The sequence below is a fragment of the Lycium ferocissimum genome, chromosome 5, assembly GCF_029784015.1.
Source record: "Lycium ferocissimum isolate CSIRO_LF1 chromosome 5, AGI_CSIRO_Lferr_CH_V1, whole genome shotgun sequence".
NCBI lineage: Eukaryota > Viridiplantae > Streptophyta > Magnoliopsida > Solanales > Solanaceae > Lycium > Lycium ferocissimum.
This window is the reverse complement of record NC_081346.1, coordinates 14,487,391-14,599,192: the sequence shown is the minus strand read 5'-3', so window position 1 is coordinate 14,599,192 and position 111,802 is coordinate 14,487,391. Positions and strand designations below refer to the sequence as shown.

At 34.9% G+C, this 111,802-nt stretch overlaps 8 protein-coding genes across 16 annotated transcripts; 3 read left to right on the top strand and 5 right to left on the bottom strand.

Moving 5' to 3' along the window:
• Nucleotides 1-832: 832 nt before the first annotated feature.
• On the bottom strand, nt 833-1,716 carry LOC132056163 (uncharacterized). Its single transcript, XM_059448246.1, has 2 exons — nt 1,539-1,716; nt 833-1,461 (listed from the first exon to the last, which is right to left on the bottom strand). The coding sequence occupies exons 1-2, from the start codon at nt 1,576-1,578 to the stop codon at nt 1,004-1,006; spliced, it is 498 nt and encodes a 165-aa protein (XP_059304229.1). The 5' UTR covers nt 1,579-1,716; the 3' UTR covers nt 833-1,003.
• Nucleotides 1,717-3,371: 1,655 nt separating this feature from the next.
• LOC132056162 (probable arabinose 5-phosphate isomerase) lies at nt 3,372-7,608 on the bottom strand. Of its 2 annotated transcripts, none has more exons than XM_059448244.1 (3): nt 6,784-7,605; nt 5,570-5,793; nt 3,372-3,800 (listed from the first exon to the last, which is right to left on the bottom strand). In XM_059448244.1, the coding sequence occupies exons 1-3, from the start codon at nt 7,420-7,422 to the stop codon at nt 3,644-3,646; spliced, it is 1,020 nt and encodes a 339-aa protein (XP_059304227.1). In that variant the 5' UTR covers nt 7,423-7,605; the 3' UTR covers nt 3,372-3,643. The 2 variants fall into 2 exon arrangements, with proteins under 2 accessions (XP_059304227.1, XP_059304228.1); XM_059448245.1 differs by lacking the exon at nt 3,372-3,800 and adding an exon at nt 3,820-5,160 and having other exon boundaries at nt 6,784-7,608.
• A 10,011-nt stretch (nt 7,609-17,619) lies between these two features.
• Nucleotides 17,620-26,287, top strand: LOC132056161 (uncharacterized). Of its 2 annotated transcripts, XM_059448243.1 has the most exons (9): nt 17,620-17,845; nt 18,347-19,627; nt 21,290-21,634; nt 21,704-22,634; nt 23,522-23,801; nt 24,051-24,158; nt 24,242-24,520; nt 25,525-25,668; nt 26,096-26,287. In XM_059448243.1, exons 2-9 carry the CDS (start codon nt 18,406-18,408, stop codon nt 26,282-26,284), a joined length of 3,498 nt encoding a protein of 1,165 aa, XP_059304226.1. In that variant the 5' UTR covers nt 17,620-17,845; nt 18,347-18,405; the 3' UTR covers nt 26,285-26,287. The 2 variants fall into 2 exon arrangements, with proteins under 2 accessions (XP_059304226.1, XP_059304225.1); XM_059448242.1 differs by having other exon boundaries at nt 21,290-22,634.
• Nucleotides 26,288-30,135: 3,848 nt separating this feature from the next.
• On the top strand, nt 30,136-46,271 carry LOC132056159 (uncharacterized). 2 transcript variants are annotated; one of them, XM_059448237.1, is made up of 10 exons: nt 30,136-30,743; nt 31,985-32,741; nt 34,145-34,763; nt 35,700-35,871; nt 37,072-37,432; nt 37,809-37,919; nt 38,200-38,560; nt 41,268-41,493; nt 43,027-43,248; nt 45,721-46,271. In XM_059448237.1, exons 1-10 carry the CDS (start codon nt 30,214-30,216, stop codon nt 45,872-45,874), a joined length of 3,513 nt encoding a protein of 1,170 aa, XP_059304220.1. In that variant the 5' UTR covers nt 30,136-30,213; the 3' UTR covers nt 45,875-46,271. The 2 variants fall into 2 exon arrangements, with proteins under 2 accessions (XP_059304220.1, XP_059304222.1); XM_059448239.1 differs by having other exon boundaries at nt 30,629-30,743; nt 31,966-32,741.
• An 851-nt stretch (nt 46,272-47,122) lies between these two features.
• On the bottom strand, nt 47,123-55,255 carry LOC132056160 (tubulin-folding cofactor B). 2 transcript variants are annotated; one of them, XM_059448241.1, is made up of 10 exons: nt 55,210-55,255; nt 55,053-55,097; nt 54,840-54,959; nt 54,104-54,255; nt 53,817-53,935; nt 51,545-51,606; nt 50,540-50,581; nt 49,476-49,609; nt 48,094-48,163; nt 47,123-47,490 (listed from the first exon to the last, which is right to left on the bottom strand). In XM_059448241.1, exons 3-10 carry the CDS (start codon nt 54,939-54,941, stop codon nt 47,443-47,445), a joined length of 729 nt encoding a protein of 242 aa, XP_059304224.1. In that variant the 5' UTR covers nt 54,942-54,959; nt 55,053-55,097; nt 55,210-55,255; the 3' UTR covers nt 47,123-47,442. The 2 variants fall into 2 exon arrangements, with proteins under 2 accessions (XP_059304224.1, XP_059304223.1); XM_059448240.1 differs by lacking the exon at nt 55,210-55,255 and having other exon boundaries at nt 55,053-55,199.
• A 2,135-nt stretch (nt 55,256-57,390) lies between these two features.
• LOC132056156 (uncharacterized) lies at nt 57,391-72,313 on the top strand. 3 transcript variants are annotated; one of them, XM_059448232.1, is made up of 8 exons: nt 57,391-57,685; nt 57,769-57,867; nt 58,272-58,611; nt 61,146-61,280; nt 62,979-63,061; nt 65,502-65,607; nt 65,708-65,803; nt 72,175-72,313. In XM_059448232.1, the coding sequence occupies exons 1-7, from the start codon at nt 57,414-57,416 to the stop codon at nt 65,801-65,803; spliced, it is 1,131 nt and encodes a 376-aa protein (XP_059304215.1). In that variant the 5' UTR covers nt 57,391-57,413; the 3' UTR covers nt 72,175-72,313. The 3 variants fall into 3 exon arrangements, with proteins under 3 accessions (XP_059304215.1, XP_059304216.1, XP_059304214.1); XM_059448233.1 differs by lacking the exon at nt 72,175-72,313 and adding an exon at nt 67,297-67,434; XM_059448231.1 differs by lacking the exon at nt 72,175-72,313 and having other exon boundaries at nt 57,392-57,685; nt 65,708-66,203.
• LOC132056158 (NAC domain-containing protein 54-like) lies at nt 66,886-72,300 on the bottom strand. 3 transcript variants are annotated; one of them, XM_059448236.1, is made up of 4 exons: nt 72,144-72,300; nt 71,775-72,055; nt 68,202-68,478; nt 66,886-67,398 (listed from the first exon to the last, which is right to left on the bottom strand). In XM_059448236.1, the coding sequence occupies exons 1-4, from the start codon at nt 72,298-72,300 to the stop codon at nt 67,385-67,387; spliced, it is 729 nt and encodes a 242-aa protein (XP_059304219.1). In that variant the 3' UTR covers nt 66,886-67,384. The 3 variants fall into 3 exon arrangements, with proteins under 3 accessions (XP_059304219.1, XP_059304217.1, XP_059304218.1); XM_059448234.1 differs by lacking the exon at nt 66,886-67,398 and having other exon boundaries at nt 67,866-68,478; XM_059448235.1 differs by lacking the exon at nt 66,886-67,398 and having other exon boundaries at nt 67,866-68,478; nt 71,778-72,055.
• A 6,561-nt stretch (nt 72,314-78,874) lies between the features above and the next one.
• LOC132056153 (homeobox-leucine zipper protein HDG11-like) lies at nt 78,875-83,266 on the bottom strand. The gene is made up of 10 exons (XM_059448226.1): nt 82,568-83,266; nt 82,298-82,415; nt 82,008-82,196; nt 81,437-81,904; nt 81,224-81,325; nt 80,912-81,124; nt 80,631-80,811; nt 80,278-80,546; nt 79,837-79,926; nt 78,875-79,715 (listed from the first exon to the last, which is right to left on the bottom strand). Exons 1-10 carry the CDS (start codon nt 82,699-82,701, stop codon nt 79,317-79,319), a joined length of 2,163 nt encoding a protein of 720 aa, XP_059304209.1. The 5' UTR covers nt 82,702-83,266; the 3' UTR covers nt 78,875-79,316.
• Nucleotides 83,267-111,802: the final 28,536 nt, after the last annotated feature.

The window sequence follows — 111,802 nt, the reverse complement described above, 5'->3', positions numbered from 1 at the left end:
AAGCTTTTGGAAGGCCAAGTCTCCTATTGATATTTACGGTTGGCTTGCTTCCCCTTTCAAGTGAACACATTGTACTACTTGAAAGGTGTAGGCACTAATCCGAAAGTTTAGATCAGCTTTTTAGTATTTTATATCGGCAAGCGATTTGATAACAATCAGTTTGCAAGAACAGGGAATTGAAATTGGAGGGACTACGAAAAGAGGTTCGACAAGACTAAACAACCAACTTCCACCCTAAACTGTGTTCTAGGGGGCGCGGGGGACCATGGTTTTGCTTCAATGGTAAAGGTCGAACTCGAGGGATGTTGGGTAGGCGCATGTCATAAGCTTGAATCCTAATTTGAACCAAACCTACCTGCTGTTTGAGAAGAGAAGGGTCTGATGGCGAACCCATTATCCTCTAAGTATTAAGCGGCAAATAGGGATTTCAAGGTAATCAATTCTCCAAAAAATGCAGCTTAAATCCCAACTTCTGAACTCCAGATAGTACCAATATTGACCATTTCTATTCCCAGTTTGGCCACTTGAAGCAACACAATTAGACAATTTGAGAGCCTCCAATGCTACTTGCATATATGAACATTGATACATTTACGCAGAGGCATTGCCACCTGTACCTCCCAAAGCCGAATAAGATACATGTGATCAATCATTTAATTTCTTTCAACCGCTGCACAAACATTTGTCCATCAATCAGCATCATGTACAACATCTGGCCCTCATCTAAAGTTATAACAGATCTGTATGCAAAAAGACTAACAAAGAAAATAAAAAAGTACCAGGATCCTATGTTAAACCATCAAAGAGAACTAACAAAACAATAACAGCAAAATTCTTAAAGCATATTCATGACCATATAAGGCTAGAAAGGTTTAACTACAACTCAACATTCAACAATGTAACAACAATAGCTACCACATCCCATGAATAATCAGCTACAACAAACAAAATTAAATCCATAAAACTCATGCAATTAGTATTAATTAATAGCAAATCAACATCTTCAATTCGTCGAGGTAGTAGTAGCTGGCGGTGTTCTCAATCTTCGTAAATGATCAATCCACTGATCCTCAGGAAGTTGGGTAGTCCAATCAGGAGCCACTCCACCAAAAGAAACCCTACGCATAGCTTCCATTACTCTCGTTGCATTCTCCTCCGTCAATGGACTGTTGCGACGGCTCTCGTCCTCTCTAAACGCTCTCCGTACAGCAGTATCAGCCGCCGCTATTATCTCTTCCTCCTCTTCTTCAACCTCATCATCCACGTCACTTAGATCCAGTGATGATATACCGTTCTCTACGCAATTCGCATAGCCATTAGGAAGGCGATGAAAATTACTAGATTCGTGGCACTCTTCATCATCATCGGAGTTCTGATCGTCATCGGGGGTGGAAGAGATAGGCTGGTAATATTCAGGCGAATCGTCGGGGTTTGAGTCGGAATCACTTCCGGCGGCGTTCTCTGAAAAGTAAAAGCACATCGGGCATTGATTGTGATAAAAGCACATAGCGAAGAAGGCAAAGTTAATATTTACTGACCTTGGATGGAATTCGATGTGGAATTCAACTGAGCGTTCATTTCCTTGAGGCAATATTGCAGAATTGATCGAGGAAAGAAAAAAATAGAAATCTTCAATTTGAAATGATATTTTATCAGACAGAGGCTTCTACGAGAAAATGGTCAAAATGGCCCTTAATGTATAGGGGCTTCTTTATTTTGGTCCTTGATGTTATTTTCCTTGATAGATACTTACTACTCATAAGTCTTTAGGGTGGTTTGGCAGCTAGTTAGAATTATGGAGGTATTAATAATGAGCCCGTTTGGATTGGGCTTTATAAATTCTTATAAACATTTTTTTAATTTTTTGTTTGGTTGAGTCGGTTTAAAGTCTCATTTTATACTTAAAATTGGACCAGTTTGTCTTAGATGTAGCCCAACTTATTTTTTTTTGGTTTATAAGCTGTTTTCAGCTTATAAACTGCTTTTTTAAGCCCATCCAAACAGGCTCTATATAAAGATTAGTGAGAGGGATTTATGTATTATTTTAAGCATGAATTAGTTATTCATTTTAGTATTTGTTATTTCATCTTCGCATAAAATAATATATAGATTTCCTTATAAATTATACATTTACTCCCTCCATTTCAATTTATATGAATCTTTTCGGAATATGAGGGCCAAACTTTATAACTTTGACCTCAAATTTTGACATAAATTTTTCAAGTTTGTAAAAATAAAATTTATGCATTTAGAAGCTACATTAAAAATATTATAAATCATGATAATATATAATTCAAAATTTAGAAAAGATGTAAGAAAACGTGGTCAAAGAACCACCTCGTAGACTCCCCAAACAGTAAAGGGTTCACATACATTGAAACAGAGGGAGTATTAGTTATGCGAATTTCTAAATTGCAAATCAAACACCGTATTAATTTTATACATGAATAACTCACCTCCTAACCAACTACAAAATGTGACTTATGCAGGATTTAATACATGAATAACTTGTCTCCTAACTAACTACCAAAAGACCCCTAATATATGCAAAAAATAATGACTAATTTGGTCCGAATCTTAATTCTAACAGAACTTTAAACAAAAGTATTAAGTAGGTGTTTGGCCATGAAAACCAAATATTTTTCACATTATTTGGAATATTGAAGTTGGAGTTGTGTTTGGTTATAGTTTTTGCAAAGAATAATTGGTTATTTGAATATATTGAAAGCGAGAAAAAAACAAGGTTTTTGGTTACAAGCGTTGTTTGAAATTTTCATGGCCAAAAGTTGATTTCCAAATAAAGTGAAATAATTTTCCAAAAAAAAGTGAAAAAATTTCATGGCCAAACGGGTCCTTAAACCGTTTTTCCATGAACGCTCACGAAACACTTCTCCCGGTGTAGAACCCATCTGAAAAGATGAAAATATTAATCTGTTTCAAGGGTCTATAAATTTTTCTTCCTTCATTGCAAATTCAAATTCCTCTTCAGTCACAAAAATCTCCAATTATGGCGCTTTCGTGGAGGCACCATACACGGATTATAATCAGAATCCCAACGCCAGTTATGGACATCAGATGTTTTTTTTTTTTTTTAAAAAAAAAAAATCCTCAAACGTTTGTTTCTGAACGAACATGTTTGACATCTAACTTCTTCCTAATTGGATTAACTTGTTAAATTTTGAGGCAAAAAATCTCTTTAAAGAATCATTTGAAGAATAGAATACAAACATCTTGAGTAACAATGTCAAAGAAAAGCCAATCTCAGCAATCTAGAGTTGCTACAAATCCATAATTTGCACAAATCTAAGTACATTACTTCAAAACCCAACACTGAATTAAACTCATATTCTCAACTCAATTTTGCATAGATCTAATGAACAGAGATGATCATCATCATTATCATATATGCTTTCTCGTTGTAACAGGTACAAATGCGAAACTCAGAGACACAACAGTAAGACGAGGAGGGCCTGAAGAGGGGATACAGGGCTTTAACTCTATGCCCAATCTATATGCGTCTAATAACGTGACTGTAATATTTTACTAATATTCATCATTGCTACAGGAATAAATAACATCAGCTGAAGAAAATGGGTAAGAAACCCAACAATATACAAAAGAATTAATGATAATGGCAAGAACTTCACAAGCCTGCTGAGACCAATCCATGTAGCGTAACAATACCAATCAAGACATTATCTTGATCAATAACTGGCAAGAACTGGACTGGAGATGGCGGAGATTCCATCTTCTGCATTGCATCAGCTGCCATAGCATCTGGACAAATTGTCCTTGGTTGCCTGAAACACCAAATTTAATTCATAGAAATGTTTTAATCTCAGGAATTTGGAACAAGTGTCATTAGATTACTCTTAATCCAAAGAAAACTATGTTAATGCTTTAAGAGTGTATACGACTATACATTACCATCATACTTTTTCAATATCAAAGTTGGGCATCACATGCTTTGCATCATGTGATAGTGAGAGATAGAAGGAAACTGAATCAATTATATATCAGTATGATTTATCACTGAAAAAGATGATGCAGACACAAATCTTTAACTGAAAGGAAACATATAATTACTTCCTTAATAATCCAAATTCCTTCTCAAGAGACTCTGTACTATTATAGGTTAAAAAGATCAGAAGAAGAATGCATAATAATATCATTACTATTACAACTATTAGCACCACCGGGTGGGGGGTGGGGTTGGGGGGCCACAAAAGATCCTATCAGCAATGTGCTCTAATGGCAGAAGCAAGGAATTATTTTTTGATAAGTTAAAGGCAGAAGCAAAGAATAATTCTTTACTTCTCATCTGGCTAGCCAAAAGACCGCATCCTACTTGAATTGAACGAGTAATGTCACAAAATTCAAATTCATATTGGAAGAGAACTTGAATATTAACAACCAGGAATAATTGAAGGACGGCTTATGCAATGTTCGTAACAGTAATTTACAAGGATCAGCACTCTGTATCCTACCTTATGCAAGAATTTTAACAAGAGAAAATACACCAGGGCCTGATACATGTTACTCAGGTTTGATAGACACAAGTAAATTAGATATACATGGAGTACTCAAGCAATTATTCGATATTATGAACAAGGTCTTATACAGAGCATCAAATCTGGAGGGACTGGTCCACAAGACTAAAAATCAACTTCCACCCTTAACTGTTTCTAGAGGGGTGGGGTTGGGGGAGTTGGGTACCATGGTTTTGGTTCAATGGTAGATGTACAACTCGAGCGGTGTGGGATGGGCGTTAGTCACGAGCTTGAATCTTACTTTCAAGCAAACCTGCTTTTGGAGAAGAGAATGGTATAGGGACGGACCGATTATCCGCCGAGTATAACATGGTTATCAAAAAAGGGGGGAGGGTGGTTTGGTGGCATTGTTCCTGCTCTATTCCCCCAAAATTTCAGCCTAATCTTAAATTCTGAATTCCAGATAGTACAATCTATGCCCAGTTTGCCCACTTGAAGCAACACAATCAGACAAATGTGGGAGGCTCCAATACTTGCATATATGCGCATTGACACATTTCTATGGTGATCACAGAGGCATCGTCACCAGTGTCTCTCAAAACCAAATAACATGCATGTGATTTATCATTTACTTCCTTTCAACCGCTTCACAAACACTGGCCCATCAATGCTATAAGAAAAAAGACATGTTCTCATTACAACAATATGCCACTGATATTCTGGAAAGGGAAAGATAATACCAGGATCCTATGTTTGACCAACAAAAAAAAAAATTAAGTACCACGCCATAGATTAACAAAACACTAATTTAGATCTATTTCCAGACAATAACAGCAAAAATCTTAAAGCACACTCATGACCATAGAAAGCTAGAAAATTAACCACAACAAAGATGTGCTTGTCAAGAAATTTTTCTTTTATTCCTCAAGGAATTGTGTGTCTTTCAGTGGAAGCAATATATCTTTCTTCCTTTCTGCCCTTCTTTTTCCACTTGTTCTTTTTCCCATGGATTAGGTCTTTCGGTGGTACTGGTATATTGATGGTACAAATATGCAACGGAGATACAACTAAGAAATTACCTGTTACACATTTCTCCAACTGTAAGCTTGAAGATTCCTTCGCCGCTGGCTTTCAATGTCCGACGTAAATCACCATCAGTGAATGTGCCTAGCAGATGAAACTCCTCATCAATAACAAGGAGGCACCCACATCCTTTGCTTGTCAGCTCTACTAGTTGATCCATAATAAGATCTCCTTCCTTGCAAATTGGAAGTTCTTCTTTCTTCTTCATCACATCTCTCACCTGCAAAGTTAGATGGCAAGCTCAAGAGTTAGATGAATATTCAACTTCAGCGTAAACTTTTCATTTCCCCCACCACATGTTGCAGTTTCCACAAGTTGAGATACCACTGTCTCAACCAGATGTGCACATATGAAAAATTGATACAATTCTTAAAAGACGGCTGAGAGCTAGAGCAGCTAGCCAATCAACAGTCATTGTATACCAAATTTTTTAGTGATAATGAGAAAATCAATGAGGCATCTTTAAGACAGTTGCTGGACAATAATCTTCCTTTGGGAGTCAAAGAACCAAAAGAAAAAGAAGAAGAAAAAAACAGAATCAAATAACCCTTAACCATACACATACATCAATTGCAACCGACTACAACTACCTATTGCAATGTAATAAACCACAAGCATAACCTGCTAAGAGCCAAGATTTAGACATAAAAAATAAAAAAATAAAAAAATAAAAACCTTCCAACACCCAAGATTTGGACTGACTACCGCCAATTTGAAAAACCAAAAAAAACTACAAGTAAGCAAATCGTACACATAAAGGTACATAAACCAAGATTACCATTATTTCCCAACTTTAATTTTCCCAGACCCAAACAGAAACAATGCATAAAGTGAAGCTCCGAGGACAGGGCTGTGGAACAAGAATGAACCTTTTTCATGCTCATGCTATACAACATTAAGGTGAAAATACCAAGGACCCGTTTGGCCATGATATTCACTTTTTTCCCGAATAAATTTTCACTTTATTTCAAAATCGGTTATAAAATTTTCAAATCCAACTCGGAGTTGGATATTTGAAGAAGTGCTCCAGACCTGTTTTTGGAATCTAGGGCCAAACACCTACCAAAAGAATCAGACTCAAGCCTTAACTACTACAATTTAGGGAATATTTCCAAGATCTTACTTCAGAACCACAATAAACACATCACAAAAGAATCACATTTCACAAAAAAGAGCATCAAAAGAAAGACATAATATTACTCTTTCTCACCTTAAAGATCAAGCTTTTCCCGATCCTCCCAGCAGGATGATTAGCAGCATACTCTTCCTTGCTCAAATTCCTCGCCCCCATTAAAGCAATCGCTACCGTGTCACCAAACACCATTTGAATAGCTGTAGATGTCACAGGTGCCAAATCAAACGGACATAACTCTCTCTCTAAAGGCAAATGCACATTCAGATCACACAAACCCATCAAAGAATTAGGCTTTACAGAAGTAACAGAAATCAAGAACACCCTTTTTGCCTTTGCACAAGGTACAAGCTTTAACAATTCTTCTGTATTCCCACTTTTGCTAAACATAACCAATATATCTTGAGGATCTAAAATGCCAATGTCTCCATGTAATGCATCAACAGGAGATAAAAACCCAGATTTGATACCCAAAGAAACAAGGGTCTGTGAGATTTTCTGGGCTACAAATCCAGATTTACCAACACCTGTAAAGTAAATTGTACCTTTGGCATTAAGGAGTGTTTGCGTGAAAGTGAGTGTTTGGGTAAGATCAAGATTTTGAAAGAAATGATTGAGGTAACTTTGTTGGGATTTGAAGAGTTTAAGAAGTTGATCTGGGTCAATTGATGAATCTTGCTTTGAGAAATCCAAATATGGTGGTGGAAGAGACCCCATTTTTTTGGTTTTCTTGATCTTGTTTCCTTTGTTATCTCCTTTTGTTTCTCTATTGAAAGGTATTGTTTCTGTGAATGTGTGAAAGAGAGAAGAAGAAGGGAGAGAATGTGAGCGGTTGATACTGTTTTAAGGATTAACGCGGGGATTGAGAAGAAGAAGTTATTTAGCAGAATTTATAGTGTGTAGAAATCTGTAGAGCAAGTGTTCACTTTAATGACCAATCCTTTTCTTTCTCTGTGGAAAAGATAAAGGGATTCAAAAAAAAAAAAAAAATATATGTTTTTTCAAGAGTCAATCTTTGTTAATTTTTCTCACAATCTTTGGTAAAAAATATAATTTTTATGAGTTTTGAGAAATCAGAGATATTAACTTGTTTTATTTGCATTTCAATTTTAAGTTTAAACATTATGCGTGGAGGATGAAATTATGTTCAGCTTCATTTTTATAGAAATAGTTGCGAGATATAAGAATTTTTTGAAATTCTTACTATCTGAGTGAATATTAGGAAATTCCTAAATGATTTGTTGCATCATAAGAATAAGCTATTGCACTAAAAATAACAACGGAAATGTACTCTAAGCGCCTTCTGTGGTGCAGCTCGAACCGATTTTTCATATCTTAAATTATATCTTATAATTTGTTGTTAATTCTTGCATCTTATTCATTAGTAAGTGTTCTTATTTTTTTCAAACAGGACTAACCTCTTATTGCTCAATTACTAGACGCAATTTTAAAAACAAAACGATTATGTCGTAATCTAACTAACGTGTGAAATAGAATTATACTAGATAGCATAGTACTAGTACTATTGGTATAACTTATACTCCTGAGAAGATTAATAACAGCGAGAATGACTTAATCCATGTGATATATTGCCGATCTTTCCAAACCACCGACACAGACACAGTGTCTCAAAGTAACAGCTATAAAGTCATTATTACTGGACTCCCTCGCGACTCAAATACATTGTTAACAAATTAAACATTTAGAAATATAATCTTATGTAATAGTAATTGATCTCGAAGAATTAAAGTTTTCGAGTATATACAACAGTACATAGCTAAAAAATGCCTACACTGCCAATCAAAATAATAAATTGTGAAACTGAAATATTAAAAAAGAAAGTAGCAGTGACGCATCCTGCTTATTACTAAAGGTTATGATGGGGTGCTAAGTAATTAGAACTAAGAGTTCTCGAGTTCGAGCCTTGCAAGTACAATCGGCTTTTTATAGTAAATTCTTTACCCCAAAATGAAAAAAAAAAATCCGATACAAATTTGGATTAATCGGCCTCTGAAACGAGTATCCAACACCAAATTAAAAGAAGCTTGCATACTGCTTAAACCCTAAGGAAAAAGGGTAAATATACCCTTCATTGTTACAATTTAGAGCTGATATACCCTCGTTAAAAAGTGGCTCACATATATCCTCGCAATTTTTTTTAACGAGAGCTCCATCAACTCTAAATCAGAAAGTTATGGGGTATATTTGCCCTTTTCCCTAAACCCAATCAGGAGCGGAGCTAGCACAGGATTTGCGGGTTCGACCGAATCCAGTAACTTTAGGTCAATTCTGTATTTATCTTGAAAGATTCATTGAATATATATAAACTAGATAAGCGTAGTTCGTGCAGAGCACGGGCCCAACATTTTCTATCCTCGGATATTGCATTTTGATTTGTATAAATAGGATATTTTTGTGCCATAATTTTAGGTTTTGAATAAAAAAAAGTTAGGTTTGACTCATTTTATAAAAATAGTTTGTGTGTCACAATATGATAATAATTCCCCGCGGATCATCATAACTTCTGATGAATAAGCAAAAACTTGTCTTGCCAAAAGTCCTTGAAAATTGTCCGGACTTTAGTACAAATTATGTCATAAATTTAAAAATGATTCACAATTATAATTTTAAAAAAAAAATGACTCACAAGTTTTGGTGGACCTCAAAATACGAATGGTTGGGCAAAAACTTGCTTCATATATGCAAGCAAAATTCTGACGGATCGTCATAAGTTCTGATGGATTGGTAAACCTCTCCCTACATGCGGGATTTTTATTATCAAATTTGTCTTTCATTAAACCAAATAACTATGAGTATTCAAACGTAATAAAGCACATTTTTTCCAAATATTATGAAGTTCAAGAAATGAATAATTTTATATTTCAAGATTCATTTATTGCACAAAGATCGAAGGTAGCAACGCGATGTGGAAATTAAATTATGTAAAAACGTGAACGAATGTTAAGAATTCCTTAATTTAGTTTTGATATATTTTGATAATAACCTGTTTCGAAAAGAATATTTGTCATGACACACAATTATTTGCTAGAACTCTTGAGATCCAACTTCATTTTATTAAGGTCAGAAGGAACACCTAGGTCATTGATACTAATTCGTTGTTAGTTCAGACCATGTAATTCTGAATAAAAGAATCTATAATTATAGCAGTATGCAATTTATTAAGAAAAAGAATAATAATCGTAATTTAATGTCAAAAAAATTGAATCTAACAAACCTATGCTCTAAAAAATGAAAATTAAAGCACTACGCATCATTAGTACATGGAATGAATGATGAAACGCGAAGTTAAGTCCGTCGAAAATCAGAATTATTTCCCAGCGATTGTGTTTTTACCTTGAACATACCCTTCGAGAAAGATAATTTTAAGAAAATAATTATTACTTTTTTTTTATGATATAAATGATTATATATTTTGGACTAAATCTAAAAATTAAAAATACCAATAATATGACCGGGAGGAGGCAGTAATGTATACGTACAGCGAAAACAAATTTAAACTATGAACAGGTTCATAAATATGACTATATGAGCAATGGGCAAGTTAATTGGAAAAAGTTGTCAGCCATAGTGATAATAATAAATTACCCCACTTGAAATCAATGCGGCTATATCAAAGGGCTAAAAAGTCAGCACTGTAAAAAACTAATAAAACATGTACAACAATCAACTTATTTGGAGTAATTACCTAAATATCCAAAAAAATTATCCCTCTTCTATAATAGTATAAATTATAAATATAAAAAAATATAAATGTGGGCCGCAGTTGCTTTTGCTATTTCACGTTCAATTCTTTCTTGGTTTTCTATTCATTTTTTTCTTTTTAATATATGTGAACTCTATCTTTTAATTTCAGTTGACCATTGAGGGAGTTCATGCTCGACGACGATCCTGGCCTGAACTCCCTCTTCTGTAGAGTGAAAAAAAATTCGACGCCTCTGGACCCAATAACGCGATAGCATTGCTTTCAGTTCCAATCACCGACGCCCAAAGAGCCTCACAGCAATAACAGCTGCGTTGTGGTTGTAAATAGATAGGACCCACTTCGAATTGGCTTTACTTTCTTCAACATGTTCACGCAATCAAAATTTGACAATTAGCTTGTTGCATAGCATAATTCTGCTTATACAGTTATACTATATTCCAGTGCTTTCAATTACTATAAAACATTTTTGAATGTGCATAAACTCAAAATTTATTTAGGGGCAAAAAGGGGATTACGGGGACTCACTTCAAAACAAAAATTGACATATCAGCTTTAAATATGAATAAATTTAAAGACGTTGACATAAATAATACTTTCTTCTGATCTACTTTTAACAATTTTCAGAACTTGAATAAAATTTGAGAACGACTCCTGAAAGATTTTCTTTTTTAGAGATGTTGGCATCATAATACTTTCTTCTACTTTTAACAATTTTCAGATCTTGAATAAATTTTGAGAACAACTCTCCTGAAAGATTTTCTTTTTATGAAATAAGATATTTCATTAAAGGCATCCAGAAGATGCAGAAAGGTTATGTCACATAAAATGAAATGTAAGGAAAAATAAAGAGCTAGAAGAAAATACGACAGCAAAAGTGAATTTATGATTTGAACGTGCTTTCCCAGCTTACACACTTTGTCCACCAGGGAGTAGCTCAAATAGAAATAAATAAGGACCCTTGAAATAACTTATGCCAAGCAGTGAGCAAGTGGGTATCCTAGTCTAACAACATCTTATGTTGAAGAAAAAAAAGAAAAAAGAAAAAAAGATAACATAAATCTAGCAAATGATATGACATAACCTTTCTGTTTCAGTAAATATATATTGTTTTTATATTTAAATAATTTAATTTTAAACCTTTCATTTTATTCTTAATGACAAACTTTTATAAAAACAATATATATTTACTGAAACAGAAAGGTTATTCTTAATGACAAACTTTAATAAAAATGTTTTTTCAAGTATTATAACCACACAAATATTATGATATTTTGTACTCATTAATTTCCTTAAATTGTTTCTAATTAAATTAGAAAATAAATTAGCTTATAAATTTTTCGTTTTATAAAAAAATGGCAAGCTTTTATAGTTACATAAATGTTTTCACAAGTTTCAAAAGCTTTATATTCACGCAAATTTATTACATATTTAAGAAAACCAGTTATTTTTATTTTTATTTTTTTTAAAAAAAAAATTATGCCTTTTAAACTACGTCATGTAAATTAATAACAGATCTCAGCATTTCATATGGACAAAAGCACTTGTCAACGATTTGAAGTATCAATCGAGATAAGTCGGCCAGGCATGGGTCCTTGTTGAAGAAATTGCACGTTTTGTCCTTCAAACGGGCTGGTCTTTAATTTTCGTCCTTCAAATGAGTTGGTCTTTAAATTTTTGTCCATCAAAATCAGACTTATGCCTAGGGGGCATAAGATTTTTAAGGTCCCAGCATAACTTGTGAGATATTATAATGCAAAAAATATAAACTTATGTCTAGCAAAAATATTATTTGTGAGGGTCAAAAATTAAAGACGCGACAAGATAGGAGCAAAAGTGCAAATGACCCGTCCTTGTTTGTTTGTTGGAGGAACCCAACGAAAGAAGGGAAGGACCCATTTTCTGTGTGCTTGCGGCCTGGCCCAATCAAAAAAATGCTTAATTATTTGGAATTATAACCCCATGTAGAGATATTTGGAAGAGAATGGTTTGAGGATAGGTTAGTTCACGTGTTAGATTCTTATTTTGGTTTGAATCTGTGGAAATATCGTAACTATTAATTGTGTATTCATGGAAAGATTTGGAAACTACTCACCAGTCAGCTTATTTTTGTTGCTAGGTGATAATTTCTTTTTGGCCCATTACGCGTAAACAAGAAAGGCCAATTTGCAGGATTGGCCTTCACCGGGGTGGTCTTTAATTTTTTGTCCCTCAAATTAGTGGTCTTTAACTTTTTTCCTTCGCTAAAAATCTCTTGGTTTCGGATTAGAATCCCCGTTCAGTCAAAATTTTTTTAAAAAATTGCAAGGTAGAGTTTGGATTCGCAAGGCAAAGTAAGGCAGAATTTGCATGGACAGAATTTTACAAAATTCTGCCTTGCGATTTTCTTTTTTACTGAGCTGGGGTTCGAACCCACAACCTCGGAGCATTAAGCGAAGGGCAAAACTTAAAGACCACCAATTTGAAGGCCAAAAATTAAAGACCACCCCAAATGAGGACATTCCGCGCAAAAAAATGAACAAAAAAATAGGGCCGAAAGATTAGTGCCAGCCGAATGGTTAGGTATGTTTCCCCTTTTTTTTTTCCTAGCTGAACTATATGGATAATTTGCAAAAATAGCATCATGAATGCCCAATGTTTAAATGCTGTAGTCATTTAAGAAATTTGTATGAAAAGGATCTCGGCATAACATTGAGAAGAGTGAAAAATCACGCTTCGACAAGTTATAATATAAGGATCATAATTTTAGCACAGTCTTCATTCTCCTATCTTACTAGATTGTTCGCAAGTCGTACTAGATTAATAGAAATTGCACGTGCTAAATTGTTTTCAAGCCTAGCAAAATTGACGGAACTTATATGTTCAATTATTCATAAGTTATGACGGGTGCGTTATAACTTGCACAATCTTCATTCTCCTATCTTGTTAAAAGGTTCACAATTGTCTTTTCTGATCGTCAGAACTAACTAGTGCTCATGTATTATTCATTGTTCATAAATCATGACGAACACATCGTAACTTTAGTACAGTTTCATTATCCTATCTTATTAAACTATTTACTAGTCTTTTCATATTAGCTGGCAAGACAGGGTTGTATTGTAGCACAGCGGTCATTTCTTACACAAATTCCTTAAATGAAGACAAATCCTAAACAATGACCATGACATGGCATATTTGTGCTACTTCTCACAACTATACCACAGCTCATACTCGAGCCCACACTTCTTGCGTGATGATATACAAGTTTATGTCCTCGGCCTGAGATATACTAGCAATTATACTAGCAATTAGCCAATTAGCAATGTGTTATTGACTCTGGACTATTGAACAACATTATAGTGATGGCGTATAAAATCACGTGGTAACCAATGAGATATTGCTTTGCGGATTAGTGGGATTGTTTGGATAAAAAAACAAGATGTTTTATTTTTAAACCGTAACGTTTGCAAGTTGAATATATTGAAATAAATTTGAAAATTTTCTAACCAAAAACTATAAGAGGGGGTTATGTCTACTATCCACAAAGTTGATCGACGATGTGAAGGAGAAGGAACAAGGTTTTTTAGCACTGTCAATGTTGGTCATGTACCAGTCTTGATCCAAAGTTTAAAAATTTAAGTTATCTAGCATCACAAGTTCTTTAATTTGTAAAATGTATGTAAAATCTCTAGTAATAATTTAATATTCTTACATGTGATTTCAGGCCTATCTCATGCCCTTTGTATTCCTCCTATCATAATGATTTTTTATTTACGGATTAACGTATCCCGAGTTGACATAGGACATGACCAAACTATCTCATGTTACCTTCGATATGCACGGTTGCACTTTATGATGAATGTGGTCAATCATATTTTTATCTTGTATAACCACACATTCGTCTTAATAATCGTATTTATGTGTCACTCTTACTATGGATATATTGGACGTTGACTCTCATATAATATTATTGTTGGTCGTACAACCATTCTCTATAATGAACTTTTCGATTTCAAACATCTTATTTTGATTATACGTGTATCATCGTCATTTGTCACACTGTTATCCTGAAACATTGATCCTAGATATCTGAATCATTTATATTTTGACGTCACAATCTATCCAATCTCATTTCGATTTCACTTTCCTTATGTTAGCTACAATGCATATATTAAGTAGGCGTTTGGCCATAGATACCAAAAACAAATTCACTTTTTTGGGAATTTTTGAAGTTGGAGTTGTGTTTGGCCATAGTTTTTGAAATTGTAGTTTTTGGTGAAATGTAGTTGTAAAAAAAGTGAAAAAAGTGATTTTTTTTTTAAAAAAAAACAAGTTTTTTGAGTTTTTGGTATTCCAGAATACAACTTCAAGTTGTATTCGGAATATTTATGGCCAAACACCCAAAAGTGAAAAAAAATTCCGGAAAAAAGTGAATAGTTTTTATGGCCAAACAACACCTAAGTTTTATTTGTACTTGTCCTGATGACCTTACTATGTATACTGCTTCTCCAATCAGATATCTCCATGACAACATTCTCTATAACAACATTTCACTATATCGTCAGAATTTCATATTATGTTAAGTTATATGTTTTCCATAACAAAATTTAGCTATAACAATAAAAAATATCCGAACAAACTACCCCGTTATAGAAAAGTTTGAATGTATAGTTTAAGTTTTTGATTGTCAAACTCTGTAGTTTCGTCATTAACATAATATAATGTTTTCAAATAGTACCTCATCGTGTATATTGTTGGTTAGTTCATTCATAATTAGGATGTACAAGTGTAGGCTCAATTTTTCATAATACCAAGTACTTTTGGAGCCCTAATATTGCAAGTCCACTAAGATTTCCCCGGATGTGTGAATATATGTAAATCTATTCTTTTAACGGAAAAGGCTCAAATATACCATCGAACTATCGAAAATGGCTCATTTATGCCACTCGTTAATAGTTTAGCTCATTTATGCCATTGGTATAGGAAATGACTTATTTACGCCAAATAACTATAGGAAATGACTCATTTATGCCACTCATCAATAATTTACTCATTTATGCCATCGTTAATTAAAATGACTCATCCATGTCATATTTGATTAAAGTTCTTTTACAATACCATATATGACACGTGGCCTCCAATAGATTATGGTTGTGGGTGGGGTGTATGGTTGATTTTTTTCTTAATTTGATATTTGAAATTGGCCTGGTTTAATTAAAGCATTGAAGACCTCTAATTGGACATAATATCTTGATTATAAAGCACCGTTTGAAAAATGGCATGGATTTAGTCATTGACATAAATGAGTCAAACTATCGATACGATGAGTGATATAAATGAGCATTTTCATGTGAGTTGATGGCATAAATGAGCCATTTATATAGTTAGATGATAAATAAAAACTATTGATTAATGAGCGTAAATGGCTTAATTTCGATAGTTGATATATTCGTTAAGCTTTCCGTTTCTTTTAATTTGAAATGAAGAGTAAATGGTTCAAAATAAATAACATCTCCTTTTCCATTGGTATACTTCATTCATTTATTGTTAAATCCCCTATTATAATCATCACATCACTTGTTCGCAAACCAAATGAACTCTTATAATCATAGTATTCTTTGTCTTTTTATTTATAAAATTCATTTCAATTTATTTGAAATTGAGGTGACTGCATAGAAGTCTAAACAAATCGTTCTATAGGTTCAAATGAAAAGGCAATAGCCAACAGGTATCAGTAGAAATCTAAAATTTGATGAGTTAGAATCATACGAACCCCATGCCAATAAACTCCTAAAAATGATTGCTACTACTATACATAAAAGTGCGTAGGACCAATTCGACATCAAGCACACTTTAAACCTAGTTTTACTTAATAAAGGAATCGGTATCTAATTGGTACCACACAACATGTACAAATAACACAACATAATGTGCGTCGGATACTTATTAAATGCCAACGTAGTTACTCTTAAATAGCAAATTCTAAAAGTAGTAAGCTATCTAGCTTTTAGAACAACTTAATTATTGGAAAATGAATTTAAAAAAAAAAGATGTATGCTAAAGTTTACAATAATAATCAGAGGGGTTTCGGCAGCATCAAAGTATATGCCAGCCCCACGAGCTCATAAGCGTGGAATATACGAATCAGCAAACTAATAAAGTTCCATATAATACCAACAATGATTGTGGTGTAGTAGTACCAAGATTATTCCATCTTAAATGCAACGCCTCTCGAGTTTCCTTGGGACCAGTCACCATTGTTAGAGTCTTTGCCCCCAACGTGTGGACTATACTGCCACATAGCGAACTAGGATTAGTTACCTCACCGGATATATCGGATGGAAAACCAAAAAAAAAAAAAGTTTCATATAATATTTTTAAATTATTGCACTTGCAGCAATTAACACAATTTAGCCGTTGATCATTCTCTTTGAAAACCATTTATTCCTTATCACAATGAAAAGTATTATATTGTATTATATTATTTTTATAAATATAATATTTGAATAGATTATATCATTTTTCATCATTTCGTAACGCCCTGCACTCATCCATTTGAAGAATAAACTTATAATAAAGAAAAGGACACGAGGTAAGTTATTATAGAAAAGTTAGAGTAAATGGTAAAATAGGATTATTACAAAATAAGTAATGACAAGATGAACATAATAACGACGCGATCACACAAAATCTATCGTTATATAAAATACACTTTCTATCGTTACATAACAACAAATTTAACAATACCATACAATAAGATTTACATGATAATCAAAATAAATATTGCATTTAAAATAACAATACTATACAATACAATAGGTAATAAGTAATAACCATCAAAACAAGTTGCACATCCGCTACCATCAAAAGTTATGACAAGTAGTAAGTATCCTTACGTCCTTAGTTAAAAGTCTCGGGTTCGAGCTCTGAAAATAAATTTACATTTGATAGATTCTACTTTCAAAGTGAAATTTTTCAAAGTAAATCTGAATTAGTCGGATCTCAAAACATCCCGAACACCTAATAATAAAAAAACAAAAATAAACCAACGGCTAGCAGTTAATTTACACCCATACCAGTAAAAGACCAATTAATTTTGTAAAATATATTAATTATTATAATTGGACAACCGAAATATGACCCCATAATGTTTGCAGGCCAAGCGAAAGAGAAACTTAAACCAAATCCAAACCCAAACCCAAACCCAAACCCAAACAGGGAACAAGGAGTCACAAATCACAAGAGAAGCGGAAAAAAATAAAAAAATTCAAAATCGAAACGCTTTCCATTTGTTTGTATTGTGAAGGGAAACATCACTATCCAGCTTGGTGTGAAGTTAAACGTTAATATTTCATGTTTGTTTACCAAGTATTCTGAGTTTTCTTGTTTTGTGTATGGTGGTGATGGATTCAATTGTGTCGTATCCTTCACTTTCGATCTGTGAGTTCGCATTTTCACTCATTTCTTTTTTCTCTTTAGATTTTTGAAATTTCTTGCTGTTTTTAGCTCTTTGTTTTTTATTTTTTTATTATGGTAATTGTTAGTGGGTGCTGCTTTCTAGGGTTTGGAAAAAGTGGAGATCTTTGAATCGGAAGGTGGGAAATCTAGCTAGGGTTTTGGTATTTAGTCGCCCATAAAATGCGGAAATCCCTAGAAAAAAAGTTCAATTTTTGAGATAGTTATTACCTTTCTCAAAAAATAAAAAAAATAAAATAAAGGTTCAATTTTTGAGATGATTTATTGGTTAAAGTTTTGATTTTTTTCATTGTGATCCGCAACAAACATTCATTCAGCCTTTACTCTTCTTATACTTGTTTCTACTTAGGCTCAACTTTTGCCTACAGTTTTTGTTTTCCTGTTCAAATTTTGAATTAATGCTTAGTTTGGAACTTTTGGCATTGCATTTTCTGTTAATTGCTCTTTGTTTGTTCTATTTTTCAGGTATGGTGGATTATTCATTATAGTAGTAGAATAAAACTCTTAGTTCACCGTTAATATAAATGGCGAACCCGGCGTCAGTAGATGTAATACTGGAATTTTTACGGAAAAATAAATTTACAAGGGCCGAGGCCGCTTTGCGGGGGGAGCTGAATAATCATCCTGATCTGAATGGAGTTCTTCAGAAGCTTACGATTGAGGATAAAGAGTTGAGTCAATCAACAGAAGGAGCAAATAGGGGTAAAGCAACGACAGAGACTCCGGGGACAACTTTTCAGAATAGTGAGGATGTTTACAAGGAGACAAGTTCAAGGAGCAGCGGTGAAATATCAAAGGAGCTTATTATTAAGGAGATAGAATGTGGTACCGGGAGAAATGGCTCAGACTGCAACTGGAAAAATGTCCAGGAGCAGAAGAAAGTTAATGAATCTGTTGGGACAAGTGACAAAAACTTCAGTTTTGCCAACAGTTCGGAGGATACTGTTGATCTGTATTCGTGGAAATACACTCCTGGTAACGGTCCGGTTACTTATCAGCATGACGGTGGAGCTACTGGTACCATTGACCTCTTAAGTTTGGTGAACTCTGGGAAATCAAAGTTAAATTCTTCTGAGGTCTTTGATAGTGGTAAGGCTCATGCAAAATGTGAGGAAGATGTCAGTTTTTCTGGTGAAAAGAGAACTTCTTGGCCTGGAAGTACTAGCAAAGACACTGTAGAAACAAAGCATGATAGTGGTCGAAATATTGAGCTCAAGGAGGTTGATCAACAAATTAAGCTAAGTGGGGCATGCTCCAAAGATGTAGTAATTAATAACCCTTGGTCTAAAAGTGATGAATTCATACACCCTTCATCTGAGCCTTGGAGAGACTGTACAGTTAAAACTGTTTTCCCGTTTTCCAAAGGAGATGTCTCGACAAGTTATGATCATGACATTGGTAGTACTGACAGGAAAGAAGGAAAACGAAAAACAGAGGTTAGTGATGTTAGGGCAGCAATAAAAGAACAAGTGGATGAGGTGGGAAGAGCTCTGTATCTTGGGAAGACACACGGAAGTGAACCAAAAGAATTCAGCGGCCTAGGCTTTTCATTTGTTTCTGAAAGCCAGAAAGAAGGATTCCCTAGGTTGCCACCTGTTAGATTGAAGTCAGAAGAGAAGTCGTTCAGTATCCCTTGGGAGGAAAAGTTTGAACGAGATGGACCCGCCTCAAAGATTACTAATGCTGACAATTATTTCATAGGTTCATTTCTTGATGTTCCTATTGGACAAGATCTTACCAGTTCAGGTTTACTTCTTTAATTGAACAACTTTAAGCTTGTAGTTTTAGAGGAAAATAAATCTTGCCTGTTGCATTCAGTCCACTTTAACCTCGATGTTACCCTGTTCTGGAGCATGTTGGCTTCTGTAATTGATTTGTATACAGTCCCGTTGGCATTATTTTCCCAAATGTGGCGGTTCTCATTAGCTTTGCTGAAATCATAGCTTGTCAGAGTCTTGGGATAAATGAATAAAATGGAAATCAATATCTTTAATATAGAAGAGATGACAGATGGCACCTGAATTTCTTGGACTGGAAATTTATAATCTCAGAAATCATGTGAAGTAATAAAAATATGGCTACAAGAACTATCAAAGAAAAAGAAAATGCAGTTTAGAGGGGTAAACTTTGCATAACAAGTGGTCAATCCAGATATATTTGATAGCTGATCACTGTCTCTAACCAGTGTATTCTAGGATTGTACACAAGATAAATGTTACTATGTTCCTGGGATGCTTACTTATTCTCCTATTATACCAGAGTATCCTATGATTGCTGTTTGAGAAGGGGGCTTTTGGTGAAATGCAGCCTGCTTGGGGATTTCATAAGGATATTATGCTACAAGATAATTCTTGTTTAAACTCAGATTTTTTGCTTCTGATCTGGTGGAGTGGAAAATGCTCAAAATATTTGCGAACTGGTGTGTGTTTTCTTGAGACATTCTAAGGCCCCGTTTGTCCATAGATACCAAAAAAAAAAATTCACTTTTTTTTGAAATTTTGGAGTTGGAGTTGAAGTTGGGTTTGGCCATAGTTTTTGAAATTGTAGTTTTTGGTGAAATGTAGTTGGAAAAAGGTGAATTTTTTTGAAAAACAAGTTTTTTGAGTTTTTGGTATTCCGGAATACAACTTCAAGTTGTATTCGGAATTCTCATGGCCAAACGCTGATTCCGGAAAAAAGTGAAAAAAATTTCCGGAATAAAGTGAATAATTCTTATGGCCAAACGGGGGCTAAGTATGGATCGAGGTTTATCGGATCAACAAAGAATTGTGGATCCTCTTGTCCATAGAAAATAATTTTATACAAGGAGAAATCTTCTTCGGAGTCACAAAATGCTATTCAGTATTAAGGAAATCTTGGACCATGAGCTCATACTCTTTGCATGTCTTCAACTTTCTCTTTTCTGTGGCATAATTTCTTTCTTATAATTGTATCAATTTTACTATGGTTTTCCTTGTTGAATAACGCAATCAGATCGGCTCCCTACTATTATTACCTCCACGGACATGACATTTTGAACTTTTGATTTTTTTACCATTATGAATGTACAACTCTGCATGGTCTCATAGTTCATATAGTACACTTGATAAAAAGATGTTAGATTCAAGATTTCTGCTGGTTATGCATTGTATGTGTAGTCCTAAATCCTGTTCTTTTATGGATTTCCTCAAATAAAAACAATATAGAGGGAGCTTCTAGATATAACTTGTTCAATGTGCATAGACCATTGGTTGTCACTCTTATCATATTTCGGTTTAGGTAGTTTCTGGAATTGTCTTGACCTTATGATTCATCAAATCATTATACTTGTCTTTAGTGCTTCTTGTACTTTTGTATGTGTGTGTGTGTGTGTGTGTATACACTTTTCAAGGCTTGTGCAGTAATCATCATTGCTTTTACTGAATGCAGGTGGAAAAAGGCCTGCAGGAGGTAGTTGGCTGTCTGTAAGTCAAGGCATTGCTGAGGACACTTCTGATCTGGTTTCTGGTTTTGCAACAATTGGTGATGGACTGAGTGAATCTATTGATTACCCCAATGAATATTGGGACTCCGATGAGTATGATGACGATGATGATGTCGGCTACACAAGACAACCTATTGAAGATGAGGCGTGGTTTTTAGCTCATGAAATTGATTATCCCAGTGATAATGAGAAGGGAACAGGGCATGGGAGTGTTCCAGATCCTCAAAGAGGGCAAAGCCGAGAAGAAGATGATGAGCAGTCTTTTGCAGAAGAAGATTCCTGCTTCTCAGGTGAGCGATATTTCCAATCAAAAAATGTTGATCCAGTTAGGCCTGCAGATGATCACATAGGGTTGTCAGTATCTGAAATGTACAGGAGAACTGATGAGAGTGAGTTGATTGCCCAATATGATGGACAGTTGATGGATGAAGAAGAACTAAATTTGATGCGTGCAGAGCCAGTTTGGCGGGGCTTTGTTACTCAAACAAATGAACTCATGTTGGGGGATGTTAAAGTCCTGAATGAGTGTGGAAGGCCTCGGCAGGATGATACTTGCATGGACGATGATCAGCACGGTTCAGTTCGGTCTATTGGTGTGGGGATTAACAGTGACACTGCTGATTTTGGAAGCGAAGTGCGTGAAAGTTTGGTTGGAGGGAGTAGTGAGGGGGACGTAGAGTACTTCCATGATCATGATACCAGTATTGGTGGGTCCAGGCACCTACCACCCATTTCAGATAAGCCTTATTCAGAGAAATCAAAGAGAGAAAAGAAAGCAGCTAAACGTAGTTCTGACAAGTTTGTTACTGGGGCTGACAAAGGAAGTTTTGTGCAGAAAAGGAATCATTTGGATGGAGGATTCTCATTTCCCCCTCCCAGAGATGGAGAGTTAGTTCAAACAAGCTCGAGTAAGTCTTTATGGTCAAACAAGTGCAACACTGTTGTCAGTGATGAAGCTGATGATTCTATGGCAAATGATGACATGCTTGCTCCATGGAGGCGCAAAAGCAGTGAGTCTTCACCTGTCAAGAGCTCAAGAGATGAAAGCCATGCAAATGCCGCAGGATCAGAAAATTCTAGCCCTTCTTCTCTTTCAAACTATGGCTATGCTGAACGGGAGCATGTGAAGAAAGAAGAGGAGACAAAACTAGCCAGTGCAAGAGAAGAAGATGTAGGGGCGTCACTGGAGGATGAAGAAGCAACAGCAGTGCAGGAGCAAGTAAGGCAGATCAAGGCACAGGAGGAGGAATTTGAAACCTTTGATCTTAAGATTGTGCATAGGAAAAACAGGCATGTTCAATATTCTATTGGCTATTATGAATCAGAGCGGACATAATTCACTTTAGCTGATTTTAATACATTTTCTTTGCGATTGTCCTAGTCAGAGGAAACAGCTAATTATTTTCTACGTGAATCTTCATTTTTCAATATGCGTAGCTGGCTTTTTATCTAACTAATAAAAACAAAATATGCTGGTTTTCTATCTATAAACTTACATTTTAATAAGGCAGATACAGTTAACTGTATACTTTTGAAACAAGCACGGTGTGGCAGAATTGAAGATGTACCAAGTAAATGGAAAACTTGTCCACAGCTCGAGGGATAGTTTCTACCTACAAATCTTTTTTTTTTTTTGAGAAAGTTTCTACCTACAAATCTTGAGCTCTATGTATAGAACAAAGAACAGTTGAGGAACCATTCGCTTGATTTTGTGGACATCTGAGCTTAGCACCATTGCTGAAGCAGTGGAATCAACCCCTAGGGTGAATGCAGGCATGATATCTAAGGTCACTAGCTGGGGCTTTTCTTCGGAAATAGGCAACTGGTCCTTCAGGGGAAGGTGTACCCATGGTTACATTTTCCCTTTTGATAGTTGAAATTCTGGTTGGACCTTGTTTATGCAAAATCAGTGCACATGAATTTTATATATCTTTATTTATATGAATCAAACTTATTGATAAGCAGAAGAACAAAGAAGTAAATTTAACATCATATATTGCTCTGAAGATGTAGCTTATGTGCATGTGTGTGTGTGCATATGTCTATGTATTCATGTATTCTTCTTTGAAGGAAGATAGCTTAATTTAGAGCTTAGACTGGAGCTTAACTTATATATGCCCTAGTTTTAATGTTTAGACTTGACATATTTTGTTAATTGGATTTATTTTTTGGATCAGAACTGGCTTTGAGGAGGACAAGAATTTCCATGTTGTTTTAAATTCAGTTTTAGCTGGGCGATATCAAGTTACTGAGTATCTTGGATCTGCTGCATTTAGCAAAGCTATCCAAGCTCACGACCTTCACACTGGCATGGATGTTTGTGTAAAGATCATAAAGAACAACAAAGATTTCTTTGACCAGAGCCTTGATGAAATAAAGCTTCTCAAGTATGTCAACAAGCATGATCCCGCTGACAAGTACCATTTACTTCGGTTGTATGATTACTTCTATTATCGAGTAAGTGAAAATTCTTAGTTTTTTTTTTTTTTTTTTCCATTAAACTAATACTTCATTCCCTATTATCGGAATTCCTTCTAAATGCTAAGTTCCATCAACTCTGTGGTCTATGCCGTGCCACTGTCTTATCTGTTTTGAAAGCAAAAACATATAACTAAGGAAACTCCTTATGTACATTTTGAATGATATGCTGAAGAAGCTTTTGGACTGTGAATGCTATTCACTGCTGATCCTTGTGTTTGTTATCAGGAGCATTTGTTAATTGTATGCGAACTCCTTAAGGCAAATCTTTATGAGTTCCATAAATTTAATAGAGAATCTGGAGGAGAAGTCTACTTTACCATGCCAAGACTGCAGGTTTGTTGCATGGCTATATCCATAAAGATTTTATGTCATCAGCGATGCTTCTCTTCTGACTTCAATATGAATATCTTATGCAGTCAATCACTATTCAGTGTTTGGAGGCTCTTCAGTTTTTGCATCGGCTTGGGCTTATACATTGTGACTTGAAGCCTGAGAACATATTGGTGAAAAGCTACAGTAGATGTGAAGTGAAGGTGATTGATCTGGGAAGCAGTTGTTTTGAAACAGATCATCTTTGTTCTTATGTCCAATCCAGATCCTACCGTGCACCTGAAGTTATTTTGGGACTTCCGTATGATAAAAAGATCGATGTCTGGTCACTTGGCTGCATCCTAGCAGAACTTTGCACCGGAAATGTAGGTTCTTTTTTATGCATTTTGTGATTATTACCTCTTTATAACTTGTGAAAGTATGATTCTGATGTTAGGGATCTTTCGCCTGTCATACCAGGCACTATGGTAGTTCCTAAAGTATTTAATCCCTTTTTATTTTTATCTCTTTCCCTTTCCTTGAATTTTTTCAAGAGACTGGAGAGGTGATTTCTGAGAATTGGGATACATTACGGTGTCATGGTGTTAGAATTGGCAGCCAAACTTTTGGAAGCCTCAATATCCTCTGTCGTGTAATCCTAGTGTCTAAGAACGTTTCTGGTGGCGTGAAAAGACCCTTTTTTCTAATGTATTTTGTCAAATTCCATTTTAAAGAAAAAATCTGTATCCATCTCTATGTTTTACTACACCAGTTGTACATGCTATGCATGTACTGTAGCTTTAAAAATTGACATTGTTTTGCCTGCTGGGTGACATTCTTTTAAGTGGAATTGGATGAAGCAAACCTATTAAAGTGGCATGGTTTGTGCTAATTACGTGGAGACAACTCATCTGTCATGAACTTATATTTCATACAAGTATATATTCTCTGGTAGACTTGGAATATTGGTGACAATTAGAAAATTTGCATATAGTTTGACAGGCAGGAATAGTCAAATAACCTTAGTTTTATGATACTACAGTGCTGTTGACACATGGCAGTGTGCTGAGAGCCAATCCTTGTTGAGGACTAATATGCACTATCCAGTTGACAAAACACAAGTAAAGGCAAAGCAAAAAGCTAATGACCAATAGTTAACTGACAGCTCATTCAGCCGTCGCCAATATGCTTTCGGAAATGAAGCTTTCAGTCTTCAAGTGTGCTTGTTATGAATACTTGTTTGATTTGATGCTCATACAATGCATACAGGTTACTTATCCAAAAAATAAAAATAAAAATAAAATAAAAAACCCATACAGGTTACTTTATTGTAATGTTCTGATTCCAATATTGCTCAAGTGTGAATTGAAGACTTCCTTTTCATGTGCAGGTACTTTTTCAAAATGACTCTCCTGCCACATTACTCGGTAGGGTGATCGGTATTATAGGTCCCATTGACCAAGATTTGCTCGTCAAAGGACGAGATACTTATAAGTATTTCACCAAAAATCACATGCTGTATGAACGAAATCAGGTAAATTTCCTCTCTGTTTTTTTTTTTTTTTTTTGGGTGTGTGTGGTGGTGGTGGTGGTGGGGGAGTTGCGCTTCTGCTATTTACTATGTCTTGTATCCTCTCTGACAACTCGGCTTCACAAGATCAATACTTTTTGTTTTCTTTGAGGCAAATTTTTTCTCTTGCCACAAGTTGACTTGATGATAAGATAGATAAAATCAGGGACAATATATATTAATCTCTCAGAGAGGCGATTGTTTCTCAGATTCTTTATTCTCTTAATGAGTCGGTGAATGGTGAAATTATACAAAAGACTCCCATTATTAGAGGGCACCACTTATGTGTTCTCTGTTGTTGACTTGCTCTGAATGTTAATGTTGCTCTATCTGTCTGCTGTTTGCTAATATCCATTCTTGATTATGTATTGCATTCATATTTTTTTTTCAGGAAACAAACAGATTGGAATACTTGATACCCAAAAAGACATCCTTGAGGCATCGGTTACCAATGGGGGATCAAGGATTCATTGATTTTGTGGCCCATCTCCTTGAAGTAAACCCAAAGAAGCGTCCATCTGCCTCGGACGCTTTAAAGCATCCGTGGCTGTCATATCCATACGAGCCAATATCATCTTGAGTTGTGTGAGATTTCTTTGGCATTTTAACCTGCGGAAGTTCTGCAATTGCTCCAATTTGGATGCTCCAGTGATGACATGGGAAGGATATCTTCAAGGTGGTCCGCATTTCCTTCCATATCACTGAGCTGTATTTCTATTTTAACCCAACTGAGAATGTAGTCTTGCAAATGTTATGTAACATTAGGGTTCTGTCTTGTTTGATGGAAGGGGATGCATGCTGGTTTGTACATGATGTGTGTTGATTCTTTTAGGTGTTAGTGATAGCTTGTGAAGTAGCTGTTTATCCAATTTTGATTGCCTTCCCTCAGTTGCAGCAATGTATCAAAATGAAGGAAGATCAGAAACATATATTTTCATATCTGACATTTTCATCGATGGTCATAATGCAAAATTCCACTTGATGAAATCTTTTCGCGAGTTCTCTAGTCCAATGCCTGCCCCCCCCCCCCCCCCCCCCCCGGGCGCTATGTCACTGCGTCTGTAACTTGTGCTAAGAATGGTAATATTTGATCATCTCTCACGAGCCATTACTCTCTTTGAAAAGATCCATTACACAAGGCAAATCTGTACAGTGGTGACATGAGTTGCAACCAAGAATTTCTGTCCACGAGTTTAGTTATTAATTCTTGATAACCTTTTCTTTTGTTCGGGCCAACATTTCAAAGGGCTGAAATTTATGTTGCAGTTGCTTCAATAAAAATGAAACACAATGAGTTCTAAAAACAGGTCATACTACTGAATTTGCTATCGAGTATCGAGTTAAATCTTGACGAAGTTCACACGCTTACTGAACAAGAAGTAATGCATATTTATCTGATAGATGTTTCTTGAAAGTTGCTAAGAATAATCTTTAATAAGTACGACTACTGTATTAACAAGTTTAAGGTAAGCAAATGTGTATCTATCACTTCGAGGTCAAATAGACATTGTTAGAAACGTTACCAGCATAATAATACTGAAAAAGTCGAGGTCCAAGCGAAATTAGATAACATTGATTGAAGAGGAGAAAAGATGAACTATACTTCCGTCATTTGCAAACAACAGCGAAAAAAAAAAAAAAAAAATTTACGACAAGGAAATATTGCCTTTTACGATTTGAATAGAAGAAAGTAATTATATAATCTTTTTTTGGTGCGCTATTTGCAGATATTATATGCACAAAATAAAGATTTCTTTTAAGAAAGATATAAAACTAAAAATATATTTGTAAACACTTACAGAAGCAGCTGACTCACATAAAGTGCGGGTTAATATTTAGGGAAAATTATAGTCAAATATCATTCGGCCATCTAAAAAAAAAAAGACAAATTTCTGCGCGCCAGACAAAGACTGCAAGGTTAGTAGTTCTAAGGCCGCACTTTCAAGCATTCATCTAGTTTATAAAATATGTACTTAGTGTATAGGTAGTTTATGATTGATAGTACTTCCTCCGTCCCAATTTAAGTGTCTTAGTTTGACTGAGCAAGGAGTTTAAGAAATAAAAGGAGGCTTTTGAATCATGTGGTCTTAAATAAAAGATATGTGGAGTCTTTTAAATTTTGTGGTCTTAAATTTCCTTTGGGATTGGAAAACTTACTAAATATAGAAAGATACACTACACTTAAATTAGAACAAAGGGAGTACTAAAAATACATTACCATATATATACATACGAAGTGTATACTTGGGCCATATTTGGCAAATTAGTTGGCCGATGGGTTTCCCTAATATTCACCGTCATTCCTCCCGGGACATCCTTCTTATAGGGGTTTATTTGTACACTAGCAATACATGCCCGTGCGATGCACGGGCCGAACATGTCTATTCACTTTAATTAGCCAGTCTTTAAGGTTTGTATTTTGAAAATAACTTTTAAAAACATTCTAATTGTTATTATATATAGCAAGACATACAAAATGTATTTTGTGTACCATCACTTTAGGTATAATTAAAAAATGGAGTTTAAAATTTAAAAACATATGATGGAATTAAGTTTTTGAGATGGAAAGAGTCGGACTTTTTTCTCATTGTCATGAAATGAAAGTTGTTCATCGATATGAAAAAGAAAATTAGTAAGAATATGAGGGAAAATTAATATTTTGAAACATGGAGTTTAAAATTTAAAAACGTACGATGGAATTAAGTCTTTGAGATGGGAAGAGTCGGACTTTTTGTCTCATTGTCATGACAATGAAAGTTGTTCATCGATGTGAAAAGAAAAATTAGTAAGAATATGAGGGAAAATTAATATTTTGATTCTAGATTTTTTCTTTTAAATTCTTTAATATCTTATATGTATACCGACATATTGATATTCATTTCAATTAATTAACTGTTCAGATCTAAACATAAGAACCATTGTTGTATATATTGGATTTTTAAGAGCAAAACTAATAAAGTATTTTTATTAAATTAATTAAAAAATATATTATAATTTTTATATTAACAATTATAGATAAAAAGAATTGTTACAAAGAAATCAAAATTAGAAAGATATAATAATCGGGGAATGCGAAAGGAGAGTAAAATAAGTAAAGTATTGACAAAGAAGGAAAACAGATAAAAGTCACTCCCTCCTTCACTTTTTTTACTTGTCGACGTTAAAAAAGAATTTTTTTGTTAATTTTCTTATTTTATCCTTCACATTAATTATTATTTTTCAAATCATTTTTTTGAGGCTACGAGACTATACACCAATAAATATGGATATTATGATAAAATATATACTTCATTTATTAATTCTTAAAGAATGTGAAAAGTCAAATATGGACAAGTGAAAGTGCATGGAGGGAATAAATATGTCCAAGTGGGATAAAAAAGTTATTGGTTAAAATGTACAATTTATATAACTTTTGGTACAAATTTTCATTACTATTGTTCGTCCTCTCTCCAATAAATACATTCTAATCAAAATTGGCTATTTTCAAGAACATTTATTACTACTGGTAAGATGGGAAAGATGTAATTAATTTTATCTTGATTTTGTAAATGAACAAGTAATATAGCTTTTGGTACAAGCATTCATTGCGTGTACAATTTTAATGTTAAGTACTTCATTTATGAATAAGTAAAAGTGCACGAAAGAAATAAATATGTGTTAGAGAATTAAAATTAAAGTGCATATGTGTATACATGAGGAGAGAATAAATATTCAAAAAGTAATGTTGAGTACTTCATTTACGAACAAATAAAAGTGCACGGAGAAAATAAATGTGTCGGAGAATTAAATTTGAGGTGCATACATGAGGATAGAATAAATATTCAGTACAATGACATATGTCCACGTAGGATAAAAAAATAGTTGGTTAAGCTGTACAATTTATATAGCTTATGGTACAAGCATTCATTACGGGTACATTTTTTAAAGCTTTTGGTACAAGCGGGGGTAGCTGTGTTCGTACCCCCACCGCACTTATATATATTAGAAAAGAAAAGAACGTGAACAAGTAAAAGTGTACGGAGGAAATAAATTTGTGTAGAAAAATTAAAATTGAACTGCATACGTCTATACATGAGAAGAGAATAAATATTCAGCAAGAACGTGAAAAGTCAAAAGTGAACAAGTAAAAGTGCACAGAGGAAATAAATGTGTCGGAGAATTAAAATTGAAGTGCATACGTGTATAATTTGTAATGCTTATGGTACAACTTTTGTATACATGAGAAGAGAATATATATTCAAGATCTTGTAATATATATATGTCGTTGGATAAAGAAGTAATTGATTAGAGGTACAATTTATGTAACTTTTGGTACAAGTATTCATGACTGTGGTAAAGTGTACAATTTATAATGCTTATGGTACAACTTTTTAATGCTGTGTTAGTCCTCATATGACACTTATATATAATAGAAATAGACATTGTCAGTAATATGAGGACTTCGTAGGAGATTTTTCAAATAAACGGGGTTTAATTATACCTTGAGAAAATAACAGTGTAAATCAGGCAATGGAGAAGATGGAAACAGAAACCGCCATGGAAGAAATCGAAGCAGAACCACTGCAAACTTCATCGTTATTTCCCGTATTTCCCCAATCTCAGATATCTTCAACGCCCAATCCCACCACCTCATACAACGCCGTTCCTGAATGGCTTAGAAATTCCAGCTTCACAACCGACATCTCCGTTATAAACGACGCCGTTACAACGAACTACGGAAATAACATCCAGTTCCTAGATAATTTAGAGGAAGACGAAGAAGGAGAAAAGGAAAATGAAAAAGGAGAGGAAACACGGTATGAGTTGCTGCACTCGTCCGCATCGGATGATGATGAAAGAGATAGTAAGAAGAAGAAAAAGAAGAGGAGGAAGAGGCAGGGATTGAGTGATGGACGTACACAGTATGAGTATGCACTTTCTTCTTCTAGAAAGTCTGATGTTCCAAATTGGGCTTCTTCTTCAGGTGCTACTAATTTAAAAGACTATTACTTTGACTCTCGTGGCGATCGAGACAATTTAGCTTTTGGTACTATCTACAGGTGCGTTACGGTCCTTTTTTTTTGTGCCCTTCATTTTAGAGATAATGGTAAAAAACACACCTAAGTATCACTTTTTTGCGAGTTCCTTACCTGAGCTATCATAGTTCACCAATTATTTATTAAAACACACCTCGATATTAATGAGTCAGCTGCCATGTGGACGAATTTTTTTGGGCAAATTTAGCTGTCACGAGCCTTTTGGCGATTGTATTCGAACTCTTAGTCTAGTCAGCTTTGAGTTGTGTTTTGATAAATAGAAAAAGAGTCGCGATGGATCTTGCTTGATATTTCCAATGTTACTGTTATTTGATTTTTTAGCTCTGAATTTAAAACTACACATTAAGGGAACTCATAGGTTGATAATGATTGTGGCGGTTATTGGCTCTTGGCTGGCAATGCGGTATGCGAATTATAAAACTTAAGTGTAAACGTAAAGATACTTGAAACTTTATCAAAAAAAAAAAAAAAACGTAAAGATACTTGAAATGCTAGGAAGTTATACATTGCATACTTTTACACTTTTTTTTTTTACTGTTTGTAGAAGTAGAACAAGTAAGCGGGAATGAGTCGCTGAGGAACTTGTTTCTTTTCCTGCTTCTGTCATTTGTTTTGTTAGCCATCAAAATATAGTATAATACGGCACATCAGTGGAACTCGTATGTGGATTGCAGTAGTTTTTGATGAAGCAATGGGCAATGCAATCTGCAGTTTATGAGCCTTTAAAGTAAAACATAAATAGAAATTTATCCTCAACATCCAGCACAATGGGAAGTTTAAAAAATGTTAGGATGATGATTTAACCAGTTAACACGGTGGAATTGTGATCTAAAAATCACTACAATGCAAAATTTTAGTTAACCTGTTCATATTTGCAGCAAAGCTGATCAATCAACCAACTATGTCTTAGACGCAAATCACTTCTGAAATTTGTTTATTGGTAGTAAAGATAGAGTTAGTAAGGGTTCTGTTCCATTGTTATTTAGGGCATGCAGTGTGATTTGACAAGTCACATACGGTAAACTCATGCTTTCTTTTCTACTATGGTGAAGGTAAAGAATGTACGAAGGGATCACAATTATTTCTTAAATGATCTTTTGAGCTTCCATACATAGTTTGATCAGTTATGAAAAGGCATTCTGATTTTGATCTTCACAAAAAGGAATTTGATGCACCTAATTTGTGTTAGTTCTTAGCTTGATTCACTTTACTTTATTAACTGTAGATATTCTGATGTACTGTAGAATGGATCTTGCTCGTTACAAGCTTCATAATTCGAGGAAAACCTCTGAGCTCAATTACTATAGGCGGAATGATAAGAGAACTTTGGAAAAGGATAGTGATATTGATGCGTTGGACAATAAACTAAGGTCTGGAGGTCGCTATTGGTCTGCAACGTATGCTGCAATTGAACACCATAAGAACCTGAAGCGTCTAAGAATTTTGACTCCTCTCAAGCCAGTGATGAGCAGTCCAGCTGATTTTATCTCATTCTCAGATGAAGTTAAGTCAGATGAAGGAATCAGAGGAGATACCATTTCAGGCAATGCTATGATCGAGGAATCTTGGGAGGATGAGGTCTTTCGCAAAACAAAGGAGTTCAACAGGATGACAAGGGAACGGCCACATGATGCACAAATTTGGTTGGCTTTTGCACAGTTCCAAGATAAGGTAGCAAGTCTGCAGCCACAGAAAGGTGCCCGTTTGCAAACACTTGAAAAGAAGATTAGTATTCTGGAGAAGGCTACAGAGCTGAACCCTGACAGTGAGGACCTGCTTCTCTCTCTTATGAATGCTTATCAGAGCAGAGATAGCATTGATGACCTGATTAGTCGATGGGAGAAGATACTTATCGAAAACTCAGGTAGTTGCACATTGTGGAGAGAATTTTTGCGGGTTGTTCAGGGTGACTTTTCAAGATTTAAGGTTTCTGAAATGAGAAAAATGTATGCAAATGCAATCCAAGCTTTATCTGGTGCATGGACTAAGCAGCATAGGCAGGTTCTCACCTCTGACACATTATGCTTCTTTTTTTGTGCATAAGATATTTCTTAATTTGATCTTTACCAGTGTTTTTAAAAGTGAAAGCGTAAAAAGTGGCAAGATCCATGAGGCTTCAAGAGAAGTGAGAAGCAAAGCTTACTCTTCTTTGAAGCGAAGCGCACTATTTTGCAGAAAAGTAAAACAAAACATATAATTTCTATTAGATAACTAATTTTAACATCCAACACAATGATGCCGACATTAATCCAACCTCTTGAAGTTGATATTCTGAGTCGACTGCTTCATGTTTGGATCACTGTGCCCGCCATTGTTTGAAGAACATGCAATTCACCCTTGAAGTGATAACCCCTCGGTTCGCATCACTTCATCGTTCTTAGTGGCGAAGTGATGACTTTTAACAGCTAGAACATACAGATTTCAGTTTTGATGCTGTTCTGTAAATTTGATCCTTGTGCCTGTTGAGTGTTTGTGTGGCTTCTGACAATCCTTATCTTCTTACACAGTGTAAATGATAAAAGCCGATTGTTCCCTTCTGGATCAGTAGAGTGATGGTATCATTAACTGGCAAATAGTTAACCGCATAATAATCCATGTGCTTAGCCATGGATCCTTGAAAGGGAATTTTAGTCCTGAGAGCAGTCCCGCTGAACTCTGGGGAGAGATGGTCTATTGGAGTTTTTATGAAGGATAATTCCATGCAGTTGTTGGGGTAAGGGTAGGGATTCTGAAAGTAGTGGGTAGTAGCTTCCAGGATTAACTTGGCTAGGACTAGCTCAATAAATATTGTTGTATGCCTTCCTAAAACATCCCTAATATTTGATTGCTGAAGTCGGACAATAGTGAAAGGTTTTCAAATAAGAAGCTGACTAAGCGAGGCCCTTGAATGGCTCAAGGGTGAAACTTATGATCATTACTGGATTTATACATGTTAGCCTCTATGTATAACCAGATTATTGGATCCATTGACAACTTAAGGAGAAAATTTTACCGTAGGTGTAGCACTAACTCGTAAAAATGAAATTTTGCATTGATCTCATGAGCATCGGTACTGTAAGTTTCCACCGTGTTATATTTAGTAAATAATCGTAAAGCAATCTGCAAAACTTAGCTGAAATTAATAAGAACTAATCCTTTAAATTATTCAATTTCTCTTTATCTTGCTTTATGATTTGGGGCTGAGGCGTAGTAGTAGTAGTAATTCTTGTCTCTTGCTTTTATGTATGTGAAATCTTGCAGTCTCTTTTAGATAATTCGGTTTTTTCTTGCTTTTCTGTCTGTGAAATCTTGCTGTGTTGGCACATGCGTCGATCCGAGAGTTCAGATTTAATGACAAATGAATTCATCTTGATCTTCTCCGCCACCCCTTGATTTGCTGATGGAGATATCATTGTTGGATACAGGTTTCTGGAGGTGCTAATTCGCCTTCTATGGATCCTGCTATTGTTAGACTAGAACTTGGTCTGATTGATACATTTCTCAGTCTCTGCCGGTTTGAGTGGCAGGCTGGGTACAGAGAGTTGGCTACTGCCTTGTTTCAGGCACAGATCGAATACAGCTTGTTCTGCCCTTCTTTACTTCTTAGTGAGCAAAGTAAGCAAAGATTATTTGAGCATTTCTGGAACAGTAATGGTGCCAGGGTTGGGGAAGATGGTGCACTCGGCTGGTCAAAGTGGCTAGAGAAAGAGGAAGAGCTGAGGCAAAAGGCTATGAAGGAGGAGTCTTTGCATGATTCTGAAAAAGGTGGTTGGACTGGTTGGTCAGAACCGTTATCTAAAAGTAAAAGAAGTAATGAAGCTATAGAAAATACAACAGAGACTGATGGTGCTCTTGACGAGTTAGAAGATGGATCTGAAATGAAAGATGATGAGAAAGATGATACTGAAGCTTTGCTGAAAATGCTTGGGATTGATGTTACTGCTGAAGCTAATTGTGAGATTAAAGACACAAGAACTTGGACTAGGTGGTCTGAAGAAGAGGTAGCAAGAGACTCGAAAGAGTGGATGCCAGTCCATGCTAAAAGTAATCCTCTTTCTCCCATCCCTTCTTCATTCCACCTCTCTTTCTTTAACTAATCAAGTATAAAAGCACCTCTTCAGGACAAAATATCAAGTGAATGAAGTGCTTGAAAAGAGGCCACCATTAACTAAAACAGTGAAAAATTAACAAACTAAGATACAGACTGAACAGAGAAATATGAAGGTTGATCTTTGTGCCACGGAAATCTGTGCTCTGGAAGGTTCACTAACTAGGGTAGAGCTGAAAAATTCTCTGTCTAAATAGTATCTTTATCACTTAATGGGCCTTTAATTTTCACTCCCCAAAAAAAGACTGTTTACTTTTGAATACTTAGAGTCAAATTCTGTTTTAATGGCTTAGCTTCTCTATTTCTTTTCTTCAAAAAGCTTGGCAAGTCTGGCTCATTTGTTTGACTCCAATGGCTAAATGACAGTAGACTTGCCAATCAAGCGGCAAATCCAAATTATTTCAAATGTGAGCGAGGCATGAACAATAGTAGTTTTGTGGACGAAATTCAATACCATGCTCTCTACCATTGTCCACTTAATAGCTCCTGTTTTGTTTTCATCCTCGCTGTGTTGTTAGCACCATTCACCTATCATGCGTTACTCCACCAAGTCTTTTCGATCAATAGGCATGACTATGTATCTATTATTTTGATTCCGAGACTAATTTTATGCTTAAGAATGTGTGCATTTGCAAATGGAGTGCAACAACAGCTTCTTGTTATTTTTCTTGTAAAGATCTTTTTATTTTTTTATTTTTTTTTATTTTTATGAGTATTTCCCTTGTAAAGATCTTGAACTGACTGATCTAAGTATCAGTGTACTGCATGTGTTTCCAAGTGATGAATTGCTTCCTGCCTCATTTTTTTCTTCTTGCATTAGCGTCTGTTGTCTGAGGTCGAGAATTAATTCCTGAAGTATTTATGTTTAACAGCTGGGATTTCTCACAGTGAGGATCCTGCTGATGCACAGGATGATGAGCAGCTTTTGAGAGTAATAACATATGAAGATTTGAGTGACTACCTGTTCTCGATAAGTTCTGAAGAAGCACGTTTTTCCCTGGTATCCCAGTTCATTGAGTTTTATGGCGGGAGGATGGCTCAATGGTTCGTTTCTGATCTTGAATGTTATATTGACTTCTCTAGTAATCACATTGATTTTACTAGATATTAGAGTCGTACATGTCATATTGCTGCCATGAAAGAAATGCAGAGGTCCATGTCACATGTTAAAACAATTCTTGCTTGAGGATCTATTTACTGTGTGAATGTATCTGGAAAGGGTGGTGTTTTTCTAGCACACTTGGGAAGGATCTCATATGCTGAAGTTTTAAACTTTTAACTCTGAGAACCAAGCCATCCTGTCACATTTACAATTAGGGTTGAATAATGCTATCAAGGTTGAGCTTGGTTCCTGTACAGAGTCTTGAGCTTGCTAAAACTTGGTGAGCCTGAACTTTCGGCACTTATGCTCGACTAGCTAGGATCATTTTTTATGTCCTTATACTTTTTCCTCCTTGAAGTGTTAGTAAATTGTTAAGTTATATCCATGTGTCAACTTTTTTTATTTTTAGCCTCTACCACTGGATACCAGATAGTTAATGGTCCCTAAGAATATAAAGCACAGTATTTTGGTTAAAACCCTGAATCTGCCCTGCTTAGCAGTTTAGAAGGGAAGGAGTTGATTTGTTGAAGTTGACATTATATGCAGAAAAAGGTTTTTGGATAGTTCTATGAACTTTTTAGGCTTAAATTTACTCTCTCTCCCCCCTTCTCCCTTTCTCCCTCTCACACTGGATATAATCGATTGCCATTTAGAGTCAAAGGGAACCTACATGGAGAATAGGAAGCTTCTTAATATGCACATTCTGATAATCGTTTCCAAATTTTGGTCTGCAATATGAAATCAAAGATTCAGAGAGGATAATCAACTTTGATAGGAGAAGGATCCACTAAAAACTTGCTGCTTTAAGAGATCTTGTTTCGTTATGACATTCAATTAGGTCATCCTTTTTATTGGTTTCTGATAAGTGATAATGAGTTGTTTTTTTGTTGGTAAGTAAAAATATATAAGTTGCTGAGAGAGTTGTAAGTCACAGACTCTTATATTTTAGTTTCTCAATCATTTCAAAAGTTATTGTTCGATATGTTGTTTCTATGTATTACTTTGGTTATTTTTCTTTGACGAAGGATGCTATTAATTGAGAGAAGCCACATGGAGGTGCTTAGTAAACTAGCACAGGGAAGTAATGAAACAAGAGTAACATAATTAGTTGTATGTAAGTTACTTCCTTTTAATGCATGCAGGACTTGTACAAACAGTTCAAGTTGGGCTGAAAAAAGCCTTAGTTTGGAGGCAATTCCAGACTCGCTCTTTGATGAACTAAGAAGAATGCACGACGTTTTAACCAAAGAAGGAAGGAACCAAATTGACACAAGTTTGGAGCGAGTTTTTAGCAGCTCTGATGATATCTCTATGAGGACTAGCATGATGAGATTTGTTCGAAATGCTACATTGCTTTGTTGCACTGTATTTCCCCAAAATCACATGTTGGAAGAAGCTGTTCTGATTGCGGAGGAGCTATCAAATACAGTGATGAATACTTCTAGCTGTTCAGTAACACCATGTCGAACTTTAGCAAAAAGCCTTTTGAAGAGTAACCGTCAGGTATAATTTTTTATTCATCTTGCTGGTCAAGCATTTTACATATGTGGTATATTCACATGATTTTAAAAAAATATTAAGGTGCATGTCTTCTATGTTGTATATTGCACATGACTTTTAAATAAAGTAATTGCCTTGCAAATAAATGTAAAGGTAACACTGTGTTAGGTGTTAGACTTGGCATTGATTTGTATTCTCTCTCTTGGCCCCTGCCCCTCCCAAGGATATCATTTTGGTTCCTTGCTTTTCATTTGTCCCTGTTCACCACAAAATTCTTTTTATTAAGTTTGTGCCACAAATGGATTATATTATTTTTTGCACTTCTGATGTCTCAACTTGAAAGTTCCTTGTTTGTCTTTTACACTTTTTGTTCTTACAGGATGTATTGCTTTGTGGAGTTTATGCACGAAGGGAAGCAGTTTTTGGAAATATTGACCATGCTAGAAAGATTTTCGATATGGCATTGTCTTCTATTGATGGACTTCCACAGGTACAGTCTATTTCCTGTTTAACATGATATTGGCATGGTATCCCTTCATTGAGAGAGGACTACCCCTTCAACGTGCCGTTGGTTCTGTAGAGGCAGTCTTCTAACTAGTGCTTAAATCACCATTTCCTTCACCATGAAAAAAGTAGTCCAGCCCACAGTTTGTCGGGGAATCTCAGTCAATTACTAGTTTTAGTTCTTGTTGGTTAATTTTTCGTTGCTGCCTATAAATTGTTTTTGTCATTTGATGTTGTAGTATTACTTTATTTTATCGAATAAGCAGGATGCTCAGACAAATGCATCTCTCTTATATCTCTGGTATGCTGAAGTGGAGCTCGCAAACGGTACTCATGGTAGTTCTGGATCGGCTGAATCATCTTTACGTGCTATGCATATTTTATCTTGCTTGGGGAGTGGTACGAAATACAGTCCGTATAAATGTAAACCCTCAAGCCTTCAACAGCTGAAAGCACGCCAAGGATTCAAAGAACAAGTGAATATTCTACGTTCATCGTGGACACGCGGTTTAATTGATGATCATTCAGTTGCTCTCATATGTTCAGCTGCTTTATTTGAAGAAATAACAATTGGATGGACTGAAGGTGTTCAAATTTTAGAGCAAGCATTCACAATGGTGCTTCCTGGTAATCAGCTTTTTTGCTGCCTGTCATTTTCTCCTTTTTAAACCTGAAATTTTGTGTCTTCTAGATCTACTGTAGCTAGCTGCACCTGTTTGCTTGTTGGTTTAAAATAGCTTGGAATTGAGATGTAGTCAATTAGCTTTTATTTTATAATGCAATTACCCTATACTTAACAATAACAATTGTTTGTTATCAAAAAACAATAACAATTGTTATGGGAAATAAATTGTTGCTTACTGCCGATGAAGCAGTGTTATCAAAAGCGAAAAGCGCAAAAAAGCTCTAAGGTCACCTGGAGCTTTAAGCGCAAAGCACAAATAAAGTGGGGGCTTTAATGAAAAAAAGCGCAAAGGTGTGAACGTACAAATATATATATGTTTAGTCCAAGACTATTAATAATAAGCAGGAATAACAAATATATGGACAAGGAAATTGTAGAAACATTACGATAAAGTGAAATATCAATTATCTAGTGTCACCTCATCAAGAGAGGCTCATTGGCAAGGAAAAGTATGTCTTAGAGCCTTGATGATGAAACTGAAGCGCACATAAAGCGGGGCGAAGCGCTCAACATGTTTTGAGCCTCGCTTCAGGGCTTAAGCGCACTTTAAGCGTGCCTTTGACAACACTGCGATGAAGTACTGGAAATTTCCAGCTTGTATCCTTTTATTGAAGTATTTGTATAGTAAAATTAGTTCTCCTCTTTTTGTCTTCTTCATAATTGAAGATACCTCTTACCTCTTAATGAAGACAGTGGAAACGTCTCGTTTTTTCAACCTTTGATCAATATTACTGGAAAATATTCATTTTCTTTTTGAGAAAAGTTGTCTTTTGCAATATTTAGAAGAAATATTGCTCATCATGTTAAATTTTTAAGATGTTTTTTTTACCTCTTCCACTGAACAATCTTCAAGCTAGTTTAGTGGCTTCTCCACTTCTGTTATTTTTTTTCCCCATACTGCATTGATATGCTTTGTCTTGAGCCGAGGAACTATCAAAAACAGCCTCTCTACCTCCCAAGGTAGGGTATGGTCTGCGTACTCCTTCCACTAAACTAGCATGAAGATTGTTGAAATTGACAGGGAAAATATAAGTCATATCATGACGTCTCTGTGTAGGGTGAACTATATTCTCTTTGAATTTGATTTTTCGAGCATTATTCTTTATACTTTGAGTTCTGGCTCTCTAAAGCTCTTGCACAATCATTTTTAAAAAAAAAAGAAATGGTCTTACCTAAAGAATGTGAAGGGTAAATTTTGTTCTTCGGTGATACTAAGGGTAAATGTAAAATTATGTTAAGGGTGTACTACGTTCTTTTGTGATACTAGATCGTCATTTTTCCATATTATTTTACTACATTGCTTCACGTTGCCCTTCTTCATGTATAATATGAATGCTTGAACAATTTATGTTCCATTATTATGTCATATCACATATTATGGTTATTATATTGTTGTAATTGGTACTTTAATGAATGATATTATATATTATGAATATTGTTTCTTGTTGCCCTTCTCTAAATATTCGTTTCTTTAAAATAAAATAACAAAGCAGCCGCTTCGTCGTTTCCTCGCTTCACGGACAGAAGTGACCGCTTCATTCACTTGCATATCGTCACCCTCCAGAAGCACTGAACCCTCGTCTCTCTGCTCTTGCTTTTAACAACAACACAATCTCCACCCCCCCGCCCCCTTTTTTTTTTTTTGGGAGCTATTGTTGGAAATTTACAGTTCCATGAGAATTTTGTTTTTGTTTCTAATCAATTTACTAGTTAAAATTTTATCCAATGTACCTTGTCTGATTTGAGTTTCTGAACAAGAAGCGGAAACCAATGAAAAGACAAATTTTGATTTGTTTTTTATGTTATTGGATCAAGGGCTTTGTTTCTTGTCAGATTGTGATTATGGAAGTTATCTGTTAATTAGACATCTGAATCGGCTGGTGTGTAATATTTGTCTAGAACCAAATTGATTCCACTATTCGGAGTATTTATACTAATGTTCAGGTTGCGTCTCGATAGAGTAGGAATATATTCAACAGAGGCGGATCTAGGGTTTGAACTTTTATAGGTTCGAGTTCGGAATTCTACCACAACTCATTTGATTTACTGGGTTCGAAATCAACTATTTGGACTTGTTTAGTGAAATTTTTAACACTTACACAAGGTCCGAACCAGCACTATTCGGTTCAGATGAACCCATAATTTACACTTTACATCCACCCTGATATTCAATGCGATGAAACTCTACTAGTAATACTTCAGAGTTCGGGCAGGTGTGAAACTTACACTTTACATGTTGTAGATATCCATGCAAGTAGATGAGTTTCGATAGTTGATGAATGGGGAGGTATATCTGAATTATTCCTTCATTTGTTTGTAAATAATACTAGAACTAAAACATGTACTAACAGTAGTAACTACGTGTAAATCCTCCAAGATACATCTACGATAAGTTAAGTTATCCTTGTTGGACATGCCATTCTCTATAACTATAACTTATAGTGTAGTTTGGAATCCTCTCCTCCACACCCTTACTTGGTACCTCACAGCCAAAAATTAAAAGAGAGAAAAGGCAATATGCTGTTTGTTTATTCTTTTTCGAAAGAAATGGTGTTATGAATTCTTAATTTATGTACTTTACCATTGTCTTGAATCTGATGGATTATTATTATTATCTTACTGATGGTTACTGCAATGACCTTACTGTAGGAAGGAGGCGGCACAGTCATCATCTGGAGTGTTTGTTCAACTTTTACACGAGGATGCTTTGCAGGCATCATCAAGAAATGAAGCTGTCAAAATTATGGGAATATATAGTGAAAGGATTGGATATGTATCCATGCAGTCCAAATCTCTACAATGCATTAGTTGAAATTGGCCATCTCTATGTGTCACCCAATAAGCTACGGTGGATCTTTGATGAAAATCTCCAAAAGTATGACCTTTTAAACTTTTCCTCCACTTCTATGTGACGTAGGGTAGTCACAGTCAAATCTTCAGATATGTTAAGTTTGCTTGATCATTACTTCTAATATTCCTGTTGCTGCCATGTGACCAGGAGGCCACAGTTTGAGCCGTGGAAACAGCCTCTTGCAGAAATGCAGGGTAAGGCTGCGTACAATAGACCCTTGTGGTCCGGCCCTTCCCCGGACCCGTGCATAGCGGGAGCTTAGTGCACCGGACTGCCCTTTTTGTAATATTCTTGTTAGTAGTATCAGCGGGTCTAGGATATTTGTATATGCTAGTAAGACTATTATGTTGTCTATAATCAATTATTAAGAACACTCACCTCTAAAATATAGAAGTATTGAAATCTTCCTCTATCGCTTTGGTCTAGTGGTAAGAGCGTAGCGCTTGATGTGTGGGTTTAGGCGCACGCCATGTGTTTGAATGCTAACACAAACAAAGCCTGGTATTTAAGTGAGAAGGGCTTGATGTGTGGGTTTAGGCGCACGCCACGTGTTTGAATGCTACCACAAACAAAGCCTGGTATTTAAGTGAGAAGGGCTTGATATGTGGGTTTAGGCGCGAGAGAAGGGCGGAGCGGCGGGTCCATTATCCATAGTCTTGAACCATGCACCACTGTTCCTCGGGGATTTCTTGGTTATCAAAAACAGATATTGATACCTTATCTCGATAACACTATCCTCAATTCCAAACTAATTAGGGCCAGCTATGTGAAATATTGATGCTCTAATGACTTTTCAAAATGTTTTCTTAGTTGATTTTTGGTACTCCCTCCGTTCCAAAAAGAATGACATTATTTCCTTATTAGTTCATTAAAAAAGAATGGCACCTATCAAATTTGGAAATAATTTAACTTGAACTTCCCATTTTACCCTTAGTGACTCCTTTTATAATCACACAAATGTTATGGAATATTTGAGACCACAAGTTATAAAGTGTTATAGCCGCACAAATGTTAGAGCATATTTAAACCACAAGTTCAAAAGTCTTTCTTAAACTCCGTGCTCGTTCAAACTACGACATATAAATGGAAACGGAGGGAGTACTACTTTTCAAGCGGTTGGGTTTGCAATCTGACTTTCAGGGGCATGTAGAAATATGTGCGTTTTTCTGTCTGAGTGCTTCTTAAAATATCTTTCTGTAAAGTTGCTCTGTTGGCAGGCTTTTGGAAATGAAAAGCTGTGCCAAGCATGTATTATAGAAGGTCTTGAATGTTTTCTGCCTCTTTCATTTTGGAGAGACTTATAATGGACAATTAGATCTAATTTCCAACCCCCCAAATCTGTCAAGTCAAAAATGACAATAAAAATTTGGGATGACCTTTTTGATGGTATTATAAACTCTCTCTTGGTCTGCATTTGAAATCTATCCTTTTGAAAGAAGATGCAGGAAGAATATATACCTAACGTGTAGTTGTTTAAAGCTGTGTTTATAGGCTTCCATCTACTGGATTCAAAGATTTAATTTCTCTCTATCTTGTGTCCTTTGCTTAAACTTCCAGGAAACCATCGCTTGTTGCTTGGCTCTTTGCATTATCGTTCGACATGAGCAGAGGTGGTACGGAGCATAGAATACGCAGACTTTTTGAGAGGGCATTGGAGAATGAGAAGCTACGTAATTCAGTTTTAGTCTGGCGCTCGTATATTGCTTATGAAAGTGACATAGCATGCAACCCTTCTGCAGCTAGAAGAGCTTTCTTTAGGGCCATCCATGCTTGCCCATGGTGAGTACATTGTTTGTGATGACTGATGTTCTGTAACAGTAAAATAAAATCAGGATAAAAAAGACTTCCATAGTTTTAAGAGGTCTAGAAGGAAAAAACTCGACATAAAAGGGGGCAGGGGTGAAGTATAGTGTTACTATGAAAGTAGTTACCAGAATGATTAAAAAAAGGTTGTTACTGGAGCCGTGTAAGCATGGAGGAAGGGAAAATAAAATCTTTATTTCTGGTCATTCCCCTCTTCCAACTATTGTGTATTTGAGTCTCTCATTTCACTCAGCAGTTAAATGCTCTTGACAGTGAACATTGGTCAAAACCTTCTGATTCTAATTAATAAACACACTGATAAAAAAAAATAAAAAATAAAAAAAAAATAAAAAAAAAAGGTAAACATGCTGGTAATTTGTACGTACATCTAGTGTGCTAAAAAGAATAAATGCCTTCATCCTTCTGTCCAACTCTGTGAAACTTTCTCAATTAAAGTTGTTAGTATATTTTCAGTGCTGATAATATTAGTGGGGAGTTGGTCTGTCAAAGATTCTTCCTTGAGGCAGATAAGTTCTTGCTCTGGTGCTGGTGGACTTTATTATGTACAGGTTTATTTGGGTACGTTGCAGAATGACTATGGTAAGGAGTGAGGTAGGTGGTTCATTGGCTTGACTTTTATGAGAGGAAAACGTTCTTTAACATCTTAACTCTTAAGTAAAGAAGGGTAAAGGGGCGGGCCCATTATCCCTGAGTTTCGAAAGCTGCGGTTGGTCCTAAGGGTTGGCCCAGACGGATTTCTCGATGATAAGAAGAACATTCTTGACCTCAGGGATGAAGACGAGGTGGTGGTTGTAACTAGAAATCTTTATATTTAGAAAATGGTTGACGCAGAAGGGTACCAAGGATTGGTTTACGTCTTCTATTTCCGATTTTTTTTCTTTGCTTTTCTGATTCCAATTGTTTTTGCTTATAAGCAATCTATCCTTCTCATAGCATATGCTAAGATCTTACTGAATGAAAGAAGTGAGAGTGAATATTGAAGGTCTCTTTAATGAGTATTTTTCTATTATAGGTAAAGTAAGAACATATTGTTAATCTCAAAAAGCAAAAGTCAAGTAAGAAGCTGTGCCCTGGCATGGTTAGCAGAAATAGTGGAGTCATAGCATTTGAGGAATTCTAGAATGACCCATTGTTTACTCTTTCTTATAGCCCTAGTGCAATTTCTATTGTGTCGTAGATTTAGTGTGTATCTTTTTGTTCACCATTGATGGCCTGCTGTCCTTGTTCCTCTGTAGCACTATGGAGTGGGTTCTTGCATATCCCAAGTTTTCTCCTTGCTTATTACAACACAAATGTCATGCCCTCAACTGTAGCGTTTCCTTACTCTCTTATATTAATATCGGAAAAGGGCCAAATATACCCTTCGTTATACTTTGATTTGGATCCAAATATACCCCTGCCGTTATACTATTGGTTCAAATATACCCTTCCCCCATTAAAGTTGTCCAAGGTGGACATCTAATCCTACGTGGCACTAACATTTGATGAGGTGGATGCCACATGGCATGACACGTCAGCACCCATAACCCATTTTACCCCTCCCCTCCATTTGTTATTCCACTAAAAAAAATTTCCCTTCCACCATTATTGCCACCTTCATTGCCACCAAGCCACTGCCAGAATGGGAAGGCAGTTAATGGAGCCAACTAGTTTGCTAGAGATTGATGTTAGCCATAGGTTTTTTTATTCTTGTTCACTTAGCTGACTAGCTACATTTTGGTTGAAAAGTATTGACATTATTGTAACTTATTCGAAATTCCTGACAGTGGGCTACCAGTTGGGAAATTAAGATGGTTGAAATACAGTAACAACAATTACACCATCTATGTTCTGTTTATCATCAGTATACGCACTATCTATATCAGTTGTGAATGAAATTTTTTTTTTCCTGGAAAATTGGAGGTTAAGTATAACTGGTAAGGAGGAGGTAAAAAGGGGAGCAGAGAGAGATTAGCTAAGAAAATATTGCATCTACGCAAACTGATTGCTCTTCCAATTTTTAATGCCCAATTGGTGGCGATAATGGAGGGAAAGAAAATTTTAGTAGTGGAAGAATAAATGGAGGGGAGGGGTAAAATGGGTTACGGGTGTTGAGGTGGCATGCCACGTGGCATCCACCTCATCAAATGTCAGTGCCACGTAGGATTGAATGTCCACCTTGGACAACTTTAACTGAGGAAGGGTATATATGAACCAATAGTATAACGGAAGGGGTATATTTGGACCTAAAGTATAACGAAGGGTATATTTGGCCCTTTTCCAATAGTACAAGGGTATATTTGGCCCTTTTCGTTTTTATTTTTATTTTTAAAACATCGACTTAACCTTAGAGCTGTGGTTTGTAACCCAGACAGATTCACCAAACAGTTAATTTTTATTGCTGTGCTTTCTAATATCCTCATTTCTGTTGCTCAAAATTTTGCTCAGGTCAAAACGACTCTGGCTTGATGGTTTCATCAAGTTAAATTCTGTGCTTACAGCAAAAGAGTTGTCGGATCTCCAGGAGGTAATGCGGGATAAAGAGCTCAATTTGAGGACAGATATTTATGAAATACTACTGCAAGATGATGTTGAATCTTAAGTCATGAGAATCAAGATTTCTTCAGTTGCCAAAGGGTAACATGCCCGCTATGTGAACCACTCTCATATTCTGTCACATGGCCTTTGTCAGCGCGGAACTTTGAAGCACCTGCTCTTGGTTGGTTTTGTATAAGGCCGCAAGTGATGCCTTTGCTCGTAATATATGCTGATTACTGTCGTGTTTTGAGTAGGAAGAAAGATCTTTTTTCTGGCGAATATAACAGAAAATGTACATTTTGTGAGTGTGTATTACTTATGCCATTAGTTGTATGACAGCCTGGTGCTGCCTTCCTGTAATCATTTCATCATAACTTGATTAAATCAGTGGCTAATAGTGGTCCATTTGTAACTTGCTAAGTGCATGGTTCTGATGATATGCTTCAATGTTCTACCAACAATAGAGAAGAACCAACAAAAAGAAGAAATTTTGTCTTTAGGGGCATTTACAGGAAATGCACCTGTCCTTTTCTTCACTCTTAGCATTTCTCTTGATTTCTGGTGTCTACATTGCATTCTTTAGTTTTCCCCTTTCTTCCCTTTTTAACAGTTTGTGAAGGAACATGACTTCGTTTTTTGAAATGCAGTTTTCTCCCTTTTGATATTGATCTTTAATGTTTGAATGAACTGGCTTCTTTCCCTCTCAGAGTTAATGACTAATGAGCTTCTCAATTGTTGCACCCAAGAGCCATCGTTGTGGTCACTATGCTATGCAGTGAGAAAGACACCCAAACTATTCTTTGTTCCTCTAGGGGGCCGCATCTCTGTGACCGTTCCCAAGCAAACTTTGCATCGCTGGAAATGCACTACTACACTTCCACTCTTTTCAGAGTTCTCTAGTGTGTCACAATTTCTGTGCAGTTGCCATTGACATTATTTGAGCCTCTGATTTCTGGTTTCTTTATTTCTTAAGCAGTATTTCCAGGTGTACCTCTGAAAACCGCTACAGTAATAAAACATACACTGGGATGTCCAACGTGCCATATTCTCGCATCCAGATCATTCATTTCCCTAATTTTGCAGTCTTCAGCCTGAATCTGTCACCATTTGGACTGTTCGAGTTGCATAATTTGTTAGGTTATGCTATATTACATAGGGAGGTTTTCTGCCGAGCACCACAGGACTGGAGAGGGTGAATGTTAGTTTTTCTTACCTGACCTTCAGGGCTGCAGCATCAAAGTCGAAGATTTCGAAGTCTGGGAAGTTTAAACAGGATACAATATGTTTCATTTACGTTGCGATGTAACCTATGGGTAATGAAAGTGCAATCCGTCACCGGTTTCTGTCCACTGAAATAAACATAATCTGGAAACTTGCTTACACGGTTCGTACTTATAATCAACCATTAAAACACAACCACAATACCCGCAAGTGTAGCAATCTGTATGCAACTGCCGGGTAAGTGTTTAATTCAAACAGGTTTCATCATCGACGTGAATCTTCGTGGTCATTTCCATGACTTTCAATTACGCAAGGCTAGACCATCTTTTCAGCTCAGTTATATTTGAAATATGCATCTCCTATCCATTAAACGATCAAAACAGAGGAACAGCAGACGGGAATCGTATATACTTAAATTTCCTCATCCTCAAAGGGATCTTTTTCAGGATAGTCTCCAATCTGCAATACAGGTTGCGTCAAAAGGTCAGATTTAATGTAATTTACAGCACTACCATAAATGATTTCACCTTTTCATCCCAAAACATTTTTCTAGGGGAAGTTGGTCGAGGAGAGGGATGCAGTTGTTTTCCACTAATCATTTCTAATATTTATGAAAATGAAATTTCAAAAATTTGAGTCTTGGTTCAGCCAGACAAACTGAAGTCAAAATACACACCCTGTGGCTGTAACCCTCATAATCACTAAACTTAACAGTCGACTTAGAGGAGCTAAGTCCCGTTTTTAGCTTTAGCAACGTGACTGCCTGAACAGAAAGTCTACTCTTCTTCATTTTATAAATCTTTAAAAGCACACTGAAATTGGATGTTTGTTTGCCACATTCTATTCAGCATCTTCAACTTCTCATAACTATCGAATAAAGACTCCATAACTTGTATATGCGGCTAATAACTTTACTTTTTGAAGGTAACAAGTGTGAATATATTCATCTCAGGAACGATAGAACCATATAATGTTTCAACTCAAGCATAAAACAGATACAAGACAACATTAACTGCAAGTTTGTTAGAGAATTGAATATGACAAAGATCCCGTTGTACAAACCTTTACTTTGTCTGGTCGAACCATTGCACCATGAAGGGGAGGGCAGTCAAAGTAACGCTTCCCTTTCACCCTGCAAAACATATGAGAATAATTTGGTTTAGATGCGGCAATTATTATACACCGTAGAAGAGTCCCCCAAATATAACATTTCTTCAGAAGTAAAATTGCAAGAAATCAGGTCAAAAGAGAATGCTTGTGCCAATGCACAAGACAACGATTTCTAGAAAAAGAGAAACTTTAGCAAGGGACCTTTTAGAGGCCTCTGGCCAAGTATCGTACTGTATAATGCAGCAGAGCAACTACATTATTTGCTACTCAGGACTGCATGAGTTCCATATGCCTTGTCACCTGTCAATTCATGTCTTATAATTTCAAAATTCCAATTTTTCTTTTGATACATTATTTTCTCATATAAATGAAACTTCTCCTGACCTCTTGTGGAAGCAAGATTTCATGTAGATTATGCGTCACCAGTGCTTTGGCAGTAACTCTATTCTAATTAATTTGGTGAATGCATGTAGCAATAGCTGGTTATGTGCACCATTACCTGCCCCCCAAGAAAAGAAAGTCACATTTCACAAAGATTATACGATCTCTGCCATAAATTTGCGTACACCCATTTTAGATCATCAAATCTAGATTATATGATCTCTGCCATAAATTTGTGTACACCCATTTTAGATCATCAAATCTAGAGCAGTAAACAACTCTAGGCTTATAGCAGTTTGTACAGTCAATTGACTAGATATTTAGTTAGACCTAGAGAAGAAGAAACCTATATGCAGCTGCTGTTGGGAAACAGGATAGCCAATACCAGATTGAGTTTGACCATAAAAGAAGGAACAAGTAACTAGTTTATTATCTAAAATTTCCTTCAAAATAATTAATGCAACTAAACATAGATTAAGCTTGTGGATGCAAGGGTTGAAACAGTAGGTCTTCATCAGTACATTTGCTAAACAAGTAGTATTTAAAATTACTAAATGAATAGAGCACCAAAGATTAAACAAGAACCATGGATCAAGGAAAGTTAAGACACAAAGAAATTTAAAACTTGGGCAATAAAAATTAATTTCCGACTACAATAAGCACCAAGGGTGAAGAGTTGGCTCGCAAATGTTCTACAGTTCAAAGTGGACATCTAGACATGGCAAAATCTTCTAAATTTAAGGATAGGCTCAAACAAGCCAATACAAGATCTCTCCTTAGTGGAAGTCCCATACTATCTTTCATGGGGAGGCAAGTCATTCACAAAATACCCGCATAGCACATGCTTCCTCAAAGAATAAAAAAACTCTCTACTGCTAGTTACCACTAATAAAATATATGTATTGCTACTTCAAACTAAAGATTTAGATAAGAAGTATGTGTTTCTGACGTACATGCCATCATGTTTTCCTACTGGTTCATCAAACTGAACTCCAACCCAAAACCCCGGTGCAAGTGTTTCTGCCTGACCAACAAATTTGACTGTGCCTCTTCTCTCTCCAGGGTCCACTTCACATCTGTCCCCTATCTGCTTTCACAAAGAAAACAAAACCGTGGTCAAACAAATTAACAATAACACTAAATTATTACTCTTCAATGACAGAAAAAGTTTACATAAAGAAGTGCGGAGAAGAACACAACTCCTGCATCATCACTGGAAAAAAAAGCAAGGGGAGAATTTTAACAAATTTAACAACCAAAGCACCGTATTCAAGCTTATGAGACCCAGGACTTTTAAGGGTCGGTTCAAAAGACAACTGGTTGTTGCTCTCTGTAAACCATAACAGAACCACAAGTCCAATATAGTTAGCACAAGAATAAGGCCAGAATTGATATATCAATCATTTGGAAATTTGAAACCAAATTAGTATCCGTTTCTTCTACAAATAGTTTGTAACAGGTAGTAACACAAATAAACATATTAACAACCAACTATCAAGTATCAGCAACGACAACTAAGAAATGAAAAGTAAAACTTACTACAGATTATGTATCTTCGACTTACTTACAAGTCAAACTATCAATGATCCATTCAGACAACAAAACTAATTTACAATAACTAGCTAATTCATGCTAAGTTGAACCTTTGTTTTTCTATTTATTTGTTTATCTTTTCTAATTGAGGTTGGAGGAGCTTTTAGTCGCAGGAAGATACATTGTCTGAAATTGTTTAAAAGGACATCTGGATACAAGGAAATTTCTTTGGGTACTATAGTTTAGTCAAGTATTTGATTTTGTATATTGCATCTTCTATGGCAATCAGCACACAAACTCTCTGCCAAGAAATTGTGTATAAATAAATGTGCATAACAAGTAATCCTCAATTACTGTGTAATTAAAAGGCTCGCCGTTAGAAAACTGAAGTATGGTCAAGAATGTATTTACTACTTTAATATGAATATGCAATAGACATATTAAGTTGGAAAGAGAACTGCAATAAAGAAGGAGATCAACTAACCTTGATTTTTGCACAAAGATCTTCTGTGTAGTTGTCAGATATCTGTTTGACAAACCCAAGTGGGAAATGAATAAAAGACCTAGAGTCACAAAATATAGAGACCGTGACACGAAATTAAAGAGTAAATAGTTCAGCGATTGGAATTATCTAGTGCCAAAACGCTCTTCTTAAAAGAAGCAGCAAGGCGAGGAACTAGCTATATTTTAGTGACAATGAACTACTTAAATGGCAGTAGTTTGAAAACTGCCTGAGATTGCCCTTCCAAACATTCACTCTAGATGGCTCTAAATTTGGTATGACACGAAAAACTTACCCTTCATTCAACAAAGAATGAAACAGAGAAAGAAGGGATTGAATCCTTCCTCCTCTTTGTTCCTGAAGAGGTGGGTAACAGGGCTGGATATCCGGGAGAGAAAGGGTGAATTGGTGGAAGGGTTGTAAGGCTAGAACTTGTCAAGTGAAAGTGGTTGCTCTGAGGATGGGAGCAAGGAGACTAAGGTGCCGTTTGGCCATAAATACCAAAAACAAATTCACATTTTTTGGAATTTTTGAAGTTGGAGTTGTGTTTGGCCATAGTTTTTGAAATTGTAATTTTTGGTGAAATGTAGTTGTAAAAAAGTGAAAAAAGTGAATTTTTTTTTTGAAAAACAAGTTTTTTGAGTTTTTGGTATTCCGGAATACAACTTCAAGTTGTATTCGGAATATTTATGGCCAAACGCCCAAAAGTGAAAAAAATTTGCAGAAAAAAGTGAATAATTTTTATGGCCAAACGGCACCTAAATATGCTGGGAAAAGGGAAAAGGGGGTGAACAAGTTAAAATTGGAGCGCTCGGGTTAACGGTTAACCAGCTAACATCTAAAATATAGCCCATTCTTTAAGATCCTAAGCAGTAAGCAATGACATAGTAAATTAGAGGGGACAATGTTGTGTTAAATTTGAGTAAAAGTCGAGGAAGTTTACTTTCAAGCTTTTATAAACACTTGAATATTAGTAGAAAAACTTACTTTAGATTCTTGACCTGGCGGTTGCTTAAGCGGCAGTGTTTCCTTGAATTTTCTGAAAGTACCTAGAAAGTCACAACAACCTTGTCAACTCTAGGACCCATCACAAATAGCTTCATGACATCACCAGGCAAATCATTGAGTTTCAACAGTTACGGCTTAACTTTGTTGAATGACTACAATTTAAGATATTTGCTATTAGGTGATGCCGGCCCCAGTGAAGGTTGCGCTGCCTAGCTGGGCCTCTAGACGAAGGAAGAATATACATAGGACACCATACATTACCCTGGTATCCATCATGTGGGTAAATAACAGAGCTACATTTGAGGTATTCTCAGTTAGTTGCTGGTACACTGTGCACCCATGGAATCCATGTTTGTTTAGAAGATTGGATGTAATTTGTAGAAACCACATTATTGTGTAGGTTCTCTACTTGTTAGAATACGATTTATATACGAGAGTATTTCCACATTAATAGATTTTTTTACTTCATTAAAACAAAGACATTTGCTAGCATATGGCAGCATTTGTTTCCTCCAATGAAAATTGCGTTAATTAAAGACTAAAAATTTACTGTAGGGAATCGCAAAATTGCTACTGGCTGTACTTTCTCTTTCATATAACAAAGGATACAATCTCGCGGCTACTAACTTTGCATCTAAAAAAGAGACTGAACATGTGTCCATTTCTCTAAGTGAATCTTTTAACTGTGGCATGATAGACAGCTCTTTATGTAATAGATACGCATAAGCTTGTCTATTTTACCATCAAAAGATCTCAGAAAAGAACGTCCAAGTTTAAATCAAGTTACTTGTCGTTATGGTTTATCCAAAGATATCTAGGTCAGTGCACCAAAGGGTGTGACCTAGCAGTCAATGAGGCTGGAACTGACCATGGAAGATCAGGGTCCAAATTCCAGCATAATAAAAACCGCGGAGTATTCTTTTCTGTCTAAGCCTTGGTAGATACAATTACCTGCTACTTTCGCTGGTGAAAGGTAGCAATATACAATGGATCAATTGAGATGCAGGCAAATTGGACCCAACACCACCATTTAAAGAAAAAAAAAATATATCCAGTAAAGAGGTGGAGATATCCTTCTTTTGTTCTTTTTTCTTAAAGTACTTTTATGTAATTGTCTGGTTAAATACATTGTTTTCCTTCACTAAAGGAGATAAATTACTTGACCTTTCAATTAAGCTTTAGAGATATCTTTATTCTATCACTGTTTATTTTCTTACTTTTGCCCAACAACCAAATATAAGGCCATTAGCCCTATGAACATTGTTTTAAGACCTATATAAGACCATAGAACTAGGCTCAAAATTCTGTCCCTTGTTACTCCCCCACTTTGATCATCATCCTTCTTCAATTTTTTTTTGTTTTTTTGTTTTTGAAGTTCATTTAATTCAAAATGTAATTATGGAGAGGAGATGACAGAGAAGAGCATCAGTAAGGAGAAAAGGTAAGATGAGACTGGAAGAAACAAGAGCCGGAAAAGCAGAGTAGGGAAATGAAAATCAAAGTCTTGTACATAGAATAGTAGAAGAAGAAAAAGAGGGATGTCTTCCTCTTTTTTAACTTATATCTAAAAAATGTCAGCCACCCATCCTATCCCCTAATTGAAAGGTGCACAGACTGATGAATGGATAAAAGTGCTGCCAAATTTAACTTCATGAACCATGCAGTTGGATATTTAAGACATAAGTCAACAAGTCAAAAATGACAAGAAAAGTATCTTTTGTCGATTAAGAGTGTGATTAATTAGATAAAACTTTGCATCCTAGCCTAATGGCAAAACAAAAGATGTCTGATTGGATAAAAAATGTTGCTATAATATCTATAATCCATTGTACTATGTAGTTCCTCCCCGGTTAAACCATAATAGGTAACTTCTTAAGTAAAATTAAGATGTTCACAGTGACTTATGTCTGAAATTGAAGGAAAACCACTTATCTAAAGAGTATTAGTGTTCTACCTCATCTTAGGACCACAAGGGCAGGGAACTGAAGCAACTTGGGGAAGATCCATTCTTTTCCCAAGGCTCTGCTTCTCACAGAATTATTTTTCAAATATTAGGTCGAAACACAATTACCCTCTAATGGGACTTCTGGGACGAGTCAAAACACATTGTCCACTAACAGACCCCAATTGCCAGGGAACAAACTGAGGAGTAAATTGACGTAAAGAGGTATTGCATCCGAGTCAAGGAGAAATCAAATTAGAAAAGGCATTATTATAACAAATATACCAAGTGAAAGTCGTCAACATTTACCACCAAGTTTCCCATAAGCCTCGTCAGAGATCGTATACTTCTCCACAAGTGATGTGTCCTCGAGCCAACCTCCAGAAGTCACTGACGATGGATCAAGATCAATGACATGCAGGCGAAAACTGCAAAGACTGACTGGTTAATTCTAAAGTATAAGTCCATATTAGTTCAAGTTCTTTCTGCACAAAATGCCGACAGGATATGATTCCAATAGCTACTACAAAGAGTTGGTTTTCTAGAAAAGGATAATTATAATAAAATAGGTCCTCAACCAAAAAAGTTTTACTAACCCATCCAGTGGGGAATAAAAACCAAGTGGTCTCGCATTATCACTGAGGACTGAGATTTTAGCACCAGATTCATCATAGAGCTCTAGGGACATCGAATTGACCGATGTACCACACTTTTTCCAGAGCTTCTCTTTCACGGCTTCCACTGTCATCTGAAAACAAAGAGAAATTGGACTGTAATGCACACAACTGCTAAAACAACTTTTTTTTTTTCTCAACGAAACACATTCAAAATGAATGAAGCGGCAAAATTGATGATGGACTTTTCAATCATTATTTCTATTATATCAAAGATGAGCCATTTCGAAGTCTATGTAATAACAACTCATCGAGAAGTCGAGAACAATTGTAAAGCCGATCATATGTCTTTGCAAGTTTGTAATTTAAGTTCTAATTAAAATTTCGGTCTAATTTATGACTATGATTCTTGGTGTAAGAATGACTTTGGGGTTTAAAAATAATAACAGTTCATGAGCCTGGTTACTAGTGGAATATGAGAACATATTATGTTTATGGCTTGTTTTAAGATGGTAGGGAAGTGTCGTACACTCTGTTACCTACAATTCTCCACATTGACCAAGAATTCATATTTGAAGTATTTTTCAGAGCAGTAAATAGTACGTGACTCTATTATGCTTTTTGAGACAATGCTGCTAGTATCATACATATAGTTGCAATAAGGAAGTAGTAATTGATGTATCAGAATAACAGCAGGACCAATTGCATTGAGATGAACCTGAAGAGAAAAACGGATTTCAGGCGAAAAGGTCTTCATATTGGAGTGAGTGACCCGTAAAAGTACGGATTCATCTCCCTGAAACTGCAACCCAGATGCCATTATCCTTCTAACTCACCCCTGGAATCAGAGCAAAACTCACAGGTTGAAACTCAGATCGAAGAAAGACAATAAAAAGCCATAATCATCATAAGTAGTAATTCTGAATGTTACCTTAAAGCCGCCGTTAGAATGAGGATTTTAGTACTCTCCACGGACCACAGCACCCAAAGAGAGAGAGAGAGAAATCAGAGTGCTCGAATTTGAATTTTCCTTTTTCTTTGTCGAGGGAGTCTGACAAATCAGTGTGGCTTACCTTTTACGACAAAAATGTTTGAAGTTGGATGCGGTTGTAGTGCTCGAAATGTTGCATCAGGGTAGGGCCTGTACCTGCTTCCCACGCCTAGGACTAAAGAAATCTTTTCTTATTCATGGGTTCTTTTTGTGTCATCAATGTTTTGAATTTGCAATTTTCGTCCCTTTATTCTTTTTTAAAAAATTAAATCCAACCATTTTTTGAAAAAAGAAGAAGCAAACCAACTAATAATTCTCCTAAAATCAACGTAAAAACCATATTACTTTTAGTTCTTAAAAGAAAAGTCGTGCGTTAAATTAGCTTTAAAAAAAAAATAACAATAATGATAGTATACACAGTTTTAATCTCACGAGTGAGGTTTAGAAAGGGTGTTGTGTACGCAGTCTTACCCCTAGAGCTGTCTCCTATAGACCCTCGATATGTCTGGAATATTAGTGTAATTAAAATGGTTTTTTATGTTTAGCAAGTGTTTGGTTTGAATTTTTAGCAATCAAATTATGGTTTCTTTAGTCCAAAGATAGAGTTGTCAATAGGTCATGATTTTATTTCTGTCATATCACTTTTTTTTGTAGAGAAATATTTTTTGCATTGTTATGGTGGAAGAAATGATGATTATTTTTCATGATAGGTATGGTGGTGTTTTTGTGATGTCAAGATCAATTCTTTGGGATCCTTCCTTTCTTCAAACGGAACGAAAAGAGATAGAATCAGGCCGATTCCCGAAATGCCTTTCTGGATATTCCTCAATGTCCCGCTATTCACTAACGTGAGAAGCGATGATTAATCATTCGCTTCCTAAGAAATCGAAGAATTTCTTGGGGAATCCTTCCGGCATTACGACCTTACCACAACGACGCCGTCCATAGATCAAATTATTTCGTGGATTGGATTTCACTTGACCGTCTACGGTTCCATTGCGTGTGCTCGTGTAGAAGTTTTTGTATAAATGTATCGCCATGCTATTAAGTATTTTTATTTAAGTTCTTTTCTTTCTAAGAGGTGGAATAGAATAACCGGTTGAAGCGATCATACGTCTTAATGCATCGTATGTCCCATAATAGGTCCCATTCTTCTACTCTTTCCCGGAAGTCGATGACTATTCATAGCTATTACCTTGACACCAAAGAAGAGTTGGAATAGTTATATGTTGGACGTATGTGGGTGTATGTACGTTGTATGTCCAATGTACTGGACATAGAATGACATACAAACTAACATACGAAATACATACATCTACATACTTATATGTTTTATGTATGTCATTTGTATGTTTTTCTCGGATATATACAATAACGTAATTGTATGTTATGTGTATGTCGGATGTATTTTTGTACGTGTTTGTATATATATATATATATATATGTTAAATACTATCACTAATTTTTAAAATTTTGATTCATCCATTAAAGCAGGATTAGGACCTATTTTTACATCCTTATCCAAAGACAATGTGATTCAAACACAGAAGAAAAATACAATAAAAAGCGACTCAACTTTCAATTGTTATTCATGAGAATTTCAATAATGTTATCCATAACTTCTTAAATATGAGAATCAACTTATGTCATGTAACTTTGTTAATAATGATCAAATAGAAATATTTTTATCATAAGAATAATCATAAATACTATAATCTACCAATATATTGAGCAAATAATAGTTGTTATATTAAGTGACATTGAACTATCAATAATGCTTTTTTTTTTTTTTTAGACAATTGATCAACTTTTGATGTGTTTAGAATGAAGGAAAATATTTTTTTAAAAAATTAGGTCTCTTTCCAATGTTTGGTTTTTATGAATATTTCATAAGAAAAATGTTTTATATTTAAATGACAAAAATGATTTCTCTTATTTTCCGTCATAAGTTATTTTTCATCATAATTTATTTTGTACATTTTGCTATTTTGTTATCTTTTTTTCTCCGTACATTCCTGCATCAATTACATTTCTTTTTGAGTGGAGGGTTTATGACAAAACAACCTCTCTATGTTGCAGAGGTAGAGGTAAGTTTTGTTAACATGTTACGCTCCCCTGACCTCAAGCGTTAACTTTATATCATAGCTCAAATTAACACTAAAAAATTGTGATTAATTTATAATACTAAAAGGTTTCATCGAACACTATTCAATTTGCTATATTAGTGCAAATCTTTAATTTCTATTTTCCAGAAAATATTTACCAAATGCAGTCCTCTTGGTACCTTGACAAAAAGGGAAGATGTTTAGTGTCTATAGACTTCGCAAAGTACCCAATTTGGTTTCCGAATTTAGGAAGAATACAATTACCATGGCAGCTTTCTCGGTAGCTCCTAATACAACAGGTGGCGGCGCTGCAACAAAATCACCATCAACATTGATGAAGAAACCGGCAGTTCTATACCATTACCCATGCCCTGATGGAGTTTTTGCCGCTTTGGCTGCTCACCTTTATTTTTCTTCCCTACACATTACTCCTCTTTACTTCCCTAACACTGTTTACTCTCCTCTCAGGTATCTCTCTCTCTTTGTTTCTTGCTTTCACTGGCATTTATTTTGTTTCCTTTTTTTAAGTCTTTTCAAATTTTTGTGTATAGGGTGGAGGACCTTCCTCTAAATGAAATTGATCATGTTTATCTCCTGGATTTTGTGGGTCCACCTGGTTTTGTACACCAACTCAAGTCTAAAGTTGACTTGTAAGTTCTTTTATCTTCTCAGTTTTTTTTTTTTTTTCAGGCTTTCACCGGATGGGGTTTATCTTTAACTCATTAATGTTTAGACATGGTTATAACATAAAGATAATTGCATTAGAATTCACTTTGATTGGGGAACTTGTACTGTTCAGAGATTCTAGATGCTCTATCTTTCCGGTGACTGTTTGTTGCAAAATGGTAACTGATTTTCACTGTCTCTTTCTATCTTGACACCCTTTCTATTTTCCACCCTCTCACCATGATTCTTTTAGTTAAAGTTCATATCTTTTTGTGCAAAAATGTTAGTAATTTTGTTTAATTTTGTTTGTGTTCGAGAACTTAATGGAACCAAATGCTTGCGGCTTCTATACTCATTGTTTTTTCTTTTTGGGTGGTTCTATGATCAGTGTTGTTGTATTGGACCATCACAAGACTGCACGAGAGCTGTTAGGTGGAGGGACATCTGTGAGTGAAAATGTGAGTAAAGTGATTGACATGGATAGAAGTGGGGCTACTATTGCTTATGATTATTTCAAGGAGAAGCTCATAACCGGGGACAATAACAAAGCTGCTGACGGTAGTGCACTAAAGATTGGTGAATTTGATAGAGTCAGGAGATTTTTCGAATATATAGAGGACAGAGATTTGTGGAGATGGAAACTCCCAGACAGTAAGGCATTCAGCAGCGGGTTGGATGATCGCAATATTGAATATGATGTCAATTTGAACTCCTCCTTGTTTCAACAGGTGGTTATTGCTGGCTGTTTTATTTTCTAACCAGCAACTGTATCGACTAATTTAGACTAGCATCGACTGTTAATTCTGCCAAGGGAAGATACTATGCATGCAAATGATGAGTCACCACCCACACTTAAAATGTCTATTTCCAGGATTGCTGAATGATGTATTCATGAACAGAGTTTACACCCGTGTTTGAATAGGTTTATGAATAAAAGTTGTTAGTTATATCATGTAGCAGAATTAGATCCACTTGAAGTAAGGAACTGAAGCACCACTCGGTATAGCACTGACCTTTTTTGCTTCCATAATTTTTTTTTTGAATAAGGTAACATTTGTATTTCATCCAAAAGTATCAGCATATGAACTGCTGCTGAAGGTACTTTACAAGTAAAACCACAAGCAGTGGCCCGGGGATAAAAGTCAAATTACAATTTACATATTGCCTAGAAAACCTACCAAATGTCCTACCTCCCCCACTATATCTTGTTTACACCGAAAATACAAGAGACTAAGACATTTCATTTTTACTATCCGAATAGAATTGGCTTTGTCATCAAGTTGTCTTGTGTTTCTCTCCTTCCATATTGTCCATTAAATACAAGTTGGAATGGCTTGCCACCAGTCTTCTTGTGCATTTCTTCTTCCAATTGCTTTCCAATTGCATAAGAGTTCTAAAGTTGATCTTGGTAATACCCAATTCAACCCAAGTATACAAAAGAACATGTGCCACAGATGTGCAGTTGTCTCACAATGAAGGAATAAATGCTAATTAGTTTCTGCATTTTCCCCACAAAATAGGCATCTTGAGCATATCTGTAGACCTCTTCTTTGTAAGGCCTCTTGTGTAAGACAAGCCCTCTTCAAAACTAACCAAACAAAAGTAGAAACCTTATATGGAATTTTGACTTTCCTGATAAATTTCCGGGGCCAAATCAGTGATGGGTTCACAACCTTGTTTTTCTCCCAATATAGTGACTTGACAGTGAAGCTCCCTTTGCTACATAGCCTCCAGACTGGGTTATCCGGGGTATTTGTGGTACCAGTGAAGGGATTAAGCATCAAAAGCAGATCTGATACTCTCCCTATTTCCCAGTCATTCAATGCCCTTCTAAACACCAGATTCCATCCCTGTTCTATCCACATTTGAGGTATTTTTTCATTCTTTTGGAGACTGATGATGTGTAAATCTTGGAACAAATTTCTGAGATTACAATGACCAATCCATTGATCTTCCCAGAAAGAAGTTTTTTTTCCCATCCCCCACCTTTATGCTCAAATTCTCCCTACATTCATTCCACATTCTTCTAATAGTCTTCCAAACACTGCATCCATAGGTAGCATTCACTTCATTTGTTGCCCATTGGTTCATCAACCCATATTTATGAGCTATGTAATTCTTCCAAAGAGACCTGTCTTCCTTGCAAAACCTCCACAACCACTTCTGTAGCAAACTCTGGTTGTGTAAACTGAGATTCTTAATCTCCAAGCCCCCATGTTGCTTGTTAAGGGTCACAGTCTCCCATTCCACCAAGTTATAACCCTTTTTTTCTTTGTTACCTTGCTACAAAAATTCCCTTCTAATCTGTTCAGCTTCTTTTCTATACCCCTAGGGATAGGGAATAAAAGCATCCAAGACTGAATTTATCAATGTCAGTCTGCCCCCAAGTGAAAGGTATTGACTTTTCCATCTTGATAATTTCTTTTCACATCTTTCAAGCACATCATTCCATATCTCCTGTGCCTTATGATTAGCATCCAATGGCATTCCCAAATATTTTGTGGGCAGTGACCTAGTTTGACACCCCAGATTACCTGCCAACACTTGTAAATCATTCACCTGATTCACTGGATGTGAACAGCTTTTATTCCAGCTGACATGAAGCCCTGAAATGGCTTCAAAGATGGTCAAAATAGCCCTTAAATGTCTGATTTTGTCAATCTCTGCCTCACAGAACACCAAGGAATCATCAACATACAGTAAATGTGTTATTTCCATGTCTTCCTCCCTGTTGTTTTGTGCCCCAAAGCCCCTTATCCATCCATTTGTTTTGGCTTTTCTAATCATGTAATTTAACCCCTCCATAGCCAGTAGGAATAAGAAAGGAGAAAGTGGATCCCCCTATCTCAAACCCCTGCTAGAATGAAAAAAACCCTCTGGACTTCCATTGATCAGGACAGAAAACTTCACATTGGATATGCAACATTTGATCCAATTAATCCATTTGTCTCCAAAACCCATTGTCTTTAGAATGTTCAGCAGATCAGCGCAGTTGACATGATCATAGGCCTTTTCAATATCAAGCTTGCACAAACTTTTTTTGCTTCCATAATTAATCTGAGAGGCTTAGAGGTTTTGGAAAATTGGTGATTTTATTTGGCACAAAGCTTGTCAGATTCATTGAATATTAGATCCTTGTCACACGCAATCATGCACCAAGTTCATATACTTGAACATAATCTAAGCAGTTTGTTATTGCCAAATTTACTTTTTGTATTTTATAGGTTGTTCGTTACACCTCTAATGATTTCCTTTTCTGCAGTTGCTTGCTTTGGATCTAAATTCTGTTGTAGGGCAAGGAAAGATAAGCTTGTCCCACAAGCAGAAACGAATAGATGAGGTCCTTGAGCAATCATTTGAGATAGCACTTGGAGCTGGAGCATTTGGTTGTTGCCTGGTAAAGTTCCAAGACTTGTTCATCTTGTGACTCTGGAAGTTTTTCTTAATGAACTTTTAGTTCTTTTTTTGATAAGGAAACTATAAAAAGTGTGGAGATGCGGGTATCGATCCGCGTACCTCTCGCATGCTAAGCGAGCGCTCTACCATCTTAGTTGTTAAATCGGCAATTTTCCATAATATGCATGGAATCAGGTAACTGTAGTATCTAACAATGAGCCATTTTGGTGAATACATGCTAGGATTTATGGCTTGCTCGTCATGCATGGATAAACTGAGCAAACATTAGAATTACGTGTGTCATGTGCAAACTCCCAATGCTTACGGAATACTATTGATAGCTGAAGGGCTTACGCTTTTAATCCTTCTGAAAAAATGGCGGATGCACAAATGCAACCTAGTATTATTACTTACAACACATATGCACCTTTCATGGTGATAGAGCTCATGTGATCATCTTTATAGTGATTGGTCACTTTTTGGAAGTTGTTGATGAGCCAAAGACTAAGTGGCTGCCGACAGTAGCAAATTGGAATTTAAGCTTTTAAATGAAAGATATAGGTGGGAAGTTCTCGGAGATGGAACACGTATAAGGTATGAAACTTTCATAAGTTACGGTTCTAGATCTAAATATCTTGGGATGTCCCTAAAGATCTATTTCTTTGTGAGGAGGTGAGTCAACAATTAAACAGTATATAGTGTGTTCCCCTCCAATTTTTCAAGCTTATACAATAAGCGGGACAGCTCTTTCAGGAGTCTACTCCTCACATTATGACTGAAGTTCGATACTTAGGTAAATAATAAGTGGGAGATCTTTTGTTTTCTGGTCTGTATTTCTTACCTTATACAGGCTGGGACCTGCACTTTTCTCGATCTTACCCTTGGCTGAAATGAACTATTTTCCAGATTCATGATAGTCAGAAGATTAGGCTGGTTCCTCTTGTATGAGTGGTCATTCATGTTTTTTTTTTTTTTTTCTCTAATCATGCAAAGGCTATTCTTTAGGGTTTTAAGGATCACATGTGATTGAGCTATCAAAGTTCTGTAGCAGTAGGGGAGCATATCCTATTTCTTTTTCATAACCGTGGTGACCGGGCCAGCTTGCACACATCTCGACTAATTCAACGAGGTACTTGCGAACTCCCACCAGCACAGTAGGCAAGCTATCCTTTATCAGCTATTATCCTACTAGTGATCCTCTTAGTTGTCTTCATTGCAGAATAAGAACACAGAAGTTTAAGAACTTGAGGAAAGATTTTCTGGCCACTTTATTTTGATTGTAATCAAGAAGAGGCAATGAGGGCACTGGTTAATATTGTAGAAGGTCAGATGGAATCGGTCTTACTGATTAGGCATAACACCAACTAAAGATGTCTGGTTCTTTGGAAGATAATGAATGAATTTACCCTCAGTGATTGTGGTGGACCAAAAAAATCTATAACTATACCTTAAAAGATACAGTTCCTACTATTTCCATCCAGAAAATGCAACAAGCTATGCCGTCGCTGATACATGAATTCTTTCTAAGTAGGGTCCTCCTCTAATTTCACTTACTTTTAAAACGATGCTTATAGTCAGAAATTGTCAGCGACCAGATGTTACTGTTTAGTGCAATTTCTACTGTAGACTAACTTTATAAACTATTTTCATATTGCTCAGAGAATTTGAGAATGACAAGATGTTTCAATCTTTCCTGTAGGCAGTTAATGCAGATTCTTTGCCTGAGTTAAGAAGTGAGCTTGGGAACCAGTTGGCAGTCAAAAGCCGCAATATGAAGTTGAGGTTTGTGCTTCCCTGTTTCTCTGTGTTTCAATTTCTATGATACCTTATTTCTTTATTCTTTTCCTCCTTGCCCATTATCTCTCTGTGACTTGTGATGCATTCCTTATAACATAAGTTTGGCATAAAGGTTAAAAATTGTCTTATCTTATTGTTGGAGTAAGCTCTTTTGAGTTCATGAACATACTTTATTCAAAGAAATCGGATGATGTACGTGGACTATTCCATTTGTTGGAAGTATATGCTACCTCATTTAAAAGTTTAAGTTGTTAGAAAAGTGATACTTTCATTTATTTAATTGTCTTAACATGCCTCCAAAGGTGAAGCTTGATTTTTTTTCCTTGGAGCCAAGTACGTGAAAATGCATTTTGATAGGTGGTAGTGGTGAGACTTGAATTGTGGACCTCTACCTGCTCAGTTACACTGTTGAATCATGTGATCATCTTATCTACAAGCTTAATTTACCGGAGAGAAGTTACTTTTAATTATGCCTTAACACTATATAATTGTCTAAAGCTATGCAAGGGAACCTTTTTGCATGATGAAGCCTCAAATTTGTTTTGCTAATGACACTCATTTCATTCATAGCTCGCTGGAAGTTGGATTAGGAGTTTGTGTCAGAAAATTATAAGGCATTTGTATTGAGAACTGTATTCAAGTGGCTACTTCAAATATACTAATAATACAACGACGACATACCTAGTATACTCCCACAAGTGGGTTCCGGGGAGCGTTGACTGTACGCAAACCTTACCCCTACCTTAGGAGTTAGGGAGGCCTCTCTAACTTTTTTTTTTTTCCCTTCTCAGTTTCAAAAAAAAAAAAAGAAGTTAGAGAGGCTGTTTCCGATAGACTCAAATATACTGATAATCTGAACCAAGGTTGCTACTTGCATTTATCTGTCTGTTTTTATAACTTCCTTTGATAGGTTGATCCTAGGCAGGATATTGTATGAACTTGGATAAGGGTATGTATTTTGTATGTGTGGCGAATATCTGGGAGGCTCAGCAAGTTTCAGCAAGTGTAGTGCATTTTTTCAAGTTCTACATGAGCTGAAATGTGTATTAGGCAAATGAAGAGTTCCCATAACATAATAAGCTTAACTTGGAATATTAGAGAGAACGAACACTTTAGCAGTGTGATGCGACTCTCTTATATTAGATGATTGTATTTGGACAGTGCTTACAATTTTTAGCATTTGGCCAAGGTCATTCGTGGAAATTCAGATTGACATTTATTCTGGCATAAGTATATTGAAGAATTTCTATATAGTGGAGGCTGTTGAATCAATGTCAAAAAAATATAGTGGAGGCTAAGATATGTTTTCTCTTGCATAAAGTTGAGGAATTGCCAAAGAAAGTTGAGAGCAGCTCTTTGAGTATTTTGACCCCAAAGGACACGATTCGGTGGATTCTTTTTTCAACTTACATGAAGTTGGGTACTCGTCTAAGAAAGCTCAGAGAGCAGCTGTTTGGAGTGTTTTGACAAGTGAAAGACAATAAGTAAGAAAATATCGGAGAGTTTAGTGCAAATATAAAACTGGACAGTCAAACGAATGTAGGCTAGTTGATGCTGTTGACTAAGCATGCTTGCAAATGGTCTTTTGCAGAGGTTTTAGAATGCTGTAATTATAGGAGATGGTCAAAGGTCTCGAGTTCGACCCTGGGTCTCCACATATCTTGTTGTACCCAAGGGTGTGGCCTATTGGAATGAATTGGGTGCAAACTTTGGAGACCAAGGTTCAAACCCAAGCATAGAAAAAAAAAAAAAAAAACACCATGTGGCTTCTTCTGATCAATCTTAAGTGTTGTAGGGCAGAGTTACCTGGTACGGGGCACCTATGCTGGTTACTATGTGGAATAGTCGAGGTGTGCCAAGTTTGCCCGGATACCACTCTTTATAAAAGAAAAAGGAGACGGTCAGAAGCAATGTGGACTTCTGTACGAATCTTGTCTTAGTGTTGGGAAAGTAGCAGGAAGGGAAATTACAAGAATTGTGTGAAGCTAGAATTCTCCGTGTTTAACATTAGTAACATTTTCTTCATTAGACCTAAGACTTCCAATGCAACAGTAAGCATGTTTGTAGTGTAATACAACCACCAAGGTTTGATTATTGACTATATGGTATAGGTCAGTGACGAAGTCTGACATCAAAGTCACTCAGTCCTATGGCCCCCAAATCATGATAAAAGAAGAAATTTGGTGAATGGAAAAAAAGATAACTTGAACTAATTTATAAAGAAAAGCACTCATGGTTTCTCCTTGAAATATATCTTTGATTTTGATAAAAGGAGAATATCACTTTGTGCATAAGTTCTGACAACCATGTCATTTCACGAAGCTTCAAGATAAAGCTAGCCAATATCATTAGTATCTTATTTTATTACTTGTTGAATGATGCTTGTAGAAATAGTTCTTCACTGTTCTCGTCGGATGTATGTCAGGGGGATGGGAGCTGTTGTTTATAAGGTACCTGAGCTTGAAAATGATGGGAAGTTAAAAGTTAGCCTGAGGAGCATTGGTGATGAGGATACGACATCTATCTCCCAGGTGCTTAGGCTCTTCTTGCTGTGTTTACTTTTCATGTCTTTCAACGGGTAGTAAAATATATTTTGCAGTAATTTATAATGTATTTCTTGGGGCTTCGCAGGCATTTGGTGGTGGTGGGCATCGACATGCCAGTTCATTTATGTTGAACTTTTCTGAGTTTGAGAATTGGAAGGTTTCAAATAGAACTTCGACATAGGTGATCTATTGCCCTGACGATCTAACTGAAGTTTCTTGATCTTATGCCACGCATTATCTGACAACTAGATCTTAGGTAAAGCCCGCAATCAAAACTGAATTAGCCAGAATCCATGTCGCACTTTCCATTTGCGCAAATGATCCCTTCTAAGTATCTGCGTACATCTTTTGTCCCGTGACGATGGAAGTAGGATAATTTCTTTACAGCTAATATAGTTAGGATTTATAGGATTGCTCATGCTAGACTTTCAACCCTTCTAATAGTGTCAACCTTACAGTCAAAGGTGGTCTGTGTAGCTCTGCTTTTTTATGTAAGGAACTCTGATATGGCACGTTGTGATGACCTTCCTGGTCGAAAAGAATGTTGAGAAAAGAATTACTAGTTCAATACTGGTGGATTATCTTTTTGCGTTGTGGGATCATTCGCACAAATGCCCTATTTCGGGGGTGGTCTTTAATTTTTGCCCCTCAAATCGCTGGCCGTCCTTCGGCACTTTAAGTGACTGAAAATACCCCTGAGATTCTGGGTTAAGACCCAACAGAGTATAAAAAAAAAAAAAAAAAATCGCAAGGTAAGATTTCATAGCAAAATATGCCTATTCGGGCAAAAGTTATGTCTTAAAGCATATTTTTGTAGTATTCTACCGAATTATGCCTTAAGACATAGTTTCTATGTAAAGTATGCCTTGTCTAGCATAGTTCTATAGAAATTAAGTTATCCTACAGAACTATGCCGCGAGGCATCGTTTCTATGTAGTTACATAGAAATTGTGCCTTGTCCAGCATTGTTTTGTAGAAATGAAGCTATACTACAAAACTATGCCGGAAAAAAGGAACTACATAGAAACTATGCCTTAAGGCATAATTTTTGCCTAAATAATAGGCATAGTTTGCTACAAAATCTTGTCTTGCGAAATTGTTTTTTTTTTTTTTTTTTTTTTTTGGCCTCTGCGAGGTTGAACCCGAGTCTCTGATTTGATAGATCAGCAAATAAGGGTACTTTAGCCCACAAACTTTCATTAAATGAGAAGTAGGGACTAAAATTAAAGACCATCTATTTGAGGGACCAAAATTAAAGACCAAAAAAATAAAATCACGAGCATCTTGTCTAGGCAAGGGTCTACTCAATAAAATTAGTGGCTTAAAGGCGAACTTTAATAAGATGTTTGAATATTTGCAACAAAATTCATACTATATATTTTTATTTGAATTTGTTTATAGTAGTGCATCTCGAGTCAATTTGCATACATCTCTGCCATACACAATAACTTGTGTAATTTTTTAAGAAACATTCAAGGGGTAATGATTTCAAGTTCCTATTGCCTAGTAAACTAAAAAATTTACCTCTAGAAAGATGTCAAAATAATTCCAAGCAGTTGAATAGTTGAAATATATTTTGAAGTAAAGGAGAGAAAACCTTAGTACATGTTCTTTTCAAATTCTCATCATAAAGTAATCTAAGCCTGTGCTCTTTCGGCGATGACTTTCTTGTAGTTGGATTGCATTGTAGTATGGACTTTCATTTGCTTCAATATGAAGTACTGGAACTCAGCCACGTATGTTTATTCGATGCTTTGCCAATTTAATGAGCTGTTTCTGCCAGAACAATACCACTAAAATTTCATATCACATTGATGTTACATATAGTTCATGAACTATGTTCAAAGATAGTCACGTCTATGTCAAGAATGTAGGGTTCAAAAATCTTCATCGAGAATGAAATGGTCAATAGACATTGACACAGTTGACAGTTTCCCATATAGGCTCAGGGCCTATGGTAATGCTAGTCTTTGAAAATTAGGCCCCTACCAACATTAGTTAAGTTTTAAGTACTAGTATAGTAGAATTAAAAGCCATAGAGTAGTTGTTGATTGTGATTTTAGTTTTTCGTATAAATATTTGTACTGCTCTCATTTTTTTTGGTGAAAATAGGATCTCTGCGTCCTAATAGAATTTTTTCCGTACCGAGGGATCGAATCTGAGATGAATGTTTCATATTCATTCCGCTACAACCCTGGTTGGTTACTGCTCTCAATTGAATTAAATTTAAGAAGAAAGAGGAGTAAATAACAACCCATTTACCTTTTATTTCACAAGTATAACACCATGACAACCTCAAAGAGAGAGGTCAAAATCTGAATCCGTAAAGCCACAAGATAAACTGGCTGTACATATATATAAAATATGACCAGTTCCAACACAAATAATTTAAAAACCCCTAAGTACAATTAGCGAAATCATTGTTCATAATTAGGGTGAAAAAACAAAAAGCTAGATACTTTTATCACCAAATAATATGGATTATTATGGTAAGAAGAATTTTATGTCATCGATTAATTGAACACTGAAAGGTCCTGCTGTTTATAAATTTGTGAAAGCAAGTGGAGAGATCTCTTCACCTTGAAAGGGAGAGTTCAAGGTAGAGTTGGAGGAACACCAAACATCCTCTGTAATAAACTGCATCCATGAATCATCCTTTTCTTCTTCTTCAATACAGGACGATGATGCTAATGGGACATCTGGAGATGGTGTTTGATACTGATCATGAACATTATTAGTGCCTTGGGTAAATGGGTACTCAAATGATGGTACATGATTATTACTAGTTTGGCCTAGTTCTTCCATCTCTGAACAAACACCATTTTTCTTGAATACACGACACAATGCATATGAATCCTGCTTGCATAACAAAACAAATAAAGAAGCAAACAAGAATGTCAATGATCTATACCGGTAAGTGTTTTAACTTCTACAAAATAAAGGATCTCGGTTAGGAACAAGGATATTCCGAGATTATAATCCAGGAATAACGGGATTATAATTGCACAGCCTATATGAGAGAGAAAATACCAAGATTTTGGTGTAAAATTTATAATCAATTTTAGCTAATACTAACCGGACATAAATGTATTTCAAAATTTTATATTAGAACTAGTTCCTAGTCCTGGTCAGTTAAAATTTAACTGCTCGGACTAGTGATTACATCAACTAATAGATACATGACATGTGTTTGAATATACACAATTACTGTAATTTAACCGTGGTAATTGTGTATCACCCTTCCAGTGGCCAAACAACTTATTAATAATGTTAGATAACTACCAATAAAAAGTGAGATTAGTATTTATGTATGAGCTGTCATATAGAATCTTTATTCTTTTCAGAGAAATAGGGAGAGGGGTTGGGGGTGGGTTTGGGGAGTGCGGGGGGTCGGGGTGGATTATTGACTAAATCTTGTATTGCAGCATCAAACAAGTACATTTTCTGACAACAAAAGTTTGAGTAGTCAATTACTGGGGCTCTGATGGATTTATTTAGATATGATAAACTAGCTCCCTAGAAGAGATCCTAAAGGAGGAGGACAGATTTACTGAAAAAGGGCAGATCATTGTTTTTCTTCTCTACTTCTATGAGAAACAAAAGTATAGTTAACGATTCTTCTTGTCTCTAGTACCTTCGCTATCCAATATTATAATTTAAAAGTACATTTCACTTCACTTAAAATGCTTCCATGGTACATGTGGCGAGCAGAGCTAGAAGCAAAACACTGGATACTAATATTATCTAATTTTCTTTTGTATTAAGGAAGTTCCAAAAATGTAGAATTTTTTTGAAAAAAAAAGACTTCAGCTGTATAGTGAAGTCATTGTTTAATGTTTACGTTGGGGGCCAATGGGAATAGTTTACATCCATTGGCTTATTAAGGTAAACTGGAATAAAGTGAAAAGCAACCGACACCTTCTCACAGAATGAAAGTAGTACCAAATTGGAGGGGAGGTGGGGACTACTTGCTTTTAGGTTAAATCCAAGAGTGATGATGATTTCAATTTTTGGTGGAAGAATCTTTGATTAGTGTTCTTTTATCAATGATCATTAAAAGAGAGAAAAATCAACAAAAAAAGCAAGTGGAATAGTACTGATGATTGGAGGCTATACAAATAACAGATTCAGTCGTATGGAAGGATGTTACTTTTGTCTTACTATCCAAGGACAAAGTGAAGCTATAGACTTTTGTCACTCAATGAAATCTAAATCTTGTGCAAGTAACGAATATGTCAGCTAGGTATTATTTGTTTATTTGAAACTATCATAAAGGAATCTTATATGTACTTCTATTTGGGGCTTTACTTCTATTTGGGGCTTACTTTTTATAATCAATTTTTAAAGAATATCATTATTTTTATATTAGTAACTATTTAATTCCAACATCCTATACACATTACACAACAAGACGGAGTCAAAATTCTTAGTGTATGGGTTCTTAATGGCAATCTTTTTTTTTTTTACTGGTTGTTAATAGATTATTTATACATATTAAAATTAATATTTCAACAAAATACAGAGCTTGAGCTTAAGTTACTGGGTTCTACCGAACCCGTAACCACAAAACTAGCTCCGCCTATGATTACACATATCTTTAGTTTAAGACCATAAATTTCAATTTTTTTACTTAATTACTTAATTAAATCACGTGTTCAGTTAAACTAAGACACATAATTAAAACACAGGGAGTAGTACTGCACTGTTGCACAAAATAGTAAAAAGGAGGAAGTAAGTGCTAGTAAGAGACAAAAGCCCTAGCTTTTCCATGCATACCATGCAGTCCACGTTCATCTCTTCATTACTCCTATCTTCTTAGCAATTTTCAAGTTGTATTATTATCCCCCTATGATCCGATATAAAATGTTTTCTACCTTCTTTTCTTTTCGATGTAGATTATTTTTTTCCCACTCTTTTAATGTCTTTCACTTTCTTTTTTCTCGTGTTTTTTCACTTGAGAAAAGAGGGGGGGGGGGGGGTGTTGAATTAAAAGCCAGATAACATGGGGCACATGGCAAAGACGATTAATCTGCTTTTTATCACATCCTTTAACTGTAAAAAGAGGTTTGGAGAAACATGTTGAGAGCTAATGCTTTTTATCTTCCAGCAAATTACGGCTTATAAAATCCATGCTTTTAAAGTCAAATGCTGACACTTGTGCCTAAGTGACATGTTAAAGAGTAAAGAGCATGGTTGGTAATTGAAGTAAAACTCTTTTTCAAAGAGATTAAAAGTTTTGAAAATCGTAATTAACGCCCGGAAAAAGGAAAGAAGCAAGGAGCACAATAGTAAAAAGAAAAACAAAAGAGTATGTTGTATATAAATTAAGTGATTTGAATTAAATTTCCTCATAGGAAAAAGCTCTTTTTTCCCCTTAATTTCAAATACAAGAAATGATGTGTATATAAACTAATTATGGTAAATACTTACTTGCATCAGTGTATAAACCAAATCAAGAAATTTAATCATAGAAGTTAAAAGTTAAAACAAGAATAGATGTAGGGATCTAGTAGCTCAGTTGGTTGGCTATCTGAACTTTCACCTTGTTGGTGAGGGTTCGAATCCCCACATTGTAATCCCCTCCCTCATTTTCCCGTCCCCTACCCCTATGTAATAAACAACATGAAAAAAAAAAAAAAAAACTGTATGAAAGACGCTTGTCTTGCATTCATATATTGATTTGGTGTAACTATTGGATGCGGGTAAAATCTTAACAACTAATTAGTCCTTTTATCTTTCATATTTATCCTTTATTTACGACCTCTCTGCATTTCCAACTATCTGAACTCTCCATTATTAAAGCAGGCAAATCATCAAAAAATAAAAAAATAAAAATAGAAAAGTAATTAGAGCAATAGTGCAGAATATTGCAGGAAAGTTGATAATGATGATGTTCATAAATGTACTTAACAGTTCAAATCATTTAGGAGTAATTATTTAGCCAATGCAATCTTAATTTTCAAATTGGTACATTCTGCTTTATTTCCTGTAATCCTATTCAGAGTATACCAAGAGAAAACATATGAATGGTAAACTGAAAATATCTAAGTGTGTGCGCAAACACACGTGATGAATCTATTGATTTGGTGCAAACATAGTAAATTACCTTGATTTGTTATATTTAGAAAAAGAATTGGAATCACAGTACGAACTACCTGAATGTTGGAGATTTCGTCGCATTCTTTATCATCGAGTCGATATTCATGCATTACCCAATCAGTCCTAATCCCCTGTGGTGCTCTTCCCCTGTAATACACTAATGTTTTCTTCATCCCAATGGACCTATTCTGTGAACTCACTCTCCGGTCTTTCCCCGTAGACTTCCAGTAACCAGCTCGAGTCGCTCTGTTCGTTCTGAACCCGTTCGGATATTTCCTGTCCCTTGGACCGAAGAAATACCATTCCGGATCTCTACTTGGCAAAAACGATTTCTCTAATTCATACATTGAAATATAATTTCAGTACATTGAAAAAAAAATGGAGAATATTGTGAATTAACAAGAGGAGGGAATTAAATTAACCTGCTAATTCCCAAGGCTCACATTTGTACAGATCAACTTCAGGAATAATATCAAGTTCAATCTCTTGGCCGTGGATTTTTCTCTTGAGATAATAATTGACGAGTTCTTCATCAGTTGGATGGAACCTAAAACCAGGAGGCAGTCCAACGGGTGCCATACTATATTAACCAAATAGCCTCCTGGAAGCCTCCTGGATATATTAGCGTATGGAATTCGGAGGCCTTGATCAGTAATGTTTGGGTGTATATATAAAAGGGATTCAAAGTACCTTGTCTTTGAGTCATTTTTCACTTTATTCTCTTTTCTAGATTCTCATAAAACGTTTCTCTCAAGCATACTACTGGTTGGTTTGGTTGGTTGGTTTGTAACACTCTACTTATTAGTTTAGTATAGTTCTCCATATTGTAACCTCTTTTTTTTCCACAATAGTATACACTATATTGCTAGCAGCCTAGTGGTACTGCAAGAGAGCGGCCAGTCCCCCTTGCTTTCTCTCGTGAAAAGTTAGCTACTACGTGCCGCAAGAAGAACATGACAGGTTATTCATCGCCTGATCACCCTTTTTTTTTTTTTTTTGGTTTCCTTTGGTGTCCGATATTTATGTTAGGACCCGACTAATTTGGATTAGCGTTGAAAAAGTCGATTGTCGGAGTAAAGTGATTTAGGAAATAAAGCACACTTTACTAAAGGCACCGTCTCTATTTTCGCGACTAAAATCCGAGACTCTGATTAAGGATGAATTGTACCACTTTGGTGGTGGCTGATCACTTTAATAGACTATGGTTAATAGCACTTTCAGTCTTTGATTATTGGTAAATTCTACTATTAGTTCTTGTAAGATATGATTAAACACATTTCATCTTCAATTATTTGAGATGTGCACTTTATTTCAATTATTTGAGATGTGCACTTTAATTCCTTTTGCTTATGAATATTCACAAATTTTCAGAATTTTTATAGTTTTACTAGCTAGTTACCCATGTATTATGTTAAATTTATAGTGAAACTTCATATTGAGGAAAATACATCTAAAAATAGTCCAAAATATAACATATTTCCTGTATAAAGGGATCAAAAGCACATATTTTACTTGATTCAGATTGAGCCATATATATATATATATATATATATATATATATATATATATATATATATATATATATATATATATATATATATAACGAGTATCAAAATCAGAATTAATTAATAACCGAGCAACCAAAAAATGCTATTCTCCCAAAACTTTATATACGTAGTACTCCGTAAGAGTTGTTTTTCTTTCTCCTTTGTTTCTGGTTTGAGCTTCATTGCAATTAATTAAAGTATTAGCATAGTGATTAGTATTATCATGTGTTACATAAAAATATGCTTGTATCTTACGTGACAGGTAATTAATTCGTTTATAAGAGAATGTATTTATGAAGATAATAATAAGTTCTTGATTAATTAGGTTCAACGCCTACGATCATCGTGTATTTGGCATACACAAGTGTATATGTTCCCTCCGTTACAATTTGAGTTTCTTAGTTTAACTAGGCACAGAGGTTAATAATAAAGAGAGACTTTTGAATCTTGTGGTCCTAATTAATTAAAGATGCACAACGTAGTAAAATGTCCATTTATTCTTGTGGCTATAAACTTGCATATAGGACGTTTGAATTGTCAACTTACTAAATATAGAAAGAGATACTTTTTTTTGGGACAAACCAAAACGAAAAGTAGGGCACTTAAAATGGGACACAGGGAGTAACATTTTCATTTCGAATGGTAATATAATAATAGCCTATAGATATATACTTTCTCTGTTCACTTTTACTTGTCCAATTTGGACTTTGCATATCCTTTAAGAAATAAAAATTGCTTTGAGTATTTTACCACCCATATTAGTATTTAGTCTTAGGTCTGGAGAAATTATTTGGGGAATAAGAAATTAATGAAAAGGGTAAAATATGATTTTTTTTTTTTTGTCTTATTATGCTAAAAATGACAAGTAAAAGTGAGATTATATTTCTAGTATAATGCAGAAGTAAACGGAGGGAGTACTTGATTTATCCTAGAATGTTTGACAATTTCACTTACCGAGATTATTTTAAACTAAGCGATTGGTTACTAGTTTAAAATATATTGATTCGCATGTCCGATATGAGCAGAAAATTTGCAATGTAGTCTGCAAGTATTTATTATATTTTAATTTAAAATTTTAATTCAGTCCAATCGACTTTCGGAAATTGGTCAAAGGTAATTCTTAATGACGGAAACTGTCCAAAAAAAAAAAAAAAAAAGGTTGGATCGGAAGGTGTGTTATATACTTTAACATCGTAAATCTTACCCGCGCCTTGTTTACTTCAAACCAGTGAATGCAACACACACGTCTTACATGCACATATGTATCACGTAGTCACGATTAAATAATAAATATTGTTACTTTAATTGAACTACTAAAATTAAATTATTTAATTTGATATAAATACCCGGTCCATCAGCGTAAGCATTTATCTACTTATCTTCACTCGATATAATATCATGATACTAACGTCGCAAGATAACATGATATTTGGCGGCACTTTTCGGTAGTATAGATTGAAAATACAAAATTAAATGCTACTACTACTATTTATTATTTTTAGACAAAAATAAAATAAAATTGTGCTACAATATAAATATTGGGCATGAAGCACAAATGCAAATTTTAAGGACTAACCTTTGGTAAAACTACTTCTACGAGGAAATTGGAATAATCATTATTTTAAACTACGAACCATCAGGATTGTACCTTAGTGGCATCAGAGTGCAGCTTGAGCTTGAAGTTAGTATGATAATTCAATTTTAAGTCCCCTTCAAACGACTTCTCAATAAATTGTCCAAATTTTATGCCACTTTGAGAAAACGGCAAAAAATGAAGTTAAATAGATAGTAGAATACTCCAAAATAATTTTATGATATGATAATATCTTTAAACCCAAGATAGAATCTATGTATCTATCGATATTTTCAACTATCATTATCAATTTTTAAAATAATTGATTAATTTAATTTAAAAATCAAAGTTTTGAACCTAGGAGGTTAATTAAACTGTCGACCATGTAAAGCGGAATTAGAGTTGTACATCTCAAGTATGTAAATGTACTATTCTCTTCTCCTTTTCCCCTTTTGTTACGTATCATCGCTTGTCCTTCTCTTAAAGTGAATTTTTAATTTATATCGAATAATGTATTTTGATAAATCAAAATAAGTTAACTATAATTTTTATATATGTTTTTATTTATGTTTTACATTATACTAAATAAAAACTTAACTAAAGCTCTTAATAATAGATATTTAAAATTATTTCTCTGTTTAAATAATATTGATTGTAAAATATAAGTCAGCAATTTTCCAATTACCTGTCAACTACTTAAATCTCCTGCAAAATCATTAATCCATTTCCTAACTCTTTCAAATCTGCAGGAAGCGAATTTATGATTTGAGAATTAAGCGCGTCAAATGGCACATCAAGTATCTTAATGGCTACCTCGCTTTAGAGTTCCTTTTGTACTTAACTTGAGCTTTCATCTTTTATGAAGTAATTACTCAAAACCAAAATTACAGCATATGCGCACTTAATTAAGTGCTGATAATTAGAGGGCTAGAATCAAGAAAAAAGAAATTGATTTTTGGCAGTAGTTCTCTTTAATTGGTTAGCATTCTCTGGCTTAAAATGCTTTGCTAGGGTATTTAATTGCCTAATTAACTGCATTTTCTATAGGTGCATAGAGGAGGTCCTCATCCTACATTGTCTCCTTTTCCTTTGTAGCCTAGATTTTGTCACCAAATCATGTGGCTTCCGTATTCAAGACGTAGCCTAGTTAAACACGTACAATTTATTTGTAAGGTTTTCTACAAAAAAAGAGAATAAAAAAGAATAGAAAACTCGAACTATCCTAAGGTGTCAAACTTTTTGTTGCTCGTCGAGTACTACTAAAGTTTATTGTGATTCAACCATATAAATTAAATTACACTTTATAGATTCCTCGGTTATTGATAAGTCTTGATTTACATCTTTATAATATTTAATTAAGTATATTTAACTTTTAATTAATTAGAAAGTTTGAGTTGGTCCCTCTATATAGGAAACATTTGATATTTAGATTAGTTTTAGAGTTATATTATCCTCAAATATGGAGTAATAGTACAAATTGAGGGGTCAATTTTTTTTAAAAAACAAATCTATACCACTAGATAGAGTGTCTAGCGGCCTTTTTATTAATAAAAACAAGGGGGCTAGATCTACCTTATCTTACTAATCCTAATGAAGTAACGAACCTCTAGTGATTAATTACAAGTGTGCAAAAGGTAAAAACTAGAGAGAACTAGATATTCTATGATCATCAGTCATCACATAGTTTATATTATATTCTATGATGATATTACAAAGAAGAATGCTTATCTAACGGAAAAATATATAAAAAAAAAAAAACAAGAAGAAATTTGAGTTGTCAACCTCAAACTTCCTTTTACAAATGTATGAACTAAAAAGGAATATTGGCCCATCTAAAGTAACTTGACACATTTTATCCTTGTCTTCTTCTTCAAACCTATCTACCTTTCTTCAATTGATTTTGTAATCCTTTACAACTTTGGTTTTAGTGTTATGTCTTTTTTACGAGAGATATGTATTTTACAAAAAATAAATCAAAATTAAAAATAACACACAAGAAATATGAATTCAAATTTGTAGGTGGCCATAACTCATAAGAGACCATTGCCTCCAAATTTAGCATGCCACATCGTTTTTTTTTTTTTTTTTTTTTTAAAAAAAAAAAAAAACAAAACAAAAGTCCACCAGATTGGTGTGGAGTTAGGCCTGGACCCCTACCTGTGTATTTCATAAAAAGCATAAGTACATGGAGGAGGATATAAACCTTAGCCTCCAATACAACAAGTGACATGGTGTTAACCATGTAGCAAAAGTTAAGCTCCAACGTAGAAAATTGTAGTACTTCTCCTCTTTTATAAACAGTCTACTGGACATAGTCCATATGTAACGGAAAAGAAATTGATTAGTTTCTACCATGAACAAAAGAGAAGTTCCCCCATTGGTAATTGAATGGTTTAACACTTAATAATTCGTCAAATTTGTGAATATTTAGATCCACTACAAGAAAGTACAGAAATCGCAACAAATTTTTTTATATTTGGCAACAACTTAGTTTTATTGTTGGCAAATGATTAATTTGTTGCCAAAGAATTTAATTTTGTTGCCATAGTATTAATTGTTTGTTAGCACTTTTGGCAACAAAAAAGAAAAGTTGTTGCACGTTGTTGCGATAACAAGTTAAGGGAAAAGTTAAATAACAAATTTTTTTTTTTTTTTTGCCAAAAGTGCTTTTTGCAACAATAATCAATCTATGGCAACAAATTTTTTTTTGTTGCCAAATATATTTTTTCTTGTAGTGAGACATAAGGATCAAAAGTGCATATATCAATTAATTAAAGGTTAAATGTGCTTAACTAAAAATCACAAAGGCCAAAGTCAAAATTTATCAATATTTGAGGGCCAAAATGCGCCAATATCCCAAATTAAAATTTTATGCATATGCAAGGTGGGTAGTAGTTCCAGTCTAAGCAACGGAGGGGTAAGAGACACCAGTAAAATTAGAGTATGTAGCTGATTTCTTTTGACAAATTAATTAGTAGGGTGCAAAATATGTATTTTCCCATTTTTGAGATAGATTATTTTCGCATGCGCTTACACACACACATTTTTATGTTTGTGATCTCCTAGTCAAGTAAGTTGTCCCGTGATGATACAATGAAATTCTCCATCCCCACTTATATTTTCGTACATAACTGAAGTTAGTTAAAGAGGAGTCTTCCATCCCAAAGAGCTGAATGCAAATCCCCATATTTTGTACCTTTAGGTACATCTGAAAAAATTGGAATGAAAATTCCTGTTTATTATAGTGAAAAAACAAGCGTTTCAGTTCAGAAGGTATTAGTTAGTAATTAGTTGAGATATCATATTCTCCTAATTTCTAGTAAATTGCCCAATCGTGGACATATTTTATACATTTGACAAAATTGAATCCGTGCGTGTGGCCTAGTGATTGATGAAATTAGTTGCGAACCCTAAGGTATTTTACTCAAATTCCAGTGGACAAAAATACCAGGCGATCTCTTCACATGTGTTCAAGTTTGATGGACAGAGTTATCCGATACCTGTTGTAGGGGAAGGTAGCAGCCTAGCAAGTACCTCGTTGAATTAATAATAGTACATACAAACTGACCCGAACACCACGATTATATATACAGATATAATTTGAAAAAATTGAGGTGTTACTTTCTCGATGCCCCCACAGGTTGTAGGGGCAAGCAGCATTCAATTGTGTAATGGTCAAGTGCCATCTTAAACCTGAGAATAAAGTTGCCTATCGACACGCTTGGGCCTAAAAAGGGACTGCCTTGTTCACACAAGCATTTAATAATAAATCTACCAACAAGTTTAATCAGTATGATGAGGAGGTTGGATTTTTTATGCTGTTTTTCTATACAATTTCTCACCACAAAAGCAAGTAGAACAGTTGAGAATTGAGGCCCCTATAGTATAATTTTATATATATGCATGTTAGTAATAATAAACAAGCTTCTCTTAATGTGTCATTGTTTTGGCCCCCACACTTCTGGACTTTCTACTCTTGGCCAAGATGGTCTTTATTCTCCCACGTTGGACCGCAATGTTGAATACGATGTGTACAGAAAGAGATATAGTAATACAAATGTAAAAACGAATATTCATAAACTGAGAAATTAAATTCTGTTATGTAGAAAAAAATTCAAGCATACTTCCATTAGATTGATAGAATAAAGTTCAAGTACAGAAGTCAATACCCGAACCATACAATTTTCTTCCCTTAACAGTATAATGGTAAACACTTCTTACCACGACTTTTCTTGTATGGTGCGTTCTTGACTCCCTCTTTTAAGCAGAAAAAAAAAAAAAAACCCATAATTTCAAGAGGGTAAAATATGCTAACCAACCCCAAAAGAAAAAAAGAAAAGATTATGAGTTGTGAAATGTAATAAAGCTGTAACAGGATCAGTAGCAGTAGTGGCAGAGGCATTGAAAATTCCCAACTACTTCCAAACAGAAGCAGAGATAATTTAAGTTGCTGAACTGATTTCAAAAATATAGGATCAGGAAGTAGAGCAATTCAAGGCAGATTTAATTTGGTGAACAGTGCTGCCTATAAGGTTATTCACAGTGTTTACTGATTCTGGGCTCATTTTTGCTGATGGCGAGCTGTTTACCAGAATTTGGAACACAACTGTTATTAGTGAACCCCCTGACCTGCCTCCCCCTATGGTACTTGCATTTGAGCTGCTGCTGCATGATGCTGCCTCGGTGTCTAGTTGTCGCCCGTCTGGGGATATTGTGAACCCCGAGGGCAGCAACGGGATGTACGTGGGGTCCTCCCCGCTCATCGCTTTGTTGATGTCCGGAACATCCAATGGGCTATAAACCACTAGTGCCCCTGATGAGTCTATGCAACTTTCTTGGAGTATCAACATGTTGTTCTGGCTAGTGTTATAGGCCTACAAAATGTAACATTCTCCTCATAGTCAAACTCTCTAATTTTACGATAGAATAAAGAGAAAGCCATTCACTTTTAAATTCTTAAGAAAATATATTTATAGTATGGCTTCATCAATTTACCCGTAGCACAGAAATGCAGTTCCCTGAATGAGAGCCATTTGCAATATGAGCTACTTCTTGCACTGGATTTTGGTTGGAAAGGACATCCCACTGTAAACATAAACAAATAAATTTCTCAAATCAAGAACGCGTTTCAGATTAACAAAAAAGACAAGTATAGTTGCATGCACATTAGACCTCTCTATAACAAATCATGTTTTCTGTCGAACCGATCTTTCATGTTGTGCTATATTATATGTTCTTTATAACAATATTTCGCTATAATAACCAAAAAATATTGGAACAAACTATGTCGTTATAGAGAGGTTTGACTGTAATCCCAATTTACATCTGGTTAGGATAATAGTAAACGGATAATAGAAAGTCAAAAGAAACTTTTCTACATTTTCTCCCTGTGCACAAAGTCAAATGAATCTAGAAGCATAGTCAATTTGTACAGACCTGGGGTCTAGTCCGTTCGTCTCTGAAGAAATTGAAGACATGTTGTGGAGGAATTGGCAGCCAAATTGTGGTGGCTGCACTAATGACTACGCCATTGGGCTGGCCGGGGTCAGTGCTCTTCTGAAGGGTGGCTCTGACTTCAAACTCATTCAAACCAGAAATTGTGTTCCATTGGTGTCCATTCGATGGGTTTACACTAGCACAGAAATTGCTCACCATCCTTTGTGCCAGTTTCATCATGCTCTTCTTCCCTTCGGGCGATGGAATTACTGCTAACATAACATTGCACATTAATCCACCAATTTTAATTTCCAATTATATCGGGAAAACAAACAAATTTTGATTTAGGTTACCTCCACCAAGGTCCTGAGTAGGGTTGCTATTAACCATGAGACAAGCATATCTTTCACAAACTCTTTGAAGTGTGCCAACCCATCGCTCTGCTCCAAATGCCAACCCACTGTGTATAAGATCTCTATATAGCCTATGAATTAAACTTTTCTCTTCCACTTCTACATGTTCCACCCAAGTAACCTATTCCACGAATAAAATTAGAAATTAATCTCACAATGAACGACAAATGTAGAGCTGAATTAATCACTAACTAATGATTATTACAGCCATTTTGGACAACCTTAGAATAACCATTGGGCATATCTTGTATCAAGCATCCAGATGGAAGCCTATGAACCTTGCAAGAAGTGGAAGAATACTGATTTTCTTGAGTTATATCATAAGAGACATCAACAATTGCCCATGAGCCTTGCTCAATCTGCTGGCAAAACCGTAGGAAATAAAATTGTCGCGTTGGGACCAATGGTGAAAGCACTTGCAATTCTTCATACATCTGAGTCATGTAGTCGTTTTCAGCCTCAAGAAAATAGATTTATTTTCAAGGAAAAAAGATTAAATCCTCTTTATTAAGTGAGTACGTAAATTCTTTTACCAATTGCAATGTACTAGTTCCGCTGTCCATTACACCAGACGATATTACTTCGAGCGTTCTAGCCTTTGAAACAATTGTAGGAAAGAATTCCTGCCATTTATTCTACCAAATAAAAAAAGAGTAACAAGATCAGTTATAGTATTAAACCTAACTCTTTCAATCTGCAACAAAAATAAATAAATAAAATAGAAAAATGTGATAAGATAAACTAACCGCGTCCATAAAAAGGTCAACTAATGCTAAACCATTCATGATGACAACGCCCGAATCCCTGGAAGCTTCAATGCGAACGTTGGGGTTTTTCAAATGACTATTAGCCCTCGGGAAAACCCGATCATAATTGTCGAAATTAAGTACATCTCTCCCATCAATCGTGGACTTCATCCACAAAGGTTCATTGGTTTGCACCAGTCTAACGAGTTCCTCCATAGCATTTCCAGCAATATCAGCCATAAGGGACTTATCCATATCCGATAAATTCAACGTAGCATAGGCCAAACTGGGCATAGTCGATGAACTTCCAGGAAGAAGATCGAGATCAAGATCAAGGGAATTATGACCTTGGCCCACAAAACTAGACATGGACAAGTGTAGTGAAGATAGATGAATAGGTTGCACTGGTGGAAGTTGTGAAATTGGCCTTCCTATATACTTAGCAGCAATACTAGATATTTTATCAAGCTGCATGTTCCCAAAAAACACAAAAAAAAAAGGGAAATAAAATGAATAACTACATCAAATAAATGAAATTAAAAGATTAAAGTAGGGAAGAAATTAAATGGACCTCTTCTTTTAAATGCATGTTTTCAATTCTCAATTTTTGCTCATCGAAATATGAATCTTCAGTCACTGGAGGACCTCCACATGATGGGCAAATCACATTCTTGAGAGCTTCTCTAATTGCAATATTTTCGCATCGAATTTTATCATTTTCTGCTCGAAGTACACTATTATCTGCTCTCTCATGTTGTGCCTAAAATCCCAACAAAAAAGCAATACAACAGTCCAACAAAATTCAAAATTCCAAAACACACACACAAAAACAAAAACAGAGCAAAGATTAAAAAATAGAACCTTCATTTGAGTCCTTCTATTTTGGAACCAAAACTTAATCTGACGAGGAGCCAAGCCTAAATCTCTGCTTAACTGCAATCTTGTCTTCTCATCTGGATGTGGACATTCTTTAAAAATACTACCAACACCAAAAACTTAACCAAATTAGTAATACAGAAAGAAAAAAAAAAAAAAAGTAGCTGCAGATTGGAAAAAATAAAAGAGTAGTGAGAAATGCAAATGCATGGCTAGTACTTTTACACAACTATATATGAAATCTTAGTTTCTTACGCTTCAAGCCTTTGAATTTGATTAGCAGTGTGACGATGATAACGTTTCTTTCTACGTTGAGGATCGGACGCATCGTGGGGATCAGGGCCACCACCGCTACTGGTGCCACCACCACGGGTACTGCCGTACTCCATTGAGATAAATATTTTTATTGACACTCAACAACTAGTGAGTAGTAGTAGTAGTACAACTGTACAAGTACTGAGTTTGATGAAAGTGTAGTTGAAAAAAATCAGCTATTCCCATCACAAAGAGAGAGTAAGAGGCAAACAAGAATCTTCAATTCACTCAGAGCCATGGCCTTTACTACAACCACCTTTATTAAATACTACTACTAATGAATGGAGAAATTACCATTATAGTAAAGACAACTCATCTAAAAAATAAAAGAAAATTAATACTATATAGTATTAGTAATAGTACTATCACTAGTAACGAGGAGAAAGAAAATAATAGAACAGGTAAAGGGAATATGCACAAGTGAAGAAGTTGTTATTAGCATAGTTCAAGGGAAAGACCAGTGGATATATATTTGGTAACGGACGGAATATAAGAAATATATATATGGATGTAGAAAGATGAATTTGGGGAGAAAATGCTGTTAAAGATAAGAAAAAGGAGGGAAATTTGGGGGCAGTAATTAAGCGAAATTTGGTGATGGTTATAAGGAAGAAGATTGAAGAGTGAAAGGAAGCATTAGAGGAAAGACAACTCAAAGGCATATAATAGACGTTGTTAGTTTATTTATACAATTTATACACGATCATTTTTACCTGTTATAATATGTACTATATTTTATTTTTAAATTTCACATTTCAAGAAAACTTATCTATACATATTAATTAGATTTTGAATGATATGATGTTATAAAATTGTTTATAGTGAGGATGTAATAAGATTTTAAGTTCATATTGATCTAGCGGACCAAATACTATACGAATGCTACTCTTTAGTCTTTACTGACCCTCGGTGTCTATTTGCGTGCTTATTGACTATTGTAACCGACGGATTAATTAATGGTCTGATCATTCGAAGCTGATCTTCGAGATTCATTGTCACTTTATTTTATTTTTGGAAAAAATATTTTGCGCTCGGTAGTTTAATGTTATTAGGAATTTTGATGTCCTTGTTAAGGATGACTCAAATTACTATAACGGCTTTACGAAAAAACAAAAATTACTCCTCCCTTCGTCCCCGTTTGTTGGAAGATTGAACAGTTTGGAGAGTCAAACAACTTTTTTTTTTGACTTAATTTTAAACATAGATTTTTCGAGTATTTTATAATAAAATTTACATATTTGAAAACTACATAAAAAGTACTATAAGTCTGCATAATTAATAATTCACAATATATGAAAAGAGTTGGAGAAAATCGTAGTCAAAGAAAGAATTGTTTGATTTCAAACCTGGCCAACCTTCAAACAAATTGGGACAGAGGGAGTATCATATTGTAACCCCCTCCAGCGACCCCGCACACACACAAAAGTACTATAAATTAAATTATACCCAGTGTTCAATATCCGCTTTGAATCTCAACTCGTCTCAATAAACATTGTATAAGACTCATGAAAAGAGGAAGTTTTCCTTACTAATCTTTTTTTCCCTCAAATCCAAAATATCCAGTTAAGATAGAAAAATTCTATATAGTACTCATTCTACACAACTCTTAGTGGTAAATTAAATACTTTCTTTTACTTGGTAATTGGTACCCGCTTTTGCCTAGATTAATCTGAATTCACGTCGTATAAGACTTTAAAAAAAAAAAAAGCACTTCCTACAAATAATTTTTCACTCGAATATAAAAATCTCAATTATAAAGACAGAAGGATCCTATATATTTATCGTATCACAACACCTTGCACGGTAATTTTTTTTTTTTTTTAATCTACTCGATTTTCAGTAACCCTCCCCATTGGGTACCGATTAATATGGATTCATGTTGCATAAGACTTTTAAAAAATGAAGCATATTCTTTATCTAAGATTTATTTTACTCCAACTAGAAACCTCTTATTAGGTACCATTATATATATATATATATATCCATCTCATCCCAATCTTCGATGGTAAAATAAAATATAGTTAAGAGTGGGACACATCACTTCCAATGAAGAAAAATACTCGTACTTAATTAGCCTTTTCCGAATTGTTCGATTTATTTTCTGTGCAACTTTCTAAAAACGAAGGGTTAAATAAGATTAATGTTAAATTAGTCATGTAAACTTCAAATTAGAGAGATTATTCAAAAGACCTTCGATCAATACAATATTTTCTCTCTTTTTATAATATTTTTTTTTGTTGGGTTTCCTTAAAGTACGAAGCTGACTAAGAGCCCATTTGGATTGGCTTATAAGTTGCTTATAAGCTGTTTTAAGCTTTTTTTGAGTGTTTGACTGATCAGCTTAAAGTCATTTTGTGCTTAAAACAAGCCTAAAAAATTAATTGAGCCCGTTTAACTTAGCTTATAAGCTGCTTTTTTTAAGCCAATTCAAATGGGCTCTAAGTCAATAAAGTCAAAATATCAAGGCTGTATCTGTCTGTGACTTCTTGAAATTTCAACCATCAAAAGTATAGTTTTACCAGTTATCAGATTTGCAGTGGCGGTGCATGACGGCAGTATGGGGAGACAACCGCCCTAGTTTGACATTCTCTCTTCCCTTCTTTTTGGGGAAACAAAAAAAAAAAAATACTGAATTTGTAAAAAGAAAAATGATTTTTGTACTCGACTTTCCTATACCATTTCAGACGTCTCATCCTATGTTAAAGTTGTTTTCTTAATTTGAATAACTAACTTAAGTCGAGGTCCCCTTGTGATAACAATGCACTGCATGCAATAAAAATGAATAAATACTCTGTTTACTTAGGTATTATCCGGATAATAAGAAGAGTAATGTAACTAATCTAACTTTATTAGTTCTCATATTTATGACCCGCATTAATCTATTTTCAGTAAATAAGTTTATTTGTGTGCCTCTTAACTCTTGAACAACTAATGCTAAGATAAAGTTTTTTTTTTTTAAAAAAATTATATTGAATTAGTGTGCCTTTTCAAGTACGTAGCCATTAACTTCTCTATAAACATGTATTTCACCTCAACGTAATTTGCGATCTGTAACACTACTAAGGTAAGAATGAGGAACTGCTATATATTCCAGAATTTCACATCCATTTAAGTCAGCCCAAAATGCAACAATAAAACATGTACAGTATGTATTAAGTGCAACTGTCTTGGTGGGTGCGTACGAAGAAACATATATTAGAAGGACCTAACCCACCAACCTCCCGGCCCCCCAACCACGCAGGGATCACGATGGTTTTTTTCTTTGTTTTGGGTGGGGGGGTGGGGTTCTGAATTTTACTACTTTACTGATATAGTGAGTATAGTGATTTTTATTATAAAAGAAGTAGTTTTGTAATTTTCTTATTACAATAGGTAAAGTTAACACTTAAGCGATCACAAAAAGGGAAATTGACATAGGGTACCTATTTAAGACTCTTTATTACAAAATATATAGATAGTTTTCCTTATTTACAAAACATAACAATATTTTACGAAACATGATGGATTTTCATATATTTTTCGTTTTTTATTTTTTTCCGTAAAAATAACTTTTTAAAAATATATTTTAAACTTTTTTTTATATTTTTTTTAAAATTTATTTTTAAAATATAATTTTTTTGCTCAAAGGCTTAAAAAATTACCTCAAATTTTTGTGTATGAAAGCTGTATGAATGTATGAAATGTCTATGTGTGAGCAAAATTTTTAATATAATTTTCATACACAAAATTGTAAGCGAAAACTTTAAGCCTTGAATATTGTATGAAAGTTGTTACAATGTTGTTGTAGTTGTATTAATTTTCCAAAAACCTAATATGAACTTTATATACGAAAAATATGAATGAAATTCTAAGTCTTGAGCGAGATATACACATTTCATACCATTCTCATACATAAAACTTTGAGCGTAATGTTTAAACCTTGATCGAGATATACACATTTCATACGTTTTTCATACACAAAATTTGAGCGAACTTTTTAAGCCTTGAGCAAGATATACACATCTCATACACAAAAATTTGAGCGATTATTTAGTCTTGAATGTTGTATCAAAGTTGTATACAATGTTATTGTAGTTGTATTAATTTTACAGAAATCTAACATGAACTTGATACACGAAAATGTAAGCGAAATTCTAAGCCTTGAGCGAGATACAAATTTCATACCGTTTTCATACACACAATTTTAAGCGGATTTTAAAGCCTTGAACGAGATTTACACATTTCATACATTTTCATATTGTTTTCATACACTAAATTTTGAGTAAACTTTTTAAGCCTTGAGCGAGATATACACATTTCATACATAAATTTTTGAGCGATTTTTTTTTTTTTTTAAAAAAGAGTTTAAAAAAATAATAAATAATTTGATTTAAAAAAAAAAGAAAAAAAAAGCATGTTTTCCATAGGGTTTGTAATTTTATGTTTTGTAAATAGAAAAGTATCGCTACGTTTTGTAAATATTTCTCCTTAATATGTATATATACGTACTTCACCCAAAGAAAAAATAGTTCTGTGACATCGGTTCATGAAAAGTCTCTTTATATCGTTTTGGGCAAATCTTACTTCTTTGAGCTAGTTTTGGGTCTGAGTTACACCCAAGATCCACTTCTTTTTTACATGATATCATAGTCAGGCCATCCCAATCATTGTTAACCCGATATTAGCCTCAAATTTATTGAAGAAATTGCACAAATTTCCTTTCAAATGGGCCGGTGTTTAATTTTTGTCCTTTAGCGATTGAACTTATGCTTAATATAAATTAGTTAAGGCTAGTTAAATTAGTATATGGAAAAAGGTCAAATACACCCCTATGCTATGAGAAAAGATTTAGGTATACCCTTCGTTACACTTTGCGTCTAAATATACTCCTACCGTTATACTATGGGTTCAAATATACCCCTCCTCCGTTAAGTTTGTCCAAAGTGGACATTCAATCCTATGTGGCAATGACATTTGATGAGGTGGATGCCACATGGCATGCCACCTCAGCACCCTAACTCATTTTAACCCTTCTCTCTATTTATTCTTCACCCACTAAAATTTCCTTCTCCTCCACCACCATTACGGAGTCCCACACACCAAGAACTTGTGAAATTTTCTGAAGAACTCAATGCATTTGACTCAGAGAATAAGCCCAGTACTTTATTTAGATTTTGACCTTCACCATTCAAAATTTCAAGTACAACTGTTCTAAAATCAATTCTCACTAAACCAAATCTGAGTGTGCACCTTATTGTTTAGTAAACGAATGGGCCTAATTCTTCAAGCTGATTAAGCATACAGTTAATTAACGAATAAGAGAAGGTCACTTATAGTAAAACTATATCAAACACATGAAACGAGGACGACTTCATATCTATCATTAGGCTATGAATAATTACTTGGCCGGAAAAAAAAACCCTAACTTTGACCTTCACCATTCCAGGTAGTTCAAGCTCTGAACTCTACTAACACAAATGGTGGTAATGGTAGTGGAGGGGAAGGGAATTTTAGTGGTGGAAGAACAAATAAAGAGAAGGGGTAAAATGGGTTAGGGTGCTGAGGTGGCATGCCACGTGGCATCCACCTCATCAAATGTCATTGTCACATAAGATTGGATGTCCACTTTGGATAAACTTAACGGATGAAGGGTATATTTGAATCCATAGTATAACGACAGGGGTATATTTGGACTTAAAGTATAACTAAGGGTATACTTAAACCTTTTTTCATAGTACAGGGGTATATTTGGCCCTTTTTCGATTAGTATATGTAATGGTCTTTAATTTGTATTATCAAATAGCTAGCTAAATTAGTTAAGGCTAAAAAGACGAGGAAAAAAATATAAAACAGAGTTAACCAATTTGATAATGCGAAAGAGAAGGAAAAATATATAGAACAAAAAGGAGAAAAAATGTATCATAATACAAGATCATTACACAAAATATATAAATTGCTTTTCTATTTTAATAAAAAGAATAATTTATTACTCATATTTAATAAACTAGTCTACTCACTAGAAAGTTCAACCGTGCTACCTACTTTTTGTGCTAGAATATTTCTACCCTCAGCTGAAACCAAAATTTTAAGTTAATGTACCTAAAAGGTACACTAATACAAGAGAATGAAGGGATAAATTCAAAATAAATGTCAAAGCTTCAAATACAATCCTTAATAGCACTATCATAATCACTAAAAGATTAAAAAAAATGATTGATACATGCATTTACAACAAGATAATTATTTAGTTGGATCTCTGCCTTAATAACCAACATTGATGCCATTTTATTCTGTAAATTCTGTGTTTTTATTGATCAATGAATTAAGTGATTCTCCAGATTAAATAGGGCACTATTTCGTAAATGGTCTTAAAAGCTCTAGAGATAGCACGCATGAATGGAGAATCAATCATATCGCTATTTGATTTATGATATGTTGAAGTCTAAGAAGCCTTTAATTAGGTTTCGTTAATTGGTGCAATTGGAATATTAAATTAATACTTGCTTTTACCTCCATTTCTAAGAATTGAAATGAAAAGGTTGTATATGCAGTAACACCAGACACTATGCAGGGGCTAATTTAGCACACACATGATATTTAATGATATTTAAAAGAACTGAAAAATCATTAAAATGGACAATATAGGCAAAATGAAAAGAAAAATTAGTCATACTAATTTACTGAAAGTCATCATTAGGCATTAATTCTCATAGGAAGATTAAAACAAGATGTAGACAATAAAATTCCCGTTGAGAAAATAATAATCAAGACAGGAAAATATCGCAACAATCGTTGTATTTGATTTCAGAATATGAGTGTTACAATCTCTATGATTCATCTGATTCGTCTTTTCAATAATAAATTCAAAGGGTTTTGAGCTTGATCTTGAACTGATGGATTTGATCTTGACTTATACTTGAATTCAAGAGCCTTTGAGCTTGATCTTGAATCTGGTGGTCTTGATCTTAAACTTGTACTTGGATTCACGGGCTTGAAGCTTAATCTTGAATCTTCGTTTGGATCTCTAGAACTTTTAGAGAAATACTTGAGTGCTTGAATACTTTTAGCTTGTAGAGAAATCTGTGGCGTTTGATCCACGAGCTCTCCCTGGCTTCTTGTTAGAATTTCTGTCCTTTTTCTAAATTATGAGACCCCTATTTATAGTTGTATGATGGAGGAGTTGTGATAAGGACAGGCTTCTTTCGACCAATCAGATTTAAGCTCACATGTCGATATTTGATTGGCCGGAATATGTTACTTGTGCACGTGGCGCATCTTCATTGGCTTTTGATTTGACTGGGCATGCTACATCATTTTGACACGTGGCATGACGCGATAGGCTCCTTTATTTGACTTGATGTGCCCCGTCATTTGACACGTGGCACCAATTTGGGCCTCTTGGATAAGATGACACCTTGGGCTTGACAAAGTGGGCTCATCATTTGTAGCTCAAATCAATGGACTAGCCCAACGAAATTGGACCTTTAATTAAATCCGTATTTATTGGACTTAAATAATTGATCCAAATATACTAGCCAACAATATTTATTTGGACTAACATATCTTCGATTTAATATAATTCAAATTTCTTGTTAATTGAAAATTAATAAAATTTCGTTATCCACACAAAAATCACAAAAAGATTCAGTTTCGAGAAAAATAACTTTACTTGGATGAAGTTCGCAATATTCTCCTTCTTCACTTCTTTAAGAGCGACAGCTTCAGACCATTTTGAGAAGTAATCGGTTGCAGGCAAGATGTACAAATGTCCACCAGAAGATTTCGGCAACAGACCAACAACGTCTAACCCCCAAGCACCAAATGGCCAAGATGCGATGGTCGGGTGTAATACTTCAGGCGGCTGATGCATAAATTTGCATGAAACTAACAAGCCTTGCACCTTCGAGCATAGTCCAAGCAATCGTTCACCATCATTGGCCAATAATATCCCATCCTTTTTATGTGAAAGTGAAGCTTTGTCCGATTGACGTGATCCACATACTCGAACGTGCTTCGCAAAGCTTGGACTCGCTTCATCCTCCCCAAACATCGCAAGCAGTACTCCTTAAAAGATCTTCTAAATAAAGTATCCTTGTAGTAAAGGAATCGAGGCGCACGACAACGAATTTCAGCTTCTTCTTCGAGTCTTCCGGCGCATCCCATAACTCAAGTAGTCAATGATGGGTTGTTTTCGCCTTCTTTCCTTCGGCAGCTTCGGAAACAAATACGAGATGCTCAAGCTTATTTTCCGCGCCTTCATCCTCGTTTGCGCATATCGCCCATTTTTGCGTATAGTCACTTGTGTTTGATCCGGCGTAGTAAGCGGCTGTTGTTAGCAAACAAAGCATCGCTTTCTTATTTTCCTTCCTGAACGGTCAAGAGTCACATCACCAAGCCATCCTATCAACTTCCGAGCATAACCATGATAGGAGTAATTCGGCTTCGACTTCGAAGCTTCCCAAGAGTTGATTGATTACCAACCGAGAGTCACCAAAGACTTGAATCGCAACCGCTCCATGTCGACAGCCATTTCAAGTCCAAGCATTAGTGCTTGATATTCAACGACATTGTTGGAGCAACGTTGTGTCAAAGTAAAAGAGTATGGTAGAACTTCTCCATGCAGAGTAACAAACACCATACCAGCACCAGCTCCATCACGTTGTGCAACACCATCAAAGTACATTTTTCACGGAGGTTGAATTTTAACGACCCTTGCATCTTCGTCGAGAAGTTCATCAATTAGCTCCCAATCATCGTGCATCGGTGATCCGCTAAGAAGTCCGCCAATGTCCTTTTACCTTGCCTTTTGAGAGATGTATGTAATCTCAAATTGTTGAAACGGAGGTACCACCTTGCTAGTCGATCACCGAGGACCGGTTTTGACATCACAAACTCGATGGGATTTGTCGCGGAAATAAGGTTAACATTATGAACTTGAAAGTAGTGCTTCAACTTTTGAATCGAGAAGACTACGCAAACACAGCTTTTCAATTGACGTGTAATTCAAATCATTTGGTGTCATCATTCTCCCAAGTAGTAAAGAGAATTTTCTTTCCTTCGCTATTCTCTTAGGCCAACAACGCTCTAACCGACCTTTTTGTGCCGAAATGTATAGTATCAATGGTTTTCCAGGTACAGGGGCTAGTAGAACTGGAGGCTTCATTAAATATGACTTGATATTCTTGAAGGCATTAGTACATGCTTTGTTCCACTTGAAAGGGGCGCCCCTTTTTTATGAGACGATTGAATGGTTGGAACCTTCCAGCTAAATTCGAAATGAATCTCCTAATGTATGCTAGCTTCCCTTGCAGAGTTTTCAACTCATGAATATTTCGGGGCTCGGGCATTTTCAAAATCGCATCAACTTTGGCTTGATCAATTTCAATTCCTCGATGTCGAACAATGAAACCAAGGAATTTTTCAGAAGTAACTCCAAAGGCACATTTCAATGGATTCATTCGAAGTTGATATCTCCGAAGTCGCTCGAACACCATTCTCAGGTCTTGCAGGTGGTCACTCCTCTTTCTTAATTTTACCATCAAGTCATCCACATAGCATTCAACATTTTTATGGAGCAGATCATCAAATATGTTCTGCTTAACCCTTTATATGTGGCACCAAAGATTTTTCAAACCAAGAGGCATCACTTTGTAACAATAAATACCAAAATGGGTGTACGAAATGCGAAGCTCTTCATCTTTTGGCGCCATGCGAATTTGGTTATAGCCAGATGAACCGTCCATGAAAGATATCGCCTCATAACCAGTGGTAGCATCAATCATCAATTCTGGGATGGGAAGCGAGAAATCATCTTTAGGGCATGCGTTGTTAAGATCCCTGAAGTCAACACAAACTTAAATTTGGTCAGTCTTCTTTTTCACTGGAACGATACTCGAAATCCATGTAGGATATTTAACTTCACGAATAAAGCCAGCTTAAATGAGTTTGTTGACTCATTTTCGATTGAAGGAACCAAATCTGGTCTGAAATGTCTTTGGGCCTGCTTAACAGGACGGGCACCATTCTTGTCCGCCAGATGATGGACTTCTACTTTGGAATCTAATCTAGGCATCTCTTTATAACTCCAAGCAAAAAACATCCCTATATTCTTCGAGTATTTCCATGTAAGTGTCTTCTTCATCAGCTGTTAGAAAAGCACTTAGGTAGGTGGGCCTTGGGTCTTCATCAGTACCAAGATTAACTTCTTTCAAGGAGTCTACTGTGGCCTTCACCCCTTCTTCAAATTCTGGAGGAGCATCTCTAGCATCTTCATCCTCTCGAGGATCACCATCATTGAAAGATATGTGGTAACGCGAGGAGATGTCCTCCAATTTGTTGGCAACATCCGTCTGAAATGAGGTGTCTTGATCACTTTGTGCAGTAATATGATATGAAGAGCCTACACTTTCCTCATCTTTATCACGCTCCTTGGTATACACCACAGTGTGAGCCTTTTCTTTTAGTACCTCCCCACATGAAACTATAAGGTTTGTTTGTCGCCTCATTCTAGAAGGAATCAAACTTTGTATATCCTTCTGGGTTCTAGGCAAAGCGAGCATTTTCACGCTTTGATAATTTCTGTGGAACTTCTTCTTCTTCTTTTTCAACGGCCCCAATCTCTCAAACACAGAAGCTTTTGCGGCCAACTTTCCAAGACGATCAAACATTAAAGTCCTTTTGTTAGAAGCAACAGACTCATCTTCCACAGTGATGTAGTTGGTACTTGCCCTTCCTATGGATATGCGAACTGGCGGAGGTTGTTTATATCCCAAACCTTCACGTGATTGCATCTTGGTAGCTCCTGAAGGAAGGTTCCCTAACTTTTATGGCTCGTTGGGGTTGTACCAAGCCTTGACAAATAACTTGTAAGCATTTGGATCAAAGCCTTCGTTTGTACGTTTTGTAGGGAGTGCCATATTTTGCGGCGGATTCTGATTCACGAAGTCTCCAAGTATCTTTGAGGACAAATTTATCGCATCAATTCGTCTGAGAGGAAGAGTTAGCCCCCCTAGCACATTTTCTTGAGCTTCAGATGGTTGACTTTCCTCTTTCTTCAACTTTGGCACATAACAGAGCATGGGAGTTGTCTTCTTCTTCTTCTTCTTCTTCTTCTTCTTCTTCTTCTTCTTCTTCTTCTTCTTCTTCAAAGACATGATGCTCCCTTTATTCGGACTGACGCGCGACACCTCAGCATCAACTTCAGCTTTTCCAATAGTTTCATCAGTTCTTTTAGTTTCAATCTTATCACTCTTGGTTGTTGCGATATCATCGACTTTTACTTCTCTCACAATGTAGTTCTTCAAGTAGAACTTTGCATCGATGAAGTGTGACTCTGCTTCAGTAAATGTCTTATTATCAGCAACTATCTTCTTTTCGACGCTGCCTTCGAGATACTTCAAACATTGATAGTAGGAGGATGGGACAACTTTGTTCTCGTGTATCCATGGCCTGCCAAACAATATATTGTACGAAGTCTTTGCGTCAATGACATGCATCCATGCACTTGATCGCAAATCTTCGACGGTGATATCTAATTTGATAGCACCTATGGCTCGTTGCCCCCCTTGATTGAATTATTGTATCATCAAGTGGCTTTCAGAAAGTTCTTCAGTTGTGATGCCAAGTTCCTTCATTGTGCGAATAGGAAGAATGTTAACTCCAGATCCATCATCTATTAATATTCTATTTATCCTCTTCTCGAGGGCATAACCCACTGTTGACACCCAATTTTGTCCCGCCTCTCCTCCAAATGTATATTTACACTCCTCATATTTTGGCATTTTAAAAATTAATTATTTATATTTTACTATAATTATTAGCTTTTATTAATATCGGCGTTTCATTACTCAATTTTCATCAGTTGTTATTGTTATCATTATTATTATTATTATTATTATCATTATTATATTTATTATTATTATTATTATTACCAGTATTATTATAATTCGCGTTATAATCATTTCAGCATTTTTACCATCGTATGCACACGCACTACATTTATTTCTGCACAGTTAAATAATAGTGTTTATTTACTATTGGATTTCAAATATATTATCGCACGGCTATTACGACGTCATCTTATTTCATCTGAGTACTAATAAATGCGTACTTTTATATCAGATAATATTTTAACACGCTTTGGTATAATTAATTAAGATAGGTCTATATTTAGAATTAGAAGCCCGTATCGCCTCAAAATAGTACCCTACCCGCTAATGGCCAGCCCAATATCATTAGCCATATTCATCAGCCCACCTTTAATTCATCCACCAGCCCATACCCGCAATCCGACCCACTAACCTACCGACCCGACCCGACCCACCTTCATTTGACAAGGAACCGTTAGGGTTCCTTTTCATTTCAGCTTCATCCGCCGCCCACCCCCTTTCCTTTTCCTCCTCTCTCTCTCCCTTTCCAGCTAAATCCCAGCTCCCCTTTAACCTGATACAGCTTTGCCTTGCCATTTTCACGCTAAAATTGTCCCTTCCTTCTGCTTCATCTGAGACTCCTGTCGTTGAAATGGCAGAGAAGTCCATTTTTCGTTCAAAAACACAATGAATCTTCACAAAGGACAGAAAAATCGAACCATTTTCGGAATTTCAACGGTTGAAAGGACGGATTTTTGTTTTCTTTCCCCTGCACTCTGCTTTCAATCTGAAACGATTGTAATGGGCTTTGCTCGTTTGTGAGATAACAAAATCTTTTCTTATCAGTCCCTTTTTCGTATTTTCGGGTACAAGTTTTAATGGGTTTTTGTTCTTTTCTTCGTGGTCTCTGATGGTTGTCATAGCAGATTTGAACGTTATTGACCAAAAATCCCGCCTAATTTTCAATTTCTCAACCCAAGCAAACCCTAGATAAACCCTATAAATAATCTCTAGTTGGAGGGTTGAAGGGGAGCTCTTTTGGTCACCGAAATTCCCCTCAAAATTAAAAAAAATCTAAATCATTTCTTTTATTTCCGCACCTGATTCTGTTTGGGTTCGAAGAGATACTAGCTTGGATTCTTGATAGTGTTTCGAGGTAGATTGGAAATCCGAAGCCTCACTTCGCACCCGGGCAAGGTAAACCTTCCTCCCGTTAGCATAATGTCTCTAATGTAGTGTTTATGTTCGCATGTTCGTATACTTGGTTGTGTTTGTTTAGATTGGTCTACAACTAGTCTTAATAAGTACCCGGATTCGGTATTGTTCTTAAGTTGTTGTTTGTCGATTATTGTATGGATTAATTGGGATATTTGATGATAAGGTTAGTCCTTATAAGCATGCGTAATTAGTTTTTGGCAAATATATAAGAGTATGGAACCCCTGAAATTGCTAAATACTAACAATATTTGCCCAGTCGTGTTTAGTTCAGTCATTTGCTATTTGCGAAGTAGTTGGTCAACCTATTAGTTTTTCATGAGATCAATCAGTTAGTTCAGTGATTTATTTTAGCATGTCTACAGTTCTGTTTTCAAAACTAGATAGTTCACCGTGATTCTTAGTTGATTACGTTTAGCCTAAGGTTCTTATGTATTTTGGTTGACAGATTGAATAGCCTAAGAGAAGCTAAGTTTGTTTGTTATGTCAAAATATGTGTTTAGCTCATGGTTAGAATTGATAAATCATTCAAACTAACCAAAATGTTTTAATATAGAGGAATGGATTACTTATTATTCTTGATTGGTTAATAGTTGCCTAAATTATGCGCATACCATCTCTAGTTTAAACGAGCCTCTTCTGCTTCGCCTCATTGTTACTTTATGACATGATTAGAAGCAAATCTGCTCCAAAGTTTGGCTCTTCTTTACGGTTAATTGGATCCCATTTGGTCTGTGAGGATTCCATATGTACTAAGTGTTTATCTGTGGCTGTACTGAGGATGATATACCGGTCTAAATAACTAGTGGTGTATGCTTAAATAATTTGTAATGCATGTTTAAAGATTGTAACTCACTTGGTCAGGTTGTACATCTTCCATTTAAGTTAAATTCTGGATTCTCTTTTGATTTGCGTACTTTAGGTGTCTGATTGTCTTTCTTGACCAAAATTGTTGACATGAACTGGCCAACATATTTTCCCAAAAAATAACATCTAATCTTTTATCAACTGTGCTTGTTTGATTCTCATGGATTGATTCAGGAAAATAGGGATTTAGTTTTCATAAACTAGTGTGGCTTATTCTTGCTGTAATCCATGTGCTTAATACTTGCCTATGTGAACTTTCTCTCTTCTGTGTATGGTGAATCTCGATGGGACTTGCTTTGCTAAAACTTGTAGTTGTTTGGGAAGAATCAAACATAGGGTGCTTGTTATTCTCCGAAACTGTTCCTGTTGATTTAATTAATCTATTCCTTTTCAAGACTAAGTCATGGAGTGTTCATTATCTTTAAAAAGCTATTAGTATGAGTTGTATGATCCTTTAAATATCAAGTGTGCAAAACCGTACGACCTTTTCCTAGAACTTAACTTGTCAAGTGACAGTTTCCCTTTTAAAAGCCAAGAGTGTGTTTGTTTGTTCTTTTCTTAAGCCTGATTTGCGGAGAGTGTGCTCTTTTCAGGATTATATATGAACATTGTTCCCTTTTAAACCTTTTGTCGATGTGTGCCTCTTTCTCTTCTTTATTCAAACTGATTTGTGCTAGTGAAATGTCCTGATTTGTTCAATCCTGTGTACACTTGACTAGGCTGTCCTATTTACTATATTGTTTTCAACACTGAATCCATCAAGAGCTTTCGATATTAATCTTCTAAGTACCCTTATGAACGGGTATATACGAAATATATTCGAATATTCATGATATATACATAACCCACTGGTCCGTTGACCTTGCATTATATATTTTGGCTTTGTTTGTTGATCACGTATTAATTCCTTTTTTTTCGTTTTTATGCATGATCATCGCATACTCGGACTCGTTCTTCCTCCGCATTCAATGTTGGGCTAAAGCCCAACGAAACTCTCTTATCGAGTCAGCCCTATCAGTTGCGTAAAAAATAATATTGGGCCGAGGCCCATACGGCAAAAGAATAACATACAATCTAAAAAGAAATTTTGGGCCAAAGCCCAATATGCATAAACAGTTCGCAGCAGCCTTAAATGGGCTGAGCCCATTCCCAACAGCAGCAGTCCTAAAAATGGGCTGAGCCTATTTAACTTTATTTATGCCTCTGCTCTATTCTATGCCTTTAACTTGTATATTATTTGACTAACCCTTTTTCTTATTTTGTTTTCCCTTAGCTTAGGTGAATTATTAGAAATTAGTATGGATAGTTTAGTAATGGGTAGTTAGATTAAGGAGGACTAACAATCAATTCCATGAGTTTATTCTCTTCTTTTTATGTTAAAACTATTTATAATGTCTAATATTATTTTATTTGGAATAATTGATTTGCAAAACAACATGACTATATATTTCGAATTAAGAGAATCATATTTTATTCCTACTATCCTAGAAATTCCAAAACGTCACTAATATGAAAATGTAAATTCAAGTATATTTTATAAATAGCTCTTCAAGTTTGAATCAATCGTAAAATTTAGCGAAGCACAGTTAATAAGAAGTAATGAAAAGAATAAAGAGAGTTTTCATTAGCTATTTTCGTATTTTATACTCCTAAAATTAATCGATATCCCGGCATTTCAGTTATTTCAAATATTTATTAAGCATTGCACAAATTCACATTTTTCTTCTACTTATATATTTTTTATGCAATCTTATTTTTAATAGCATTATTATTATCATCTAAAGTCTTTGCAACATTTGTAAGTTTATTTTAAAAGGCATTTGAAGTTTCCTTTTATGCAAATTATTATGTTTTCTATAAATCTCATTCTAAATAGCATTTTTTATTTAAAGCCTTAGCAACTTTTGTAAGTTTTATTTTAAATGGCATCTAAAATCTTCTTTTATGCAGATTATTATATTTCCTCTAAATTCTATCTTAAGCAACATTCTTATATTTTTCTTAAAAACCTTAGTAACATTTCTTAACCTTCTTTTATTTAAATTTCAGGCATCTTATTTAGCATTAATTAATTAACCTAAGTTTGGCCGGTAAACCGTAGTTAACGGATTCTAAAGGATGCCTAACCCCTTCCCTTTAGGATAATCTAGAACCCTTACCTAGAATTAAGATTAAGCAGACCATTAACGGAGGTTTAGTTAGGCTTTACCTTAGTTAATAAAATAGGTGCCCTAATTCACCGTAAAATTAATTAGGTGGCGACTCCTTAAAATAACGCAATTTAGGAATCTCCAATATGTTGTACTCTAATTTAACCCGGTTAAAACGGGGTATAACACCCACCATGTACAAAGGACGATTGTGTAGTGTTTCACCAAGTAGAAGATCGTCATCCGTGAATGTGATTCTTGTATCACATGCGTGTACCTCTTAGAAAGAAGATTCAACAGGTTTTTCAGATGATGATAGAGTGAGTGTTGATAAGCTTTCATCCTTTGCTTCTTCTTTATCAGTATTGAAGCATGATGCCTCAATGTTGTCTCGAGCAGTCTTATTGCGGAACCAACTTGGTAAGAATCCCTCCAAAGTCACGGGACGTCGTGGTTCTTGGTGGTAGTTCACCTCTACTTTTGCTTTCTTCGGATGCTCAACTGATTTTTGCTTCCTTGGTCTTCTAACCATCCTCTTCCTAGTTGGTTGTTTAGATGATTCCTTTTGTGGACTTGTTTTATGGAGTCTCCGCCTAGTCACCAAAATCCAACCTTCATCATCGGCTACATCAACTTGGGTTTTATCTTTCTCCAATGGTCCTTTCTTATACTCTTCAAAGCTATGTATCTGGACCGAATCGAAAGAACCAAAGGTGATAGAGACTTGATTTGAACTCTCCTTCTCATCGTCAAGCAGAATCTTATTTTCATTAGCCAACTGCATAACTTTGCCCTTGAAGACAAAGCATTTCTCAAGAGGGTGACCCACAAGTCAATGATACTTGCAATAGTTCGGGTCGTTTGTTCTTCCATCTTCGTTGGTAGTCATCTCTCGGTAACTTGGTGAGTTTCGGCCAAGTAGTTCATCAAAAAATTTCGGGGACATCGAGAATCCGAAGGTGTATTCTCTTTCTTGCATCTCCTTCAGGGTCGACTTTCGGCTTTTGTTGTCTTGGAAGGAAGTTACTTTCATACTCTGCTTCTTGCTCACCTTCTTAATAAACTTTACCGGCGAGACATTGACGTTCATGGATTCTTTGTTGTCTCTCTTGGGAACGAACTCGCTCCATTTCTTGGGTTCCTGCTTGTCCTTCCCTTTGCGAGGGTCGTAGACAGGCATTACTTCATTCCCAGTAGATGACATGCTCAACTACATGTCATAAGCACAAGTAGCTAGTTCTTCAAAAGACCTTGGCTTAATTCCTCGTAAGATGTAATAAGCCCTAACGCATTCCTTGGATACACATCTCTATCGCGAAGCTTCGCCGAGCCTATCTTTGCGGCTTTAGACTTGCATTTCTCCATCGATTAATGAAATCGATAAGCGGTTCGCCCTTCCTCCGGCGAGTGCTTGTAAGTTCGACCATGTACTCGGTACGCCTTGTGCTATAAAAGCGATTGAGGAACTCCCGCTCTAGTTGCTCCCAACTATCGATAGAATTAGGCTCAAGATTAGTGTACCAGTTAAAGGCATTCCCCTTGAGGGAGCGAACGAACTGCTTGACAAGATAGTCTCCATAAGTTCCAGTGTTGTTACATGTTTCAACAAAATGTGCAATATGTTGCTTTGGATTTCCCTTGCCTTCAAATTGTTAAAATTTAGGAGGTTGATAATCGGCGGGCATCTTGAAGCTATCAATTCTTGTAGTGTACGGCTTTCCATAAGTAAAAGAAGACTTGGTAGCAACTTCGTACTTATCCTTGATAGTCCCTTCGATGAACACTTTTAGTCGGCCGAGCGAAATCATCCCTTAAGAAAAAACTGGAATTTCCTTGGTAGGCGGTACTTGTTTTGCATGAGGTTCCGTCTCCTGAGCTTCTGGACCCTTCCCAGGTGCGTGGCTGGATTCTCCTTCCATTAATCCATCCATCTTGTCCAAAGAACTTCTCAATTCGAGCGTCTTGATTTTGCATATGCTTGGCCAAGCCATCAATCACCTTTGCCAAGTTTGCTAGTGTCTCCTCCATCGATGAAGCGTTAGTTACCATTGCTTGCATGATTATTGGGGATGTTGGAGAATAACATGGATTATCGCATAAGTTGATCTTTTACTGGCCTACTTCAGGTGGTGTGAGCGGAGAGGATCCGTCACTTGAAGTATCATCATCTTCCTTCATAGTAGAGTTCTTGGATCCAGAGAGATCAAGTAGAGCTAGAGTCTTTTTAATCTTTTCAGCAATGCTGCTTCCTTCCTCCGATGTATTAGTAGAGGACCTTGCTCCTTGTGGGGATGAAGATCCAAAAACAGGAGTTGTTGCGGACGACACTTGGAGTGCTTGTTGTCCCAACATACTTGCTTTGCTCCTCGTAATTGGTCCAATGCCACCGAAGGTAATGTCGAGGATCCTTTCCACATCAGCGGAGAATTTGGAGTTAGCAACCTTGAAGTTGATCTTCTCTGAAGTCATTTCAATGTTCTTGAGCTTTGATTGTCGAAAAGTTGAGATAAGAGGTAGAGATTGTTCCACTGGGCGTGTCAGAATTTGTAGACAATAAAATTCGCGTCGAGAAAATAATAATCAAGACAGGAAAATATCGCATCAATCGTTGTATTTGATTTCAGAATATGAGTGTTACAATCTCTATGATTCCTCTTATTCGTCTTTTCAACAATAAATTCAAGGGCTTTTGAGCTTGATCTTGAATTGATAGATTCGATCTTGACTTGTACTTGAATTCAAGGGCCTTTGAGCTTGATCTTGAATCTGGTGGTCTTGATCTTGAACTTGTACTTGGATTCACGAGCTTGAAGCTTGATCTTGAATCTTCGTCTGGATCTCTAGAACTTCTAGAGAAATACTTGAGTGCTTGAATGCTTTTAGCTTGTAGAGAAATCTGTGGCGTTTGATCCACGAGCTCTTTCTCGCTTCTTGTTAGAATTTCTGTCCTTTTTCTAAATTATAAGACCCCTATTTATAGTTGTAGGATGGAGGAGTTGTGATAAGGACATGCTTCTTTCGACCAATTAGATTTAAGCTGACATGTCGATATTTGATTGGCCGAAACATGTCACTTGTACACGTGGCGCATCTTCATTGGCCTTTGATTTGACTGGGCATGCTACATCATTTTGACACGTGGCATGACGCGATAGGCTCCTTTATTTGACTTGGTGTGCCGCGTCATTTGACACGTGACACCAATTTGGGCCTCTTGGATAAGATGACACCTTGGGCTTGACAAAGTGGGCTCATCATTTGTAGCTCAAATCAATGGACTAGCCCAACAAAATTGGACCTTTAATTAAATCCGTATTTATTGGACTTAAATAATTGATCCAAATATACTAGCCAACAATATTTATTTGGACTAACATATCTTCGATTTAATATAATTCGAATTTCTTGTGAATTGAAAATTAATAAAATTTCGTTATCCACACAAAAATCACAAAAAGATTCAGTTTCGAGAAAAATAACATTACTACTACTAGTTACCAAAACTGATAATAAACTTAAAGTTAAAAATGAATTATATAGTTCTGATTTTAATTGAGAGTATAAGTACACAATTAAACTTTTCTGTTGGTTTACTTGATATATAATATTCTAAATATATTGAGAAAATGAAAACATAACCTATATATAATATGCAATAAGTAATACTGTTAACATTTGTGTTATGGCAAGTACTTAATTAAGGTTAATATTCTAAAACTTCAAAAGATAGATGAAATAACCAAGTAGGTATAATTAAATGCTGTGTCAACTGTTTTGTCAGAAAGAAAAGAAAAAAAATGCACGCAGTGAAAGTAATAGTATAACATATGACGAGTGAGAAGAATTAAACCGGACTACCGGAGAATATGTTACGAGTAATATTTTGGCAGAAAGTACATATGTCTTTATTCATAAGTAACTTACGATGCTGTACTTTTTTATTTCTAGCTACATAATTTGTAGTAAGAAAAAAAGTAATACTAAACTGAAGTAAAACTGAAACGCATGCATCATCCTACGTTGAAAAATAAACAAATAATTTAAGATGTTCCCCCTGTTATTATTTGCCGATGATAACAAGGACAATATTAATTTAATTTCCTACCAATAAATAAAATGAAAGAACATGAAGCTAGAATGGATCATGGGAGATAAGAATTTAAATTTCAGTAAAGGTAGAAAATGTTATTTAGGTGATTTTTCTAAACTTGTATAAATTTATTATCTTCTATGGATAAAATTATTATTTTTGAATTCCCAAAAAATGCTCCCCCTAAAGTCCCCTCCCCCCCCCTTTTAGAGTCGTATGTAACTAATACTTAACGAATTTAACTAGACCCAACAATTCCGATACGAAATAGTATAGCATTTCACTACTAGAATTTATCATACTTGAATTTCGATCAATATTAATTTGAACCCATAAATTCAAAGAAATTAATACTTGAACTCATTAAATTCACATCTTGAATCATCCCCAAACCCTAGCCTCCTAACACCTAAATAACTTGAGTTGTCATAGAAGAGTTTGCTTTAATAATGAATGTAGAACAGTTGGCCTCTAATAATGATGCCTCCAACCCCCTATATATGGTAGTTATTGTTCTCCAACACTTTATATCTCCCCCCCCCCCCCCCCACGACCCAACACACACACACCAAAAAACAACCAGATATATGTATATACATATATACACGCATACACAGGGGCAGAAACATCTTTCCTTGAGCGGTGTTATGGAACATGTTTAAGTAGATCATTTTATTAGATGTGTATATATAAATGTTTAAGTCAGTCTTAAGGTGATGGCTTAAAAAAAAAAAAAAAACCAAAATGAAAATATTAAGTATATAAACAATTGACACCACTTTTCATTATAGTGATTTATTCACTTCTTCAAATATTGACATGTATATTTACACGCATACGTGATACGTGCACATCCATATATTCTAGTTCACTGAAACTTTACGTTGATTGTTTAAACCAGTATCTTGATAATTGAAATTAGAAAAGATCGATCCTATTTCTTTAATGATATTTGAAAACCTTTATATATAAGTCTAGCACATACGTTAAATAAACTAATTAGCGTTTAACTTCAGTATAATTGATTGATCAAACAAACCAAAACAAACACACACACAACACACACATATATATAGAAAGAGAAATTTATCTGTGTCTATCTCTTTTATTAGAAGTAGAAGATGAATAAGTTATTTGACGCCAATATATATAGGTGAGTTTTATGGGCTTGCATATATTCATGTGCCAAACTGCACTTGCATTTCTTCAACTTTTTTAGAATGAACACTATCTGCCATTTATCATTCTCCTAAAATAACATGAATAAGACATGTGAGACTTTTAAGTCTTAAAACTATCTCATGTTAGTTTACAGTTTAGAGAGTTAGTAATAATATCAAACAGTTTTTTTCTAAAAGTGGCCTTTGACTCGAAACTGCATATATTTGTCATTAAACAGTTTATAAGGTTTTTTCATTTTTTAGAATATAGATATAGCAAGTAGATTGATTCGGTGGTCTAGTTTAATTCACGCTGAGATTAATAAATTAACATTTTAATCATGAATCCACCTCTAATCAAGTTCCTTCTTTTACTGGGTGGAGAGGTAATTGAGCTGGAATAAGAATAATATGTTGCAACTCTTTTTCTTTTTTTTTTTTTTTTTTTAGTCTTACAGGTTTTGGGCTTATGTAAAAAGTCCATTATTCACTTAATTGGGCACGGCCCAAAAAGGTCTTGCGTTCACTAGTTACTTTTCGGTAATTCGATTCCATCTTCGAAAATAGTCATTATTATTGAGTTTCAAGTATAATGATTGAAACTACATGGTAGTGATTACTTTTCAATTACGGGAGCTGAAAAATGATTATTTATTAATTTTACAGCCAAAAAGCCTTATTATTCAAGGACTCCAGCGGTATAGTGATCCAAGTTCATTCGACATGCTCAATTGTTGTAGAATTTTAATTCCTTCATATGACATTGTTTTATAGTATACAACATTAAATCCAGTCCTATTTAGCTAATACGTGAAAATCTTTTATTACAATATAGTTACTAATTAAGGGCATAGTTTATTATTGGACAATGCTCTATTAATCGAGTTAAAAAATCTCCAGATTCTTTCTGAGATTCAAGGAAAAAGAGAAGTTAATTAACAACTACGCATTTACACCATTTAATTTTATTATTCAGTAAAGGGCAAAGGTGTAAATATACCCCTCAACTTTGCGATTTAGAGCAGATATACCCCTCGTTATAAAAGTGGTGTATATATATCCCTGCCGCTACAAAATAGTGCAAATATACCCCTTTTGTTACAAAATGGTGCAAATTTAGGTTATTTTTTAATTTAAAAAAATACCAAGTGACTTTAAAAAAAAGTCTAATCATTTTTTTAGTAGACATACTTTTCTAAAGCCATTGAAAATTTTTTTAGTCGGAGTCCCATTCGTTTTAAAAAAAAAAAATCTATTGACAACTAAATAAGTCTACCCATTTTTAAAGCGAATTACCCGATCAGCTGAAAAAAATTTATTAATTTTAAACTTTTAGAAAAGTATTATTCAAAAAAAAGCGGTATAGTTTTCCTTTAAGTTCATTCGACGTGCTCAATTTTTGTAGAAATTTTAATTCCTTCATATGATTTTTTTAGTATAAAATTAAATCCAGTCCTTTTTAGCTAATACGTGAAAATCTTTTATTACAATATAGTTACTAATCAAGGGCATAGTTTATTATTGGACAATGGTGTATTAATCAGAGTTAATAAATATATATGGTTTAAATTAAAGGAAGAAGGATATATTAAGAACTACGTATTTACACCATTTAATTTTACTATTCAGCAAATGATGGTGATCGTTAATGCTATGGTTGGTCTACTACTTCATGATGATATTGAACCATTCATGCACCTAGTTCAAATAATTAAGTGCATTTGCTTTCAATTTGACAAACTTTTTCAATAAATTAATGTACTCGTATACACGCGTAAAATGTTAAAAAATATCAAAAGATCATACGTGTAATATACATGTCATGTGGCTAAAATATCAATTGCGTAAACAACTACGCATAAGATTTTTCTCAATCAATAAATTAAAGATCTCATCCAGTCGTAGGTCGTCTTCAATAAGTGTATAGATTGAATTAGCAATAGAAAATAGTACTAGTAACTCCATAAGAATAATATTGTAATCGAATTTTCACCACACTCATTTAATTAAATCCTCGACTTGGACCAGTAGTGCAGAGAAACAGGCAAACAAAATTGCTAGCTGGTTGCTAATCTTACTCTATTGTTTCACCAAAATTAAATTGATATTAATGTCTAGTACTCCCGTTGCCAATGGACTCTGCTTTAAACGTCACATTTACTATTACCAGCTTTTCTACTTTTTCTTTTTAAAATTTTCTTGGTGTTATAAATATTATTTATTATTGTGGATGTCTATCTTTGGAGAAAAATTCCTTTGTGATTTTGGGATTTTTTTAACAAGGGTAGAGAGGTTACTCTTCATTTGTATTTACATCCCTATATAATCTATTCATGTCGCTTTTTTCTCACAATATTCTTCTTTATTGCTTTATTATTTTATAACACTTATTAGATTGATAAAAGGGGAGTCAATTGACACGGAAATTACATCGTGTAAATAGGTTAATTTTTAATGTATATATACTCTATGTTTACTTCTTTATATTTTGAGTGTTCTTAATTAAAAATATGTCTAAAATACACCCCAACCTTTGCCCGAATTTGTTGTAACACACCTAACCTTTACGGTTGCGGGGCGGACACATGGCCGAGGGATTGAATTTTATATTAACGGATAATTTTTTATACATGGTTAAAATTATTTTTTATGTATATATAGTAGATGTTAAACCCTCTTTGGATTCTCATAAGTTTACTTTTTTATATTTTGAACCCCGTCTAAAAATCCGCTCCATTTTTGTTTACGAGGTCCTTTTGCATTTTATATTTTTAAGGAATTTCTATTGCATTTATCGAGTGAGCTAGATATCAATTCAAACACATGCTGATCAAAATGCCAAAAAACAAAGGAGTCCAGTTATTTTCAGGTCATTTCACACTTCGAACAAAACAAAAATTAGAAATCTCTCCAATACTCTTAATTCTTTTCATGGAGAAAGCAGTTGATCTCTTGGAATTTGATCTTGTGAATCAATATATTCTTTCATAATCGAGTCTTGACTTGTGTCGCGTTGGATTTTTCCAAAGAAATACTTTAAAAATATATTCAGAGGATAATAGGATCACCGTAAAGGTTAGGTGTCTTAGAATAAATCCGGGCAAAGATTGAGGTGTATTTTGGACATTTTCCCTTTTTTTCTGGGATACTCCAAAAAGATATAGCAGAAATTATGCGTCGCAGATTTAGTTGTACAATCTTTTTTTTGCGTGGAGTGCCCTTCTTTTGCAATGGATTAATATTTTTGCACCTCATTTATGTCTTCTTTAAATTTTAGCTTTGTTGTTTAATGAAAGTTTTTTGGCAAAATTATCCTTAACCCATTAAAATCCTTTTTATTTCTCATTTGCCCCCTTTTTTTTTTTTTGCTTCTTCTTTCCTCCTCTATGTTGTGTTTGTCTGCATATGTTCTAAAACGTAGGTCAATTTGGATCTTTTGCTCGTTTCAATATTTGTTTTTATGTTAAATTGTTATTTGTTGAATTAATATCTTTGTCTTCATCGTTTTTTATATTTAATTGATCCTTTTTTATTTAAAATGATAATGTCTTGTTATAGTGTCGTATGATTTTTGAACTTTAGTTTCATTCCCATTACATATATTTTAGTTTTTTGAATGTAGTATTATGAATGTCGTAATATGTTTTAGTTGATTTTGATATGCGTTTTAGTTTTCTCTTTGTTGAATCATTGAAGTTTTTGCACTTATTTTAACTTAATTGTTTTTATGTTGTTGGCATATGTTTTTATTTAATAATCTTTTTGTGAAGAATGTGTTTGTTTGAGGCAACATATGCAGTCGTGAGTTATTGATTTTTGAAAGCAATTAAAGAAGTTATCTCGGTTAGGCATAAAGTTATGCTTGTTCCGACTAATTATTTCATTAATTAAGATTAATTTATGTGTGCTTGGTTTTATGGTGTTTTCTTGTTAATAATTTTGATTTTTATGCAATCTTATGTGTTTTTGGTGTTGTTTGTTAATAATGTTTTGTTTTTGGTTATGAAAAATGAAAGTTTGCCTCTCATGGCATACTTTATAATTTTTTTTTGAACTTGACAAAACTTGTCTAATTATTAACACTTGCGTATTTTTTTGTTTTGGTTATGAAAAATGAAAGTTTGCTATCTCACGAATACTTTGTAATTTTTAAAGTGAACTTTAAATCCGTAGAAACTTTTCTAATTCTTAACACTTGTGTATTTTTTTGTTTTGGTTATGAAAAATGAAAGTTTGCCTCTCACGGCATACTTTGTAATTTTTAAAGTGAACTTAGCGATGGACTTGTCTAATTCTTAACACTTGTGTATTTTTTTGTTTTGGTTATGAAAAATGAAAGTTTGCCTCTCACGCTACTTTGTAATTTTTAAAAGTGAACTTACGAGTTCGTACTTTTCTAGTTCTTAACACTTGTATGTTTTTTTATTTTGCTTATGAAAATGAAAGTTTACGAAATATACTTTGTTCTTTTGTAAAGAGAACTTTCCATCCTCCTCCCACTTGTCTAATTCTTAACACTTGTGTACTTTTTTATTTTGCTTATGAAAATGAAAGTTGCCTCTAACGGCGTACTTTGTTCTTTTGTAAAGTGAACTCCATTTCGGGCATACTTTTCTAGTTCTTAACACTTGCGTAAATTTTTGTTTTGCTCATGAAAATGAAAGTTTGCCTCACAAAGATAGTTTGTTCTTTGTAAAGTGAAATTCCATCCTATACTTGTCAATTCTTAAAACTTGTGTAATTTTTTATTTTGCTTATGAAAATGAAAGTTGCCTATAACATACTTTGTTCTTTTGTAAAGTGAACTTACTGCTCCTCCGACATCTTTTTCTAGTTCTTAACACTTGCGTAAATTTTTGTTTGCTCATAAAAATGAAAGTTTGCCGCTAACAAGATACTTTGTTCTTTTCTAATGTAAACACGCACTCCTCCGGATACTTGTCTAATTCTTAATACTTGTGTATTTTTTTTTTTTTTTGCTTATGAAAATGAAATTTGCCTCTAACAAGATACTTTGTTCTTTTGTAAAGTAAACTTCTCGCCTCCTCCGACATACTTGTTCGAACTTTTTCGATTATTTTTTGTCAGCGAAGTTACTATAATTTCAAGTCTAAGTCATTGAGCATTGTATACTAATCAAATGGAACGTATAAACTAATAAAAATCGAACAAAGCAATAAATTTGATCAATTCTATGTTGTTGAGTAAAATTATGATTCGCAATGTTGAATCTCAAATCGCATATCCAGTTGTTTAGTTCATAGAGATGATTTGTTGTTATTTTCAAATATTAACAAATCTAAACTTAATAAAGCATGAAATTGAGTTGAATTACATTCAATTGAAACGCTATATATTATATATTTTATCTTTTTCGATGTTGTAGCACAAAATCAATGGAGATTTCTCCGGTGAAATGTTGGAACGATGGAACGATTGAAAGGTTTGTTGTTGAAATGATGGACGAGGTTTAATTGGATGTTTGGGGTTCATTCTGAGACTTTTAGATTTTTATATGTTATGGGTAGGGATAGTAAAGTCTTTTTCTTATTATCTTTTAAATTTTTTAAGGGCAAATATTAAAGACCACGCATTACGGGGGCAAAAATTAAAGACCAGCGCATTTGAAGGGCATTCGCGCCAATTGCCCTTGTACAATCATAGTACACCATATCTATTTTAGGATAGAGGAAGACAACATTTATTAATTTATGCACCTAACAATTTAAAGTTACTTATACAATCAGATTACTTATAGTTACATATAATCCTTTATTATAAGTATTATAAAAATAAGGCACGTATTACCCCCGTATATACCCAAAATTAGCTACGACACACGCTTACCTTTCCTAGGTCCTATTACCCCCTAAACTTATTTAAAACGGAATAATTACCCCCCTAAACTCTACTTCATATGGGAGAGTGACATACACTCTCCTTGCCACATGTGTATTTATTTATTTTCTTCTTTTTTTTTAATTTTTTTCAGCTTACGTGTTAATTTTTTTTAAAATAAAAATAAAAAATTAAATTTTCATTTAAAAAAAAATGAGTTTTAAGACCCGTTTTTTTTTTTAATTTGAAAATTTTATTTTTTTTAAATCAATTTAAAAAAAAAAAAAAAAAAAACATGGTTTAAAAAATTAATTTTATTTTTTAAAAATGATTTTTAAAACCCTTTTTTTAAATAAAATTGAAAATTTGTTTTTTTTTTTAAAACTCGTTTTTGAAAAAGAAAAAAAACTGAAAAATGATTTTTTTTTAAATATGGAAAAATGGATTTATTAAAAAGGGATAAGGCATCATTACCTCCCCCTCATAAGCGTTTTTTACGACACACTTCCTAATGTTTGGTCCTATCACCCCTTAAACTATTTAAAATCGTAATATTTTACCCCTAAACGCTCGATGCCCACTCTCATATGAGAGTGACATACACTCTCCTTGCCACACGTATTTATTTTTATTTTTTTAATATTCAGCTTACGTGTCAATTTTTAAGAATAAAAAAATAAAAAATTGATTTTCTTTACAAAATTTATTTTTAAAACCCGTTTTTAAAAATAAAAAAAAAGTGAATTAAAAAACTGATTTTTCTTTTAAAAAATTTATTTTTAAAACCTGTTTTAAAAACAAAAAAAAAACAAAAAACTGAAAGAAATTTAAAAAATGATTTTTCTTTTAAAAAATTTATTTTTAAAACCCGTTTTTAAAAAAAAAAAAAAAAAAAAACGCGAATTAAAAAAAGCTGATTTTTCTTTTAAAAAATTTATTTTTAAACCCGTTTTAAAAAAAAAAAAAAATCTGAAAAGTCGAATTAAAAAACTCATTTTTTCTTTTAAAAAATTCATTTTTAAAACCCGTTTAAAAAAAAAAAAAAAACTGAAAATGCGAATTAAAAAACTGATTTTCTTTAAAATATGGAAAAATGGATTTGTTAATAATATGGAAAGCTTGATTTTTTTTTAAAAATGTCTTAAAAGATCTTGATTTTCATGATTTCATTTTCTTAGGACACTTTTATTTTTCAAAAAAAAATCCGGAAAAAGTGTTTTTCTTGTCAAAATTTGAAAAAAAACTGATTTTTTTATAAAATTTTGAAAAAATTAATTATTTTTTAAAATGTGAAAAACTATATTTATATTCATATTTTAAGAAAATACAAATTTTTAAGAAAAAATTAAGTTTTTCGATTTTATGTTTCTCACTCTCTCAAAGAGAGTGAAACACACTCTCCTTGCCATCAAAGATTAGGGGTAAAATATTACGGTTTTAAATAGTTTAGGGGGTGATAGGACCAAACATTAGGTAAAGGTGTGTCGTAAAAAAACGCTACTAAGGTGAGGGTAATGATGCCTTATCCCTATTAAAAATATGGAAAACTTGATTATTTTTTTAAAATGTCTTTAAAAATCTTGATTTTCATGATTTCATTTTCTTAGTACACTTTTATTTTTTTCAAATAAAAATCCCGAAAAGTGTTTTTCTTGCCAAAATGTGAAAAAAAATCGAATTTTTATAAAATTTTGAAAAAATTAATTATTTTCTTAACATGTGGAAAACCCGTTTTTTAAAACTAAATGTGGAAGACTAGATTTATTTTCAAATTTTAAGAAAATGCGTATTTTTAAGAAAAAAAAAATTAAGTTTTCACCCTTTTTATGTTTCTCACTCTCAAAGAGAGTGAAACACACTCTCCTTGCCACATCAGCGTTTAGGGGGGTAATTATTCCATTTTAAATAAGTTTAGGGGGGTAATAGGGCTCAAGAAAAGGTAAAGTGTGTCGTAGCAATTTTGGGTATAGTACAGGGGGGTAACGGTGCCTTATCCCTATTATATTTAT

What these genes read in the sequence shown, in the direction of transcription:
- LOC132056163 (XM_059448246.1), bottom strand. Translation starts at nt 1,578, where the DNA reads ATGAACGCTCAGTTGAATTCCACATCGAATTCCATCCAAG. An exon ending in CACATCGAATTCCATCCAAG is followed by an intron (nt 1,462 to 1,538) that starts GTCAGTAAATAT and finishes TTTACTTTTCAG; the next exon opens with AGAACGCCGCCGGAAGTGAT.
- LOC132056162 (XM_059448244.1), bottom strand. Translation starts at nt 7,422, where the DNA reads ATGGGGTCTCTTCCACCACCATATTTGGATTTCTCAAAGCAAGATTCA. An exon ending in GGAAAAGCTTGATCTTTAAG is followed by an intron (nt 5,794 to 6,783) that starts GTGAGAAAGAGT and finishes CTAACTTTGCAG; the next exon opens with GTGAGAGATGTGATGAAGAA. An exon ending in GTTGGAGAAATGTGTAACAG is followed by an intron (nt 3,801 to 5,569) that starts GTAATTTCTTAG and finishes TTGGTGTTTCAG; the next exon opens with GCAACCAAGGACAATTTGTC.
- LOC132056161 (XM_059448242.1), top strand. Translation starts at nt 18,406, where the DNA reads ATGGCGAACCCGGCGTCAGTAGATGTAATACTGGAATTTTTACGGAAA. An exon ending in ATTGTGCATAGGAAAAACAG is followed by an intron (nt 22,635 to 23,521) that starts GCATGTTCAATA and finishes TTTTTGGATCAG; the next exon opens with AACTGGCTTTGAGGAGGACA. An exon ending in TTACCATGCCAAGACTGCAG is followed by an intron (nt 24,159 to 24,241) that starts GTTTGTTGCATG and finishes TATCTTATGCAG; the next exon opens with TCAATCACTATTCAGTGTTT.
- LOC132056159 (XM_059448237.1), top strand. Translation starts at nt 30,214, where the DNA reads ATGGAGAAGATGGAAACAGAAACCGCCATGGAAGAAATCGAAGCAGAA. An exon ending in GCTTTTGGTACTATCTACAG is followed by an intron (nt 30,744 to 31,984) that starts GTGCGTTACGGT and finishes GATGTACTGTAG; the next exon opens with AATGGATCTTGCTCGTTACA. An exon ending in GATGCCAGTCCATGCTAAAA is followed by an intron (nt 34,764 to 35,699) that starts GTAATCCTCTTT and finishes TATGTTTAACAG; the next exon opens with CTGGGATTTCTCACAGTGAG.
- LOC132056160 (XM_059448241.1), bottom strand. Translation starts at nt 54,941, where the DNA reads ATGGCATCTGGGTTGCAGTTTCAGGGAGATGAATCCGTACTTTTACGG. An exon ending in TTTTATTCCCCACTGGATGG is followed by an intron (nt 53,936 to 54,103) that starts GTTAGTAAAACT and finishes CAGTCTTTGCAG; the next exon opens with TTTTCGCCTGCATGTCATTG. An exon ending in TTCGACCAGACAAAGTAAAG is followed by an intron (nt 47,491 to 48,093) that starts GTTTGTACAACG and finishes CCTGTATTGCAG; the next exon opens with ATTGGAGACTATCCTGAAAA.
- LOC132056156 (XM_059448232.1), top strand. Translation starts at nt 57,414, where the DNA reads ATGTTTAGTGTCTATAGACTTCGCAAAGTACCCAATTTGGTTTCCGAA. An exon ending in ACTCCTCCTTGTTTCAACAG is followed by an intron (nt 58,612 to 61,145) that starts GTGGTTATTGCT and finishes CCTTTTCTGCAG; the next exon opens with TTGCTTGCTTTGGATCTAAA. An exon ending in ATACGACATCTATCTCCCAG is followed by an intron (nt 65,608 to 65,707) that starts GTGCTTAGGCTC and finishes GGGGCTTCGCAG; the next exon opens with GCATTTGGTGGTGGTGGGCA.
- LOC132056158 (XM_059448234.1), bottom strand. Translation starts at nt 72,300, where the DNA reads ATGGCACCCGTTGGACTGCCTCCTGGTTTTAGGTTCCATCCAACTGAT. An exon ending in TGAGCCTTGGGAATTAGCAG is followed by an intron (nt 72,056 to 72,143) that starts GTTAATTTAATT and finishes TGTATGAATTAG; the next exon opens with AGAAATCGTTTTTGCCAAGT. An exon ending in AAATCTCCAACATTCAGGTA is followed by an intron (nt 68,479 to 71,774) that starts GTTCGTACTGTG and finishes TTATGCAAGCAG; the next exon opens with GATTCATATGCATTGTGTCG.
- LOC132056153 (XM_059448226.1), bottom strand. Translation starts at nt 82,701, where the DNA reads ATGGAGTACGGCAGTACCCGTGGTGGTGGCACCAGTAGCGGTGGTGGC. An exon ending in GAACTAGTACATTGCAATTG is followed by an intron (nt 81,125 to 81,223) that starts GTAAAAGAATTT and finishes TACATGACTCAG; the next exon opens with ATGTATGAAGAATTGCAAGT. An exon ending in TGCCCAATGGTTATTCTAAG is followed by an intron (nt 80,812 to 80,911) that starts GTTGTCCAAAAT and finishes TTCGTGGAATAG; the next exon opens with GTTACTTGGGTGGAACATGT.